We start from the raw sequence: 108,437 nt of genomic DNA, 5'->3' as shown, positions 1-108,437 counted from the left end.
AGGGAGACCAAGTACTGATTTTGCCCCAGATCCCTAAGTGGCCCCCTCAAGGACTGAACTCACAACCCTGGGTTTAACAGGCCAATGCTCAAATCACTGAGCTATCCCTCCCCAATGAAGTTCTCCCACCTGCTCCTTTGTGTGTCTCCAGCAGAAATAGACAGAGTTTGATACTTTTTCCTAGTGCACAGAAGAGTGAAAGCTACTTTCCCAGTGAGCTACCCTCAAGTAAAGCATGTGTCCATGAATTTATATGAAAAGATTTTCAAACAAACACTCTAATCACATTAAAAAAAAATCAATTAGTGAAAGAAATAGCGAAGAACAGAAGGGGTTCAGTGAGGCCTTGGAACACAGGAATGGTTTCAAGAATTTATCTGAAAGGAATATAATAGCCAGGTAGTCATTTCTATATAGTAGGTAAGGAACTCACAATGTATATACATGTGTGATGGGGTGTGCATACCACGCACTGGACAAGAGAGGGTTAACCCCACGCTATGGGCTGCGGAAGTCCCACCCCTCAGAGCATGCTGGGCATGCACCAACTGCTACCTCAGTATAAAAGGGAGCATCCCAGTTCATTCTAGGCTGACTGCTAGAGAGACAAGACCTTTGGTGGAGGAGACTTCAGCTGAAGAGCTGTCACAACCCTTGCTTGTGGCTGGGAGCTGGAGATTCTGAGAGTCAGACCAGAGGTCTGTGGACAATAGAGCTCCAGGGACTCATCTGTGCTGTGGAGCTCAGAGACCCTGATGCCCCATGGACTGCAGCTTCTGGAAGTGTGGTAGGAAGTGGCCCAGGAAGGGCCAGTGCAAGTGATATCTTCCACCTGAGTGAGGTCAGCATGTTTTGGTGGGACTCCATGCTGACCCAGTGGTGGACCACTCTGCCACTGGTAGGGCCCTGGATTGGGCCTGGTGGAGTTGCCTGGGGCCCCCTACCTGAGTTGCTGTCTCCCCTTGTGGTGGCCCCTGGGTACTAGCCATTAGGCTGCCCTGCCATGTACGTGAAGCCTGTTATATTTACTCTGTCTGCTAGGCCATACTGCTTTCAGCCTAAAGAATGTCAGGAAGACTGACCATGGTGGTATCACAACCCTGCCATGGCCCAAAGGAGGACAGGGTGTGCATACCATGTGACAAGGTGCCACTGCACTTTAATGACCTGAATAAGAGCTCTGTGTAGCTTAGCAGTTAGTCTTTTTTTACCAACAGAAGTTAATCACAACATTCTCATCAATAATGAAAAAGAATGCTAACTGTAGCTGTTGTGACTGGGAGTAGTAAAGGATGAATTCCTACTTCTTTCATCCCAGGAAACATAATACAAAGATTGGGTCAAGCCACTAGTGGTGATAACAAAAAAAGTTGAAGTCAAATCTTCATTCATTAATTCATTTGTTGTATGACATTCTACTCTGTGCCCTTATGAGCTTGGGTTCACCCAAGCCAAAGTGGCAAGGGTGCAACCCATCTGAAATGTGAATCAGCTTCTACATGTGGAGATCCTTAGTCTGGGAGAGGAGACGAGAATATGCACAACATCTCTAGCATTGAGAAGCTAGACATCATTTGTCAATATGTACTGCCAGTGATCTAAATTTAGACCTCTATTTCCTCCCTGATGCGCACACGTCATTCCCATTGATGGCATTTACATGCACATGAGGGAGAGAACAAACCCCCTAGGCTACATAATAGCCCAATGGCCTCTTTTACTTAAGAGACAAAGGCATCTGATTGCACAAAAATGTACATAAGGACAAAAACCACAGTCCTCCCCCAGCAAGGGATAAAAATCCCACACTAATACTTAGAGAAAAGAGATACCAATATAAGTAGGGCACATTTGACCAGAATTGCTATGAATAAATGTTTCTGAATGTGTCTGGAACCTGCTTTTGTCAGCCAGAAGCATCAGGCAAATTGTGATTAAAAATTTTGGCACCCAGCATTCTCCATTACCCCTTGTCTCTTCCAAGCTACTTGTGTAAAGCTTCCACGACTCTCATATGAAGCTTCAATAATTCTGAAACAGAAGGTTGAAAGGAGAACCAAACACATTTGTTTCACAATAGAGGCTAAGTGACCAAAAAAGTCCAACACATCACATTCAACAATATAATTGAGTCTAAAAACCTACTTGGCTAGATCCTCAGTGTAAATCAATGGAACTCCACTGACTTCAATGGAGCTACACTGATTTACACCAGCTAAGGATCTGGCCCAATATGAACACTTTTTAAAAATTCTAATTCTGTCCTCTAAAGGGCTTGCAACCCCTCCCAGCTTGGTGTTATCTGCACATTTTATAAGTACTCACTCCACTCCATCCTAGAATATCAGGGTTGGAAGGGACCTCAGGAGGTCATCTAGTCCAACCCCCTGCTCAAAGCAGGACCAACCCCAACTAAATCAGGGCTTTGTCAAGCCAGGCCTTAAAAACCTCTAAGGAAGGAGATTCCACCACCTCCCTAGGTAACCCATTCCAGTGCTTCACCATCCTCCTAGTGAAAAAGTTTTTCCTAATATCCAACCTAAACCTCCCCCACTGCAACTTGAGACCATTACTCCTTGTTCTGTCGTCAGGTACCATTGAGAACAGTCTAGATCCATCCTCTTTGGAACCCCCTTTCAGGTAGTTGAAAGCAGCTATCAAATCCCCCCTCATTCTTCTCTTCTGCAGATTAAATAATCCCAGTTCCCTCAGCCTCTCCTCATAAGTCATGTGTTCCAGCCCCCTAATCATTTTTGTTGCCCTCCGCTGGACTCTTTCCAATTTTTCCATATCCTTCTTGTAGCGTGGGGCACAAAACTGGACACAGTTCGCCAGATGTGGCCTCACCAATGTCGAATAGAGGGGAACGATCACGTCCCTCGATCTGCTGGCAATGCCCCTACTTATACAGCCCCACTTGCACCAGGAAATTGTCCCCTGACCTCTACACTTTCCAAAAACTTCCTGGATTGTCTGTACACTATTGTATTGCTCTCCCAGCAGATATCAGGGTGATTAAAGTCTCCCATGAGAACCAGGGCCTGCGATCTAGTAACTTCTGCTAGTTGCCGGAAGAAAGCCTCGTCCACCTCATCCCCCGGGTCTGGTGGTCTATAGCAACTTCCACCACAACATCACCCTTGTTGCTCACACTTCTAAACTTAATCCAGAGACTCTCAGGTTTTTCTGCAGTTTTCATACCGGAGCTCTGAGCAGGCATACTGATCTCTTACATACAATGCAACTCCCCCACCTTTTCTGCCCTGCCTGTCCTTCCTGAACAGTTTATATCCATCCATGACAGTACTCCAGTCATGTGAGTTATCCCACCAAGTCTCTGTTATTCCAATGACGACATAGTTCCTTGACTGTGCTAGGACTTCCAGTTCTCCCTGCTTGTTTCGCAGGCTTCTTGCATTTGTGTATAGGCACTTAAGATAACTTGCTGATTGTCCCGCTTTCTCAGTCTGAGACAGGAGTCCTCCCTTCTTGCACTCTCCTGCTCGTGCTTCCTCCCGGTATCCCATTTCGCCACTTACCTCAGGGCTTTGGTCTCCTTCCCCCAGTGAACCTAGTTTAAAGCCCTCCTCACTAGGTTAGCCAGCCTGCTCGTGAAGATGTTCTTCCCTCTCTTCGTTAGGTGGAGCCCATCTCTGCCTAGCACTCCTTCTTGGAACACCATCCCATGGTCCAAGAATCCAAAGCCTTCTCTGACACCACCTGCGTAGCCATTCGTTGATTTCCACAATTTGACGGTCTCTACCCAGGCCTTTTCCCTGCACAGGGGGGATGGACGAGAACACCACTTGCGCCTCAAATTCCTTTATCTTTCTTCCAAGAGCCACGTAGCCTGCAGTGATCCGCTCAAGGTCATTCTTGGCAGTATCATTGGTGCCCACGTGGAGAAGCAGGAAGGGGTAGTGATCCGAGGGCTTGATGAGTCTCGGCAGTCTCTCCGTCACAGCGTGAATCCTAGCTCCTGGCAAGCAGCAGACCTCTCTGTTTTCTCGGTCGGGGCGGCAGATAGGGGGACTGAGTCATCTGAGGAGGGAGTCCCCGACCACCACCACTCTCCTCCGTCTCTTGGGAGCGGTGGTCGTGGAACCCCCATCCCTAGGGCAGTGCATCTCATGCCTTCCAATCGGTGGAATCTCCTTCTGCTCCCTTCCCTCAGATGTATCATCTACTCCACTCTCCGCATTAGTACCTGTGGAGAGAACATGAAAATGTTTGCTCACCTGTATCTCCATTGCTGGTACATGGACGCTCCTCTTTCTTCTGGAGGTCACATGCTGCCAATTTTCTTCACCATCCCTCAGTCCCTTCTGCGCAACCTGCTCCGATTCTTCAGAACGTTGTGCCTGTAGAAGCATATCCTGACGTCTGTCCAGGAAATCTTCATTTTCTCGTATGCAACGCAGGGTCGATACTTGTTTCTCCAGACCTCGAACCTTCTCTTCCAATATGGAGACCAGCTTGCACTTTGTACAGACAAAGTGGTTTCTGTCCTGTGGAAGAAAGACAAACATGGCACAACCTGTGCAGGTTACAACAACTGAACGGTCACCTTCCATATCACCTTCCTTTTAAGAGCTTCCTCAGCTGTTGCAGCAACTCACAGAAGCCCACAAGATGTAAGGCTCAGTGGGCTCTCTGACAGATCCCAGGCGAACTCCCTCTGTTAGCCTCCGGTGTTTGCCACTCAGCTGGTTCGCTGCTGACTGCCTTTTTATACCAGTCAGGCCCACTCAAGGCCCATCTGGAACAAAGCACTCCCAATTCACACTGTTCAAACAAACAATCAAGTACACGGTCAAACTGACAAACTCATCATCCAAGTCTTCAAGGAAATTATTGATTAGTAGCAACCTGGGACTGACCCTTGCAGGAACCCACTATATACACCCTCCCAGTTTGATAGCAAACAATTAACTACCCTGACTATGATCTTTCAATCATTTGTGCACCCATCTTATAGAAGGTTAATCTAGACTGCATTTCCTTAGTTTATGAGACTCACGTGGGACTGTGTAAAAAGCCTTACTAAAATCAAGCTGTATCCTGTCTATTGCTTCTCCTCATCCACAAGGTCAGGAATCCTGTCAAAGAAGAAACTTTTGATTGGTTTGGCATGATTTGTTCTTGACAAATCCATGCTGGCTGTTCCTTATCTTATCTTCTACATTCTTACAAACAGATTGCTTAATAATTTGTTAGTTTCTTTCCAGGTATGGAAGTTAGGCTAATTGATCTATAATTCCTCACATCCTCTGGTCCCCTTTGTGACAGTCCACACCCCTAGGGTCAAGGCCACATGGCCTATCAGTCACAGTCTATGAAGCAGCCCTTTGGAGCTGGGCAGCGTGGCCTAGCAGCCAGAGTCCATAGCACCACCCTTGGGTGCAGGGTAGCATGGCCTAGTGGCCAGAGGGGCAGGAGGTCTTAATGAAACATGTTGAGTTTCCTTGGGCGGGAGGTACCGTCACCCTCCCTGGGTCACTTCCTACCAGAGTCTGTGTTGGGGTTTCCCATGAGGTGTCGGGTTCTCTGTGTTCAGCAGGGCCGGTCATCTCCAGGCGTTCCTCCAGTTGCCGGGATACAGGCGGGCCATGGACAGCTTCAATTCCTGGTGCAGTCAGAGGCTATGGCTGGCCCTCGGCAGGAGCTGCCCCGGCAGGTTTTTTCCCCTGTAGCCTCCAGCCCAGAATGAGCTGTGCTCCCTCCCTTTATACTACTAGAGCACTTGGAGCATGCCCAGTCTTGCCAGGGAGGCAGGACTTCCACTGTCAATACCATGGGCTCAACCCTGTCTGGGCTAGTACGGGATAAGCAGACCCCATCACACCCTTTTTAAAGATAGGTACAGTAGATCCTCAGAGGCGAACACCAGAGTTACGAACTGACCAGTCAACTGCACACATGGGTATAGTTTAGGAGGGTCAGGGGGGTATTAGCCCCCCCCCGAGGTGTGGGGAACACACAAGGTCACATGTCCCTGCTCCCCCTCTCATTTCTTCTAGCACCAAACTGCCCAGGCCTTGCTCTGCTCAGCCTGTCCAGGAGGGCGGGGAAGGGAAAGAGGGCTCTGTCATTCCCACCCTGTGCCTCCCCCCCCTTTCAGCACATTTCCAGGGGACAGAGCCCCTTCTCCTGCTGGGTGAGGTAGGGTGGCCACTCCGGCTTGCTGCCTCTGCAGCTGGACACCACCTCTTGGGTCCTAGTGCTGGTCATCTACCTCTTCTATATGGGCTGGGCACCCTGCATGGCCACCCTCCTGTTTCCTGTACAATGGTGAGGGCTCATGGTGGAGCAAGGCAAGGGGGAGCAGGGTGGAGCTGGGGAAATGGGGGATGGATGTGGGGAATTGGGTGGGGGAAGGGGAATAGGGAACAGTGGGGAGATAGGGACAGAAGACAGTGGGGAGTAAAGTTTCAAAGCTTTAAGTAAATGTTCAGTTGTAAACTTTTTGAAAGAACCATAACATTTTGTTCAGAGTTGCAAACATTTCAGAGTTATGAACAACCTTCATTCCCAGCTGTCTGTAACTCTGAGGTTCTACTGTACAATGTTTGCCCTTCTCCAGTCCTCTGGGACTTCACCAGTCCTCCAGGAGTTCTCCAAAAAAAAAGAAAAATTGCTAATGGTTCCAAGAGATTTCTTTACCTAGTTCCTTAAGTAGCCTAGGATGAATTTCATCAGGTAAACACCTGATTACATCTAATTTAGCTAAATAGTCTTTAACCTGTTATTTCCCTATTTTGGCTTGTGTTCTTCCTTCCTTGTTGTTAATATTAATTATGCTGAGTATCTGGTCACCATTAACCTTTTTTAGTGAAGGCTGAAGCAAAATAGGTATTAAAGATCTCAGCCTTCTTGAGGTTATTAGCTCTCCTTCCCCACTAAGTAGAGACCTACACTTTCCTTTCTTTAAGTACATTAGGAGCAAGAGAAACTTTTTTTTTTTAAACTGTCTTATGTCCCTTGCTAGGTGTAACTCATTTTGTGACTTAGTTCTTCTGATTCTGTCCCTACATGCTTGTGCTATTATTTTATACCCCCTTCTTAGCAACTGGTCCATGTTTTCACTTTTTGTAGGATTCCTTTCTGATTGTCAGATCATTAAAGAGCTCCTGATGGAGCCATATTGGCCTCTTACTGTTCATATATTTCCTTTGCATTAGGATAGTCTGCAGAAGTGCCTTTAATAGCAGGGCCGGCTCCAGGCACCAGCCCACCAAGCATATGCTTGGGGCGGCGCCTGGAGGGGGGCGGCACGGCGGGGCCCCGGCCGGGCTCGCCGCCCAACTCCCCGGCGCTCTGGCCGGTCGGGGAGAGTGGGGCCCCGGGCGGGCTCGCCGCCCAACTCCCCGGCGCTCCGGCCGGTCAGGGAGAGTGGGGCCCCAGCCGGGCTCGCCACCCTCCCCCCGGCGCTCTGGGCGGTTGGGGAGAGCGGGGCCCCGGCCGGGCTCTCCGCCTGGCCACCGGGGGCTCTCTACCCTCCCCCTGGTGCTCTGGCCGCCGGGGAGAGCGGAGAGCCCCAGCCGGGCTCTCCGCCCTCCTCCCGGCGCTCCGGCCAGTCGGGGATTGCGGGCCTGCGGCCGGGCTTGCCATCCTCCTCTGCCGCGCTGGGGGAGGGAGCGGCGGCGGGTGGCTTTTTTGCCTAGGGCGGCAAAAAAGCCAGAGCCGGCCCTGTTTAATAGGATCTCTGAGACACTATCAGCTCTCCTGAACTACTTTTTCCTTTAAATTTTCTTCCCATGGGACCTTACCTACTGTAACATTGCACTCTAGCATATTTTCATAAAATCATATAATGTAACTAGAATATGCTTCATGCCAAAGGTATCGTGTAAGACATCATTACAAAGCTTATCATCTACTGTGAGATCATCCTATTTGTATCTGAAACTAGAAATATGAAATATAACTCTGAGGGGCTATTGTAATTATGCAAAGTGTGGTCCATTAATGGTGGTTTGGAATCTTGATGACTCCCATTAACCAGGACAATTGACTGCAGATGGCTCTGTTTTACCTGTAAGTCTTCCTGTATATGTGTGTGCTGGCAAGTGGGTAATGAAGTCTTACAGTGACATGTGGTCACGTCCCCTGAACTGGAATCCATCTTTAACCTGGTGCTTTTCCATTGAGAAGGGGAGGGTGGGAACCCAGAGGGACAAAGGATTCCCACCTTATGGAAAAGAGATATAAGTAGGTGGAACAGAGAAAAGCGTGAGCCATCATGAGGAATCCCCTAGCTACCACCTGAGCTGGAACAAGGGCTGTACCGGGGAAAGGATTGTGCCCAGACTAGAAAGGCATCCAGTCTGTGAAAGAGACTTATTGAAACATCTTTCAGGGTGACATTTTTATCTGTACTCAGTTGTATTACTGTATTAGGCTTAGATTTGCATGTTTTATTTTGCTTGGTAATTCATTTTGTTCTGTCTGTTACTATTTGGAACCCCTTAAATCCTACTTTCTGTATTTAATAAAATCACTTTTTACTTATTAATTAACCCAGAGTATGTATTAATACTGGGGGGCAACAGCTGTGCATATTTCTCTATCAGTGTTATGGAGGGCAAACAATTTATGAGTGTTTTACCCTGTATAAGCTTTATACAGGGTAAAACAGATTTATTTGGGGTTTGGACCCCATTGGGAGTTGGACATTTGAGTGTTAAAGACAGGAACACTTCTGTACGTTGTTTAGCTAAGCCTACCGCTGTTAGGGGACATGGTTCAGACCCTGGGTCTGGGTTTGCAGCAGGCTAGCGGGTCTGGCTCAAACCAGGCAGGGCACTGAAGTCCTAAGCTGCCCGGGCAGGAAAGCAGGGGCAGTAGTAGTCTTGGCACATCAGTTGGCAGCCCCAAGGGGGTTTCTGCGATCCAACCCATCACACCTACCTCTGAGTTAAAATATGCTCTTTTTAAATCCATTGTCCTTATTTTGCTGCTCACTCCCTTCCTTGCCTTAGAATCACAAAAATCTGTCATTTCGTGATCACTTTCACCCAAATTGCTTTCTATCTTCACATTTCTGAACAATTCTGACCAACAAGAAGGAATTAAGTCTAAAATAGCTGTTGTTGGGATCTATCTCATATATGTTATAGGTCATTGAGGCCTGGTATGAATGACACATGCTTGACATGAATACGTGCATTGCAAGATGGCAACTGAAGCAAGAACGTAAGGTCAAGAACTATTAGAACTATTTGTGTAGGAGTATCTCTTCACTAAGAGCTCAGACCTCTGCTCCCCGAGCTGATCTGCTTAAACAGAAAAATAATGTTGCAGATTGTCTATATGGATTTGGACTTTGTGGTACAAGGACTGTTCTACTAGATTGGGATTTGGAAAAAGAATCACTGGGAAAGAGCTGAGGGGAAAAATTTAGTCCAAAAGGAGCACTAGAAATCTATCTATAGTTGAAAAAACACCCAGGAAAATTAGGTCTTACTCTTATTAAAGGTCATCAAAAGCAAGACAGGAATGAAAAATATTGGAATGATAAAGCAGATGCTTTAGCTAAATTAGCAGCAAAGGAACCTTTGGGAGTTATGGTAGTTACTAGAGCTCAAGCATAAAACAGGAGGTTAAACCTGAGGAAAGATGGGGAAACTGGAATATACAAGGTGGCTATACAGTGACTAAGAAAATAGGAGAGGTAAAGTGGGGTACCTGACAGACTTCAAAGAGAAGAGACTATTAACCTGTGACACACTATGGCACACCAAGGAAAAGAGAATACTCTTTAAGGTAAAACAAATTGGAATATGGCCTAACGTGTGAGAGGATGTAGAAAACTGTTTAAAAACAGCATAAGGTGTGCAGCAGATGGGAATAGGTCACCAGATTCAAGACCCTTGTTGCACTAAAGAATTGTGGGGCCATGGAGTAGAATACAAGTTGATTATATTGATAAATTGCCTAAGACCCAAAGGGGAAATCAGTATGTATTAATGATAGTAGATTCCTTTTTTGGATGGGTGGAGGCAATTCCCACCAGAAATCATACTGCAGAGACCACTGCCAAAAAGTTGTAGGAAGTAGATATAGAACTCTAAAAGTAATTAATTCAGATAATCGACCACATTTTGTAGGAGGAATAATTATAAGTTTATTAAAAAGCTTTAGGAATAGAGCAACAACTACATATCCCCTATCCTCCTCAATCATCAGGGACAGTAGAAAGGATGAATCAAACTAGTAAACAAGCTCTATGCAAAGTAGTGCAAGAAACTGGCAAAGATTGGCACAATAAATTGCCAATGGTGTTGGCAGCAATCTGAAGTAATGATCGCTTGGGTACTGGCTACCAGCCTTATCACCTTCTCTTTGGAAGGTGTGATGTTCCCCTGGTGTTATCTGGACCAATGATCTGCTAGGCCACTCCAATCCTTGGCTCTGGAAACCAGCCTTACCCTGCTCTGCTCTGAGAACCCTCACTCCCAGGATGTTCACGCACAGACTCTGGCATGTAAGCTGCTCCCAGCTACATGAGTGAGCACTTTTGGCCACCCGCTGCTTGGATTTTGCAACCAAATGACACTAGCCACTATCTCTGGTCCCAAACACAACCCTAGGAAGCTACATCTTGCAGTGTCCAGTTATGCCAGCTGGATGCTGCAAGCTTATATAAATTCGTCAATTTAACAAAGAAATTGATGTGTACGAGGCTTGTTATCCCAAGGGGAGTCTCTGACATTCTTCAAACCAAACACACTGCTTCAGATAGAATAAACAAATTTATTAACTACAAAAGAGAGATTAAGTGATTATAAGTTAAAGCACAACAAGTCAGATTTGGTGAAATGAAAGCAAAACACATTCTAAGCTGATCTTAACACTTTTAGTACCCTTACAAACTTAGATGCTTTTCACCACAGGCTGGCTGGTTGCCGTTCAGCCAGGCTCTCCCCTTTGATCAGCACTTCAGTCACTTGGTGGTGGTGTCTCTAGATGGAGGTGGGAGAGAGCATGGCAAATATCTCTCCCTTTTATCATGTCCTTTCTTCCCTCTTGGCTTTGCGCGTGCCCCCCCCCTTTCAGAGTCAGGTGAGCATTACCTCATCATAGTCCCAAACTGACCAAGGGAAGGGGGGGGTGACTCACTCGAGAGTCCAACAGATCTTTTGTTGCTGCCTAGGCCAGTGTCCTTTTGTTCCTGTGAGACTGGGTTGGTTTGTCCCATACATGCCCTGATGAGGTGTGAACTGCCCCTCTGCGCCTGGGGAGTTTTGCCTGGGCTTGTTTTAAGCCATGAGGACATATTTTCAGCCTCATAACTATATATGAAATTAAAACCTATAACATTACTGTAACAACAATGCTCAGTGCATCATGAGCCTTCCAAAGACGCCCAACATGACAAAGTTTGCATTGGATACCACACAATCATATAAGGATGAACATTGGGGTGCAGAGTGTTCCCCCAAGGTACAGAGCATCACAGAAGACCTATGAGATTGTGGAGCCCTTTATTGTACCCAGAAGAAGAGACGGTATCAGTTACCCAATGGGTAAAGTTACTGATAGAACTTAAGAAAATGGAATTTAAACTGATGCCACTGAAAAAGGAAGAGACTGGATTCTCGTCACAATTAGTTATGGCCTAAAGATTAAATAATGTTCCTTTCTTTTGCTTCTAGTTTATCTTACAGAGGGAAAGTAATGCCCAATTGCACTGGAGATTTTCTTGTACGGACCTTGGATTTGGAGTGTGGATACAGTGCTACAATTTCTGTAATTGGTTTATTGCTTATACGTGCTTTGCTCTGCATTTTGTGCTTAATAAAAGAATATTGTTGTGTGCATTATATTTTAGGAAGAAAAAAAAATACCGGCGCTTGAGCAAAAATAGAGGTTTAGTGTAAGTATTTAGAATAATACAGCTGGAAACATTGGACATTATTCCTATAGAATAATGGCCATGGCTTCAATATTGAGGAGCCGCATAATTCAAAAAGGGTGGAAATATGTTTTTTGGCTTTTATGGTTTTTGAATATTTGGGAAAATTTAGGGGTACATGGATATACATATGGGAGCACCTCTAGGATGGTGGTATGGATCAAAGGGAATAATACATTCAACTATTTGTGGGACAGAATGGAAAAAACAGGACCAAACAAAACAAGATGCAAAGAAAAACCTTTTGAGGTTAAAATTTGAAATATGGGGGGGAAGATGGCAAAAATGTGACATGGGAATGTCTAAAGCCAAAAGATTTGGAAAAGTAAGGGAGATATTTGTACATACTAAGGGGGAGAATGGTCACCTAATGTTTAGATTTCATTACGATGAAAATCTGAATGAGTACTCTGAACTGCACTTTTTGGAGTCACCCTAGATGTAACTAAAGAACAAGAATTGGTTAATACTCATGTGGGATGGAATGAGTCAATGGTGCTTAAATTATGGGAATATGGTGTAATGGCAAATCCTTCCATAATGAGAAGATTGAGTTGCTTTAGGAAAATTAATGGGGGACTATATTTTCAGGGATATGGTCCTTTTTTAATGTTTGTTAATCAGATATCCGTAAACAAGACTGCACCAAGAATCATGGCAAATGAGCATCCATATAGGGGAGAAGTAATCAAAGCCCCAACTATTGTGGATCAAACAATCCGGTTGGAAGGAGCGAAAGTAAAATAAGTGCACAACATCCAGAGTGTATGCCTTGCCTCTATTACAAGCGTGGCAACAACAATGGGGAGACTGGACTACAGGAAATAAGAGGTATAGGAATATATTGTAGATAGTATTGGTGCTGGAGCTGGAGTTTTAAACTCATTTGATACTGAGACGTTACAAGAGAAAACGTCACCTTTGGATAAGATTTTGGGGGGCTATACGGCACATGACAATTTTCGTGCATTATCGGAACAAGGAATAAGAAGTGTGGAACTCTAATTGAAACAAGTCCAAGCCTTGAAAACATCTCTAAATGTAAATGTATTTGGTGTGGCTGAGTGACAATAAAACTGTACTAGCAATACGATGCGTACAGATGCAGATTTATGGGATACAATACATAGAAAATGGCTAATCTGTTAAGTAATGGGCAATGGCCTTTAGAATGGTTCAAAAATCCTCATATATGGAATCAACAAATTACAGGATGGAAGAAATATATGGAGTTTAATTGGAATCAAGCCACCCTGAGGGGAGAGTGGAAAGGCAGAATGCTGTTACACAACACAGGGAAGCAAAGAAAAGCAGCAATGGAGAAGGATGGCAAATAGAAATAAGTGGGACACACTTGATTCAAGAAGAAGGGGATTATAAATTAGTAGAATTAACAAAACATTGTGAAGAGTGGGGACGAAGTAAATGGGTGTATCCACAACTAACTTGGTCCGTAGAGGGATGTCATTAGAACCATTCAAGCAGACAATGTACCATGCAATATTTAGCCTCTAATGCAGTGGTGGGCAACCTGCAGCCCATCAGGGTAATCTGCTGGCAGGCCAAGAGATAGCTTGTTTACATTGGCCACACGCAGCTCCCGGTGGCCAGGAACAGTGAACCGCGGCCACTGGGAGCTGTGTGTGGCCGTGCCTGCAGCAGTCAATGTAAACAAACTGTCTCTTGGCCTGCCAGCAGATTACCCTGATGGGCTGCAGGTTGCCCACCACTACTCTAATGGCACAAGAGCGTTTGATTTAGGCAACGGGTGTATTTGTGTGGTAACTACTGAAAAACATGTATTTTGGGGAATTATGACAGAAAAAGGCCCAACCGAGTCATGTAAATATAACAGAGGTCATTATTATTTACCGAGGTCCTCTATTTTTAAAAACGGAAATTGTTTGGGAACCAAAAGATGTGGACTGGTCCTTTTGAGTTGGAGATACATTGGGAACAATGGGGAAAGATTGATTGAAAGCAAAAAAATCAGGCAATATGCAAAAGATGTATCTAAGTCTGCTCAGCTGGGAAAAAATAAACATTTTGATCCACAATGGCCAAATATTATTTGGGGAAAGAAGAAGAATTGGCAATTTCTCATTATTATACCTTTAAAGGATGGTCTCCAAGTGTCACAGCTCTTCTAAATTTAATGCTACATCCTATTGTCATTATTTGCATTAATGATTTTGTTAACCTTTGTTTATACTGCTGAATAAGAAAGCGACGAAGTTTTGGAGTAAGTAATATGTAAAATTGAATTGCTTGTAAAATTATGAAGTGATACAATATATATCTCTCAACATTTTCCCCCTCTTGATACATGATTAATGCCATTAATTATTGTGATTCATATGAAATATGTTGTAGGTCACTGAGGCCTGGTATGAATGATGCATGCTTGACATGAGTATATGTGTTGCAAGTTGGCAACTGAAGCAAGAACTTAAGGTCAAGAACAATTTGTGTAAAAACAATCTTACATTCCAAGAAAAATACAGAAAATCAGCAGAAAAGGAAACCACACCAGCTGTACTTTTATACAATTGTATAAGAATGGGAGGAAATTACATGCCTTGGATCATTGTGTGGGTAGAAGGCCTAGTAAACAAAGGCAAAGAACTGATGACACAACAGAATGGACTATAAATGGTTGTCTATGATTTCTGCAAATCTGAGTTGTTTGTTGATCTAGAGTCCGGTGTAGATCTAGATGTGGTTTTCGCCGGCTTCCCACATCTTGTGATCAGAAGGAATCTCATCTGGCCATCCAGACCATTCTCACCTTTGGACTCTGGTATAGTATGTTTGGGGTGTGACTGTGGAGTGAGTAAGGTTTGTTTCTTAATCAATAAAGAGCATTTAGAGTATTGTATACCAACACAGTGTCCGGTATCTGTCTGCTCCCCATCCTGTAGGGAGATCTCTATTGCAGGTCTCACACTGTCCCCAATGTTTTTTTTTTTTATTCAGACTGTGACCATGTCTACATTCTTAGCAGCAGTCAGTCTGCTTATCTTCAGAATGGAGACTAGCTTAGGGTTTCAGTTTGTATGTATCTATTCTCTACAAGTTTTAGTTAAGAGATAGGTTTCAGAGTAGCAGCCGTGTTAGTCTGTATCCGCAAAAAGAAGAACAGGAGGACTTGTGGCACCTTAGAGACTAACAAATTTATTAGAGCATAAGCTTTCGTGGACTACAGCCCACTTCTTCGGATGCATATAGAATGGAACATATATTGAGGAGATATATATACACACATGTATATATATACACACACATGTATATATATACACACATGTATATATATCTCCTCAATATATGTTCCATTCTATATGCATCCGAAGAAGTGGGCTGTAGTCCACGAAAGCTTATGCTCTAATAAATTTGTTAGTCTCTAAGGTGCCACAAGTCCTCCTGTTCTTCTTTTTAGTTAAGAGATAACATCCCTCAATGCAGGAAGGTGTAAAGACTTAACTGAAGAGACTGAACACTTGTTAAGTTATTGTACTGAGCAGGAGTTCCTACATCTTCCATAGGTTTCTGAGAGCTACTGGCTTACCTTGAGATCAAATGCCTGGGAGCAACTGCAGCCCTCAAGAACATCTCATTCAACGGTTCAGAGTCCTGTGGCCATAGGAAGGCATTAGGGCTACCAGCTGTGCATTTAAGTGGCATTCTATAGGTGTAATATTCTTTTAAAGTCTGCCTTTCAAGTTCTACTGAGAAACTTTTTTTAATCTATTACTAAGGTGCCTGTCACTTTGCTATCTAATTTATTTTCAGTCAGTCACACAGGAACTGAAGTATGCTTCAAATAGTGAGGCAGAACAAGAACTACAGAATCTGGGAGACAAAGTCCTGAAGGCAAGAGGCTGCGACACTGCCAAAATTGACTGGTGCTTTTGCTTGACACTCAGCTTTGTCCAAAGTGTCTTAAACCGATATACCAGAATGACTGATTTAAAGCAAAATATAGCAATCAGCAAACTGAGTAAGTCAGGGCCTTAGTCTAAAATAAGGATGTGTATATGTATACAGACATACTTTATGGTTACAATAGACTTGATTCTCATCACAGCTAAAACAAGCTCATTTTGTTATGCTGCTTGGGAAAAAAAAAGTAATGCCCTTGGATATTTTAAGATATTCAGTAATATGTATTAATGTATTTAAGATCAGACTTAGTTCCTGCATAGTTTTAAAGGGAAAATTTTTGATGAACTAATTATTAAGACATGGTATTGTTAAGAATTGGGCTTCAAGGATCCAAGCAACTTCAATTTACTACAATTTTTAGTATATATCATACTGTCAAATTTTTCTGACAATTTCCCATCAAATGTTTCTAACATCTGTAAAAATCCTAGATAAAATGAAGTCATTTCCCAATTTAATATAACCATGCAGTAAACTGATACAAACCACAATCTGAGTGAAAAACCCTAATTGTACTAGCATCACCATATAAACATAATATAGTAGATTCTTGCTTTTGTTAATGCTTACCTGTACATATAGCACATGCACAAGATGCGTAAGTATACTAGTTGATGCAAAATTTTATGGTTAAGTATTTGCGTTTGTTTAGTAATTCCCTTCCAGTTTTCTTTATCCCTGAAAAAAGATTGTTTAGCTAGAAAATTAGATTTCAACCCCCCTTCTTCCCCCCCCCCCCATCACTGAACATGAAACATCTTATTTTGCTGGTCTACTTTGTACCAATATGTTTCTCAACAGCTAGTCACAGTCACTGTGACATATGGATCCAGCTTTAATAGGTTGGATACTGCTGAAGTACTTTGATTATTATTCTGTGCCAAAAGACAAATGTTTGAAGAACTTTACACAATAACTCTCAAGTTAGTTAAAAGATTGTATAAGCAAAAAATACAGAAACAATTTTATTACTGTAACAGAACAAGCAGGTTACTTTACCATAAACTAAAGCTTCTTTCCTTATGAAAGAATACTTGAGGTCTCAAAAGCAGAGGTAAAAAGTTTGTCTCAACTGATCCATATTCATTGGTTTTAACATTTCATCTTTTGCAAAGATGAAACTTCTGTCATAGGAGAAAATAGTTGCTGTATACCAAGTGTATTGAGAGCAATCTGTCTCAGAAGACAGTCAGTACAATTCCTTTCAGATTTGTCATTAAATGTTTGCACAGGATTAGATATGGTAATTATGCCACATGCACTACCAATAAGTGCCAACAGGAAAAAATAAAGCATTGCCAGCAAGATGTTTCTGTTCTCAAAGTTAAAATTTTCTATAACACTACACCAGGGCTGGCTCCAGTCACCAGGCCACAAAGCATGTGCTTGGGGTGGCGCCTGGAGGGGGGCGCCGCCCTCCCCCCCCGGTGCTCCAGCCGGTGGGGGAGAGCGGCCCCGGTCGGGGAGAGCGGGGCCCCGGCCGGGCTCGCCGCCCTCGTCCCGGCCGGGCTCGCCACCCTCCTCCCGGTGCTCCAGCCGGTCGGGGAGAGCGGGGCCCTGGCCGGGCTTGCCGCCCTCCCACCAGCGCTCTGGCCAGTCGGGGAGAGCGGGGCCCCGGCCGGACTTGCTGCCCTCCCCCTGGCACTCCGGCCGGTTGGGGAGAGCGGAGAGCCGCGGCCGGGCTCTCCGCCCTGCTCTCGGCGCTCTGGCCGCTGGGGGCTCTCCGCCCTCCTCCTGGCGCTCCGGCCGGGGATTGCGGGCCCGCGGCTGGGCTCGGCGCCCTCCCCTGCCACGCTGGAGGGGAGGGGCGGGAGGCGGGTGGCTTATTTGCCTAGGGCGGCAAAAAAGCCAGAGCCGGCCCTGCACTACACGCATCCCTTTTCCCATCAAATAAAAAACATGCATTTAATTGTATTGATGTCTAAAATATCACCACTTCTAGTAACACATTTGAACAGCAATTAAGGTACCAAACAATTCAGAAAAGTCTTTAAACATATTTGGCTACACTGATAACGTTAAAAAAAAAATAATTACTATATAAACATGCACTGCATGTTCCTCTAGCTGCCACTACTTTACTAACATTCACTATTAAGCATATTCAACACACAATTAAACTACTTAAAGATGAGGTATTATTTCAGTGAAATATTGTTTGTACAGTATTTAGGCTTGGAAGGATTAGATTTTTATCAGTAACTGTAGGTAAACATTGACTTCACTGTACACACACAAACCAACAAAAAATATTTCCATCCATAATTGAAAACTTAGGCAAAGTAAGAAAAATGCTACCTAAGAACGTATTAGAGTTTGATTAAGGGTATTCAGAGTGAACATTCTGATAAACACATTGTCAAAATCAGCTAACAGTTATAAAGATTTAACTTTTTGAATTTTAAAATCTACTTTCAGTAAATAATTGTCTGACCTACCAATAACTTCTCACAACTGTGAACATTTCACTAGATAAAAATAAAAAAAAGCTTAAACAAATATTTATATTATCCATCACAATAATCAAATTCTGCCAAGCCTACTTGAATTGAAATAAGCTCATTTTTTGCTACATCCTTATTCCAATGTTCTTTGGAGTCTATTTGCATATCAATACAAGAGGATTTAGCAGTTTAACTGCCATTAGTAATAATAACTACACATTTAAAGTCTCCAAATGATGATAGAAGAACTCTCTAAATGCATCTGCACACACATACCAGTTTTTCTTATTGATTTTGGTTAAACTACAGGGATTGTATAAAGTTAACATCAGTAATCAACATGTGGCTTACTGAAAATTTACAAATCTAGGATTTAATCTTGAAGCTTTTATTCCTGTGAAACCAAAGGGATGTTTCAATGGACACTAATTACATGAGTAAGGCAAGCAAGATTTGATCCCTAAAGATTTACTATTTATATTTTAATATGCAACAATGTGAGTAATTGGAAAAACCTAAAATGTCCATTAAACACTTGTTCTTTGTAACACTAGTCTTTGTTTCGTAAGGATAGCAGCTGTTAGTTAGCTTAAAAAAATTAATTTATTTTGGAGGAAGTGAAAGTGCTCTTTCAATGTATTAATTAATAAGTGTGTTGCATCATTTGGACAAAGCATCTTAACCATGACCTTGATCACCCTTGCTAATGCAGTCCTACATTTCTTCTAGACAATCATGCAAAATTGTGTCATATTATGTGGTAGTTTGGACTCAGTCTGGACAAGTATGCTTTAGGGACTAGGCTGAGATTACCAATCTCATTTCACTTGTGATCCGACTAAATCTGAAACCAGAGATCTAAAGGTGAAAGGTTAGGAGTATTTTACTGCTTTATCTTCCACCTATAACCTTTTCAGATAATATTTTTGTTCATTGAGGGCTCATAGGGGGAAGGAGGAAGCCAGAACAAAAGCCAACAACTTGCCATGCAAATTTATCACTCTTTCTGGGCTAGTGGACTCAATGGTTATAAACAAAATGGCTGGCACAGAGGCTAGCTGTGCCATTTACAGCAGCAGCACCTTTGGAGGAGGTTGCTAGGATCTTTTCCTGCTGAAAATGAGATACAATTGAAACTACATAAACCACAAAAGAAATGGATTAAAAATCTTCACAAAAACAAACACAAGTTGAAAGATTTTGTTTGTTTAATAAAGCTTTCAAGGCACATATTTCAAATGGATTGCAACTTCTACAGTAAAACAGATGTGATTTTTTAGTATGTTCTCACCCTCACAACTATGAGTTTTTATTCATTTAGTAGGCTTGTAATGCTAGTGACCTATGCTGGAAAGCAAGTTAGGGCATAACTGCAGCTTACTTGTATGAAAAGCCCTATTTAATCCTTCCCAGGAACACCATAGAACCTGCATTCTCCACAAAAAGTGGGAAATAGAATAGACCTTTAGTAGATGACACTTTTTTTTTTTGGCTATTTCATAAGCAGGTCAGCAACTTGATTGGATGTTCAAACCAAAGTTTTAGGTTAATTATTTAAATATTTTTGCCTTTTAACAGAGATTACAATGGCTACATTTTCCCACAGTTACAAGACTCTTTTTCTGTTTTCTTTAGCCTGATAACCCAATGCTACTGTAATACAGTTTTTTCATATATATATAAAAACAAAATAATGAACACATAAAAAAATCCTCCTGATTTTGATTCTCCTAAAGCAGAATCAACTGAAGTAGCATCACTACTTAAAAAGAATGACAACACTTAATATTATATCACAGTTCAAAAAAGAGCAAACATGTCTATTCAAACGTATAAAGGCCGATGTGCTACAGATGGGATTTATTTTCAGATGTGTAGAATGGGCGTTAGCTGTATTTGTCTATACGTATGTATTCTATGTGTATGTATTCACACTATGTACTACTCAGTACTATACAAACATAGTACTGTATAAAACACAATAGGCAGTCTATTCCAGGGTAATTAAAATATTGCACGTTGAATACTGTTATAAGGCATGAGGCCATTGGTTAAGTGACTTCAGCCACCAAGGAGTGCAACAGTCACCCTGAAATTCACTACCTGGAATGCCTTATTGCTATTATGAAATGGAATTCATGAACGTTTAGGCTCATGCGTTTACTAGGAATGAGACATAGGTATGACATCCCTGACAGTCAATCATAATGAACTCCAACTGCATATGGAGTTCTAGAGTTATTTCAAAATATTAAATACATCTACATTCATTCTATCACACACAGAAAAGACCACTAAAAGGTTCCCACAGCTTGCAGTAGCTGAAGATAATGCATTAGTTTATTGTAGTGACTGAAAAGTCTGAAAAATGTTCAGTGCAGATACACATATGCACTTGTGTATAAACACACAGATAGTGCATATTGTGATTGGATTTTATATAAAATACACAAACACCCACACACATTCTTAATATAATGGATATGTCAAGGCTTCATCTGATATAAGGCTACTTACTATACCCTGTCACTCAATTATACTAAAAACCATTTTTCCTTCAGATCACCAAGCCCATTATTATTTTGTTTAATGGATTTATCTGAGCCATGGTTTCAAATAAAGTGGATAATTTAAAACATTGTCAAGGTTTTCAGGCCTCAAAAATTAGCATATCTAGAAATGAAAACTGGACTACAGATATAATGACATTTGCAACAATAAAGCATTTTGAAAAAAAGATCACTCGAGAGTTATTTGATAATGCAGCACTGTTAGTATAACAATAAAAAAACCTATGTGCACAGAGGAAATGGTAAGCATACACATGCACCATATTCTTGCTGTATATGCACACTTCATAGAAGTTGAATTCTTTGGATTTACATTTTTCCAGCAGACACAGCAGGCATGATTTTGCAGTCCTCAGGCACAATGGCCATTTCTTTTGCGGTGTTTTGTTTCAGGACTCCAAGATCAGGCCAAAAATACGACGCAAACAAACATCCATTATAGCAGAAGCACAGCAAGTAGCAACAAAATAAATTGCATAAATAGAGAATTCATTAAGAAAACTGACTAGCATGGTGTGGGAAAGGAGTAAAGTTAGGAGGCAAAATATTTTCTAAAATTTTGAAAAAATACCATGACAGTATACTCTTAATTCATTATATGCATATATTTAAAAAATAGTTATCAACTGTTTTACCGTGACTTCACTGTGTGTGTGGGGTTTAAATAAAATTTGTGGCAATATTTTACCAAGACTAACTACATAATATCTATTAAAATGAATAAGTATATATTATCTAATGTGGCCAAACCCCAAAGACCTGCTCAGTCCAAATTAAAATCCTGATCCTGCCAACTTGTCCATGTAGGTGGACCCCTTTGTCCGTGCATTGAATTAAAATTTATGGGTGTTCTGCCTAAGTAAAATCTTCAGGATTTGGCTCATACAAAAATGCTATACCTACACCCAGAAAATGTTTGAATGTGTGTGTAATAGTAATGCACATAGTTAAAGACAGTCCTATTAACAGAAAATTAAACTATTTGCATGGTCTCTTTCTTGGGACATTTTGATGGTTTCAAATGCTAGAAAATGAAAGCTGTATAACAACTTGAATTTAAATCACGCCCAAATGTTTTCTGTATTTTCCAAAGCAGGCCCATCTAGAAGTTATTTAATTATTTCTTGTAATATTTAAGTTAGACATTTTATTTCCATGAAAATTAGGATTCAAAATGGGAAAAACTGGAAAGACAAATTTAAGAATTACGGAAGACGGTCACACTTTGTAGAGACTGTAAAAATTGACACATTTCCTTACAGGATGGTACTCTGGCTTGTTGAGCTGTAGTCCACAGAGTTCCAGTTTGGTAAACTAACAGAATGAGCATTCTGCATGCTCCCACTTCGATCTGCAAAAAAGCCACTTTTAAAATAGAAACTTCTATTAATTCCATACATGGTCAATCTTCAAAAAGAAGTCTCCATGATTTTTCAAGATTGGAAGGATATCACAGTGTTGATTTTATACACAAAGTAGGATCTGTTCCAGTACACCCGAGTAAAATAATTCACATATGGAGAATAGTTCATTTTGATCTCATGACAAAATCGTCCATATTTAGAATAGGCATAACTGTCCCCTTCGTCACAAACCACCTATCAGAGGAGAAGAAATTTGTTAAGAGAAACCTAAACACAGAACATATAATTAATTTTTCATTTCTATATTATACAATTCCAATAGAGATAACACAAATATACATAAGTGGCAGAAAACATTTCCCCCTATACTTTGGGTGTTTGTTTGTTTGTTTTTTAACTTAATGCCTGTGAATTGATTAATGCTAGTGCTAGATTAATACCCCTGAAAACAAAAATCCTCTATATGATAGAAGTAGAAAGCATGAGCAGCACAATGCAAAGTTATCCACATCACCCTGTCAACCAACTTCAAATCAGACCTGCAGGGAGCAACTCTGGGGATGAGAAAGAAATTCTCTTTCCAAGACCAATTAATTCATTGACCCCCTTGCAGAGACTGAAAACATGGGTGTCAATTACCACAGCCCACAAAAGCTTATGCCCAAATAAATTTGTTAGTCTCTAAGGTGCCACAAGTACTCCTCGTTCTTTTCACAGCCATGAAGTTGATTCAAACCAGTCAGCCCAAAGGCAAAAGGCTTCACATCTCATTATCTGTTCCTTAAGCCATCTAGCCCGCCCTTTTCTTCTTTAATACAGCCCTGTTTTACACCACATCTATAGCATTGACTATACTGAGCAAAGAGTTACAGAGACCCGCTGTCTTTCCTGTTAATTTGGGGATAAGTGAACGCCTCACTCTCAAATTACTGACACAAAGTTAATTAGAAATAACTAGCAACAGAGGGTCCTGTGGAACCTTTAAGACTAACAGAAGTATTGGGAGCATAAGCTTTCGTGGGTAAGAACCTCACTTCTTCAGATGCAAGTGAGGTTCTTACCCACGAAAGCTTATGCTCCCAATACATCTGTTGATCTTAAAGGTGCCACAGGACCCTCTGTTGCTTTTTACAGATTCAGACTAACACGGCTACCCCTCTGATATTAGAAATAACTGTTGACTAAGGCCATGTCTACATTACAAAATTATGTCAACCTAACTTATATGTCAGCACAGCCATAGCAGTTATTAAAATTGCTTGTGTGCACACATGTGGCTCCTTGTGTTGGCGGTGTGGGTCCGCACCAGGAACATTTGCATTGATTGTATTGTCAGTGTGGGGCACTGTAGGATGGCTCCTGGAAGCGAGAAACAGTCAGTGTAAGCAACGCAGTGTCTACACTGACACTACGTTGACCTAATTACACTGACCATAACTCTACGCTGTTTGGAGAGGCGGTGTTACTGGTGTAGAGGCACTTATGTCGGTGGGAGCCAAATTTAAATGAATACACTTCCAGAGCTAGGTCGATGAAGGCAGCTTATGTTGACCTAACCATGTAGTGTAAACCAGGCCTGAGACTGAAACTATCAATAGTTTTTAAATATTACTTAAACAGAAAACTTTGAGACACACTTGTATACTAGTAAATCAATTTATTTCTAATTAGCTATGAGAATAGGCTATCACAACTTTTTAAAAACATAGTTCTACCATGATTTATTCCTATCATGTTGGCCAGTCAAGCCATTTCAAATAGTTTTCTGCTGCATAAATGTTTAAACTGAGTCTCCAGCATAATGTGGACCTGTAAATATTCAACAAGTCAGAGAAATTTAAGGGGTGTAAGGTAAAGAGAAATAAAAAGTACAACTCTACAGAGAAGTTCCTCTTCTTGCTTGCAATAGCCAAGGATTAGGTAAATCAATCCTGAACCTACAACCTCATATAATTTAAAAACAATCTAAAAAATTTAACAGGGCCACTGAAAAAAAGTCAGATTCTTCATTTTGCACAATTCTATGATTTTTTTGCCTTCTCACTCACAAACGTACCATAAATCAAACAACTCTGCTTGCTCTTTGGCCACCTGGTCAAGAAATCGAGTCACTTTATTACTTCATGTATTTGCATTCCTGGCAATGAAGAGTTTATAGTCAAAGAATAAGAAAAAGTGAATGTAAGATAAGATGTCGGATAACAGTTCAGATAAGGGAAGATGTGGAAAGTACTGATGAGAAGATCCTGCAAAAGGACTGCTGAAGAAATGGGATTTAGGAAAAGATTTGAAAAAGAAAGGTGCTTGACAGATGAACACAGGAGAGTTGTTAACCAGCAGAGGGTGAAGGTGTGCAGCTGAAAACTGGTTTATAGTTAAAAGTTAAGCTAACTAAACACTGGTGTAGACACAAGTAGGCCAATAGAATAATTATTTTGCCAACCTAGCTACCGCTGCTTGGGGAGATGGATTACCTATGCTGATGGAAAAGCCCCTTCCCCATTGCTGTAGGAAGCACCTACACTATGGTGCTGCAACCCTGTAGCTGTAGACATGGCCTGAGAGCCGGAAGAGAAGAAAGAACAATTAGAGAAAAGGATTAGGTGGGGCATAGGGAGCCAGACAGGAAGTAAGAGAAAATGGAAACAGAGATGAAGATGGGGGCAAGATCACATAGAAACTTGAAGGTGAGGGTAAGGAGCTTGCATCTGATGAAGTAAGTGAGGAAGCAAATAAAGGGATTCAAAAAGGAACAACATGGTAGTCTGACGCCAGTGCTAGGAGAGAAAACAGACTGTAACATGGACAGTGGTTTTACAGTGAAGGAAAGGAAAGATTTTGGTGATATTAAAAATGAAGAACTAACAGGACTTAGCAAAAGACAGGAGAAGTGGGAAATGATGAGAGAAAAATCAAAGATGACCCCAGAATATGAAGCCTGGGAGACAGGGAGGACAGTGAATTTGTCACTGATAGAGAAGGAAAGGATTAGAACAACAGATAAAACATTAAGTGTTGGGAAGACTGAATTTGAAGTGTCTGAGTAGCTCAAAAAATAAGAATGGCCATACTTTGTCCAACCAATGGTTCATCTAGCCCAGTATCCTGTCTTCCGATAGCAGCCAGTGCCAGATGCTTCTAAGGAAATGAACAGAACAGGGCAATTATTGAGTCACAGTCAATCCCTCAAGGTCGAGGATGATTTCTTTCACAGGTTTTATTTTTTATGGGTCCTTTGGTGTCCAATCCTTGAGCCGCAGGCTCATTAACAGAAATTGCAGATAGTGTTGGAAGTCAGCGTTGGGCCACAATTGCTGCGTGACAGTCATCTGTCCTTTCTTTTCTGGCATTTTTCTGTAACCAGGGCAAGGTGACTTTCCTCAAAAATGGATGTTCCTTCACGGACAAATCTTCGCCAGTTAATCCTATCCTGGGCTACTGTCTCCCAGTGTGTGGTGTCAATGCCACATCATCTTGAGGATGTCTCCAACGCGTTTCTTTTGGCCTCTCCATTTCCTTTCCCCTTTGGTAAGTTGGGTGTACAGCAATTATTTTGGTAAGCATACATCAGGCATGCGAACACAATGCCCACTCCACCTCAGCTGGTGCTGGATAATCAGGGCCTCAACGCTGAAGATGTTGGCCTCTGTGAGGACACTGACATTAGTGCAGCAATCCTCCCACTTTATGTTTAGGATCTTCCAAAGAAAGTGCTGGTGCTGGTGTTTCAGGTTTTTCAAGTGTTTTCTATAAGTCATGCAAGTTTCACAAACATAGAAGAGAGTTGGGATTATCACCGTTTTCTAAACTAAAAGTCTTGTGTGTGTTCCGATGTTGTGACTGTTGAACACCCAGCGAGACAGTCTGCAAAAGGCAAGGCTGGCACAGCAGATTCTGTGCTGAATCTTGCATAATGACAGGTTTCAGAGTAGCATCCGAAGAAGTGGGCTGTAGTCCACGAAAGCTTATGCTCTAATAAATTTGTTAGTCTCTAAGGTGCCACAAGTACTCCTGTTCTTTGTGCTGAATCTTGACGTCTATGTCTGCTCTCTATGAGAGATGGCTGCCAAGATAAACAAACTAGTCTATATTTTCCAGTTCTTCGCTGTCAATGTAGATCTTCCTTGCTGGGTCTGATGATTGACCAGGAGCTGGCTGTTGAAGAACTTTTGTTTTGCTGATATCCAGAGTTAGCCCTAGGCTTTTGTAAGCTTCAGGGAAGCAATTAAGGGCTGTTTGTAGATCCTCCTTTGAGTGTGAAACTACAGCATAATCATCTGCATATTGGAGTTTGGTTATTGTTGCTGATATTACTTCAGTTCTGTCATGGAGACAATAAAGATTGAAGAGGTTGCCGACAGTCTGATATTGGATGCCAATGCCTTGTGGTAGATGGTATTGGGTTAATGTTGTCATAGTTGCTAAGAAAATGGAGAAAAGGGTGGGTGCCACTACAGAACCTTGTTTTACGCCAGTTTGGATGACAAAGGGCTCAGAGGTAGAGCCACTGCACAGCATGGAGGCAGTCATCTGGTCATGAAGGAGTCTTAGAATGGTGATAAATTTGCTTGGGCAGCTAAACTTTGACATGATTTTCCACAGAGCCTCATGGTTAACAGAGTCAAAGGCTTTGGTCTGATCGATAAAGGCCATATACAGCTCCTGGTGTTGTTCTTGATATTTTTTCTGGATCTGCCTGGCTGCGAAAATCATGTTGGTGGTGCCTTGTGATGGCCTGAAGCCATATTGGGACTCCGGCAATACTTCCTCTGCAAGAGGGTGCAGGGATTCAGTAAAATTCTAGCAAGAATCTTCCCAGCACTGGAGAGGAGAGCAATGCCTCGACAGTTGCCACAGTTGGCCCTATCTCTCTTTTTGAAAATCGTGAGTGCTCCATTCCTGGTAGTCTAGTCCCAGCTTCTGCCAGTCAGAGGTTTAGGGACACCCAGAGCATGGGGTTGCATCCCTGACCACGTTGGCTAATAGCCATTGATAGACTTATCCTCTAGGACCTTATCTAATTCTTTTTCAAACCCAGTTATACCTTTGGCCTTCAAAACATCCTCTCACCATGATTCTACAGGTTGACTATGTGTTGTGAGAAGAAGTAATTCTTTATATTTGTTTTTAAACCTGCTGCCTATTAATTTCATTGGGTGACCCTTTGTACCATGTTAAGGGTTAAATAACACTCTCTATTCACTTTCTCCACACCATTCATGATTTTATAGACTTCTATCGGATCCTTCCTTAGTCATCTCTTTTCTAAGCTGAACAGTCACAATCTTTTTAATCTCTCCTCGTATGCAAGCTGTTTCAGACCCCTTTTAGTATCAAAAGCTTTACATGTGATACATCATAAAATGAATATGAAACCAGTGAGGCAAATCCAGCATGATTTTTTATGAGATTTTCTCATGTTTCATTTGCCAGTATATATACTCCTTGCCGCCTCATGCCAATAAAGCAAGTCACACCATCAAGCAATCATAGTTTTAGAATCTTTTTGTGCCGCAGAATGATAATAGCAATTATTTTCCTTTTTATGTGGGTAGAGAGTCACCCCATAATATTAATTCTATATGCTGGCAATCTTGGACTATTCTTCATTTTGAAACTGGACTATTGCCATTATCTTGGGTATTTCCCTTTGGAAGGTGACTGTCTTCTCTAATATCCCTCTAGGTCCTGCATAAATCAAAAAGTAATGTATATAATACTTAACAAAAATGAAGTAGAGCTTGTATCTTTTTCCAAGAATGCAATGCAATATTAGAAAAAAAGTTTATATATATTTTCCCTATTTAAAAATATAGGCATCAAAACCTCCTCTTCCTATGCAAAATCAATTAGAAGATGGAGACAAATGTCAGCATCACATATCACTGCTAACATCCCAGACTCTTCACTATCAGTCTTCAGACTAAGATACTGCATGAAGATGTCTTTAGTAGCCACTGATGATCTTCTTATGGTTCTTGATAAAGACCAAATGTCATTCCTTATACAATCAGCCTTTCTGCAGCCTGTGGCAGTTAATCACATGGTGTTGTTGACACATTTGTAAGACTTAGTTGGAATGAATGGGGCAGAAATATGATGGGTTTTAATTCCTCTAAATAGACCCAGAGAGCTGTAATAGGCAGTTGTCCTCATCTCTGACCGTTCTCACATGCAGAATTTGAGAGAGACTAATTTAGTCTCTGCCTCCTCTTCAATCTTTATAGGAAATCCCTTGGTGAAATGCCATGTGCATGGCTGGCATCAATGAGTGCATGACACTCAGTTTCCTTCCTTCTTCTCAACAAACAGAATTAACAGTTACAAAGATCTCTTAGTGATTTAAAGGGATTAGTACTGAGATGAAGAGTGTCTGGCTTAAACTGAAACCTGTGAGACTGAAGTAATATACACCTTTACCTCGATATAAAGCTGTCCTTGGGAGCCAAAAAATCTTATTGCGTTATAGGTAAAACTGCGTTATATTGAACTTGCTTTGATCCGCCGGAGTGTGCAGCCCCGCCCCCACCTGGAGCACTGCTTTACCGTGTTATATCAGAATTTATGTTATATCGGGTTGCATTGTATCGGGGTAGAGGTGTACTTCAAAATGTCAATGATGCTAACTTCTCTCTTTATTCACAGTAGTATGAAGTCTCAGTCTTATTGGACTCATTGCAAATCTTGGACACCTGGGCAGCAAGAGTGGCAAGAAATGCTTGCTTTCACTGCCAACTTGTCAGTAAACTATGTCCTTTCCTCTCAAAGATGCACTCACTGTGATCCGTGCATTTGCATCTTCTGAGTCAAAGCCTGATCCTTTTCAGAGCAAGTTGTAAGACTCACTTTTTGGAAAGACTTCTCACTGAAACTGAAGCCATGAATAGCCACTAACTCCCTCTAACTGCATCCCCACCCCCAAAATAAACCAAAACCAAGCCCTACCAACAGACTAAGCAAGAGTTACTAAACCTGGAAAAGGCAAAAAGCATAATCCAGTATGAAGAAGTCTAAGCAGATTTTAATTCCCTATTTGGTGCTCAGACTTCACAGTGGTATCTAAGGGCTTGTTTACCTAAATCATTGTAACTACCATATTTTAAATACCTAGTGCAGATGGAATAAGTTTATTGTAATATGTTAGCTGGTAGAGGTGATCAAGTTAATGCGTTACAATACAACTTTTCTCTGTCTGCACTAGGGTTTTTAAACGTTTTAAAAATACACCTTATATCATAGTCGAGATATGCCTAAGAGGACATACTCTACAGAACCTCTTTGGGAAACTTTGCTAGTTATTTTAGATATAAAAATAATTTAATTGTATAGGCTTAGATATTTAATGACTGGTGGGGAAGCAACACAGTTAGGTGCCAACATATCAGAAGGGATTACTCAGCAGGGCTAAGGAACAACCTGGGGGAAAGATCATATGTTTCAAAAAATTCAAAAAGAAGGGTGTTTTCAAAACAAAAGCTTAAGATTCACTAAGATATTTATCAATTCCAGATTGCATGCTAACTGTAACTGGCAAAACAAGTATTCCTGTGGCATTAATTTCATTTTTCTTTAAATTTAACTAATTACTTTATTCATTCAAACATTTGACTTTTTCCAGGTGATACTTACATGGCCATTAGCAATATCCAATAAGTCTTTAACCCTACATCCTTTCACAGGTCCAACCTCATTGCAAATTGAATCCTCTATAATTAGGTAGGTGGCTTTGTAGGATGTGAGTATCTTATAAATATCCTCGGCAGACCTTTTTGAATAGATCTGATAAATCTGTAGATTAGAAAATATTTAATACAAATTAAAACCATGGAAAATTAAATGCATATTAAATACATTGGGTAATTGGGAATAAGAAGTTACATATACATCAAATTATAAAAAGGCAGTTATTTAAAAAATATAATTGTATAAATTTGCTACTCAATACATTTCCAGAAATATCTAAGGGTAAAATATGTTTTTGTAAGTGAAATGGATTTCTGGAGACCAGTCATAGGTTTAAAGTCTCTGGTGCACTAGACATTTGTCGAGAGTATTTAACAACCATGGATTACAAGCACTGGTATATGATACTACAGGATTTCATGAATAAGGCTTCAGGCTTCTGTGACTGGTTCTCAAGATAAGGAGGAAGAATCTTAAAAGATAAGCCTCAGTGTCAGTCCTTTAGTGGGCTAGTATTTTTAGCTTATGACAACTGTGGACAGCAAAAGCTCCATAGCTGATAAGACCATGGGGAGCTGAATGGGAGATGATGTAGACTCTGCTATAGTTGAGGTCTTGGGCTGCTAACCTGGTAAAATTGCCCTAAGAGGTTGGGAAATCCTGTTTTAACAGCCTTTCCTTCAACAGCAGAACTTTGAAAATCTATTTCCACTCTGCTCCCAGCTCAGCCCATCCTCCCACCTCAACTCAAATACACTTAATTTCTTCATCTTCACATTTGGGCTATTTATTCTTCTAATGAAGGAGAAGACATATGGTTCACTCTGGAGTCTGTCACATGCTTCTGAAGTCCGCTGGTGAGTTCCTAGAGAGTGATGAAACACTGCTACTCTCCTGCTATACTTTTGCATCACCCTCAAACAGGGAACGAGGAACCTATTTAGAGTTCTGATCTCAATTTCCTTGCAGAGTAGTCCCTGTGGTAATAGCAGGTGATCGGGCAAGTCCTTCTAAACAGAAAACTTGGAACACTTTTTTACCTTTCATGGCTGTATTGATATTCTGCACCAGCTACTGACCACTACTACGGAAGTGCACTGCTAAAGACTTTGGAAATGTCTGCTTAGATTCTGTTTTTTGGTGTCAGGAGATCTCATTGGAGATCAACAGGCAAGAGAGGAATGGAAGGAAAAATAAGTCAAAGGGCATCTAAAATCATGTGAGGCAGTCGATTCCTGTTAAAAAAATAACATTACTGGCAAAATGCAGTTTCTAAAGTTGTGCTGAGACTCAGGCCTGGTCTACACCTAAAACTTAGGTCGATCTAGCTACATCACTCACAGATGTGAAAATTTCACACCCCTCAGAGACATAGGTAAGCCAACCTAACACATGGTATAGACACCAGTAGGTCGACAGAAGAATTCTGAGCTATCACCTCACAGCGGGGTGGATTTACTATAGCGATGGAAAAACCCCGGCTGTCGCTGTAGCAAGGGTCTACCCTACAATGGCATAGCTGCAGCTGTGCTGCTGTGGCATTTGCAGTGTAAACATACCCTTAGTATTTACTGGTCATGAGAAGACAGAAGATAACAGTGTCAAGGCATCAAACCCAGTAAAATAAGAAATTATCTCTCCTCAATCAACCACCTAACTCTTAACTCTCCAATTTATTTTTTTGTTGTATTCTCAAACAAGACTGCCTGGCAACAAAATGATTTCTAGTGTCATTCAGGCCTACGGACATTTCACTATTCTGAAGCCAATTGTTTACATAGTATCCTCAGAGTCCAACACAATTCCAGCACGGATGGTCAAAGTAGATGTCAATTCTGCTCCATGGTTCAGTTAAGTAGCAAAACATCTTAATTGAAAGATGTTTATCTCAGACTCCAGTGATGCAGGTCTGTTTCTGCCCATGAATTCAACTGGTAGCCCAGAACCATGTCAGAATCCAGAAAATTAGCTCTTCACTTCTGCATTTTTATAATGATCTGAAAAAACTCTCTTGCAATCAAGGGAAATTAATTCATGGGATATGGAGGTGAATACATAAATGAGGACACACTGTATACTACAATACTAGAAAGTGTGCTAAATTCAGTGACTTTACTAGGTCTGAATATTAAATGATTCTAGATGGGGGAAAATTATAATCCTACATAGGTGCAGGAAAAATTAAATCACTATAATCTAAATTAAATGGGTCCCAAGAATTTGACCTATCTTGTATTTACCAAATAACCAGACACATCACATACATATACATACAATACCAGTATACAAAAAGTGAGATTTTTACTGTTTTGGAGAGGAGTTAATATTATTTTGCACTCCTGTGTACCCATTCATGGGAGGACTTTAGAGCAATTATACCAGTGGGTCCAACTTGAGACACAGAGGGTTATTTTGACTCTTCCCTCTTCCAAACATCTAGGCATTATGCGAGTCCTGCAACTTCTTTTAAGTATTCCTCTTAGTATGCCCAAGATCTGTCCTTTTCTTTCCATCTCCACACCCAAATCTCTCATTCTGGACCTCATTATATCCTGCCTTGATTTACTGCAACATCCTCCTCTTTGGTTTCTCAAACACATACATTGCTCTTCAATACAGACAAAATGAAGTCACTAAATTTATGTTTCTTGCCCACTGATACGATCACGCTTTTTCAATCTCTCTTTTTGTTCCCCAGCCACTCTTATGTCAAATTTAAGGTTTCTGACACCACCTTCACAGCTCTATAAAACTCTGTCCCTCTTTACTTATCTTCTTTTGTCATACTTCACATTGGCCCCCGATGCCCTTCGCTCAGTGTTCCTGAGTGTTCTTCCACACAGTCTTCTATGCATGGCAAAACCTCCCTGAGCTCATCAGCAAGACCACAACTCTCCTAACATGTTCCTCTTAAAACCCACTTCTGCCATGTTGCTTATGGTGAATCAAGCTGCCATGTATATTACCCTTCCCCAACCTCTGTCTATTTGTCTATCCTTAGAATGTAAACTCCATTGGTATTTAATGTTTGGAAGGCACCTGCCACATGGTGGGCACTAGCATAAATAAATAATAAAAATTCCTCATCCCAGGTGGTCCGGGAAACAAGGGACACGGAGACCTGAACTTGGATCCCATGTTGGAACTCCAACTCCACAAGACCATCAGGTGGCCTTCACTTATCTTCTTTGACATGTATAATTTTCAGTGCTCCTACACATATCAAGCACCTCAACTCATTTCCCACATAACGAATGAATCACTGATCCCGCAATACATTTTTGGAATCAGATACTCACATTTTCATTTCTTTGTAGAAGATCAACATCATTATATGAAGGTAGACTTGTCACCATCCATCCAGTACACAGCTTAATCAAACCCATTAGCTGTGGACTTCCAGCAAACACAGCAGCAACAGGAGCCTGTCTTCTACAAAAAACAACATCACTTCATGCATTTAAGTACAAGGATATATTTTCTAAAACAATATTTTATATCAATTCTAACACCCAAATGAATCTTATAACCTGTTAAGGTAAAAATTCCAGCTCATGAAGATACCTTTATGCATCTAACACATTTAACTGAAATTACTCTTCTTAGCAATCAGCTATGAAGTGGCCTAGTAGCATGATCAAAGTCCTTTGCATTGCTAGGTGGAAGCCCAGGCTTATTAGGAGCATGAGCTAATTAAGGCCTCCTGATGAAGAGAGTGGAGAGAAGGGTTGGCTAACTGCCATTCACTTCTGCATCATTTAATTCATGAAACAGCACTTGGTCCTGAAGGGACTGGGATCCTTGTCTTCTGGGCTGGCAAGAGAATGCCAAGTAGAACACACAGGAATGGGTGGAAGGCAAAGGAGGAAAAGAAATGTGGCAATAACTGTAGAAAAAATGAAAACCACAGAACAAGAAAAGAGATGCTACATATTTATATACACCTAGCAGAGCTCCTATAAAAGAAATAAAAATTTTTATATAAAGGTAGTTCAAAAGCTATACTCAGAAAATATGTCTCAGTTATTTTACCTATCAACAAAAAGCAATTAAAAGCTCCTGCAAGTCCCACCACACAACGAATATTTTTAAATAATCAGATTCATTTTATCATATGTTCTGCCCTGGCAAGGTTTTATTTTATTTGAAGATGTACTGGTAAAAGACATATATGTGTTTAGACAACTTGACTATCAAAAAAGGTCACACAAATATTTAACAGGCTCTAGTTCAGTGGCGGGCAACCTGCGGCCTGCGGGCCACGAGACAGTTTGTTTACATTGACCGTCCGCAGGCACATGCCTGTGGACGGTCAATATAAACAGTCTCGTGGCCCGCCAGCGGATGCCAATAAAGATATTCAGTTATGAACTGAAAAATTTCCATTTTCATTAAAAATACAAACAGCTGTAAAAAGTGGTAGTCAGACTGCTCTTTGTTGAGCATATCTCAAAGCAATTCACCATGAATAATTATGTACTGGATGTGTAATATATGCAGGCTAATGCAAAAGTCATTAGGCACTTGGCATGGTTCCACTTGCTGCCATAAAGATCCACGGGGTGACAAATATCCTACACTGCTATTAACAAAAAGAGGAAATTGGTTGGAACATCATAATTATCAACCTAGTCTTTTCTGAAGACGTACAGTTAAAATCACTAAACTATTTGAACACAAGGGGCCCAATTCTACCCTCAAAGGCACAAGTTCCAGGAGCATCAACAGAACAGATGTTGCACTGTGTGAGGGCCAAATAGGGCCTGTAGTTCTCATTGGGAAAGCATTTACTTTTACAGATAAATTATTTTTTCTTCAAGTAAGATTCAGTTGTACTCTCGGTATTTGTTATGACTAAGGCTGCGAGTTTGTCACGGAGGTCACGGATTCTGTGACTTCTGCAACGGCCAATGCACCTGGCTCAGGGGCAGCTCAGGCAGCCCCTGCGCCAGGCACACTGGCCATTGCTGGGGCAGTCTCAGGCGACCGTGCCCTCAGCAGCAGAGTTTGGGTGTGGGAGGGGGTAGGGGGTTGGGATACAGGATGGGATGAGGTGGGCTCTGGGCGGCACGTACCTGGGTGGCTCCCTGGAAGCGGCGACATCCCCCTTGCTCAGCTGCTAGGCGGAGGCCTGGCCAGGCAGCTCTGCACGCTGCCTCCGCCCAGAACACTGGTTTCAGAGCTCACACTGGCCGGGAACTGCGGCCACTGGGAGCTGCCGGGGGTGGGGGTGCCTGCAGGCGGAGGCAGTGTGCAGTACTGCCTGGCCACACCTCTGCCTAGGACAGAGCTGAGCGAGGGGAATGTCACCACTTCTGGGGAGCCCCACAGCCAGGTAAGCGTCGCCCAGAGCCCGTCTCACCCCATCCCATGCCCCAACCTCCTGCCCCCTCCCACACCCAAACTGAGTCTGCTGCTACTGGATGGGAGAGGCGTGGAGGTAGGTAGGTAGCGTACTGGCCCTTCCAACCCTCCCCGCCCCCAGCATGAGTGGGGGTCCCGGGCCACATACCGCTGCCTGCCCACCCACCCCCAAGCACCAGTGGGGGTCCCAGGCCCCATGATTTCACCTGCCCGCCCCAGCACCCGGGCTGCCCTCCCACAGCACCTGCGGGGGCCCCGGGCAGGCTCCCCCTCAGTTTTAGTCATGGGTATGTTTAGTAAAAGTCAGGGACAGGTCATGGGCTGTGAATTTTTGTTTACTTCTCGTGACCTGTCTGTGACTTTTACTAAAAATACCCGTGACTAAAACGTAGCCTTAGTTATGACCAGCATAGCCAGCCATGGACAAGAACTGACATAGCCTCCTGGTCAAAGTGGAAGTCTTTAACCAACTACATTACATTACTGCTTTACTTAAATCTCTTATTCCCTCTATCAGTAGGGCTGATTCTGCCAATTGCTGAGCACTCTGGCCCTGATACAGCTAAGAATGTAAGTGGTTATGCACCTTGCAGGATCAAGCCTGATATTTGTCTCCACCAATGTTTTTTGCAAATAGCTATTAGAAAATTAGCATCTAAAGAACTAAGAATATAACATTCACCAACTTAAGTTTTTTACTTGGCGATTAAGATTGGTAACTAAATTATATGAAAGCAAGTCACACACATGCAGAAGCTGCTTCTGCTCCCACTGAAGTCAATGACAAGTTCCTATTGCTTTCAATGGAAGTAATATCAAGCCCATAATCCCTGTCTTCTTTCTCTTCCCAAACTACATGATCAAGTATGGAGGGAAAACTCAGATTAATAACTGTAGTCTGTAATCTATCATTTAAATCAGCTTCTGTACCAAATGACTGGAGAATAGCTAATGTGACGCCAAATTTTAAAAAGGGCTCGAGAGGTAATCCTGACAATTATAGGTCGGTAAACCTGACTTCAGTACCAGGCAAACTGGTTGAAACTATGGTAAAGAACAAAGTTGTCAGACACATAGATGAACATAATTTGTTGTGGAAGAGTCAACATGGTTTTTGTAAAGAGAAATCATGCCTCACCAATCTACTAGAATTCTTTGAGGGGGTCAACAAGCATGTGGAAAAGGGGAATCCAGTGGATATAGTGTACTTAGTAAAGTAAGCGGTCATGGGATAAGAGGGAAGGTCTTCTTATGGATTGGTAACTGGTTAAAAGATAGGAAACAAAGGGTAGGTTTTTAGAATGGAGAAGGTAAATAGTGGTGTCCCCCAGAGGTCTGTACTGGGCCCAGTCCTTTTCAATATATTCATAAATGATCTGGAAAAAGGGGTAAACAATGAGGTGGCAAAATTTGCAGATGATACAAAATTGCTCAAGATAGTTAAGTACCAGGCAGACTGCGAAGAGCTACAAAATGCTCTCTCCAAACTGGGTGACTGGGCAACAAAATGGCAGATGAAATTCAATGTTGATAAATGCAAAGTAATGCACATTGGAAAACATAATCTCAACTATACATATAGAATCACAGACTTTAAGATCAGAAGGGACCATTATGATTGTCTAGTCTGACCTCCTGCACAACGCAGGCCACAGAATCTCACCCAGCCACTCCTGTATCAAACCCCTAACCTATGTCTGAGCTATTGAAGATCTCAAATCGTGGTTTAAAGACTTCAAGGTGCAGAGAATCCTCCAGCAAGTGACCCATGCCCCACGCTGCAGAGGAAGGCGAAAACCCCCCAGGGCCTCTGCCAATCTGCCCTGGAGGAAAATTCCTTCCTGACCCCAAATATGGTGATCAGCTAAACCCTGAGCATCTGGGCAAGACTCACTAGCCAGACACCCAGGAAAGAATTCTCTGTAGTAACTCAGATCCCACCCCATCTAACATCCCATCACAGGCCATTGGGCATATTTACCGCTAATAGTCAAAGATCAATTAATTGCCAAAATTAGGCTATCCCATCATACCAGCCCCTCCATAAACGTATCAAGCTTAGTCTTGAAGCCAGATATGTCTTTTGCCCCCACTGCTCCCCTTGGAAGGCTGTTCCAGAACTTCACTCCTCTGATGGTTAGAAACCTTCATCTAATTTCAAGTCTAAACTTCCTGATGGCCAGTTTATATCCATTTGTTCTTTAGTTCTTCTAAAACGATGGGGTCTAAACTGGCTGTTACCACTCAAGAAAGAGATCTTGGAGTCACTGTAAATAGTTCTCTGAAAACATCCACTCAATGTGCAGTGGCAGTCAAAAAAGTGAACAGAATGTTGGGAATCATTAAGAAAGGGATAGATAATGTTTTCACCCCTCAGCTCATAGAGAGAGACAAAAATATCATATTGCCTCCATGGTATAAATCCATGGTACGCCCATACCTTGAATACTGCGTGCAGATGTGGTCGCCCCATCTCAAAAAAAGATAGATTGGAATTGGAAAAGGTTCAGAAAAGGGCAACAAAAATGATTAGTGGTATGGAACAGCTGCCATATGAGGAGAAATTAATAAGACTGGGACTTTTCATCTTGGAAAAGAGATGACTAAGCGGGGATATGATTGAGGTCTATAAAATCATGACTGGTGTGGAGAAAGTAAATAAGGAAGCATTATTTACTCCTCCTCATAACACAAGAACTAGGGGTCATCAAATGAAATTAAAAGGCAGCAGGTTTAAAACAAACAAAAGGAAGTATTTTTTCATACAACGCACAGTCAACCTGTGGAATTCCTTGTCAGAGGATGTTGTGAAGGCAAAGACTACAACAGGGTTCAAAAAAGAACTAGATAAGTTCATGGAGGATAGGTCCATCAATGGCTATTAGCCAGGATGGGCAGGGATGGTGTTCCCAGCCTCTGTTTGCCAGAGGCTGGGAATGGGCGACAGGGGTTGGATCACTTGGTGATTACCTGTTCTGTCCATTACCTCTGGGGCACCTGGCATTGGCCATTGTCGGAAGACAGGATTCTGGGCTAGATGGACCTTTGGTCTGACCCAGTATGGCTGTTCTTATGTCTTATGATAAAATATGCTGTTATTACTCAAAACAAAAATGCCTTGAGCAAAACAAAACAGAGATACATCCAGGAACTCACACTTACTTTATCCACATCATGAGTTCTACTGTATCTGAGTCATAAAATTCTTGCAGTTCTGAAAGCTCTGTCATTATCCTAGGAAAATACTGAAGAAAATAAACAGAAGTTTATTACATACCATGGTAAGCCCAATGGGATCTCTCAAACATTGTAACTTTAAATATAGCAATAAGAGTAATCTGTAGTCTTTACAGTCACAAAAGAAATATTGCTACAGATGATCAATTAAAGTCTAATAAAACTGTTCTATATTTTGGTCCAAATTCAATGGTTTAGTACCATAAACTCCAAAAGATTTACACAAGGAGTGAATCTGACCCCTTATATTAAAAAAACAAACAAAACCACAAACTTTTTCCCTTTGGTTTTCGAGACAGTAACTTGAAGCATACAATAGTAAACTAAATCGCAGTTGTCCCTCTACAGAGGGTAATAGTAGGTCTAACAATACTATGTAATTTAATCTAGTAATGCATTTTATTGAAGTGTCCTTCTGTTTCTCAAATGACCCCAACGCAATTCTCCTCAGTATAAAATTATGGAAGTTTCTGAGAGAAAATTATTATAACATCTGGATCTTTTTAACATTTTGCAACTTTTCCCCCCCTTTCCTTCAGTTCAGGTCTATGGTATAATGACACAAACTTCTTAAACTGGATTTGTAACATATAGAGCCCTCTAGGTGTCCAAACCCTTAAAACAGTTTTGTTAGAACAATTTGAAGTACAGAATTCCCCAGTCATTGAACAAGTTTTATTTACTGTAAATAGATTTATATCTGACAACATTTTAAAGCCATTATAGCTTCCCAGAGAGCCAACTTAAATGCACTGGCAGCATATGTGAAGTCAGAAGATGTGTAAAGAAAGTCTTACTCTACTGCTATACATACATCATATCAGAACGTCAATAATAAACCATTTGAATCAGATGTTCATACCTTATCACTAAGGGACCATCGTGATCTAGTCTGATGTCCCGCACATTGCAGGCCACAGAACCTCACCCATCCACTTCTGTAATAAACCCCTAACCTCTGGCTGAGATACTGAAGTCCTCAAATCATGGTTTAAAGACATCAGGTTACAGAGAATTTACCATTTACAGATTTAAAACTGCAAGTGACCCATACCCCATGTTGCAGAGGAAGGCAAAAAAACCCTAGGGCAGTGGCTCTCAACCATTCCAGACTACTGTACTCCTTTCAGGAGTCGGATTTGTCTTGCGTATCCGCAAGTTGCACCTCACTCAAAAAAACTACTTGCTTACAAAACCAGACATAAAAATACAAAATGTCACAGCACGCTATTACTGAAAACGTGCTCACTTTCTCATTTTTACCATATAATTATAAAATAAATCAATTGGAATACAAATACTGTACTTACACATCAGTATATAGAGCAATATAAACAAGTCATTCATTGTCTGTATGAAATTTTAGTAAAACTAGGCAAATGTCTAGATGAATTGATGTACCCCCTGGAAGACTTGTGCATACCCTCGGGGTACACATACCCCTGATTAAGAACCACTGCCCTAAGGTCTCTGCCAATCTGACTCAAGGGAAAATTCCTTCCCGCTTCCAATATGGTGATCAGTTAGACCCTGAGCATGCAGCCAAGACTCATCAGGCAGATACCTGGGAAAAAATTCTCTGTTGTAACAGAACCCTCCCTATCTAGTGTCCCATCTCCAGCTGTTGGGGATTTTTGCTATTGGCAGTCGCCGATGGGTCACATGCCATTGTAGGCAGTCCCATCATGCCATTTCCTCCATAAACTTATCGAGCTCAGTCTTGAAGCCAGTGAGGTTTTTTGCCCTCCCTGCTCCCCTTGGAAGGCTGTTCCAGAACTTAACTCCTCGGTTAGAAACCATCACCTAATTTTGAGCCTAAACTCACTGATGGCCAGTTTATATCCATTTGTTCTTGTGTCCATGTCATCTCAATACAGAGAAGAACTATAATTTTCAGACACTTTTGCCATTTACAAACTTAAATTTTAACAACTATTCACTCTGTAATATGATAACACCCATTAAAAGAGCAATCTGATCCCTGTATAATGTCTATTTAACAAAAGCTCACTATTGTAATGATTGTTTTGTTTTTTATATTTACATGGCAAGGATTTATAAACCTTTTAACACTTCCTACATAAATAAATTGTTTAAAACAATTAAGTATTTAGAAATAGCCTTTCTGAACTATTGCAATATGGAATTGAACTTTTTTTTTTTAAATCAGGGCACATCTATGTAAGTGCCTAAATGGTATCCTTTACTGTAGTATTTGAACATCTAGACTATTTCTACGTAAGGTTCTAAACTAAGAATTCCATTTCTTGTTGACAGGAGCTTTTCAGATAAAGCACTTGCAACTGCCTTCTGTAATTCTACTTCCAACTTATCTAACTGCCTCTAAGTGAAAACACGCATGGGATGACATACTCTTAAAAATGTTCCAATGTTTTACTTTTGCAATATTTTCTCTGTAGAATCACTTTACTTTATAAATCCAAAATTTAAATGAATGTGTTTGTCTTCAGCCAACAGACTAATGCATGTTTTAATTGCATCAGCCACAATTGTTATGTATCCTTGTACATACAACTATATATGATTTTATTTGCTGTTTTTAAAGAACTGTGTTCACTAGAGCACACTTCACATAGGCACTATCTTCTCTCACCAGCAAGATATTACTTATACTGTGCCTACAATGAACCCTTAAAATACTCTTTTTCTTACCTCTTTCCACAAGCTGAAACCTATTATACTTGGAACTGCCATACTCAGAATGAGAGCCTAGAATATTTAAAACAAAAACAAACAAACAAAAAAGATTACTGATTGCTCCTTTATTCTCCACACATATAATCTGGGATATTTACTGTTTGTGCCTAAAAACTGAAACACAAGGTGGGAGAGGTAATATCTTTTATTGGACCTTATCTCTCTAATATCCTGGGACCAAAACATATACAACAACCCTGCACATCTAAAAGCGGTCAGCTATAATAGAACGAGTCTCAGACGTGAACATTAAACGACATTTGGACAAATTCTGCAGTTCTTAATCAAGCAAAACTCAATATGAACGAACAGGATTTTACTTGATTAAAATCTGCAGAATTTGGCTCACTGTAACTTTAGTAGTATTGGGTCTGAATAGTTTATTCTTCAAGTAACAGTGATGAAGTGCATACATGAGCTGGCGAAGGAAGCAAGAGTGAACAGGTTCTCTCTCACTAACGTGATCAAGAGAAAGAAAAAAAGAAAGAATGAAAAGTGTAATTCAATTCCCTTTAACCATATTTATTCTCTCATTCAGAATCCCAGTATTAATACAAAAGAACAGCCTATTATACAGCACAGCAGCATTTCAGCTAATCAACCTCGTCTTGCAAAGAAGGAGTAGTATAACACTGTTTTGGTAATTTCTAGTAATGAATGTATGCAAAGCAATCTATTGACAATTAAAACTGCAGTAGATCAGTTAATTGCATGCACAAAATAAAACATGAAATAGAAACAAATAGATGTTCTTACATAACCTGGTATCAACTACATTACCACTGGAAGAACTGCCTTGGCAATTCTTACAGAGTACTACTGCTTAGCATTTACATAGCAAGTGACATGTCCAAGGCATTGTACAAACATTCAATAAATAATTATTCCTCAGAGCACCCTTGAATCAGGTAACTGGATATGATCCCCATTTTATGGAATGGTAAAATGTGGCAGAAAAGAGATGTGATTTACCCAAGTGCACTCATCACATCAGTGGTAGAGCTGGGATTACAACAGAAGTGGTCCTGATTCCCACTGCAGCATTTATCCCTCTTAAACCCTGATTAGAGGCTGTAGCATAAACATGAGCAGACAAATGGTCTCAACAAACCTTATATGAATAATTCCAGCCATTGTTTAGTTTGACAATTTTTCAATCTTTCCCGACAATTAAATATACATTTGTCCAGGCTGCCCTATTTTTCTAACCTTAAATGTTTCTTTAGAATTCCCAATTACTCATCACTTGTAAAAGAGATGTACTCATTAGCTATAACAACTACCACTAATGGCTAAAAATAACTGGTAATGATGACTCACCAGCAATATTGGGTGTACAGCTCTCAGTCGAAGCCATTTGAAAAGCGTTATCCAAAGCTCAGGGGAGCATACACCAAATGCTGCAAGCATACACATATAGGGAGTCCACAGGTACTTTATGCTGGGAAACACCACAAAAATCCAAAGATGAGACATTGCACAGATTGTATTCAGACTCCAGACACAAACACACACCTGTCTCTAAAATTTATTTGGCTAACAGTCTGGAAAATGCCATTGTTCTAGTCTAAACAGCATTACATATAGTGTCATAAGAATAAATGTCCAGAATATCTTTTAAAACTGCTTTGCTGTTGCTTGACATGTCAAAACACACATCTCATGATGTTCTAAACAGACAATGAGATGGAGTAGAGGTCTTTTCCATTTCTAGTTTCCATGATACACCATGAATAAGGCCCTACTTAATTTGCAATATTTTGGAAATTGCGGCTCCTGTGATATTAGACTTTCAGTGCAATTATGACAGTGGGAGCCCCGGGCTCCTGACAGCAAATAATCGTGGAAAAGTAATAATGGACCTTATTACCACAAATAGGTCCATTATTACTTTTCCACAATTTTCATGGCTTGTCCACAACTCAGCAGCAATTATTGGACAATCATCCCACGATTCAAGAATGGCCTTAACCATGAACTACCTGGTGCATCAAAAAGTTACATAAGATTTCAATGGAACATACGAATTTAAAAAGAATGCTAGCACAGCAGCTGAATTTGAAGACCAACGGGGGAATGATTAAAAATTTGTTCCAATTAACTTCTCAGATTTATGCTGGGAAAACCCAAGAAAATGGGTTCAAGAAACCAAAGACACTTAGGCATAGTCTACTTTTTTGTTGTTGGAGATATATGGTAAAGCTCACTCACCTATTTCTTAGAGTAATTAGTAGTGTTGTATGTCAAATGGGTTTCAGAGAAGAATGAGGGAGGGGGACAATTTGGACAACTTCTAAAAGGGTGACTAAAGTACCATGTCCAGTTAGTAATATTTTGCCACTTTCAAAACAGAAATATCAATATAAAACTTACTCTTCCAACATCATTGCAAGAGAACCCATTAACATTGTGTGGATTACATGATAAGCTATCTCTGGCCTCGCTCCAATTCGGCCATCGTCAAGTGTAATTTTTTCTTTGAGTGGTTCACCACTGCAGTTGGAAGAAAATGAAACAGCATTTATCTCACACAGTGTCTCAAGCTGTGATATCTACAAAAAACTTGACAACAGCTAGGCCACTGGTGTGCCGATACCACTATCTATCATGCTGACCAATATTGTCTTATTGTTTCCTTGTACCCCCTGTCCATCTGTCTGTATTTATCTTCTGTCTCTTGTCTTGTACTCAGATTGTAAGCTCTTTGGGGGCAGGGACTGTCTATGTTCTGTGCTTGTCTGGCTCCATGGCTTGGTCCATGATTAGGGCTCCTAGGCACTACGATAACACAAATAATAAATAACTTTAATAGAGAATCTAATTCAAGAGTAAGAAGACTTCACACACGTAACTATTCTGCACTGAAGTATGCTGTACTTAAGCTAAACCATGCTTTGTCATATTATTAGCCCAACTACAAGCTGTAGAATCAGTGAAACTGCACCTATAATTTGAGGACAGAAAAAAGGATGGAAGACAGTTCAATCTCATCATTACAGATCCTCGTAGTATCAGATTTAGGTTGCTATCTTGCAAATATAAAACAAATCCATTCACCAACTTGAAAGGTGAGGGGTGGAATGGGAAGGAATAGATTTTATTCAATCATAAAATTATTTTAAGCTACATCACAATAATAAACTTAATTGTGACAAAATGGAGAACTAAGACTATTAATACTTCACAATCAAAAAATAATTTTTGGACTTTTTTTAGATTTTCCAAAAAAGAGTTTTGTTGGATAAATTGAAGTCACTGCTTGTCACAAAGTTGTCATGATTATTACAAGTGAAAATCAATCTGAAGAATGAGAAAATTAAAACTGACAAAATCATCATGCATCAAAGCTGATTACTTGTTACAAATCTCAGGGGAAACAACTTTCCAATAAATATGGCATAATCTTCATCTCCTAAAAGTCTGACAGATTTTGAAAAATCCACTCTCATCTTTACCCCTCACAAGTGGGAAGCTTGACCTGGCATAGGAGGGAATCTATACCTTTCATTACAGTCAGCATAATGTAAACTCTTCAGAAACGAGTCAGGTAATTTTCTAGCACTTAAGATTTCAAAGATAACCTTCTATATTAGGACCTATGCAGTGGTGCCATTCTAAGCCTGCAGACAGTTCCATTGCCTCTTCTACTGTTCACAGTTTTACCAAGCAAAAACAGATTCAAACTAAGGGTATGTTTACACTGTATTCAAGGGATTTGACTGCAGCATGTGTAAGCACACCTGGGTTAGCTTTGTTTGAGCTAGCTCACTAAAAATAGCAGTGTAGCTGCAGCAGCACAAGTGGTGGTATGAGCTAGACACTTGAGTGTGTACCCAGGCGGGCTTGTACTCTGGTGGCTAACCCATGCAACTGCCCACCCTGCCCTGATTTCAGTGCTATTTTTAGTGAGCCATCTCAATCAAAGCAAGCTCAGGTATGCCTACATCTGCTGCAATCACACACACACACACACACACACGCACGCCCGCATGCAGTGAAGACATACTCAAAGAAGACACTAGTCAGTTTCATTGGTTCTTTTTAGAATCCTGTGGGCCATAATGAAACAAAGGAATCAGGTCAGTTTTACTCTACTGCTTGGCTCTCAGCAGCAGAAGACGCAGGCACTCATAACAGGAGATCAAGGCCAAAAAATACAGAGGAGAGGCCAACTACGGGAGATCTTCTCCATTCCTCCACCTTATTCATGGCAGCCAGGAGGTTGTGGTGAAGACAAATACTAGAGAAATATGAATCCTCTTGCAGCAGAAACACACTAGTCAGAGGCTGACACACAAGAAGCTCTTAGAAGGATCCAGGCCTCCTCTCTTCTGGCAGCAAGGGTGGGTGATGTACTACCTCTCAGGGAATTATCTATGGAGCCCTCTTCCACTCATATTTGCTATCAAGCTATCGCTAAATTCATAAATGTTTTATACAGTTTTAAACCCTGGTCTATCAGAAGATTACAACTAACCGTTCATATATAATTTCATAATCCTCAAATTAGCTGTATAAAAATAAGTGATAAAAAATAAACCACTTACCTAATTCTCCTAAAAATGACTTGAGTTACAGAAGAAAGGCAGATAATTAATACTAAAATATAAAAAGGCAATAGAGATGACTGAGTTAGCCGCAAAAAAAAGTCTTGAGATGGTGTCTGAAGGGATTCTTGACAAAGAAGCCAGTTCACTGTAAAGTTTCTAGTAAGGTAGAAATATCACATATAAAAAGAAATTATTAGCTTATCTGCTCAGCTGAATCCAAATTAATATATTTCTTCCCCAATAACAATTTTTTTTCAAATATATAATGGTTTTGCAAGCATGCTTTTTTTTTTTTTTTTAAATCAGCTCATAAACTCCCCCTTGAAATGTATATTTGGTGATCTGAAAAGAGCAGGTTATAACATTTTATAAGCACTTCTGTACAGGGAAAAATCCATTTCTAAAAACTTCATTCTGGGGAATCACAAAGTACTTCACAGATATCAATGAATTAAACCTAATGACTTATTCTTGAGGAAAGGAAGTGTGTTTATCCCCATTTCACAGAGAAGGAAACTGAAAGCTGAGCTAGTTTATCGAAGATCACATAGGTAGCTTACAGCAGAGCCAAGAAAAGAACATGGAATTCCCAAGTTCCAGTCCTGGGTCTTAATCACTTGACAATCCTTCCTTCCTCTCACAAAAGAATTCAACTAGAGAACCGAGAAAGTCTAGTCTTTAATTTATGTATTGCTAGAAATCAATATCCTCTACTGGAATGTAAAACTGATGATGTAAATGATGCACTGAATTTGTCCATGTCTTCATCTCCTGTATCTTTACTAGGACTTCTCACCCCCTTTCTTCTCCTCCCTCTTTTCTTCTTTTTGCATCTACTTTAGAGAATCAAACCATTTTCAATCAACGTGTCTGGACAGAACCAGTTTAAGGATGAACAGTGCATTTGTGTCCACATTAGTGGGCACTAGTGATGAGTCACTTTAACAACCCTTATGCCGCAATCCCATGTCCCCTCTAGTTTTGTTCCAAACAAATTTAGTTGCACTGTCATCTTGGTACCTATCCCACAGTTTCCAGCGCTGTTCCCAGAAGCATGGATTGTGAGAGATTTTAACAGGCCTTCTAAGATAACCTCAAGAGAGACAGGAAATTGTGAGAGTACAGGTCAAGCTCCCATAATTCTAATGGGAAGTTTCACAATTATCCGGGAGGACTCTCATCCATTTGTCTCAATTACTGATTTAAGGGGAGTAACTCCATGTCTTAAAAGTGAAATAATCCAATCATTGTAAAAAGTCTCATATACAGATCTCTAACACACCCGTTAGTTGAGATAAAACCAAAATCCTGACAAAATGTAGCCATTAAAGACCCTTTCTGGAGCTTTCAGGAAAAATAGGAATGTTAATCACTGTGTCTTGGCTAAGCTTATTACATTCTGCCTTCCTAAAATTCCCAAAGAAATTTCAGTTGTATGTAATGGTATTCTTTACTTCCTGTCCTGAAATGCTGTGAAGTCATTTTGTACAGAGGCAAGTGCATTTCAGTGGAGATGGTAGAACTTCCTGTACAGAGTTTGTAAACATTGGCCTCAGGTGCTAGGAGCTCTCAGAGTCCAACAAAGTGCATATTTCAATATCATTACCTATGTCTCATCTAAGATATTCTAGAATATCTGCAGTGATGATGCCTGTCATTGGCTCTGGTACTCTAGTTCCCTGCCCCATTATTATGGTTAAGAACACATTTTTAATATCCAGCCCTAACATTTTCTTCTCACCTTAAGGTTTACAGCGCTTTGTCTTACAATCTTCCAAAACTTTCAATAATTCCCTCTGTTTACTTACAAAAATACGTTTGAGGTAACAATACTCATTGCTGATGCCATCTCTCTCTCTCTCCAGAGTCTTCCCTTTTCTAGACTATATGAATTTAGCTCCATGGTTTCCCATCATCGTCTTAGTCTCCCACTATTATTAGGGTATGTCTACACTACCCGCCGGATGAGCGGGCAGTGATCGATCCAGCGGGGATCGATTTATCGAGTCTAGTCTAGCCGCGATAAATCGACCCCCGAGCCCTCTCCCGTCGACTCCTGTACTCCAGTGCAGGCAGAGTTGGTGGGGGAGCGGCAGCAGTCGACTCACCGCGGTGAAGACACCACAGTAAGTCGATCTAAGTACATCGACTTCAGCTGCACAACTTAGATCGATCCCCACGCTGCCCTCCCCAGTGTAGACCAGGACTTAGAAATATTGGTTAGAAGCAGGATGTTTTCAGGGCTCTCTGATGCAGAGTTTAAATATTTAAAAAAACAAACCAGAAACTTTTACCCTTGCTGCAGGAAGTGGCACTGAAGTGCTACAGAATTCCAGAAATCCCAAGCACATCCTGTATGTGCCAAATTTCTAAAGTTTTTTTTTTAAAAGAAGGTAAAAAATTAGTTTCTAAGTTCTCCTACAAAATGTTGGGAGCATCTGCATTTAAATGCTTGTATTTTTCAGAGTAATTTCAAAATTCTATGTATTTTAGACAGCTGTAAATAAATAGCTCAAACTTACTTAGTTGTGTTTAATCCAAATTTTACTTCAAGGAACTTCAACACATGCTCATTTTCTTTATGGGGAACAAACGTCTGAAAAAAAATTAAGCGAAGATAACTAAGTAGCACCTGTAACATAGCCTTCTTTTCCTTCAGATTACAAAACAGTGCAGGGAATAACAACACACCCCAAAAATATAGTTAAAACCACGCTGTGATCAGTTCAGGAATTTCATAATACAGTAAAATCTCATTTAAATAAATTTTGCTTAGTGTTTCCCAGAAGGTTGTATACTCTTCACTTCATTCAGGTTCTCCAAATGGAGAGGAGAGTGAAGAATTGCAAGCCAGCTTCCACCAGACCAGCCACCAGCAGGGTGAAAGCTGCAAACTGGGTATAATCCCAGCAGAGAGAGCAAACCAAAGAGGATGGTAATTGACTCCTCTAGTCAACAGAGCCCTGGTTTAGCCAAAAGCTGTGGGTGTATCAGATACCTTCAAATAAACTATATCCCTTAGCATTCACACTCTTTTCTTAACTCACTTCGTTCTGGTCGATAATTCAGCTCATGCATTTTACAAAATCAGCCAATTTTGTTGTGGCTCCAAGAGCATAAAACCCACGCTTAATGCAGCAAGCAAAGGAAAGCATTTGAGTGTTCTCTCATAAATCTTGTGAGTACTGACTTTTTTTTTTTTCCAATCTATCTTAAGTAATACAAACCAAGAAGAATTTGGGAGGGAGCAAGTGCAGGAAGTTTTTTTTTTAAAAAAGGCCTTGACTTAGAAGAGGTACTTAATCACGAAAACATAAGGCTAAGTGAAAGCAAAATCCCATTGTCTAATCCCAGCCCCTGATGACTCCCACTAAAACAGATTCTCCCTTCCTGAGTTCCAGATGAAAATGAAAATTAATGTCCATCTTAAAATGTTTCATACCTATTCCTGGTTGCTGGCTCTTTTCCCTAGGTTAGAACATCATTTTAAAATCTGAATGCTTGCCCCATTCACACTGGCCAGCCAAGCCATAACAGACATTGTGCTTGAGGCACATTTATTAAACAATTTAAAATATGATTCACAGACTGTTTCTATGACAGAGTAGACTGGGTTTAGTTTCAACCCAAAAGTGTTATTTTGGATAAAAATGCTTGAGTTATGAGAGGCAACTACATATTTTCACTTTGTTCACATTTATATTAGTGCTGTCAAACGATTAAAAAATAATCACAATTAATCAAGAGATTAAAAATAGCTCGATTAATCAGTTTTAAAATCACACTATTAAACAATAATAGAATATCAATTTAAATTTATTATAAATATTTTTGGATATCTTTCTACATTTCCAAATATATTGATTTCAATTACAACACAGAATACAAAGTGTACAGTGCTCACTTTATTTTATTATTTTTGATTACAAATGTTTACACTGTAAAAAAGATAAACAAAAGATACAGTATTTTTCCATTCAGTTAACAGTGCCATGCGAACACCTGTTCTCACTTCAGGTGACATTGTAAATAAAAAGCGGGCAGCATTATCTCCTGTAAATGTAAACAAACTTGTTTGTCTTAGCAAGGGGCTGAACAAGAAGTAGGACTTAGTGGATGTGTAGGCTCTAAAGCAGTGGTGGACAACCTGTGGCCTGTCAGGGTAATCCGCTGGCAGGCCGTGAGACAATTTGTTTACATTGACTGCCGCAGGCACCGCCATCCGCAGCTCCCATTGGCCGGGAACGATGAACCACGGCCACTGGGAGCTGCGGGCAGCGTGCCTGCGGCGGTCAATGTAATCAAACTGTCTTGCAGCCCGCCAACGGATTACCCTGATGGGCCACATGCTGCCTACAGGCCGCAGAGTGCCCACCACTGCTCTAAAGTTTTACATTGTTTTGTTTTTGAGTCCCATTATTAATATATATATACACACACACACACACACACACACACACATACACACACATAATTCTACATATGTAAGTTGCACTTTCACACTAAAGAGATTGCACTACAGTACTTGTATGAGGTGAACTGAAAAATACTATTTATTTTATCTTTTTTATAGTGCAAATATTTGTAAAAAAATAATATAAAGTGAGCATTGTACACTTGGTATTCTGTGTTGTAATTGAAATCAATACATTTGAAAATGTAGAAAATCATCCACATTTATAATAAATTTAAATTGGTATTTTATTATTGTTTAACAATGTGATTAAACTGCAATTAATCAAGACTTTTTTTTAATCTAGTTAATTTGTTTTGCATTAATCGTTTGAGTTAACTGTGAATAATTGACCGCCCTAATTTGTAAATTTCCCCTGTAAAACAAAAGTGGCTAAAGATTTAATTCTTCCATTTTCCATTAACCTAGTTCAACAACAGCTTCACAGGATAAGCATCATTTGAAAAGATTTTTTTGCTAAGATTACTTTTATAAAGACATAACTGCATCCCTCCCTATAGGACATCAACAAATTAAATGTCTCTTTCTAAAGGTAAATCTTACCTTCAGTAAGAAATTCATTGTCACTGATATCGTAAATACCAAGTAAAAGTACATTATTTTTAGCATCCTTGAAATAAATGTGCCCTTTTTCATATTCATCTGCAAAAATAAATATTTAAAAATGTGAATTATTTGGAGTTCAGTGTAAACAACAAAAACTACACATCGAATCAGAAAACGATATCCCAATTACCTGAAGGCATTTAGAGAGCATTAAAGCTGCTACAAGGCTTAGTAATGGAGATACTAATAAAGCTGGATTTTCAAACTGTAAGAGATATCCCAGGAACAGGGAGAACAGATAGATTTTGTACACTTCATGCACCTGTTGGGAAAAAAAATAAAAATAAAACAAATCTATAGTTCATACCTTGTTTACAAAACAGTGGAACAACTACAAGTGAAAGAAATTTGTGAATCCTTTTACCGCACAATCCTAAGAATTCAGTATTTTGTTTTCTATTGCAAAAATTGCTTGTATAGTGTAAAATGTAAACAGTGTTGCCCTGCTAACCTGACGCTGACGAAGACAGACTCTAGCTAAACACCCATCCTCCCATCCAGAGATATCAGAAAGTACATTTCTACTCTGAAAGGTAGCTATGTAAAAGCAATGTTGGTGGGGTTCCATAATTATCGCTCAGTGACTCCATAGCACATTTGTAAAAGTGCATGACTAAAAGGCTATGTTTTACAAGATACTTTTTTTCTTCCACTTCACTTGCATATCACCTTACCATGTCACACTACTTAGAATGATCACATTTAGGTACTGCAACTTGCTACCATTACTTACCTCTGGGTAAACAGAATCCAGCAATTCTGATACTTACAATTCTTTATGTATATGCAAATATACAGTGAAAGAATTTACAATGTGCATTTTAAAATATAGTGGTTTCTTCAATAGACCAGCAATATTGCCCCATCAGTTTGGGACTAAAGCATGTAAGGGTTGGTGTGCATAACTTGTTCCCCACTGTGGGGAAATGGAAAGGAAGCTAATTTTTTGATGTAGGTCACTCTGTATTTGGGGAGGGGGAGTTTGTTTACTTTTGTGGGGTTTTTTGAAATCTGGAAGGCACACACATACCATGCTGAGGGGTACAGTACAAGAACCTAAATAAAAGATTGAATATAAAAATGAATAATCATTTTTAGAGTAGTTCCAAACTTTAAATATTTCCCCTACTGAACCTCCTGTTTACATAAGTTATCCAGCCGTAAAGGCTGCTTAACCAACAATAGGGGAGAATCATTCAGTGCAAAGTGAGTTTCCAGTACTACAGAGCCAGCAGACAAGCCCCAGGCACCTCCCCTCCCTGCTGCCACACACAAAGGAAAAGGGGACATGACCAGAGCAAAGCAGATGTGGCTGTACACTAATTCATGGCAACAGTCCAGGCCCCACTTTTTTTTTCTTTTTGTTGGGGGGGGCGGGGGCGGGGAGAGAAGTGTTACAACCAGTGAGTCTTAGAGCAGCCCTCAGGCTCTCCTAAGCCTCAAATTGCTCTATGTCAGAAGACCAGGCCCCGCCAACCCCTGATCCCCAGAAGACGAGAATGTAAAGATGAGCTTAAAGCCACTTTATTCTCACGACTAGTGTTATGTGCACTTTAACTGGACTCCAGGTTTGGCTCTAACTCACAAACAGAGATAATCTATGCCCTTTGGAGTTTGTGGAAACAAAACATTGCAGTTACTGTAGTTGTTTAATTCAAGTTTCCAACAAACAATCAATAGTTTGAAGAGTCATAATACCTTATCTGTCTGCACAAGGGCAAAGCTGTCCAGCAGTAAGAGAGACACAGCCTGGACAAACAGCAGATAATGACTGTACTCCCACATCATCATGAAAGTATATGTTGAAGCACTCACCAAAAGGTAGCAAAACCTCTAGGGAAACACAGAAGAACATTAACTTAATTATCATGTATTTCTGCCATAAGAAAAACTGAGAGATAATTAAAACAAAAATCAGTTCACTAGTAATGTAAATTGTTTCTTTAAAGAATTAAAATACTAAATTAAGAGTTCATAATTTTCTCAGAAGGGAGTTTCATTTTCTTTGCACTGGATGGTGGGGGTGGGCATGGTAAGGGGTCTTAATATTATTGATAAGCAGCTAATTTTTAGTTAGCTGAATTCTTCTTTTCCCCAGTTTAGTCTTATTCAGTGAGGAGAGAAGAGGTCATATTTGAAGCAGTCAAAATCATATGAGACACGTCAGAAGAAATTACCAACCTAGACAAAGGACAGGAAGAGGTATCTACCACCATATTTCCGACTCCCTGAATAGTGAGGAAAGAACCAAATTCTCTATAACCTTATGCAGCCAAAAAAAGCTCAAAAAACAACCCCCCACACAACTTTTGACAAATTTCAAAAGTGAGAGAGTTGGTGGCATTAGTATAAGGTTGATTCCAAAACTGTTCCCCTCAATCACCATGGTAACATTAGAGGACAGGGGAATATTCACTTTGCAGTGAAACTAAAGTACCAGGTGTACTCCAGATGGCTGCTTTGCAAAAAGCAAACATTTTTTTCTCTTCTTTTTCTGCCTAGAAAGACAATAAGGTGACAAAGGTGTAACTACTTTGGAGCACATTTCTACTACCGGTAGTTGCATTTTGTTAAGAAAGTACTTATGTTTTACCTCAGCAGAAGAATTTATGTTGTTTTTTAAATAGCCTGTAAGAGCTGCAACTTGACATGCAAAATATGGCAATGCCCAATTTTCCCTTAAAGGAATGGAGTAGTCGATTCTTGTTGTATCTGTCCTAAAACAAAGCGTAGAAGAACAAAACAGAACTATTAAGTTGTTTATGGAATAAAAATATTATGGAAACCAATTCTGCTTATCATAGATATCTTATTAGCAAACCATTCCTGTTACTGGTGTTTTAATACACTGCATTGTTTACTAGAAACAAAAAAGCTATTTTACTATTGGTAAAAGTCACAAGTTTAACATAGTCAAAATGGAGGGACTTAAAATCTTTATTCAGCTATAAGTATTCTACCACTTTATGCATACGAATAGTCAATAGGACTACTCAGATGACTAAGGTTTGTAGGTCAGGGCCCGTAAGGGCTGCCTTTCACATTAAGATGAAGTATGGTTTATGGCAGAGAGAATAGATACTTTACAACTATTACGCAATATACTTTTTAGACAAGTACTTTCTCAACTGCTTAAAACATATCTGCATGATGTCTCGGGAGTCATGTAACATTACCAAACAGCAATCCAGCACCTGTTGATCATCTGCCTACTTTTGAGACTTTTACTGACAAAATGGAGATTACTGATTGATGGAGCGCAAAGACCAAAAAAAACATTAGGATTTTCTTATAAATAGTGACTGAACAGCTTCCACACAACTTGAGTCACAGGGTAACATTTTCAAAAATGCCTAAATAATATGAGTGCCTAAGTCCCACCTAGGAACCTACATCCCACTGACTTTCAGTGAAATTTATGCTTCTAAGTGCCTAAGTCACTTTTGAAAATTGGATTTAGGCTCCTAAATCGTTTAGGCACTTGAAAAAAATGTTACCCTATCTAATTTTTGCTTCTCCAGATACCCTCACAGTGGTCCATTCAGAGCTCGGTATCCACTTTTGCTTTCAATTTCCAAAGTTGTTTAATTTTGCTTGCTCATGGAAAAAAATACAGATTATTCACCATTACCATTTCCTTTTCTACTTCATGTACTTCAGCCAACCAGCTAATGAACAGCATTTTTATTTGCTGATCACAGCCTGAACAGTGATGACTTTATACCTTTCCTCAAAGAAAGTGCTCTTCAACATGTTCAATTTAAATTCAGCAGGACCCCGTTTATCTGATCTAATTAAGACCAGGTCCAGATTGGATAATCAAAAATTCGGATAATCTGGAGAATGGGAAAGTGTGTGGCTGGAGTGCCATCTAGTGGCCACAGAAGAGATTGCCTGTTTCTGGACCTGTGTGTGCTGGTTGTTTGGTACAGAGAGACTGATAATAGAGAGTCAGATAAACAAGGTTCTACTGTACATCATTAGTACTTTGCACTTCCATAGGTCTTTCCTTCCAAGAATCTCAAAGTGCTTTACAGACAATAATAAATCACAGATGCATAGTAAATCAGTGACAAAACTAGGAGTTAAACTCAATCGTTTATTCTCAGAATCAATTCACAGCATTAAACTCTTCAACATACTTTTATAGGGGTTCATAACAGGGAGTTTTCAGGTAAGTGACACATTAAACAACAAATTTGGATAACAGGGTCTTCTAGATAAGAGAGATTCTACTTTGCTACAGAAAGCAGATTCAGCCAAGAGGCTTTGAAGATATGCACAAGGCATGAAGTTCAAGGCAAGAGAATCACAACCAAAACAGTTAGAGCTGGCCAGAGCATGAGATTTCCATTTCATGGCAATTGTCAAGGTTTTGAAATTTGTTTTCCTTCCACACTGGAACAAAAACAAAACCTTTAAAATGTTTTTGCCAAATGGAATTTTGTTGAAACATCTGCTCTCTCTCACTCTGTGACCAGGGAATCCATCTTGGACTTCAAAAACCTTCCCATCAAAACCTCTGAAATTGATACATCTCCATAAAACGTTTCAGCTTCAATGAAATAACATTTAAAAAAAAGTTTCAACAAAAATGTTCTGACCAGCTCTACCAATATTTTTAAAATGCCTTACTGACAAACTAGATTACATAAAAGATGTTTTTCTTACCTGTTAATAATGAACCATGCTACGGTCAGCATTCCTGCCAACCAAGTCCCACTCATAACCCAACTGGTTACAAATAATGCAGCCATATAAATTCCCTGCAGTCCAAAAACTATACCAATGTAGAAATACACTGGCTCGATAACCTCCTGAAATTACAAATAAAAGTAAAGACACATAGTAGCAACTGAGCTGAAATTGTAAATTATGACTATATACTGCTAACAGGGTGCTAGATACTTTACAGACAGATAAGATATGCTCCCTATCATAAGAGCTTATGTTTTAAGTATACAACATAAAAATGCTCCGGGATAGTGTGTGTGTGTGTGTGTGTACAAAACAGAGTGAATTAACATCAGAGTTTAGCACACATCTTTGTGCTATGATCTGGGGTTTGTATTAATAGTGAGGATTTCCCATTGATCAGGTTTGATAACACCTTACTGCAGTGAGATTTTAAGTATATAAGCCTCTTGAAGGGAGAGAGTTTAAAGGAGGAACTTTGATAAAGTGAAGGCATGGCAGATGAGGTTACAGATGAGATTCCAAGATCAAGGGAGCATATAGAAAAAGAGACAAGAGAGTGGAAGACAGTATACAATCATGCAGCTTGGGCAGAACAAAGTAGGGAGGAGCAGGGGAGTGGAAAGAGACAAAGGACTTTTCTAAGTGTAAATATTTTGCCACTTTACCTATACTGATTAACCTCTCCCCATGCCCCCCCCAAAAAGCATAGAGGGAGGCCAGGTCTACACTACAAAGTTTTGTCAACATAGCTATTTTGGTCAGGGATGTGAAAAAACCCACAGCCCCTAGCCAACATAGCTATGCCAGCAAAACCCCAGTGCAGATACAGCAATGTTGAAAGAAGAGCACTTCTGTCCACGAAATATTCGGGGAGGTGTGATGTTACTATGCCAACAGAAAAACACCTTCTGCAGGCATACGCTGTGTCTACACTAGGGGGCTTGTCTGGTATAGCTATACTGGCAAAGCATTTGTACTGTTGACCAGGCTGCAGTTATATCAGTATAAAAGTGCTTATACCAGTATACTTTGTTCCAGTTTGGGAACCAAAATAAGCTATATTGGTATAAGGCACTTCTAAACCGTATAGCTGCATCTACATTAGATGTGTTACTGAATGGAAAAAAACCACCCTCCAACCAACAGTTATGATGATAAAACTTTCAAGTGTAGACCTGCTCAAAACAGAAGCTGGCTAGACTGTGCAGGGCCTTCTAGCTTTTATTGCAGAAACAATTTAAATCAGTATGGTAGATTTAGAGTTCAAAGTCTTTTCCAAAACATTATTTAATCCTCCCTTTGTGAAGTAAGCCTGACTTACTAAATTGTGATTTGCCCAAGGTCATGTGGGATATGTCTACAATAAACTTCTGCAGTCATACAAATTGACTGTCAATTAACTCAAGGGGTTAACATATGTAAAGGCTAGCGTAGATATTCCCCACACTTTTGAAACAGGCTACAAATGTAAAGAACAAACAGCACTAAGTAAAGAAGTCTAGCATAGACAAGCCCAGAGAGCCTGTCAGAGACTGGATTAGAGCTCAGAAGACCCTGGATCCCAGTGTTATGCTCAGACCACATCCTTTCAACACACATAGCAAACAAAACTTCATACCCATATCATACTGTAAAAATAAAAGCAAAGTTGAAGAGGTACACATACTTCGCTACCAGATGCTTGATATAAAACACTGGCAATCAACTCTGGATACAATGTCATTTGCTGCACTGCATTTATAGTCCTCAGCGATACAGTTTTATTGTTGTGTGTCAGCTCATAAACACCTGAAGGCAGAAAAGATTTTTTCTAAAATCAGTTATCCTGCTTGTAGGAACAACAACAGTAATAGTAGTGTAAAAGCAGGATGGCAGTAGATCAGACTATTAAGACGACTGACTGATACACCCACACCTAATTTAAAAAGAAGAAGAAAGGACTGTACTAGATGCAACCTCACCCTGATTATTTTGAGGAAGTCAGCATTAAGTTATTTCCATTTATAAACATTCGTTGAGCTAGCCTTTAAATTTAGAGTACAAGTTCACTGCCTAAAGCTTAAACAGTCTCTTCAGTTTCTAATATACACCATGATTTTTAAAACTGTTCACCTGATGCAATTTATCCCTTCCCAAACAATGGAATTTGGTGTATACTTTCCTTAATCACATTTTGAGGTTAACATGAAAATCAGAAAGGGAAAAGCCACTGAGAACTTAAAGATCATCCACATCTTTAAAAAAGTGGTATGTATATTTATAAATAAGCAAACATGCATGCATAAATTCCAGAAGACAGGGCAGCAACTTTACAAATGGAAATCAGAATTTATATACATACAGTTCAGTGTCAGAATAAGATTCATTTCAATTAACACCATTAGCGAACTAAGGTGGCTCAAAGGAATCCATAGAGTAGATGAGAGTTTATTATTTTTTTGCAAAGATCTGAAAGTGTTCGGTCAGCATGAGATTAATGATTCTGACCCTTATACCTACATAGGAGTCTAAAACCAACTTTCTTAATCTACAAGAGTGTTTGACTGTCTCAAAGGGGGAAAAGGACTTTTCAAAGTTAATAAATAACTGTAAACTAATCTAAAAGATTGTTTAAAGTTACAGAACGAAGAACATGCTCAAAAACTATGCTCCTCCAACAACACCACTACTAAAACAAGACTCTTCACTGCACATGCATCTCCCTTTGGGAAGAGGATGAGAAAACAAACAACACATGATACATGTGTTGTCATGTTGCTTAATATACTACTGGAAGGAACTCAGATATTCTGGTGATAAGCACAGTATAAAAACCTATATAGAAGTGACTAGAATAAATGTTTGTCATACCTCTTTCAAAGGAAGGAGCCTTTAGCAGTTCTTTATAAAATGAGTAATAAATGGCACTGTCACCCTGAAATGTAATCTCTCGTTCAAGTTCCTAGAAGAAAATAAAATAATTAAATATATATTTGCCTCCTATAATTTCTTCTTCTAAAAGCCCATTATTTTCAGATAGGCTAGTTTTGTAATATAGCATATGGTTATGAATCCATATCTTTAAAATATTAATCTTCACTGCACCCCGGTCATATATGTATTGTTACCTATAATGTACAAATCCTGAAACTGACACTGAGAATTAAAGCGACTTGCCCAAAACCACATGGTAAATCAGTCAGACTAAGCTCGGCCAGGCTCTGTCCTCCCACCACTACAGCTGCCCTAGCAGCTCTCAGGCATTCCCAGTGTCGCGCCCACTGTTGCTGCTTTGGTGACATGGGCCTAGTTTTAGAATGTTCATATTCATGTATTATTTTGAAATGTGCCAAAAATTTTCTGAGCAATGCGTCTGACGAAGTGGGTATTCACCCACGAAAGCTTATGCTCCAATACATCTGTTAGTCTTAAAGGTGCCATAGGACTCTGTTGCTTTTTACAGATCCAAACTAACACAGCTACCCCTCTGATACTTGACAAGAGAAATGGTGATTTTCAGTTTGTACCTCAGCAAAACCTGAACAGAATGTCACAGGATAAAGAAAAGGCACTTCTCTAACCCAGGGGCTTTCCTCATGCAAAATTTTAGAGACTTGCTCCGAACAACATAGTCGTTAAAGTATCTTAAAAAGAGGTCACAAGAATCTTAGAATAGAAAGCCCTAAGCAACCTAAATATAGAAGGCGCTACCAGCTGTCCGTACAATGCTTTGCAGGGACAGCTTAAAAATCAACATGATGGTTTCCAAATATTTGTAGGTCTAGTACAGGGGTTCTCAAACTGGGGGTCAAGACCCCTCAGGGGATCACGAGGTTATTACATGGGGGGGGGGGTCACGAGCTGTCAACCTCCACCCCAAATCCCACTTCGCCTCCAGCATTTATAATGGTGTTAAATATATAAAAAAGTGTTTTTAATTTATAAAGGGGGTCACACTCAGAGGCTTGCTATGTGAAAGGGGTCACCAGTAAAAAAGTTTGAGAGCCACTGGTTTAGTACATCTAGAACAGATCTTATATAGTACAGCACCTTTTGCCAACATAACACAGGTAAAACACATCATATGGGTGTAACACACCTCTTAAAACTTCTAGGTTATTTTGGCTATAAAGAGTGTTTTCTCAACAAGACAAGAAGTATAAAACCTAGTTAGTGTACTGATGCTGTCAAAACAAGAACACCAGATGGAAACCAGCAAAGCTTGTTTAGATGATTACATACTAAAATATATACATAAGGTATAACAGCTCTTCTCATTAGAATAGTGCTTTGCAAATATTAACTACTAATGAATCCAAAATCCCTGTAAAAAAAGCATTATGTCCATTTTACATATGGGAAATCAGGAACACATGAATAATATGCTCAAGACACAGGGCGAGTTGGGGTCAGAACTGGAATTAGAACCCAAGAAGTTTCTAATGTCTAGCAGCAGATAAGACAGGTCCCTTCTCAGAGAGTTTGCAACCTAAATGAGCGAGGATACAGCATCCACCAGAATGGGATGAGGGAAGGACAGACATACATTATATCCACCATTATGCAGTTACTCAGTTTAGGCATATGTACATGTGGGTGGCTCCATTTTAGGATTTTTTCTTTGTTTTTTATAGTGCATAGAATATTATGTAGGCACTGCTGCAGAAGTCAGTATTCAGGAGTGATTTGAATGAGCTGAGGGTGGAGGCTTCTCCAAGAGACTTTAGAAGGGTGTTCGAACCATAAGAACAGGACAGAAAATGGCATGAAGACATATGTTAGAGGAGATGAGGGGAATTAAGATTGGCATTTGGCAGAAAGGATACAAAGGAGAAACCTTGTCACAAATGTAAGCAAAGGCTACAGGATTTAGGGATTTGAAAGCAGGAACCAGAAGTTTGAACCTGACATCCTGATTAATGGGGAGAATTAAAAACACAATATAACATTATTTCAGAACTATTCTACTTTTTTACCTGCCTGCTGGAAAACCAGAATTTCCGTTCATGGTATGTTGAGAGGTACACAGCATACATCATCCCGCTAGTGACAGCTGCGACACAGCCAAAGAAAAGCTTTGCAAAACGTTGAAATAAGACATCTGTAAAAGAATATTAAAAAGCAAAGATACTCCAGAGAAATACAGCACTTTTGTTAATGTGCCAATTTTTTTTTTAAGTTCACTATGACTAGTTTATTTTCAATTCAACAAGTTAAGGCCCTTAAAATTAACCTAATATTTCATTGCAGACACATGAAGAAACCATATAGCAGAGTTGCATTCCTTGAAAGGGGGTTTTATCCCTCAGTCCTCACTAATGCTGAATGGGGATTTCACAGATAAATACCTACACATCATGCTGAAAATTTACCCCCATATTAACTGTCATGATTTCTGAAACAATCTAGTGAAGAAAATACATCCTAGAGAAAACCGCACTGAACTTTGGATTTTATTACACACACTGTAATAGATGTATACAGGCAACAGAAGGTAACAATTCATTAGCTCTCAAGAAAATTGCCACCAATACTTTAACATTACCGTTTCCTTTTTCTTCTTCATGAGTGATAGGGCAGAGCTACTTTGGAATTTACCTATTTATTTAATTCAATCAGCACCCATTTCAACTCTAGCTCCCTCTATTTTGTATTCAAAATGTTTAAGAATCTGTAACAAACTTATTGAACTGCCCATACATAAAACAACAACAGCTTTTAGTTGTTCTATTTCTTAAAAAACTAGAACTATTTTAGTTCCTCTATTCCTGCTGCAGATCAATTCAACCGTCCTAACTTATAAACTACTAGAAAATTCCAGACTCCATTAAAGGATGCAAGCGTGTACAAATACACGCACATGTAAATTGAATGGAGTGTTTTGTTTTTAAACAGGCAAAAACGTGCAACTTTGAGCAGAGATTTTCTATAAGAAGAAATGCAATTTGCACACTGCAAAAAATTGAAATGATCAAGCACTATCATTTTACTTCATGATATGCAAACTTGCACCATAAGTAGATTGAAGGGCATGTGTGTATTTTTTAATCATCCAAAGAATCTCATTCAAAATAATTATTCTATAATTATTGTACTAGAAACATAATTCCATACAATTTACACAGTTTAAGAAGAACAATAAAAAATGAGACGTTAACAGAAAATGCTGCTGCTTACATTTTGGCGATCTTCCCAGGTTTGGGTTTTCTTTGTTTCTCTCATCTGGAGCCATTTTGTCAGTTTCTGTGCAATTTTGCTTCTTTCTTTGTCGCAGGTCTGCTGCCCCTTAAGATATTCCCAGAAGTTATTGCAATATATAGTATCATTTCTAAGAAATCTACACAGCAGTTATTGTTACTGATGCAACCTCACACAGAGTACATTCAATAAAAGTCCCATTAAACAAAAATGTGTTAAATCAATTTTCTACCTTTATATTGAATATATAACTAACATACAAGAGGGTAATACATATTGATTCCATCATGAGATACTTTTGAGAATTCATTAAAGTTTGCTTTGGGGATTGTGATATCACTAGAACCCTCACTGAAAGTTTGTTATTTTATTTTATAGTTACTTTATAATGGAGAAAGCAGGTTGTCTAAATTAATGGATATAGACATGATTCTGTTCTCACACTGCTTTTACATTGGTGTAACTTCACTGACTTGTGATTTACATTAGTAAGTTAGATCAGCATCAGGCACACATTGCTTTTTAAAAGAACTGCCTGTTACTGCTACTTTTATATAGTCAAGATTTTAAAAGATAAAGATGAATAGTGATGACCTTTTTAACTTCCAAGTCTACTCAAATGAAATCCATACATGCTAATTTAACCAAGAATCATATAGTTTAAAAAGCAAGTCATTTAATGAAGGCACATAGTAAGATTATAGGCCTGTTTCTGCTCTCGTTATTACTTTCCATAGAATCCATAATGTTTTCCAAAAATAAAGTCTAAGACCCCACCCTGATTTTACAATCTAAAGGGCAAACAGGCTAATTCATAGATAGTAAGACTACAAGGGAACATTTTTATGAATCTAGTCTGACCTACTACATAAGATAGGACACAGAATTTCATCCAGTAACTGGGGGTTCAATTAGAGCATCTCTTCTAAAAAGCCATCCAATCTTAATTTAAAGACATCAGTCTTCACATCCTATGGTAAACCTTTCCAATTGTTAATTATTTTCACTGTTAAAAAATTGCACTTATTTACAGTTTAAGTTTGTCTAGCTTCAATTTCCAGTCATTAGACTTAGAAATACGGGAAAAGGATATAACATAAATAGACGGTTCAAATTGGTGTCTGGCTTATTAGGAAATACGTTTTAAATACGATGTTTTAAAATATATTTTCAGCAAAATATATAGATTGTGTGTGGTTAGGGATAATCTATCTATAATCTGACAGTCTTTTTTGTATGCAATGCAAAGTTTCCATCTACTTCAATGGGAGCAGGTTTGGGAATATGATTGACAAAAGAAATCTCTAGGGCACTCAAATTTGATGATGGCGGCATTGTATAAAAATCCAAATAAACATAAGTTAGTTCCCACCTTGCTCCGAAGAGATTAAAAAAAGTTAGACAGTAATGTTAAAAACTCAGTGTACTAGAACAGACACATAATTTGTGTTTATACAATATGAAAAAGTAAAATCTACATGGTTGGGTGAGCAATAAGTGTTTATTGATATTTTGTGTGCATTTTAGAAGGAAAGCTTAGATACCTTACTCTGTCATACCAGCTATTACCAGAGCAATATCAGTAGGGTACCACTGCAGCTAGTGCCTATATATATATATATATATTTTTTTTTTTTTTTTTGGCAAACAATCTAAATTTTAATGATAACAGATGTTTGCAGTAAACTCTGAATTTATCAGTAATCACAGAAAAATCCCAAAAGAAAAAACTTAAAACCTCCAATTCTGATATAAATACAGATCAGTCAACAAAATGATCTGGACATTGGTTTTTTGGATTGCTCAACAGCTAACAAAATCAATAAACAAAATATACAAGTATGCTATGTCTGTTTGATTTACAATTGCCTTGAACAAGAAAAAAAATGTTGTTTCCACTTCTGTAAGTCCTTTTAATTAGGTGAAATAAAAGACAAGCAAGGTGACAACTAAAAATAAGTCCAGGATTTTGATTTTATGACACAGCCTCTAGTTCAGTGATTCTCAAACTTTTGTACTGGTGACCTCTTTCACATAGCAAGCCTCTAAGTGCGACCCCCCTTATAAATTAAAAATACTTTTAAAATATATTTAACACCATTATAAATGCTAGAGGCAAAGCAGGGTTTGGGGTGGAGACCGACAGCTCACGACCCCATGACATAATATCCTCATGACCTCCTGAGGGGTCCCGACCCCCCGTTTGAGAACGAACCCCTGCTCTAGTTCCTTCACCTCCAGCAGCTTCTCATCTTAAATGACCACTTCATAGTGGTTCCAAGGTTCCCAGTACAATTGTCTTCAACTTTTAGTTAAAAGACCTCCTCTGTTCAACTTACTTTCTGCACAGCCATATCAGGAAGGCTTCGCTTTAATTGTTTATAAAATGATGTTGGGTTAAATTCATTTATAGCTCAGAATTATTTGATTATTTTACATGTGCAGTGTTGAGATTACAGATCTGACAACTGTATAAAGATGTTTCTTCTGGATATTCAGCACCATATACCCAAACAATGCATTTCTGGATACTTTCATGGCAACAGTAATGACCAGCAGACAGTAATCATCAAGGTTTTCTAGTTTATCCTAAAAACTATGAAATTATATGCAATTAGATCTCTGAGTTGGACCCTCGTGCTCACTTGGAGTGCCTTAGATTTTACAGGGTTCACCCATCCAGGTCCAGTTGCAGGATTAGGGTTTCAGTGTTTCTGTAGGAGCTAAAATAACTTACAAGGGGACAATGTCAACTTAACTCATGTTATGAAACTGACTAGATTTCAACAGGTTTCAGAGTAGCAGCCGTGTTAGTCTGTATCCGCAAAAAGAAGAACAGGAGTACTTGTGGCACCTTAGAGACTAACAAAGGTGCCACAAGTACTCCTGTTCTTCTTTTTGTAGATTTCAACAGTAGTTTCAGGAGCCAACACAACCCTTAAAACTCCCTGCCAACTTCTGTGATTTTACAAGATTTTTCTGGTTCCTTTATTTTTGGGGGTGAGAAAGGTTATACCTACATAAGCAACAAGGGAAAACTGACTGTGCACAGAGTGATTTCAAAACACAAAATACATTGAAAAAAAAATATTTTTCTCTCTAGTCTTTCAAATACAGTAATACTTTAACTACAGTAGTACATTTATTTTGTTTTTAAAATGGCGGCATCCCGACAAGGATAGTCCCATGTTTCTAACATAAAACTCATCCCAATTTAGGAACATCTGGATATGGTATCATTGTTCTCTGACTTCAGAAGTGCCACAGGTTTTATTCACAAAATCAGTACAGTAACTCCTCACTTAAAGTCGTCCCGGTTAATGTTGTTTCGTTGTTATGTGGCTGATCAATTAGGGAACATGCTCATTTAAAGTTGTTGCAATGCTCATGCTCGTTCTAACGTTGTTTGGTAGCCGCCTGCTTTGTCCACTGCTTGCAGGAAGAGCAGCCCATTGCAGCTAGCCGGCGGGGGCTTGTAACCAGGGTGGACCGGCAGCCCCCCATCCACTCCCCTAAGTTCCCTGTGCTGCAGCCGCCCAGCAGGCTATCGCTGGCAGTTCAGCTGTCCCTCCCCCCAATGCCATGTGCTGCTCCTGCCGTCTGCCTTGGAGCTGCTCCCAGAGACTCCTGCTTGCTGTGCAGAGTGGGAAGGAGGGGGCTAATGTCAGGGTGTCTCCCTCCCCCCTACTCCTGCACCCCGCTTACCCCTTCTCCATATAGAGCAGGGAGGGGACACAGACGGAGAGAGACAGAGAGAGCTTGGGGCAGCAGCTGCTGTCTCAACTTCCTGATCCACTTAAAAAGATAATGCACTTAAGAGTGGGTCAGCTTACTTAAAGGGGCAGTGTACATCTCTCTCTCTCTCTCTCCCACACACCAGGTGTGTGTCTGTCTCTGTCTGCTATGCTGTCTCCTCTCCCTCGTGTTCGTGCTGCCTTGTGTGAGGGGCTACATTAACAACGTGTTAACCCTTGAGGGCTCAGCCGACTGCTAGTTCATCATTCAGCAGCAAGGCATTCCCTGGGAAATATCCCTCCCTCTTTCACCCTCTAACTTCACCACCTCAACCAAGCTTCACAATCATCATAGTTGTGAACAGTATTAAATTGTTTGTTTAAAATGTATACTGTGTGTATATCTATATAATATATAGTTTTTTTCTCCAGTGAAAAAAATTTCCCTGGAACCTAACCGCCCCCATTTACATTAATTCTTATGGGGAAATTGGATTCGCTTAACATCGTTTTGCTTAAAGTCGCATTTTTCAGGAACATAACTACAACATTAAGCGAGGAGTTACTGTACTTGCAGTTAGAGAAATTTCCCATTTACAGAACTTTTAGAAATCCAATGATTTTAAGCATTACCATTGTTTCATCTAGTGTGGTTTAGAGTCAAAGGAAAATAGCCTGGAGTAGGTGGATTTGTGATCAGTAAGACACTGTAGAGTACACAGTAGCGAAGACAGCGCCACAGATTTGCAATTAATAAAGCAACAAGTGGTCTGTAAGCAGCAAACTGACGAATGAGAAGTTTAGCTCTGTCTTCACACAGCGCAGGGTGACTAGACGGTGATGATGATTTCCTCCAATTGGTGCAAACCAAAACAACGGCGCAGGCTCATGGAGGCACATAAAAAGCCTTGTGAAATTTAGTTAAACGCATATTTTTAAAAACACACGAAGACGAGTCCGGAGCAGCAACCTGGGGCGCCCACTGACACCCTGCTTCTGCCATTCAACCTCACGCGATCGGCTGCGCTGCAGTTTTTACATTCACCTGTGACCTACATCATCGGGGCAACCCCACACCGCACGTTCAACGGCAAATGGCCAGTGACCACCCGCGGCGAGCGCAGCCTGCCGCTGCCCCCCGCGCGCGCGAGGAGCCCTCCCCGCCCCGCCCCGGACTCGCCCCTGGAACGTCACGGCCGCGCCAAGCAGGGGCGACGCACGAGCAGCCCCTGTTGTCACTGGCACCAGTCCCCCCCCCCCCGCCCCGCCGCTCCTAACGCCCCTCCCCCCCGCCCACAGCCATGGCCGGCCTAGCGCCCCGGGGGAGGGTGATACGGGGGCACACGCCATGAAGCCTCTCACCTTCCTCCATCGCCAGCCTCCGGCAGAGCCGCAAGGGCTCCCGCCTGCTCCTCCCGCCACCCTCTCCAGGGCGAGGGCGTCTGGTCCGCGCTCCCCGCGGCCTCTCCTCCCTGTGGTCCCGGGAGCGGATCGGCTCAAACACACGAGCAGCGGCGGCCGCTCCTCCCTTCCTGCTGCTCCTGGTGTCGCTGCCGTCTCAGGGGGAACCCTAGTCTCAGGGAGCGGGGAGGTGGCCGGAGCACACAAGTGCAAGTACCGAGGCAACGCTGGGTCTCAAATCACTTCCGATATGATGGGGGAGGGGAGGGAACATAATGATGCTCACTCAGTTTCCCCTCCCATGGGGGAACTTCCTTTTCCACTAATCTGTCCTGCCCAAAGCTCTGAGACTCATCCACACACCCAGAGGGGCAAAGCCAATGGGGCGCTGAGTGAGCAAACCACAAGCTCTCAGATATCACCATAGCTTAAAATCATGTTTCCTCCTCCCCCCCCCCCCAGATATATACACTGGGTTTATTTTTATTTGCATTCTAGGTTCTGAATCTTTAGGATGTACTTGGGTTGTATTTTCAAGCTATTCTCTGCAACACCAGCACTAGAAATATACTTTTAAAACAAAGCGGAAGCAGAGATTCTCATGCATTCACATGACTCCAGGAGCTGGGGCTTCAAGAAAACACCAAATATCATGTGACTTGTAATAAAAATCACAAACGTTGACAACATTGTAACTAGAAAGCAGTTTCAATGTCCCCTTCCCCCGAGATGGCAATTCGACAATAAACAAAGCTAAAAACTGGGGCTGCATTGTCACAACTGTCAGTGTTGCCTCCTCTGCACTTAGCGCAACCCTTACTTCATATGTCCCATAGGCATACAGAAAGCAGAGGCTCTTCTAAGTTGTGTGAAGGGCACCGTTCTTCAAATCCTGTTCTATCATGAAGTTATGGATCAAGGCAATCCAGGCCATTTCCACATCCCATACAAGGGCCTTAGGGTCCTGCCTCTGCTATGGCTACCCTTTGCTACAACCAGCAACAGGGTAATGATTATCGAAGCTCAACTTAGATGGACAGGTCATGTTATCAGAATGGGTGAGGATAGACTCCCAGCTAAAGTCCTCTATGGTGAGCTGAGACTCAGAAAACATAAATGCTTCAAAGACATCCTTCAGAAGAATTTCAGTTCATGTGGCATAAAAATTCATAACTTCCAAGGACAGACCTGAATGGAGAGCAGCTGTCAATAAAGGTTGTAAACACATTGAGAAAGGCAAGTGCGAAAAACTGATTGAAAAAAGAGCCTTGTATCATTGAAAGTCTTCAGTGGGAGCCTATGCATTCCTATGCAATATCTGCTCATGACATTGCTCCTCACAGGTTGGACTATACCGCCACAAGAAAACACACAGATGCTGTGATGGCATTGTTTCATATGATGGACAGACATACATTTTGCTTTGGATGATTGTGGCATGGGCACCCTTATGGGGAGTTGCTTCCTGACAAAACAGCAGAGGGTGCTTTGTGGGTACTGTAGATGCTACTAACTGGCCATCCCTGAGGGGTCTGCTAAAGTGGCATAGGAGCCTTCAACACAGAGCTTTCTGTCCCAGAGAGTGTGGGGATGGTATTCTCCTTAGTGGTCTCTATTCCATGGGACTGAGATCACAGCTTTCTATATAGGCTTTTTTGCTCCACAGGAGTATACAGCCTTATGCTACAGGCTGTACATGATGATGTCACTGTAATGTCTTCATATGACTCCAGACCTGTGTCACAGAGACCCCATGACAAAAGGTCCCCTATTTTTTTGGAAACAGCTCTCATCTCAGATTGACAAACTCATTACACCTAACACATTTCTTGAAGGGTAATTATTCATAAGGGATATCATGTGACATGTCTACAGAAAGCTTGTAATTTCTCCAGACTTATAACTATTGTGAGATGTATGTACGGGTAATATTAAAGAACAATGTATTTATAGTGAAAGTGCGCTTGATGGACTTGGAATAGAAATTAATCACCACAGGGTAACGTGCCTTGAGAATGGCTCATCTAAGCAAGAGGGAGTTGTCACCCTTACCTAATTAGCTGGCAAGGTAAGGCAAGGCTCAGTTGATCAGCCTTGCTCCCTCCCAAAACTATCAATGGCAAACCATCAGAGGCACTATCAAACAATCAAAACCACTTAGAAGTGAAAAAGAAACATTACGACAGAGAGAGCTGTGCCATGGTCATGAATAGAAACAAAAGACTATAACAGAGTGTATCCCTTCACTGAGGAAATGCCTTGGGAAGCAAGGGTGCTTTCATTAACATTTTGGATACTGTTTATTGAAAAACCAGCCAGCTCTGCAATAGAGACTGAACTTGTGTGGAAAATCTACTTTATTGATAGGGAAGGTAACTATTGATAAGTGTAGACCCAGGATCATATTTTATGATTTTGCTCTGTATTGTTACCACTTGTTTCCACCACTCTCTTATTTCTAGTTATATCTTTAGTCTTATTTAAATAAACCTTATTTTGTTTTATCATAAGTGCTCACAAGTGACGTGGTTTACAGGAGCAGTGGTTTAAAGTAAAACTGTAAACGGGTGCACTGCACTGGAATTTCTGAGAGTAGCCAGTGTCAAGGGCTGGCTATCACAGGGGAGTTATTTAAGGTAGCTTGGATATTGGGGTGCATCTATTGTTAACCTGCAAGGCAAAATTAGGGCCCAGAGGAGAGTGCTTGAGTGGCTGAAAGACTGATGATGTCAGGAAGTTGATGTAACGCCGACAGACCCCGATCGTTGGCGGGAGGGATTGAATTTGGAACTTCTGGAGCTTAACGAATGAGTCTCTATCGCATGAGCTAAAAGCCAACTGGCTGGTAGCAAAGGCTGTAGAGCAGACTCATTTTCTCTTTCTAAATGGTCTCGGTGCCACTAGATGGGACAGAACACCACACCCAGGTGGTGTGTGGGTTACACTGACACCTAGCTAGTACAAAAAAAGACTCTCTCTTGCTCGAGGTGGGATAACAAGTTGACTCACAGGCTTGGGTACCCCAAGAACCATCACAGGAATCATATGCATAGGTGTACTGTGGCTAGTGGTTAATCCAGCCCTGATCCCCACCAATGGTGTTTCCATCTCCTGTATTGTGTATTAATTCAGTTATAGGGTCTTCCATTCAAGAGTTTGTCATTCTACAAGTACTGTAGAGCATAGTGGTAATTTTACCACTCCATGGATAATATTAAGATGAGAAAAAGTATGTGTTACATTAAAGCAGTGGGCGCTTGAACTTTTGCTGATGAAGGTCCCAAGTTCTATTCCTGATGATGAGCTGGGGTATGCAGCCATGGATTCATTACAATATGGCAGTTCCCATCCAGGTTCTGTTTTGTCATGCAGCAGTAGCCACATATATACAGACACCCCAGATCTATTATATGTTATTACTTCACAGGGGACTTGAACTCCTGTGGCCCATCAGATGCTGAGCATGAGTTTGTCTAATAGAGGGAGTATATAATACACTGCTTTGTCTGTCTGCTATGCATATAGTAACTAATTCCAGAGACTTACAGAAGCCTGCTACTTATAGTTAACAGAGTTAGTTATTCTTTTATCTCATAGGACATAGGTTTTGAAGAGGCCTTCTGGGTCATTGAGTCCAGTCCCCTGTTATGTCAGGCAACCTCATCATATAATCTCAAATTGAAAGGCTTGAGGATTTGGAGGCCAGATCCAGTGTCCCCTGAAATCAATTGGAGACTTTCCATTGTCGTTGATGGGTGTTGGAACAGGCCTCATGCTGTGTGTGGTTAGGCTGGCAGCCATGGATACACTACAGAATGGCAGACAACATTCCCTTTTCATATGGTCTAGGCCAAATTCTGCCATCCCATTGAACGAGTCTTGCCTGAATGAGGACTGAGGGTGCATTGCAAGATTTGATCCACCATCTTTTGAAACAAGTGTACATTCTGAGTTTCTAAATACTTCTTAAGACATTGTAATTTGCAAAAAGGTAGGTTAGAAAGAATTAGAACAAAATAATGGACACTTGGGTAATACCTATTATGATTTGGTTTCATGATGTTTGAGTACGTTGAGGGTTGTCTGGGACCAGGGCAAGGTGGGGCAGGAGAGAACGACAGAGCAGAGCTCTGCTATGTCCAGTTCTCCACTAATGTAAGATTGGGCTGCCCACATTCAGCCTTGACTTTGTATTGGAGCTAGATGGTTCTGAATCAGGGAACCCCAAGCAACTCCCTGCAGCTAGCCCTCTCCACTACTTCTGAGTACAGCACAGACATAGTGGAGCAGTAGGGCTTAAACATTTATTTATAAGACTCAGAAGAAAGTTGTCTGACAAGTCATCTGAAGAGGTTTGCGGGAATTGCCTCTAGGGAACTGAATTTTCTCCGGCAGGCCAATGTCTGATCAACTACTGGAAAACCAATTTGATTACTTGTCTAGCAGCAGCCAAAAGGAAATTAATCTGTGTATTCTAGTGGAGCATAAAATGAGATTTAGAGGTTTCCTGGACATTTTTAATAAAGTTTGAAATACTTTTTCAGCTCTTTATTTATTGAATAGTTAAAAGACTTGCTTTGCTTATGTCTTTAATGGCCCATAAATTATCCACTGTATACTTTACTATAATTGTTTTTTGATATATTTTATTTCACTTTTAACTTTGTTCTATTGTATGTTTAAACAAGTACTTTCTGGGATAAATGACAGTTCAATAACAATAATTATTATTGTGTTAAAATTCTTTTAATTGACTCATCAAAGTATGCATGTAACTAACCCAAGTAAGTGCATGATCTTATGCTGCAAATCTTGTCCTTCCTGAACCTGCCCCATACCTGCTTTTTTGTTACTTTGCCTTGTCACATCACTTCTAAAGTTAGGCTCCAATTTTCTGTGAACACTTAAGCATGTGAGTACCTTTATGCAGTATATAGACTCACTGAATGCAATAGGAGTACTCATAATACACAACACAAACACACACACACACAAATACATACACACACACACTTGGTTTATTATATTATATAATATATTACTGGTGTGTGTACATATACATACATGTATATACACACACACCAATAATATACATTCTTGATTTCTTGGTGTGTTAATAGGGTCAATTTCACAAAGCTGAAAACAATTGTGAGCCAAATCAGCTGGGAGGAAGAATTTAATCAGAAAAATGTGAATGTAATTGAGAATCATTTAAGAACACTTTACTAGATGCCCAAAAAACCACAATCCCACAACTCTGGAAGATGGCCATGTTGGTTAAAAACCAACCTGGTTTAGAGGGGAAGTGAAGGCAGCTGTAAAAAATAAAAATATAATATACAAAAGGAAGAAGGGAAAAGTAGATAGTAATGAATATAAATCAGAAGTTAGGAACTGTAGAAGATTGATAAGGGAAGCTAAAGGCCACAACAAGACCTCTATGGCCAGCAGAATTAAGGAAAATAAAAAGGAGTTTTTAAAAATATATTAGGAACAAAAAGAACCCTGAAAATGGTATTGATCCATTACCAGACGTAAATAGTAAAATGATCAATAACAATGCAGAAAAGGGAAAGGTATTCAGTAAATATTATTGTTCTATATTTGGAAAAAAACAGATGAATCAATCTCATCATATGGTGATGATGACAGTCTTTCCATTCCACTAGTATCTCTGGAGGATGTTAAACAGAAGATTGTAAAATTAGACATTTTAAAATAAGCAGATCCAGATAACTTGCATTCAAGAGTTTTAAAAGAGCTGGATAGGAGCTCAATGGACCATTAACAGATTTTCAGAAATCCTTGGAGCACTGGGGAAGTTCCAGAAGACTGGAAGAAAGCTAATATTGTGCCACTTTTTAAAAAGGGTAAACAGAATATCCCAGGTAATTATAGGCTGTCAGACTGACATCGATCCTGGGCAAGATACTGGAGTGGCTGAAATGGGACTTGATTAAGAAAGAACTAAAGGAGGACACCGTAATTAATGCAAATCATCATGGGTTTATGGAACATAAGTCCTGTCAAACTAACTTGATTTGTTTTGGGGTTTTTTGGTGAGATTACAAGTTTCAGATAAAGGTATGAGTTTGTGATAAAGGTAATAGCGTTGATGCAATATACTTAGACTTCTCTAAGTCATTTGACTTAGTACTGCATGACATTTTGATTAAAAAACTAGAATATACAATTAACATGGCACACATTAAATGGATTAAAAACTGGCTAACACATAGGTCTCAGAATGTAACTGTAAATGGGGAATAATTTTTGAGCAGTCTGTATCCAGAGGGAGAGTTCCAGAAGGACTGGTTCTTGCCCCTGCAATATTTAATATTTTTATCAATGACCTGGAAGAAAACATAAAATCATCACTGATAAAGTTTGAAGATGACACAAAAACTTGGCAGAGTGGTAAATAATGAAGGGGACAGGTCACTGATTCAGAGTGATCTAGATTGCTTGGCAAACTGGGAACAAGCAAACAATATGCGTTTCAGTATGGCTAAATGTAAATGTATACATCTGGGAACAAAGAACAAAATGTAGGTCATCCTTACAGAATGGGGGACTCTATCCTGGAAAGCAGTGACTCTGAAACAGATTTGGTAGGATAATCAGCTGAACGTGAGATCCCAGAGTGACACTCTGGCCAAAAGAGCTAATGTGCTAATGTGAGATGCGTTAAAAAGGAGAATCTCAAGTAGGAGCTGAGAGGTTATTTTTGGCATTTGGCACAGATGTGACCGCTGCAGGAATACTGTGTCCAGTTCTGGTGCCCACTAGTCAAGGAAGATGTTAGTAAATTGGAGTGGCCACCAGGGGCGCTGTTTCAGATTGGGGGGAGGGGAGGACAGGGACTTTAACCGTGATTCCAGAGGCTACTTGGGCACCTGAAAACTCTTGTTTCTTTACAGATAATAACTTAGATACAGTGGTCCTGTCAGGTAATAATTTCTAATTCCTATATAAAGAAATAAAATTAAATAAATATTAGACCCACTCTGCTCTAATACTAACATGTTCTGACATCTTGTGTCAACTCATCTAAGGGATACTGGTTAGGTTTAAAAATTTAATGTATATTCTTACTTTTTTTACTAATTCTTAAATATATCAATTGAAACAATTGTAGAAAAAAATCTAGATTACTTTCTATCACTTTTTTGCAGTGCATCAAGCTTGGAATAGATCATTTAACTTTTGGAAACATCCTACTAGGGCAAGGCCTTGTGAGTTTATACTGCACCTGCCTGGGGCTCTAGGGGTGTTTCCCCACTACAAATAATAGACTAGAAACTGACTTTAAATAGGAGTGAAACTGACACTTTCAAGTAGGGTTACCATTCGTCCGGATTTACCCGGACATGTCCTCCTTTTTGTGCTAAAAATAGCGTCCGGGGGGAATTTGTAAAGCACTCAAATTGTCTGGGATTTCCCCCCTCCCCCGGCAGAGCAGAGCGAGCGGCTGGAAGGGCTGCAGGAAAGTCCCGGGCTGGACTCCAGAGCAGCTGTAGAGGAGCCGGATCCGCCCTGCATTCTGAGCCGGCAGCTCTCCCCTGCAGCCCGGTCCGGCAGCACTGTGCAGGGCCAGGGACCGGGTTTTGTTGTGCTGGGGAGCGCAGCCACGTGTCCGGCTCGGCTCGCACAGAGCCCAACACCCTGTTCTGAGCAGCAGGGTAAGGGGGCCAGGGGGCAGGAGAAGGGGCAGGGAGGTTCTGGAGGGGGCAGTCAAGAAACGGGGGGGGCTTTTTGGGGGGAGTGGAGAAAGTTTTGGGCAGTCAGGGTACAGGTAGGGGGTAGGGTCCTGGGGGGCAGTTGGGGGGGGTCTTAGGAGGGGGCAGTTAGGGGACAAGGAACAGGGAGTCTTAGGTAGGGGGTGGGGTTCTGGAGGGCAGTTAGGAGCAGGGGTCCCAGGAGGGGGCAGTCAGGGGACAAGGAGGGGGTGGGGGGCTGGGAGTTCTGGGGGGGAGCTGTCAGGGGGCAGGAGTGGGGAGAGGGATCGGAGCAGTCAGGGGACAGGGAGCAGAGGGGTTTAGATGGGTTGGGAGTTCTGGGGGGGGCTGTCAGGGAGCAGGAGTGCGGAGAGGGATCGGAGCAGTCAGGGGACAGGGAGCAGAGGGGTTTAGATGGGTTGGGAGTTCTGGGGGGGGCTGTCAGGGGGTGGGGAGTGGTTGGATGGGGCGTGGGAGTCCCAGGGGTCTGTCTGGGGGTGGGGGTGTGGATAAGGGTTGGGGCAGTCAGGGGACAAGAGGCAGGGAGGCTTAGATAGGGAGTGGAGTCCTGGGGGGCAGTTAGGGGCAGGGGTCCCAGGAGGGGGCAGTCAGGGGACAAGGAACGGGGGGAGGGTTGGGGGTTCTGGGGGGGCGGGAAGTGGGAGGGGCAGGGGCGGGGCTAGGGCGGGGCTCCTCCCGTCCTCTTTTTTGCTTGCTGAAATATGGTAACCCTACTTTCAAGTATCAGAGGGGTAGCCATGTTAGTCTGAATCTGTAAAAAGCAACAGAGGGTCCTGTGGCACCTTTGAGACTAACAGAAGTACTGGGAGCATAAGCTTTCGTGGGTAAGAACCTCACTTGCATCTGAAGAAGTGAGGTTCTTACCCACGAAAGCTTATGCTCCCAGTACTTCTGTTAGTCTCAAAGGTGCCACAGGACCCTCTGACACTTTCAAGTCACTTTCATAGTATTGCCAACCCAAAATGATTCAAGGATTAGAAAACATACCTCTAGTCCTAGATTGAACTCCTTGAGTCTATTTAGCTTAACAAAAAGAAGGTAAAGGGGTGACTTGATTACTGTCTATAAGTACCCACTGAGGTACTATATTTAATAACGGGCTCTTCAATCTAGAAAGGCATAACATGATCCAATGGCTACAAGTTTAAGCTAGACAAATTCAGACTCGAAATAAGGTGTAATTTTTTAACGGTGAGAGTAATTAACCACTGGAACTTACCAAAGGTCATGGTGGAGTCTCCATTGCTGGCTATTTTAAAGTCAAGAATGCATGTTTTTCTAAAAGAGATAGTCTGGGAATTATTTTGGGGATGTTCTATGGCCTGTGCTATACAGGAGGTCAGACTATATTATCATAATGGTCCCTTCTGGCCTTAGAATCTATGAATCATAGGTATAAAATTACTCACATGCATAAGTGTTTGTGGGATGAAGACCTTAGATTGTAATATCATCTCCTGGTGGCAGGGACCATGTATTTCTATTTGTTCTGTAAAGTGCCTAACATTTTTAATAAGAAACAAGAAAGAACAAAAGAGATTACAGCAAGTCTGTGACAAGACGTGAGTATATGTGTGGGTGGAAGGGGGCAGGAGGGAGGGTCTGAAATAATTAAAATAAGCCAAAATTTGGGATAACAACAATATAAAAACAAAAGTGAAGAAACCAAACACAGCTGTAAGAATAGAGAGAATTAAAAATGCAGGAAAGAGCCACAAACTGTACCAAACTCTCATGCTTCCAGGGTGTGTTGTTGTTATTCTTCAAGCTTGTCATCATCATAGTAACAACAGGAAAAAATTGGCAGGTCTGACAATTCCTAATGAATATATTAGGCTGTGTCTTCCATAGCACATATATGTTTTTATTTGGTTACAGAAGGTCTTTTGCTAACTACATGAAAAGTTTAAGGAACATGTTTATTTCACAATATAATAATATTAATTTGCATAAATTATATATTGAATAGAAAAACCACCCTTCTCTTTGGAAAAGACTGTAATGGACTTTTCTTCTTGAAGGAACCTCTGCAGTCCAGATGCAACCTTCAGGATTCTCCCACCCTATTTTTCTCATCTTCTATTTGATCCCAGTGCAGCTTCTAATGCTTTTGATCACTCCAGTCTTTTTGACTACCTTGAACAAGAAGCCCATGAGCCAGATTATGTCAGGTTCTTCACTGTAAATCCAGTTTAGCATTAGTGGCATCAATGGATCTGATCTAGATTTACACCAGCGAAACTAAGATCAGAACTTGGGACTGTGTTTCGAGCATTTTCCTCTTCACTCTTGAATCCTAGGGTACCTCTCCAGCATCTCCTTCTTTTATTTCTACAAGCGGCTTTGCATCTTTTTCTCATCCTCTCTATCATTATACTAAAAACTAAAGATAAAAATACTTCACCAGTTTTCTCATCTGCACCTTCCCCTACCTGTTCAGAATTTTTGCCCTACAGTATATTTTTTATATTTTTTGTTCACTTTTGTTTAAGATGTCCCAAACATTGTGGTTTCCATGACTACCCTTAGAAAATAATTTATAAATCTAATTGACCCTAAATTTTCCTCTTCTTAATTTCATCCTGTGACAGTGTACCCCATAAGGCTTTATGGGGGGGGTGCTCATAAATGTATGTAGGATATAACTGGAATAGGGTTTTGCTACATATGCCATGTAACATATCTATGTAAAGATTATGATCTACTGGTTATGTTCATCCTAGTTGTATGCAGGCACCATTTGTGTGTCAAAGTTATGAACATTGGCTGTATAATTGCTTGATTTCTAAGTAGCCTTAGTTAGAACATTTGGTCACTTCTTGGGAAAGGAATGTGCAAATTAAGTGCTTAATCAGGAAGCACTTAACAGACAAAAGAGCTTGGAAGACTCCAATCCACATAAGAAGTCTACCTGAGGATGTTCAAGGTAGCATGTGGGTAATCGCTGTTACCTGCAAGTCCTGAGTCATGCATGGGCATGTGACTTGTCCATGTGATTCTGAATCTCCATTTTGTGACTGGATTCTACACAGGGTGAGGAGGGGGTCTCCTCCCACAAGAGAAAGTCTATTTAAACCCCTGGGAGGCCCCTCCATTTTGTCTTCAGCTGGCTAAAGAAGGAGCCTCTACATCCCCCAGGATACTTGAAGGAAACTGGAACAAAGGACAGTAACTACAGGGGGTGTGAGTGATTGCTGGACCCAGGCTAGAAGGAGATTAGTCTGTAAAGGGGAGCATTCTGGAACTGGTGAGGATCTTATCTGTATTTAGTTTGATTAGACATAGATTTGTGCACTTTATTTTATTTTGCTTGGTGACTTACTTTGTTCTGTCTGTTACTATTTGGAACCACTTAAATCCTACTTTCTGTATTTAATAAAATCACTTTTTACTTATTAATTAACTCAGAGTATGTATTAATACCCAGGGAGCAAACAACTGTGCATATCTCTCTATCAGTGTTATAGAGGGTGAACAATTTATGAGTTTACCCTGCATAACCTTTATGCAGGGTAAAACGGATGTATCTGGGTTTAGACCCCATTGGGAGTTGAGCGTCTGAATGCTAAAGACAAGCACACTTCTGTGAGCTGTTTTCAGGTAAACCTGCAGCTTTGAGGCAAGTAATTCAATTCCTGGATCTGTGTTGGAGCAGACGGGAGTGTCTGGCTCAGCAAGACAGGGTGCTGGAATCCTGAGCTGGCAGGGAAAATAGGAACAGGGGTAGTCTTGGCACATCAGTTGGCAGCTCCCAGGGGGGGTTCTGTGATCCAACCCATCACACATCCAATTCATGAGCGGTGGGTATAATAGACCAGGCCGCCAACCTGCCGCTGGACAACTGGGCCATGGTGGCCCTGCCCTTCCCCGACATCCCCACCGCCTCCTCCACTCGGCTCGGCCGGGCACTGGGCTGGTTGGGCTCGGTGGGGGTGGGCGGGGCCTTCAGGGGCAGGAGGAACTGATGCTCTGGGAGGCTGCTGGCTTGGCCCAGCGCTGGGGCCAGCCCGATTTGGGGGAGGCGGCTGTCAGGAGCATGGGGGCCGGTGGCTTGGCCCAGCACTGGGGCTGGGTCCCATACTTCTAGATTGTTAGAAGCTGCTATTGTATTAAACTGCTACCTGATGTAGCAAATTCCTACAGGTAGCAGTTTCTTGCACTATAGGGTATGTGAAATTGCTACATGTAGAAATGTGCTATCTGTAGCAGTTAGTGATACGTATAGATTGTAAGAAACAGCTTCTGTAAAAAGATGCTACTTTATTTGTACATGCTTGAAAACTGTTATCATATTTCTATGCCATTATCTCAATCATTAAGATTTTGAATAGAAACATATCCAGAACTGATCCCTGGAGAACCCCACTTGTTATGCTCATCTTATTTATCGTTATGTCCATCTAGGTTTCATTTCCATAGACTGTTTATGAGAAGGTCATGGAAGACAGTATCAAAAGCCTTACTAAAGGCAAGATATACCACATGTACTGCTTGTAGGCTTATTACACTGTTAAAGAAAGCTATCAGGTTGGTTTTACATGTGAGACTGCTTGAAATACCTTTTTTAGCAAAATGGACCTTTCGCTGCTGACAGACTTGAAGGTGGCAATTTTGCAACAAAAAAACTTCAAAAACAGACTCCAAAGAGAGACTGTTGAACTTGAATTAATATGCAAATTAGATACAATTAACTTAGGTTTGAACAGAGACTGGGAATGGTTGGATCATTACACTAATTGAATCTATTTCCCCATGTTAAGTATCCTCACACCTTCTATGGGTCATCTTGATTATCACTTCAAAAGTTTTTTTTCTCCTGCTGATGACAGCTCATCTCAATTGATTGGCCTCTTACAATTGGTATGGCTACTTCCACCTTTTCATGTTCTCTGTATGTATAAATATCTTCTTGCTGTATGTTCCAGTCTACGCATCCGATGAAGTGGGCTGTAGCCCACGAAAGCTTACACTCAAATAAATGTGTTAGTCTCTAAGGCGCACAAGTACTCCTGTTCTTTTTGGTATGTAAGACTGCTATCTGTAGGAATCAGCTACATCAGATGGTCTTTTTTTAGCAAAGTTGGACCTTTTGCTGCTATGGGTAGCATGGTCCTACAGGTAGCATTTTCACACACACATATGTGTATGAAACTGCAAACTGTAGGGATGTGATACCTGTAACACTGCAATGTGATGAAGCTAATTTCTACAGGCAGCAGTTTCTCACACCACCGATATGTGAGACTGCTATCTTTAGGAATCAGCTACAATGGCAGCAAGTCCTAACCCCTTGCCAATGATGAGTGGCCATTACACTTCAGTCTGCCCCAGTGAGCGGGGGCTAGATGATGACTGGCAGTAGCCACTGAGGCAAGGTGGGTTTAGAGGGTTAGTGGTTCCCCTGGGAGGGGAAACCCAGAATAAGGGGTTACTGTGGGGGCAGCACCACAAGGTAAAGGGCACCGGGGTCCAGCAGGGACACAGGTGCCAGCAGCAGGCGAGACACTGGCCAGTAGGAGGTGCTCTATACACTGGAGAGCTAATTCCTGAGATGACTAGCAGGAGGCGCTGCGTTGGTGAGTCTCGACCTTGCTACAGTGCCATTGGATTAAAGGAGCTTTTATGGCAAGAACCACCAATAGAGCAATCTATGTCTAATATAACTATGTTAAAAACTCTCACCTTAACCTATTACTTCCCATTTGATATGGTCTCGCATGATATTCTTATCAATAAACTAGGCAAATACAATTTAGATGGGGCTACTATAAGGTGGGTGCATAACTGGCTGGATAACCGTACTCAGAGAGTTGTTATTAATGGTTCCCAATCCTGCTGGAAAGGTATAACAAGTGGGGTTCCGCAGGGGTCTGTTTTGGGACCGGCTCTGTTCAATATCTTCGTCAACGACTTAGATATTGGCATAGAAAGTACACTTATTAAGTTTGCAGATGATACGAAACTGGGAGGGATTGCAACTGCTTTGGAGGACAGGGTCATAATTCAAAATGATCTGGACAAATTGGAGAAATGGTCTGAGGTAAACAGGATGAAGTTTAACGAAGACAAATGCAAAGTGCTCCACTTAGGAAGGAAAAATCAGTTTCACACATAGGGGAAGAGAGTACGGCAGAAAGGGATTTAGGGGTTATAGTGGACCACAAGCTAAATATGAATCAACAGTGTGATGCTGTTGCAAAAAAAGCAAACATGACTCTGGGATGCATTAACAGGTGTGTTGTGAGCAAGACACGAGAAGTCATTCTTCTGCTCTACTCTGCGCTGGTTAGGCCTCAACTGGAGTATTGTGTCCAGTTCCGGGCACCGCATTTCAAGAAAGAGGTGGAGAAATTTGGGAGGATTCAGAGAAGAGCAACAAGAATGATTAAAGGTCTTGAGAACATGACCTATGAAGGAAGGCTGAAAGAATTTGGTTTGTTTAGTTTGGAAAAGAGAAGACTGAGAGGGGACATGATAGCAGTTTTCAGGTATCTAAAAGCGTGTCATAAGGAGGAGGGAGAAAACTTGTTCACATTAGCCTCTAAGGATAGAACCAGAAGCAATGGGTTTAAACTGCAGCAAGGGAGGTTTAGGTTGGACATTAGGAAAAAGTTCCTAACTGTCAGGGTGGTTGAACACTGGAATAAATTGCCTAGGGAGGTTGTGGAATCTCCATCTCTGGAGATATTTAAGAGTAGGTTAGATAAATATCTATCAGGGATGGTCTAGACAATATTTGGTCCTGCCATGAGGGCACAGGACTGGACTCGATGACCTCTTGAGGTACCTTCCAGTCCTAGAATCTATGAATAATGTGCTTCTTTATTCCATGCGAAACACAAGGCCTTCACCATTGCTTCCAATCTTAGGTGGTTTCTTGCTGCAGTCTGAGCTTCATCTCATGTCATGTTGATAGCTTTCAGTTGTGCATTTCCATGTTGTTATTGGTCTACCCTGTTGCCTCTTGCCCAGGGGACTCCAATCCAGCACCTTTCTTGTTCTGTTATTCAATACTTTCCTCCATCTATGTCCTAGCTATCTTGGGGAAGCTAGGGGAAAAGACTTCAGGAACAGACCATATTTGCATAAACATAACTACTCTACCTAGGTATTCAGCAAAGGGAGTGCTTTGCCAAAGTGATCAAATTTGGGTGGTGTAGAGTTACAAATCATTTTGGTAGCGAGTGCAGAAGTAATGAAATATAATTATCCTCATTGTATGAGTAAAGTGCAGCAGAACTATACTTAGCTTAGCCTGATTAGGGGGTCATGCGAAACTGAACCTCACTTGCTAAGCAGGTGGTAAGGATGCCAAATTCCAGTGAACAGAGAGGGGTGGGAATAGCTGTTTCTACTTGGTCTGTCTAAGCAGTCTCAAACACTATTTGACTCTTCCCTCATCAGTGTTTAAGGACAGAGGTGGTTAGACTCAATTCAAAGTCTCTTTTTTGTTCAGAGATCAGTAGAGCTGATATTTTTGATAACCAGGTGTATGTGTTAAGTCTTAGGCCATGTCTACGCTACAAAGTTAAGTTGACTTCATGTAAGTTGGTATCGAGCCTCCAATTTAAGCAAGTTGATCTTGCATGTCCACGCTACACTCAGTGGATCAATGGAGTGCATCCTCACTAGCAGGGGTTGCATCGATGCACAGAACACTGCCCTGTGGGTAGCTATCCCACAGTGAACGTAGCTGAGTGGAATTAAGGGTTAGGCTTGCAATGCCATATGGGACCAAAACATTGGCGCAGTTGGTTATGGGAATATGGTGTTAGCCTCCCTTGATGCACTTACCTCCCTCCCTCACTCCTGCCCTGAAATCAATGGCAAACAAACCAAGCCTTTTTCCTGCCTTTTTTCATAAGCCTGGGTTACCCACACCAACGCTATACCACGAAAAGCATGGACCCCGCTCAGCTATACACTGTTGTTGTGAGCATTACAAACACCTTGTGCCTTATCCTGCAGTATTTACACAGCCGATACAGGAGCTGCCGCATGGAACAATGTGATGACACTCAAGCAGCCCTGCTGAAAGACATAGAGCGGAGCAATTCACAGTTGCTGGTGACAGTCACGCATCACCTTGACACAGCTGAGCGCCGTTTCTGGGCCCGGGAAACAAGCACTGACTGGTGGGACTGCATCGTTATGCAGCTATGGAATGACTAGCAGTGGCTGCAGAACTTTTGAATGCATAAGTCCACTTTCCAGGAACTGTGTGAAGAGCTTTCCCCAGCCCTGAAGCGCAGCAATACTAAAATGAGAGGGGAGAAGTGAGTGGCAATAGCTCTGTGGAAGTTTGCAACGCCAGACTGCTACCGGTCAGTGGGGCATTAATTTGGAAGGGTAAACCTACTGTGGGAACTGTTGTGATCCAAGTCTGCAGGACCATAAACAGACTTCTGCTAAGAAGGGTAGTGACTCTAGGCAACGTGCAGGACATAGTGGATGGTTTTGCCATGATGGGGTTTCCTAACTGCTTTGGGGCAATAGACAGCGCCAGACCACCTTGCCAAAGAGTACATAAACTGAAAGGGGTGGTGGATCACAGGCGCCATTTCACTCACATCAATGTGGGATGGTTGGGAAAGGTGCATGACACACGCATCTTTAGGCATGCAGGTCTATTCAGAAAGCTGCAAGCAGGGACTTTCTTTCCAGATTGCAAAATAACCATTGGTCCAGGTTCTTGGACAGTGTAATTCTCCATGCTCTGAGCTCCATCTTGTCACTCTCGGAGGTGCACATTAACTCATTGAACATGTCCTCCCAGTCCCAAGTCTTCTTTTTCTGCCTTCTAATCTGGGAAAGTCTCTGTCCCGGTGTGGAGGATGCGCCGACGGACAAGGTTTCAGCTGCAGGGAATACAAAGCGCCAGGGTAGCATTGATAGTAGTTTCTGGAGCAAGGTTAATTTTTTTTATAAAAAAAACACACACCTCAGTACACTTCACTGCAAGCCACAATGTAATCATAACTGCTGGCTATTGCAAGAGTCATTTTGCTGCTCCAGCCATGGTAAGTAAGGCCAGGCCATGAGGCCTGGGCGAGAGGTCTTGTGCTGCTGCTTTTATGAACACATCCTTGGGATCATAGGTTGAAACTTGAGAAAAGCCCCCTTTCCCCTAGTATCTTGGATGGTGATTGAGGACAAGCACCAGAGTAAATCCCCCCCAAATAGTTTGTTTTTTATAAAAGTGACACCAGGTTGTGGGGAAGGAAGACAGACAGGAAACTGCCACCTCCCCTTTTTTTCCAATGCTGCTTGCAATACACAGTGATCCTTTCCAATCACAACCACAACATGTTTGGGAAAGCGTGGTTGTGTGACCCAGATTTCACCAAACAGGGGGCAGATTACTTGTTGAATTGTTTGCAGTTTAAGGGCTCGCATTGAAAACTTCCCCCATTTCCCCTAGGTGACCGTATGCAATATCACTCTCTGAGGGTAACAGAGGCAGCAAGGGAGCAGATGCTGTAATTGTCTGGGTTCAAACCTGGTCCTTATGCTGCAATGCTGTGTGCTGCAATGATGCCAGCAGAGTTAATACTGGAGTGGCCCAGAAAAGTGTCCTACCATGGTGGACGAAAAAAGGCAGCCCTTCCCAGAAACCTTCTGTAAAGGATCACAAAGTACCTCCATGAAAGCTTCCTAGAAATCTCCATGGAGGATTCCTGGGCCATCCCCGTGCACATAAACAGTCTTTTTCGGAGAACACGTAGCTGTGTAGCTGGAGTGGCCACCGATACCTACCTTTTTGTTCAGATTAACCATAAAAAATAATAGCATGCAACCCCTACAATTTGATTGGAAATGTGCACTCACCAGAGGTGCCTTCCCTGGTCTTATGCTCTGCTGCCAACTAGTCCTGTGAAGGGATAGACTCCAGGGTTAAAAACAGTTCTTGGCTGTCAGGGAGAATGGAACCTCTGCTTGCCCACCTCACATTCTTCTCCTCCTCTTCCTCGCCAACAATGTCCTCGTTTTTGCTCGAGGTCACCTGGGCTCCTGGGAGGTATCCATGGAGTGTTTTGGGGTAGTGGTGGGGTTGCCACTAAGAATCGTATGCAGCTCCTCATAAAAGCAGCATGTCTGTGGGGCAGAACCAGAATGACTGTTCGCCTCCCTTGTCTTCTGGTACGCTGGTCTTGAAGCACTTAAGAGGAGAGGAAAGTGATCAGGAACAGTCAACATGGATTCACCAAGGGCAAGTCATGCCTGACTAACCTAATTGCCTTCTGTGATGAGATAACTGGCTCTGTGGATGAGGGGAAAGCAATGGATATGTTGTTCCTTGACTTTAGCAAAGCTTTTGAAATACTGCCTCCCACAGTATTTTTGCCAGCAAGTTAAAGAAATATGAGCTGGATGAATGGACTATAAGGTGGATAGAAAACTGGCTAGATCGTCGGGCTCAACGGGTAGTGATCAATGGCTCCATGTCTAGTTGGCAGCCGGTATCAAGCGGAGTGCCCCAAGGGTTGGTCCTGGGACCAGTTTTGTTCAATATCTTCATTAATGATCTGGAGGATGGCGTGGATTGCACCCTCAGCAAGTTTGCAGATGACACTAAACTGGAAGGAGTGGTAGATACGCTGGAGGGTAGGGATAGGATACAGAGGGACCTAGACAAATTGGCGGATTGGGCCAAAAGAACTCTTATGAGGTTCAACAAGGATAAGTGCACTTAGGACGGAAGAATCCCATGCACTGCTACAGACAAGGGACCGAGTGGCTAGGCAGCAGTTCTGCAGAAAAGGACCTAGGGGTTACAGTGGACGAGAAGCTGGATATGAGTCAACAGTGTGCCCTTGTTGCCAAGAAGGCTAATGGCATTTTGGACTGTATAAGTAGGAGCATTGCCAGCAGATCGAGGGACGTGATCATTCCCCTCTATTCGGCATTGGTGAGGCCTCATCTGGAGTACTTTGTCCAGTTTTGGGCCCTACACTACAAGAAGGATGTGGAAAAATTGGAAAGAGTCCAGCGGAGGGCAACAAAAATGATTAGGGAGCTGGAGCACATGACTTATGAGGAGAGGCTGAGGGAACTGGGATTGTTTAGTTTGCAGAAGAGAAGAATGAGGGGGGATTTAATAGTTGCTTTCAACTACCTGAAAGGGGGTTCCAAAGAGGATGGATCTAGACTGTTCTCAGTGGTACCAGATGAGAGAACAAGGAGTAATGGTCTCAAGTTGCAGTGGGGGAGGTTTAGGTTGGATATTAGGAAAAACTTTTTCACTAGGAGGGTGGTGAAGCACTGGAATGGGTTACCTAGGGAGGTGGTAGAATCTCCTTCCTTAGAGGTTTCTAAGATCAGGCTTGACAAAGCCCTGGCTGGGATGATTTAGTTGGGGATTAGTCCTGCTTTGAGCAGGGGGTTGGACTAGATGACCTGAGGTCCCTTCGAACCCTGATATTCTATGATACGCTTGCCGAAGCATCTTTATTTTCATGCGGCACTGCTGCGTGTCCCTGATGTAGCTCCTCTCCCACATGCCTCACGCAATCTTGACATAGATGTCAGGATTGCTTCTGCTGGATTGGAGTTCTGCCTGCACAGACTCTTCTCCCCACACAGCAATAAGATCCACCACCTCTTGTGTACTCCATGCTGGAACGTGTTTGAGGCCTTGATCTCCATGATCAGCTGTTCTGGCAAGCTCTCCACAAGGCTTTCATCAAACAGGAAATAGAAATTCAAAAATTCCTGGGGCTTTAACAAGGGAGCGAGCAGCTGTTTCCCGTGTACCTGGCTGACATGCAGTGGAGTTGAAAGTGCTCTCCAGAGCAGGCACAGCGGAGCACAGTGGGACACCTCCAGGAGGCCAATTCATTCAAATTACACAATGCATAGTCTACACTATCCCCATGTCGAGCCTTGGATGTTGAATCAACCACTACACCTCTCGTGGAGGTGGAGTACAGAAGTCGACTTTACAGGCCACTTAGATCGGCAGAAGGGACTCAGTAGTGTAGACACCTACATTATTAAATCGACTTAGTGCGGCTTATGTCGACCTAAGTTTGTAGTGTAGACCTGCCCTTAGATGCAGTGTGGGACAGTATTGCAGGGAAGGAGACTGCACAGCCTGCACTAGCAGTGAGAGTCCTCACTGTCCTCTGCAGTCACGGAGACCTGGGCTAAGTGGTGGTACTTCAGTATGTGGGATGGCAGTAGAGAGGTAGGTGGCAGCACAGAAGTGGTGACAGAGTGAACAATGGCACAGTGGCCAATGGTGGCAGAGTAAATGATGGTGCAATGGCCAACAGCAGCAGAGGGAACAATGATGGCAGTGGGCAGCGATGGCAGAGTGAACGACTGAGCGGGGTGCAGAGGCGGGACCAGGGTGTGATGTGCTAAAGGAATATTCATTCATCGGACTTTCCCACCACAACGTGATAAACTGAGGCAAAGGACACTGCCCAACGCACTCTGGGGTCAGTGTTCATGGTTATATGCTTTCAAATCATGGTTGTGGTGTTTTCCCAAATTAATGCCAGATTCCTTTTCCCTTTTTAATAGAAGTTTTCTTTGCTTTTCACAGACTCAGTGCTTTTGAGAGGGAAGTATTGCATCTTAGAGGTGCCCAGTGGTGGTGTTACATTTTACCAGATTAGTGGGTGTAGTCTCAAGCCAGTTCTGTGTTGTATTGTTAAGAGGATCCCCTAGATATTGAACCTGGCCCATGGTGCTGTTGACTCCACCTGGCAGAAGGGTTACACATAATTTTCTGTCCTATCAGTTTCTGTTTTGTTTTCCTCCAAAGTTCTTCATCTGTGATTTTTTTTTCTGGCCATCTGATATTGAGGATTTGTCTAAGGCAACTATTTATAAATACTTGGAGTTTAGATAGTAAGGTCTTTATAAATCTCTAAGTTTCAGTACCATATAGCAAGACAGACTCTACAATGGTGTTAAATATTCAACATTTAGTTCAGAAGACAAGGTTTCTGTTTCTCCAGATTGACTTTAGGGTTGCAAATGCATGTCTGGCTTTTGCTATTCTGGATTTAATGTCTTTGTCTGTTCCACCTGTTTTGCTTATGATGCTGCTGAGATATATGAAGTGCTAAACCCTTTTATGTCAGTGCCAGCAAGTGTTGTTGTTGTTTCTTGTTGTGTGTTTGTTCTCATGGTTTTGGATTTGTTGGTGTTGATTTTCAGCCCTACTTACTGTGCATGGGTCTGGAGAACATTAGTTTTAGTTTGCATATCTGTGTGGATATGGGACAGCAGGCTGATGTTGTCTGCCAAGTCAAGGTGTTGCAGCTTCTTTGTGAAAGTCCATTGTATACAACTTGGCTGTTCTGTGGCCTTTTTGATTACCCAATCCATTACCATTAGGAAGGTCATGGGTAACATAAGACATCCTTGTCTGACACCAGTAGTTACCCCTAATGGCTTAGTCAATTTGTTGTTATGTATTACTTAGCATGTCATATTTTCATAGAAGCTCTAGATAATATTCACATAATAGTGTAGCAACTTCCACAAGGCTGTTCTATCTACTGTGCCAAAGGGCTTTTTGAAATCTATGAAATTCACGGAGAGCGGTGACTGCCACCGTATCAACAGTTCTGTGATGATACTCAGGGCTGCTATTTGATCTATGCATGATTTCTCCTGTCTGAACCCTGCCTGTTCTTGCTGCAGCCTTGTCTCTACTGCCTTCTTTAGTCTGTCTAGGATAACACATGTAAGTATTTTACTTGGCATGGACAGCAAGTGAACGCCCCTCAAGTTTTTGCACTGACTGTAGTCTCCTTTCTTTGGCAGCAGCTTCACTATATGACCATTTTCCCACTTTGTTATTTTTTCTTCTTCCTGTATCTTTTGTAAGAGGCTTTTCAAAATGCCTACTGTATTCTTTGAATCTTTTTGAAGGGCCTCCATTGAGATGTTGTCCAGACCTGGTGCCTTTCCACCCTTTAACGGATTGATTGGCATCTCCATTTCTACTCTAGTGACAAGTCCTACTCTGATATCTAGACTTTCTCCTTCCTTTATATCGGGGAGGAGAGAGGGGTTGACCACCGGCTCACAATTCAGTAGCTGACTAAAGTATTGCCTCCATATATTTAATTGTTCTGATGTCTTCATTGCTAAATTGTCCTAGATGTCTTGGGTGGCTGGTGTTTGTTCTTCCTATCTAGTGGGGTTATACAGTGTCTTCATGTCATTTTGTGCTGCAGCGACCTGTCCATCTGTTGCCATTTTGTCTATAAAATCTCATTTATCTTTCCTGGCACTTTTTTTTGACCTCCTTGTTCTTTGCAGCATATTTCTGCTAGAATCACTGTTCCTGTGTTCTCATTCCTGCTTGATTTAATTTCAGTTTTATTTTACATCTTTCTTCTATTTTCTGCCATATATCCTCAGGCAACCATTCATTATGGTGTTTCTTCCTGAATCACAGCACTTCTTCACAGGTTTTGATGAACGTTTCTTTTACATGTTTCCAAAATTGGAGTGGGGAAAAATGAGACCCCTTAGCTGACTCTTAATTCTATATACTTGTTTAGCACTTCTAATCTTTCTTCTTAAGTTCCATCCCCAGATCACTACTAATAATTGTTGTTGATCTTGTCTGAGCTCACTCCAATTAATCTATTTCCTACTGGTTTTGTGATGCCCAGAACTGAACATGATACTCTAGGTCAGGGGTTCTCACAGCAATTTTTTTGCTGGTCTCACCAACTCTTGCTGGTGGCTGCACCGACATTTTTTCCTAAAATACTTAATTAACTATAGGAAAAACAAATACATGTCCAAATCATTGTAATTAATGCATGCAGGTTTTTGTTTTGTGGACTCAATAATAAAAATAATGCTGTGAATAATGATGTTTGTATGTTCGTTAAAATCACTTTTCACAGCACACTTAGTAGGTAGCTGGGAGGCTGTGATAAGTGATATTAACAAACATACAAATATCATTTACACAGCCTCCCAGCTAGCTAATAAGTCTGCTGTGAAAAGTGATCTTGCATGTTTGTTAATATCACTTTTCTCAGCAAGCCCCAGAACAAATTAAGCCCTAGATGGGGGGGATCAGAAGGGGAGTCAGCGGGGACAAGGGGAGATGGGCGGGGGAATGGATGCAGGGCTGGGGAAAGCACTGGGGGTCTGGGTTGATGGGAGATGATGGTAGTGAGCCTGCATGGCTGGAGCTGGGGGGGTCAGTGTCCGCTGCTGCATGATCAGAGCTGAGGGCTGTGCAGCTGAAGCCAGGAGTCGGAGCCCACTGCCGCACAGCGGGGGCAGGGGTCAGCACCCAGGACTGGCTCCTGCTGCCATGCAGCTGGAGCCCGGGACCAGAGCCAGCGGCCAGTGGTTGGAGCCGGGGGCTGGAGCCACAGACAGGAGCCACATAGCTGGAGCCAGGGGTTAGTGCCGAAGCCTCATGACCAGGCTCCTGAAGTCCCGGTGCGGTGCCGCCCAACCACCCCAAGGCTGAAGACCAAGCCCCCCCACAAGGTGGGTCAAGAACTCACCTTGCTCCTGCAGTGTTGTGCCCAACTTGTCTCCAGTGGCTGTGCAAAGCAGCACCTCCAGGAGCAACAGGGAGGGAGAGGAAGAGGCCAATACTTTGCCCACCACCCCCATCACCACCCAGGAGGTTGTCATGGTCGCAAGAAAAGCTGTGGTGGCCACGTGTGGCCACCATGGCTGCATTTGAGAAATGCTGCTCTAGGTGCAGTCTCGTGAGAGCACTATAGAGAGGGCCTATCTTCTCTCTTCTCCAGGATGTGATGCTTCCCCATATGCAAAGTACACGGATCTTTTTGGCTGATACATTGCATTCAAACTCATATCTAATTTGATGACTATAAGAAATCAACCAACTAATAATGTTATGGTAAAGGAGCAATTGGCAATAGTTTTATATGTCTAATTTTTTAAAGTGGTACTGTAAAAAACATAATATTAAGATGACTTGCCCAATCACTACTTTGGTGCCTTTATTTGCCTATAGTACCATTTCCCCCTTCCATTTGTCTGTTCCTGTGTTTGTTTTCTAGGCTGTAAGATCTTCCGTGCAGGAACCTTGCCCTTAGCACATTGTATGTGCTACCAGAAATAACTATAAATTATAGTAATAAATGGTTATCCACTCTCTCCCCCGACTCTGTTTCAGCATTATGAAGAGGCTGAAGGCTGTGTCATTGACCTGTCTTTTTTTCTCCTCTTAGATGTTTCTTTGATTATTGTCCAAGGTTGAAATACTTTTATGTGGATGACACACAGCTCTGCACCTCCTATTACCTCTGTCAGCTCTTGGCTAAACCACAACTTCCTATTACTAAAGACTAAAATCTTCACTGTCCATGATTCTGACTCCACTATCACTTTCTTCAACTCAGACCTTAACTTTCTTCCCACAATTGATAAAAAAAAATTGTTTTTTAAAGTTCATGAAAAGTGTGTCCCTGTGTTTTGTCGAATATTTTTGAATTTTGATTTTATTTTTTTTACCAGCTCTGTTGGTTTCGAAGGCCAGCAATGGTGAAGTCATCTTTCACTCCAAAGCCCCATTTTTCTTCCAACATTTCCAAGTTACTTCCTTGATTCTATCTCTGAAATTTATGTCCAGGCCTTCACCTGTCCACTTCATATTCTAACTATTGCAATGCACTCTTTTGTGAGGCTGTCCTAAATCCTTAGAGGGTTTGTCCATGGTCTCTGATTTCAAATCCATCTATTCACTCAACTTCTCCTATACTTCCCCTCTTTTGTCTCACTTTTTGTGGGGGGTTGCTCTTCTGCTCATGCTGTCCCATCTGTCTGGAACTCTCTCCCCCATTCTGAACCCTTCATGTTACTTTCCATTCTTAAATTGCACCTTCAAATCTTCTGTTTCTTTGCAGGTTATGATGGACTTTTTCTGTAAACTGAATTGTGATACACAGATTACTCCTAATGCCTTGCATGTTTGTGCTGTTCAAACTTACAAGTGTGGTTCTATTCTGAAAAGTAACTCTTTTTTAAAATGACATTGTGGGATTTCATATTTATTGTCTCTCAAAGACTCTGGATTAAATGTGCTCAGTTTCTAAGTAACAAGGTATTTTTAGCCAAACAGGCTGTCCTGCACACTTAGCCTAGGCTCTGAGGATCAAGCTGGGTTCTCCCTTGTTGTGTAGATCTACTGAACAAGAAGGTGTCTTTTTTTTTATATAAGCTCTTTTCAGAGTAGAACTTAAATTTAACTTTAATTTATTCCCATTTTAGTGTTTCATTAAATAATACTAACCATCTACACTTCCTCCACTGAAGTCAAAGGATCAGGTACTTTGTTCTATAGCAGGGGTAGGCAACCTATGGCACGTGTGCCGAAGGCGGCACGTGAGCTGATTTTCAGCAGCTGCCTGGGTCCTGGCCACTGGTCCAGGGGGCTCTGCATTTTAATTTAATTTTAAATGAAGCGTCTTAAACATTTTAAAAACCTTATTTACTTTACATACAACAATAGTTTAGTTATATATTATAGCCTTATAGAAAGAGACCTTCTAAAAACGTTAAAATGTATGACTGGCACGTGAAACCTTAAATTAGAGTGAATAAATGAAGACTCAGCACACCACTTCTGAAAGGTTGCTGACCCCTGTTCTATAGTCTCAGTTTGACAGGCCGTATTCACTGCTGGCATAAGGAGGAGTTCCCAGGTTGAAACAGGGATGAGTTTGGCCTGACATGTGAAGATTATCAATCATTAATGCAGCTAATGCCCCTGACATCAAATTGATAATATTACCCTTTGCAAGGATTGTCTCTGACATTACTAAAACATGCTCAGACTTTGGCGGCTCTCAGCAACTTGTTCTGTGTTTCCAAAGAACCATAATAACAGACTTCAGTGTGAGCAACATACAATACAAATGAGTAGTTCAGCTGGGATACTGGACTGTATATTGTATACTGGAATACTGAACTTGCTATCCAGTAGCAAGAGACGGCCTGGATTGTGTATGGCTCAGAACACAGAGAGCAATTTTTAAAGTAGTTTAAGGGATTTGGACACCCTATTTACAGGCAGCTTTGAAAATCTCAGCTGTGCATTTCCAAGCAGCAGAGGTGGGTCAAGCAGGTATGAAGGAATATGAGTTCACAATATTGGTGTGACAAAGGCTCATTGGTGCCAGCCGGCAATGCGTTCACTGTTTTGTAAAGCAATGCCTAATAGGCTTGACAAACTCACTACACCTAGGACAATGGTTTCCAGGTATTTATCCATAAATGATGTCATGTGATCTTAAATGGATCACCCTGATTATTAATATAATTGTCAAATGTATCTACCGATATCATACAAGTTATGTATGTACAGTGAAAATACATTCCTAAAGTCTGAATCGAGGCAGGGTTGACAAACAGGTTTCTGCCAGACAAAGGATGTATATTCACCTATCTTGGTTCACATGTAAATTAAGCATTGTAAGCCAACACATTAGAAGCCCCATTTACCTATGAAATCAACAGGAAAGGAGCACACAGGAAAAACACAAACCATGGGGATTAGCCTGGCCTTGTGCAAAAATAATGAAGCATAAATAGAAGGCAAGGAGACACCCCTGCATCCCACACTTAAGAATCAGGCAATCCAATTATATTAATCAAAACAGATCTCCATCAGGCTTGGCTGAAATGCTGCATAAAACATTTGGGGTGGGCTAAACTTATTTAGACAGGTTAGCCCAGGGGTCAGCAACGTTTGGCACGCGGCTCGCCAGGGTAAGCGCCCTGGCGGGCCGGGCCAGTTTTATTTACCTGCTGACGAGGCAGGTTCGGCCGATCGCGGCCCCCACTGGCCGCGGTTCGCCGTCCTGGGCCAATGGGGGCGGCGAGAAGCGGCGCAGGTGAGCGATGTGCTGGCCGCGGCTTCTCGCCGCCCCCATTGGCCCGGGACGGCGAACCGCGGCCAGTGGGGCCGCGATCGGCCGAACCTGCTGCATCAGCAGGTAAATAAAACTGGCCTAGCCCGCCAGGGCGCTTACCCTGGCGAGCCGCGTGCCAAACGTTGCCGACCCCTGGGTTAGCCTATTAAGTTTAGTCTCAATAACCGAGTTATGTTTTTTTTATGTAACAGTTTGTTTTCAATATTCTTACTCAATATCACTTGAATCTCGTCTTTGATGATAAACTTTTCCTTGTTTTCACTATAAATATATCTAAGTGCTGTGGTGTTATACAAGAAGCTGATCCTAACATAGGTGCTGGAACTACGGGTGCTGCCACACCCCTGGCTTGAAGTGGTTTCCATCATATACAGGGTTTACAGTTTGGTTCAATGGCTCTCAGCACCCCCACTATACACATTGTTCCAGCACCCCTGGATCCTAAATTGAATCATCCAAGCTGGTGTGTACACTGTCCCTTTGGGGACAGCTGACATGGTAATTCTGTGAGTGTTCAGTGGATAAGGAGCTGAATACTACCAGAAAACACTTATTGTTAACCTGCAAGGCAAAGTAAGGGCTGACATTGCCCTGAGGAGATTGACTGGGTTGCTAACAGACTAGAGATGTTAGGGAGCTGATACCCATATAAGCACAAGCAATTCTGCCTCTTGTGGAAGGCAGAGGGCTAACAAGGTGCCTGAACCCCAGAACCCTCACAGTAGGGCAGCTTTGTTCTATTCTTTTTTTTTTTTTTTTTTTTTTTGCATTGCCTGAATCATGGTTAGCATCATCATGGTTTTGATGTCATTGCCAGTATTCACTCTCCCCAGGCTTGTAATTGTGTGAATTAAATTGCAGCATTGGAAATTATTTTTATTGCCACCTCTAGCCTCTTGGATAACTCTTTTTATGAAACAGTGAATTATGAAAAACAAATGGTATGAATAGATGTAACAAGTATGCAGGACATGAATCACCTTGTAATTATGCAAAACTACACTGTTGCATAAAAAGCTTTCCCCTGCGACTCACCAGTGATTGAAGCCTGCTTTGCCTATCATGTTTAGACTAGTTAGGGCAGTGAATCATAATATTTTGTTTCCTGCTTGCATAACAAATAGGTTGCTACCTATAACTGGTACCAGCTTTATAAATTATTCCAATAACAATTCATGAAGGCAGGTCATTAAATTAATTATGCAAAACTTTGGATCTGTTGGGGAAAAAGGAGGCTTGATTGGTGAGAATGGTTTGTTCCATATATCGAAGTTCTCAACATTACTGGGGCGACACAAAAATACTACCTACCCATTTGCAAAATGACCCTTCCTCTTCTATAATTGACAGTAGCATTTCCCCCTACTAGGGTAGCAATCAAGCGATACCATGACTTAGCTATTTTGTTTCCATAAATATCACTTAGATCCTCCCCCACCTGAAATCTCCACATCTTTCCATCTGTGACACACTGCTTTCACAGGTCTTCACAATCCAGCCTTTTTTCTTCAACAACCCAATAAACCTTCCCCACGCTTGCCATCACATGACAATCCTCCCAGCCCTCACTGCTCCCACTTTCTACCAGTTCCCCATTGACCCCGTTTGCTTCTTGGTTGTACAGTATGGTCACCATCAACTGTATATTTTTAAATAAACTTTTGCTCAAATTCCCTTGCTTATGATCCTCAAGGCTTTCCCCAGCGTCCCTTACATTATTCTTACTCTGAATATTGGCAACAGAAAATACCATAAAAACATTGCTACTATTCTCAGCAAATATGACTTCTTTTTAAACTTTATTATTATTACTCCTATTTGACATGAGCAGTTAGTCTTTGATTTCTTGTGGGTTGTTTCCATTAAGAGGAGAAATGGATGTCAGAGTCAGTAATTGCTTTGATGTAATCCTGTTTATTAAAAAAAAAGTGCAAAGTCCTGTATCCCTGAACAGAGTAGGAATCAAAGACCAGGAGAGTTTCTTTGCTCACCATTCAAAGCTTCCTTATAGCCAGCATTCTACCCAAAAGCTCTCTCAGCCTTTTTTTCAGGGTCATGCTACAAGTGCTTCTCTAGCTGTCTCTTGGGGCTTTCTTACTGCCTTCATTATGTGCTTCTGTGGAGTTTATGCTGCCTCTCTCTCTCACCCCTCACCCCACCTACCTCCTGGAGGATTTATGTGCCACTATGTGCATGCAGAATTCATGTCGTCCTGCAGATTTCTTTGCTTTCCCGCAGAAAATGAGGGGGAAGCAAAGGGAAGCTGTGTTGGGAGCGGGGGGCTGGGGATGCCCATGGGCAGAGTTTGGAAGAGGTGGGGGTCTTTGCCCCCCCCAAACAGAGGCAAGGTGTGTGTGGAGACATGAGGTTACATCCCACTGCCTCCCCCCACCCATTTTGTGAGTGCAGAGCTGCCTGGGTGAAGGATGGTGTTGCCCAGCTGAACTGACTTTGCAGCTGGATGCCACCTCCTAGGTCCCAGGGCCGGTCGTGCTCCCCTTCTATGTTTGTTGGGAGCCAACCTGTTTTCTGTGCAAGGCTGAGTGTCCACAGTGGGGCAGGACAAGGGGGGCTGGGGAAATGGGGGAAGGAGGTGGGTTGAAGAGGCGGTGGGGAAGGGAGGGTGTGGGATAGGGCAGAGAGAGCGGGACAGGAGCACGGGGGAGAGGAAGGCGGAGGGGATGGGGAAGAGAAGTGGAAGAGGGGGAGTGGGAGCCCAGCATGTTGTGTCTTCTTGGCGGCGGCAGCAACAGCATCTGGAGCTTTCCCGTTAAGCAGGCTCATCGAACCCCCACCACAATGAGCCCCAACCAGCTGCACCTGGACCCCAATCCCACTAAGCTCCACTCCCCCAGCACCTGGACCTCCCAGCTGAGCCCCAGCCACCTTCACCTGGATCCTCCTGCAGATTTCCATTACCTCTGCACCCAGAAACCCCCTAACAAGCCTGTGCATCCAGATCTCCCTGCACCGCACCCTGATTGCCCCACACAGAACCCTCTCACCCCACACCTAGATTCCCCCCACACTAAGCCCCTCCACACTTGGATCCTGCTGGGCTGAGCCTGCCTCCCCACATCTGGTTTGCCTGGCTCAGAGGATTAGGGCTCCGGGGTGTTTCTGGCAGGCCTGGCCCTTGAGCTGTGTCAGGGTTGGATGCAGCCTCACTGCTGAGTGCCTGTCCCGGGGGACAGGGAGGGCTTCAGGGTGGATCTCCCACCTCCGTGCAGCCAGTGGCCCATGTTCCCACTGCCATGCTGGAACCTCCACATTTAGTTATTGACAAAATTTACAGAATTTTAAAATATGCTGTACAGAATTTTTATTTTTATTTTTTGGTCCAGAATTTTTGATGTTTTGGTGCAGAATTCTCTCCCTTTCAAACAATGCCTACCCCCCTATATTTGCATTCAGCCCCCAATCAAACTCCTCTGCCCACATAGCTCAAATTCCTAACCGGCCTTGGATGTGGACTGTGTTTTGCATGGTGGCTTCTATTGTATCAGCTGTCTTGGGGCTTGTCCATACAGAGACTTGGGGCAGGTCTTCACTACGGGGGGGGGGGGGGGGAGGGTGTCGATTTAAGATACGCAAATTCAGCTACGCGAATAGCGTAGTTGAATTCGACCTATTGGAGCCGACTTACCCCGCTGTGAGGACGGCGGTAAAATCAACCTCCGTCGATGGCGCTTACTCCCACCTCCGCTGGTGGAGTAAGAGCGTCGATTCGGGGATCGATTGTCGTGTTCCGACGAGACGCGATAATTCGATCCCCGAGAGATCGATTTCTACCCGCCGATTCAGGCGGGTAGTGTAGACCTAGCCTTAATCATGATAAATGTAAAAAGTAATTAAGCTCCTTCATGGAATAAGGACTTTTCCATGTGGAGACTTTGTGCACAAGCCAGTTGTGAATCTAAAGCGCACCATCCTGCTGCATACTAAATTGTGGCTTTGTGGATCCTGCTGCCACACACACTAAATTTCAAACAGCAATGGAGCAAAGCACACTACAGAACATTTAGTGTGTGGCACCAGGGTCCATGTGGCCACTTAGTGCATGGTAGGCTGCTGCACTGCAGATTCACACTGCTTGCTGCGCACCAAGTCTCCACATGGAAAAATCCTTATTCCATAAAGGAGCTTAATTACTTTTTACATTTATCGTGACTGAAGGGCTGTTACACCCACCAGCTTCAGGGAGGTTTCACATAACATTATTATTAGATTGTTTTTGTTGTTTTTTGGGAAGGAGGCTATATTGTAGTAGCACTAGGAGCCCAAGTCATTGATCAGGGTCCTCGTGTGGTAGGCACTGAACAAAGAACATAAAGACACTCCTTGTCCCAAAGACCTTATAAGCTAAGTATGAGACAAGACACAACCTGGAGGGACAGACAGGGGAGCACAAGGAAACAATGACCCAATACTACTCAGCAGAGATCTCAGCTTATTCCATTCAAAAGGAGCAGGGGCACTGTTTCAGATTGGGGGGAGGGACAACTTTAATCGTGATTCCAAAGGCTACTTGGGCACCTGAAAACTCTTTTTTGCAGATTACAATTTAGATACAGTGCTCCTGTCAGATAATAATTTCAAATTCCTATATAAAGAAAGAAAATTAAATAAATATTAGACCCATTCAGCTCTAATACTTATTCTGACATCTTGTGTCAATTCACTTAAGGGACACCGGTTAGGTTTAAAAAATTAATGTATATTCCTACTTTGTTACTAACTCTTGAATACACCAATTGAAATAATTGTAGAAAAGCCTAGATTACTTTCTATCACTTTTTTGCAGTTCCACAAGCTTGGAAAAGATCATTTAACTTTTGGAAACATCCTATTAGGGCAAGGCCCCATGAGTTTATACTGCACCTGCCTGGGGCTCTAGGTGTGTTACTCCATTACAAAAAAATAATAGACTAGAAACTGACTTTGAACTGGAGTGAAACTGATACTTTCAAGTCACATAGTATTGCCAACCCCAAATGTTCAAAATCAAGAATCAGGCTTACCAAAAATCACGAGATTGACTTTAAAAGAATGAGATTATGTAAAAATAATAGATTTGATTTTTTTTAAATTTACATTCTGCTTTTTGAGCCTTTAAGGTGCACTGGGGTCACATTTTGAAGCTTTCTCCACAGCCACAAGGGCTAGAAACTTCATTTTTCTTTAAGAATGAAGGCTGAAATCATCACATATCCACTTGACTCCAGGAGCTTGGGCTTTAAGGAAAACAATAATTATCATGTATCAGAGGGGTAGCCGTGTTAGTCTGGATCTGTAAAAAGTGACAAAGAGTCCTGTGGCACCTTATAGACTAACAGACGTATTGGAGCATAAGCTTTCGAGGGTGAATACTCACTTCGTCAGAGGCATGTCTGACGAAGTGAGTATTCACCCACGAAAGCTTATGCTCCAATATGTCTGTTAGTCTATAAGGTGCCACAGGACTCTTTGTCAATAATTATCATGACAAAATCATGAGAGTTGGCAACATTGCTTTCACTTCTGTTTAAAGGCTAGTTACTTTACAGAAGGCTCTTAAACACAACACTACAGCGATTGAGTTGCAGTTTTCACAAGAGAATATTTTAAATCAAACACTAAAAAAAAAACCCTCCACGTTTTAAAGTTGGGGAAAAAATTGAGACTTCTGAGGTATATCAGGGCCACTGCAGGCAGGAAAGGAAACTAAACAGGCACAAGAGCTCTGGGCAGCTCTTCCTCTTGAAAGAAAGTTGGAGGGTCAGATCTTCTAGTCCTTAATCAAGTAAAACTTCTATTGCCATCAATACCTCCACTTATAGATATAAACATCACAGTGAACATGTGATAACATGTGTGGTCAATAACTATACACTTCATACTTAAATATCTGAGCCATCTTATCCAGAGTTACACATCTTATATACATTAGCTCAGGGACTACATTTTCTGGCATATTCTGAACAGTGCTGAGCGCACAGATCGTGCCCAGTGAATACTACAAATCATGGCAATAATCGTCGACTTTATGGACTGTGTGGGTACAATTTCTGTTCTTTATTCTGGAATTGTTCTGAATACAGCTGAAACCCTAAGAATTTGATGTATAATCACATCTGATACTCATACGACGCTTTCTCATTCCTCCCTTTTCTCAAACTTAGAACAAAAAATAACAAAACAAAATGGTTTTCAGTTAAAATCTAAAATTACACAGCAGGCATTGCTGTACAACTCAGCCCGGGGCAGAACCTGCCACCCATTGGTGGTGAAGTGCTCTCCTCTCATCTGACTCTCATTTCTCTTTCTTTGTTCATCCTTCCTGACCTCTGTGCTGCTTTCATACTGTCAACCATGACATCGTTTCCAATCATCTGGGACCAATTGCTGGAGTGTCAGAGAACTGGCTTTCTTGGTTTTGCTTCCATCCATCAGAGGCCTCTTTTTCGCAGCACGCAGCAGAGAGAGAGAGTCTGGTCCAGTGGACAGAGAGCTAGCCCTGAGAGACCTGAGTTCTACTTCCTCCCTGCCCCCCATGGACTTCCTGTATGACCTCAGGTCACTGCCTTAGGGACAGAGTTTCAAAAGTTTTTAGGCACCCAAAGATGCAGCTAGGCATCTAGTGGGGTTTACAAAGCACCTAACCTTCTGGCGCTTTTGAAAATCTCACTGGGTGCCTAAATACCTTTGATAATCTGGCTGTTAGTCTCTCTGTGCCTCGGTGCCCCATCTGTACAATGGGGATATCAGCACTGCTCTCCCTTACTGAGGGGCTGTGATGTGAGGTGCTCAGACACTACAGTGATGGGGCCACATAAGTACCAGAGGTAGAGTGGGAACTTCTCTATACCATTGCTATCCCTTCCCTGGGTTTTAGCCCCTTCTTTTCACTTATGCCCCTTACATCTTCCTCTTTTCTGAATGTAACGTTGGCTCAGAAGGGTTGGCTGTATTTCTTCTGAGTCCCCTACGTTCTCTCTTCAAACCCCCTCTTCCCTTTCCCCACCCCCCAAGATGTTTTACAGGTTCATCTAAGGACTTCCAGACCCTTAATTTAATTACCAGCCTTTTCTTATCATAATAACCCTGCCTCTGTTGGTAAACAAAACACTGACTCCCTGCCCCAGGGACACAAGCTGGGAGAAGGTTTCAAAGGGGTAGCCATGTTAGTCTGTATCAGCAAAAACAACGAGGAGTCCTTGTGGCACCTTAGAGACTAACAAATATATTTGGGCATAAGCTTTTGTGGGCTAGAACCCACTTCATCAGATTCATGGAATGAAAAATACAGTAGGCAGGTATAAATATACAACACATGAAAAGATGGGAGTTGCCTGACCAAATGAGGGGTGGCAGGGTTAATGAGGCCAATTCAATCAGGGTGGGTGTGGCCCATTCCCAACAGTTGACAAGAGGCATGAGTATCAACAGAGGGAAAATTACTTTTTGTAGTGACCCAGCCACTCCCAGTCTTTATTCAGGCCTAATTTGATGGTGTCCAGTTTGCAACTTAATTCCAGCTCTGCAGTTTCTCATTGAAGTCTGTTTTTGACATTTTTTGTTGAAGAGTGGCCATTTTTAAGTCTGTTATTGAGTGTCCAGGGAGACTGAAGTGCTCTCCTACTGATTTTTGAATGTTACAATTCTTGATGTCTGATTTGTGTCCATTTATTCTTTTGCGTAGAGACTGTCTGGTTTGGCCAATGTACATGGTAGAGGGGCATTGTTGGCACATGATGGCATATATCACATTGGTAGATGTGTAGGTGAATGAGCCCCTGATGGTGTGGCTGATGTGGTTAGGTCCTACGATGGTGTCCCTTGAATAGATATGCGGACAGATTGGCAATGGGGTGTGTTGCAGGGATTGGTTCCTGGGTTAGTGTTTCTGTTGTGTGGTGTGTAGTTGCTGGTGAGTATTTGCTTCAGGTTTGGGGGGCTGTCTGTAAGCGAGGACTGGCCCGTCTCCCAAGGTCTGTGAGAGTGAGGGATTGTCCTTCAGGATAGGTTGTAGATCCCTGATGATGCGCTGGAGAGGTTTTAGTTGGGGGCTGTAGGTGATGGCTAGTGGCATTCTGTTACTTTCTTTTTTGGGCCTGTCCTGTATTAGGTGACTTCTGGGTACCCTTCTGGCTCTGTCAATGTTTCTTCACTTCCCCAGGTGGGTAATGTAGTTTTAAGAACGCTTGATAGAGATCCTGTAGGTGTTTGTCTCTGTCTGAGGGATTGGAGCAAGTGCGGTTGTATCTTAAGGCTTGGCTGTAGACAATGGATTGTGTGATGTGGTCTGGATGAAAGCTGGAGGCATGTAGGTAAGTATAGTGGTCAGTAGGTTTCTGGTATAAAGTGGTGTTTATGTGACCATCGCTTATTTGCACTGCAGTGTCCAGGAAGGGGATCTCTTGTGTGAACTGGTCCAGATTGAGATTGATGGTGGGGTGGAATTTGTTGAAATCCTGGTGGAATTCCTCAAGGGCCTCCTTCCCATGGATCCAGATGATGAAGATGTCATCAATGTAGCGCAAGTAGAGTAGGGGCGCTAGGGGACGAGAGCTGAGGAAGCATTATTCTAAGTCAGCCATAAAAATGTTGGCATACTGTGGGGCCATGTGGGTACCCATAGCAGTGCCGCTGACTGGGAGAAGCACCTCACTGCATAACTCCCATTCCACACTAATGCAGAGCAGTTAAGAGCTCTGCCTGGGAGCACACCTCCTGTATGAAACTTGGGGGGAGGGGGGTGGAGGGAGAGAGCAGCCCCCCCACACTCACCCTATCTAATTGGTTACCTTGAAAAGGAGATGCATTCCCATGCTGGCGGTGGGGGGAGGGAGAAATGTCCATATTGGTTGTAAAGGGGCCATATTAGTGCAAAGCATTATTATTATTACTATATCTGCTGTCAGGAAAGTGTGCAGAAGTAAGAACTGTGCAAGGGCACATGGAAGCCGACAGAGAAAGCTGTGGGCTGTTTATCCAATCCTTGTTGAAGTAGAAAGTCCCATGGTAGATATGAATGTATTAATCCCATGGAAAAAGGAGATCTTGCATATACCTGATAATCTTGCAGGTAACTTTGAATTAACTATACAGATACTTTTGTACTGAGAAAAGAAAAAGGAAAAGAGAGGCATTCTTCAGGCATTCTGATCAGTAGGCTCATTGGAAAACTAGCTTAACCAAATAACTTATGAAGAGATTTTGTACTAATGACATGTTGCTGCATATTTATAGTAAGAGTGCCAGATATTGACATTGTGACTATGATGGGAGAACCTTGAGAACAAGCCTTTGTGGTTAAGCTTTGTTGACTGTCTTACTTTTTCCTGTACACGTCAATGTTCGAGTGCATGTTTGAATATTGTTATTCTCATCCCTCCCAGAGTTACGTAACTTTGAACTCATAGTTGAACAGTTGGCCCTGCCCTAAGGATTGCAAACAAAGTGAATGATATTTGTTGAGACAAGTAGATAATTACTTTCTTTTCGATTCCTTGGTGGGGTTGGATGTCAACAGAATCAGAGCTGGACAGGAATTGGTAGGGAATTTTGGCTTATCCCTTGAAATCATCAGATTTGGCAGAGACAGGTGGCAAGCACTGGACAATATTGGGGTGTGGTGGTTAGCATGCCTCTTCAATGTTGTGTGGAAGGCGGGTGCAGTACCTCTGGACTGGCAACCTGGGGTGGTGGTCCCGATCTTTAAGAAAGGAGACCAAAGGGTGTGTTCCAACTATAGGGGGATCGTACTCCTCAGCCTCCCTGGCAAAGCCTATGCCAGGCTGCTGGAGAGGAGATTACACCCATTAGTTGAACCTCAGATTCAGGAGGAATAATGTGGATTCTCCCCCGGCTGTGGAACAACAGATCAGCTCTTTGCTCTCTTGCAGATACTTAAGGGGTTGTGGGGCTTTGCTAATCCAGTCTACCTTTGTTTTGTAGACCTGGAGAAGGCATATGACTGTGTTCCCTGACATGTCTTGTGGGAAGTGCTGTGGGAGTATGAGGTGCCGGTGCCGCTTTTGCGTGCTATCTGGTCAGGACCCGTGCAAGGATATTTTGCGCCCTAGGCAAAACTTCCACCTTGCCCCCTCCATCCCCCCCGGCACATCGGTTCATTGAGGGGGGCAAATCCCGACAAGCCTTTATAGACCCCAGGGGCCAGCCTGCTCAGAGGCCAGCCGTGCCCAGGGGCTGCTCCCCAGACCAGATTCCCCCCTCCCCACCCCCTGAATTCCCCTGGAGGGTGCACAGCCCTCCCATGAGCCCTCCCCACCCCACCCCGGTGGCCCCCGCCCCGAGTCCACTCACTGGCTTTGCCGGGCTTGGGTCGCTGCAGCAGTTCGACAGGGAGGAGCTGCCTTCTGGGGGCTCCTGGGGGCTCCTGCAGCAGATGCATGCGGGCAGAGGCCCCCGTGCGCCCCCCGGCTCCCCCCTTGCCGCGCTTGGGCTCTGCTGCTCCCGGGACTGTGAGTCGCCTCCGCCACCGCTGCCCCTCTTGGAGCAGGCTCAGGGCCCCGTGCCCCGGTGGCGGCTCACATGCCCGGGAGCTGCAGAGCCCGAGCATGGTGAGGGGGGAACTGGGGGGCGCACGGGGGCTATGCCCGCATGCATCTGCTGTAGCCTGCAGGAGCCCCCTGGGGGGGGGGGGCGCAGCTGCTTCCCGCTAGTGGCGCCGCCACCTTTGCAGGGCTCCTGCCCCCCAGCGCCCCACTGGCTCCTCCATGGCTGGGAGGCCAGCGCCGCACTGGCTCCTCCACCCCCCCCGCAAGCTGACACTCTGGCTCTCCGGTGCCTCCGGAAGGTGGATCCTCCCTGCCAAACCAGGGCACCACTTTTTGGTGCCCCCAGGGTCGTCCTTAGAATTTATGGGGCCCTATGCAGTATTATTAAACTGGTGCCCCTAGGCCCGACGGCAGCCTGAGCTTGCAGCCCGGCGGGGGCGGAGGGACAAGGCAGAAAGAATAACAAGATGCCTGGCCCGCCTCACGGTGGCGGAGAGTCACAGTTCCCTGCAGAGACCCCTGTACCCTGTCCCTCATGCAGAATGGACATGCAGAAGGTACCTAATTAAAAGCAATAAATTTGGGAATAAAAAATGTCAGTCACAGGTTTTTTGATATGCCCTGAAGTTTGTCAGACATTTATTTGCAAAAATTTTGTAATAAGGGCGAGTCAGCTGTCTTGCTGAATACAACATTAAATATTATGGAATATGACCCTGCCAGCAGGTAGGGGATCTTGGGGGACAACTACTGCACTGGTGGGGTGCAAAATAAACTTTATTAAGAAAATGCAAAAACAGGGAAAATTCAATAGTGAGGGGTATGGGGGTTTGTTAAGGTAGACAATTGGGGAGGGATTTCTTTTAGTAAATAGGATAGGGGGTTTCAATAGTGGGGTCCAATACAGTTGGTAACCAATTAACACTGAAGTATAAATGTAACAGGTAGCTAACAGTTCCTATGTAAAGGGTGTGTCACAGCAGCATATAACCAACTAACAGTTATGGGGAAAATGTGTTAAATAACCAACAACTCTAGGTAAAAATATGTTACAGTGGTGTAAATGTAAAATGTGAGGTGTGTTAGAGAGAAAAAGGGTAACCAATGGGGTTTTATGCTAGACTTCAGTAATACAATTGAGGTTTGGCAGCAGCAGGAGCTGCCCTGTTATACCTGCAGCCAGTGTCAGGCCTGGAGGGAAGAGAAAAGGAGGGAGTCTGGCTCTGTTTGTGGCTGACAGGTGAAGAAGCAGGAACTAGCTGCCTCCCCACCTGAGGGAAGGCTCACTAGCCTGCTAGTTGAGGCAGCTACCAAGAACCAAGCACTGTCTTCCTGGCCACAGGAGACAGAGAAAGAGGCCTACGAGCATTTGGACTAAGAGGAATCCGGGTGACTGAAGCATGGAGACCTTGTGGGGGTTCTGACCCCACCAAACTTATGGCTGCCTTGCCCACAGGAACCTGGGACCGCAACAGGATGCTGCCTAGGGCCCATAAGGGGGCACTACTGGAGACATGCTACCACAGGAACTTGAACTATAGGGGCCATGTAGGAAGTAGCCCAGGGTAGTGGACAAAAAGTTCCCACTGGGAGGTCCCCCTACCGAGAGATTGACTTACGCAGGGCCCTGGGCTGGACCTGGTGGAGTGGCAGGGCCCAGGTCCCCCTACTCCCCTGCCTTACAGACTGAGGCATCTCAACCACAGAATCAGGGGGCAGGAATGCAAGTACTCCAACTACTAGGCTAACTGGCCCTCTAAGCCCCCTGTTACAATGTACTCAACACATGTTTTAAAGTATAAATCCCAGACAGGGCTGACTAACAGGTTTTGGGGTCAAACAAAGGACATTGATTCATCTGTGTCTGTCGGCCATGTACATTAAGCATTGTAGGCCAACAAAATGGAAGCCCCATTTACTTACAAGTCAACTGGGGGATGGGAAGTCAACAGGCGACAAGACACTGGAGAATAAATCCCAGGGGTAGGGGTCATCATAATTCTGGGGACAAAACAATTAACTTTAGGGGTATATGAAAAAGGCAAGAGGACACCATTTTATCCTTCACCAAGGAAGCAAAAAGGACAGCACTTTTTGCATTTATGGAAGTTAGATCCTAGTCACGTTGGTTGATGATGCTGGAAGATTGCTTTAGGTGAGAAACTCCTTTAGACCAGGAACTGAGGCTGTTAAAGCTAAGTTTAGATTCTAAGAAGCATGTTATACTTTTTGTTTTATATGTAACCATTTCTATTTCCACTATTCTTATTCACTATCTCTTAAATCTTAGCTTTTGATAATAAATGTCTCAGTGCTGTGATATTTATAAAGGACTGATCCTGAGTTGTACCAGTCAAGCTGTGTGTATACTGTTCCCTTGAGGACAGCAAATATGGTAATTTTTGTGAGTATCCAGTCACAGGGACTGGATACCACAGGGTAATGCTTTCGGAGGGGCTCGGAGGCTTGGGTTCACCTACTGTTAATCTGCAAGGTAAAGTTAGGGCCGGCAGAGCCCTGAGGAGATTGTTTGAGTGGCTAATAGCCTGGTGGTGTCAGAGAGCTGACCTGCCGTTAAACACAAGCAAATTTTCCTCTTGTTAGAGGCGGGGGCGGGGGGGGAGAGAGGAGAGAACAAGCTGACTTACAGTCCTGAACACACCAAGAAAGTGTCACAAAGCTGAGCAACTCACAGAAACAGTTATTAAATCAAGGCAGAATTTGGCCTTTATAATTTTAAAGAGATGGCTTTTAAAACAAAATGGGAGGCACTGAAGTGAAGTGCCACATATGCCACTCCCAGGAGGGTTGCTATTTCTTAGAAATTAAATAATCAATCGCGATTAATCATGCGATAAAAAAAATCAATCGTGATTAATTGCACTTAATAACAGAATACCATTTATTTAAATATTTTGGATGTTTTCTACATTTTCAAATATATTGATTTCAATTACAGCACAGAATACAAAGTGTACTGTGCTCACTTTATATTTATTTATGATTACAAGTATTTGCACTGTAAAAAAATAAAAGAAATAATATTTTTCAATTCACCTAATACAAATACTGTAGTGCAATCTCTTTATCATGAAAGTTGAACTTACAAATGTAGAATTATGTGCAAAAAAGCTGCATTAAAAAATAAAACAATGTAAAATTTTAGAGCCTGCAAGTCCACTCAGTCCTACTTCTTGTTCAGACAATTGCTCAGACAAACAAGTCTGTTTATATTTGCAGGAGGTAATGTTGCCCGTTTCTTGTTTAAAATGTCACCTGAAAGTGAGAACAGGCATTCGCATGGCACTGTTGAAGCCGACTTCGCATGATATTTACGTGCCAGATACGCTAAAGATTCATATGTCCCTTCATGCTTCAACCACCATTCCAGGGGACATGCGACCATGCTGATGACAGGTTCTGCTCGATAACAATCCAAAGCAGTGCAGACTGATGCATGTTCATTTTCATTATCTGAGTCAGATGCCACCTCTTGTAAATAAGAAGAGGGCAGCATTATCTCCTGTAAAAATGTAAACAAACTTGTTTGTCTTAGTGACTGGCTGAATAAGAAGGAGGATTGAGTGGACTTGTAGGCTCTGAAGTTTTACATTGTTTTGTTTTTGAGTGCAGTTATGTAACAAAACAAAACAAAAATCTACATTTGCAAGTTGCACTTTCAGGACAAAGAGATTGCACTACAGTACTTGTATGAGGTGAATTGAAAAATACTATTTCTTCTGTTTATCATTTTTACAATGCAAATATTTGTAATAAAAATAATATACACTTTGATTTCAATTACAACACAGAAAACAATATATATGAAAATGTAGCAAAACATCCAAAATATTTAATACATTTCAATTGGTATTCTCTTGTTTAACAGTGCAATTAAAACTGCGATTAATCGCAATTAATTTTTTTGAGTTAATGGCATGAGTTAATTGCGATTAATGGACAGCCCTACTTAGAAATGTTATGGCACTGTATTGTTATATAGACACCTTGTGTTCTTTTCTGTCTACTCTGTGCTAATTTGACCTGTGATTTCAGATTGTGACAAAGAATAATACATTGATTTGCTGTAATATAAACTTATTAATATGAGCATCTAAGTTCCAAACATGATTGCACGGTACAGTTGTAGTAATAAATGCTGGATTTCTCTGTTTATAAATAAATGCCATTCAGTAAATATGAACTTGTGCAACATATCTGTAGGTGTGCCAATTTTCTATTTCCATAGATCATTACAATCTATGACTAGATCTAACTGATCAAATCTGCTTAAGGGAGGCAGAAACTTACTAAAATAACTATTGCGGGTATGTTTATAGTAAATAAAGTGGGCAGAAACATACTGAACTGATAAGGTTGCCTCATGCAATCTGCAAAGTGATTGTTCTGCACGC

The 108,437-nt window shown here is 41.8% G+C and overlaps 1 protein-coding gene across 3 annotated transcripts; it reads right to left on the bottom strand.

Annotated features, from left to right (window-relative positions):
- Positions 1-19,493: 19,493 nt before the first annotated feature.
- Positions 19,494-67,129, bottom strand: DPY19L4 (dpy-19 like 4). Of its 3 annotated transcripts, none has more exons than XM_008168337.4 (19): positions 66,841-67,129; positions 61,724-61,831; positions 60,523-60,647; positions 58,418-58,508; positions 57,234-57,355; positions 55,541-55,686; positions 53,463-53,586; positions 52,568-52,702; positions 51,000-51,131; positions 50,807-50,905; positions 48,312-48,385; positions 45,787-45,945; positions 43,613-43,732; positions 42,560-42,680; positions 41,195-41,251; positions 38,447-38,529; positions 33,220-33,352; positions 29,867-30,025; positions 19,494-22,471 (listed from the first exon to the last, which is right to left on the bottom strand). In XM_008168337.4, exons 1-19 carry the CDS (start codon positions 66,848-66,850, stop codon positions 22,307-22,309), a joined length of 2,163 nt encoding a protein of 720 aa, XP_008166559.2. In that variant the 5' UTR covers positions 66,851-67,129; the 3' UTR covers positions 19,494-22,306. The 3 variants fall into 3 exon arrangements, with proteins under 3 accessions (XP_008166559.2, XP_042701041.2, XP_008166560.2); XM_042845107.2 differs by having other exon boundaries at positions 61,724-61,822; positions 66,841-67,054; XM_008168338.4 differs by lacking the exon at positions 66,841-67,129 and adding an exon at positions 66,112-66,222.
- Between the last annotated feature and the right edge of the window lie 41,308 nt (positions 67,130-108,437).

The sequence above is a fragment of the Chrysemys picta genome, chromosome 2 (genome assembly GCF_011386835.1).
Source record: "Chrysemys picta bellii isolate R12L10 chromosome 2, ASM1138683v2, whole genome shotgun sequence".
In the NCBI taxonomy this organism is placed as follows: Eukaryota; Metazoa; Chordata; order Testudines; family Emydidae; genus Chrysemys; species Chrysemys picta.
The sequence above is the reverse complement of the archived record's forward strand: the minus strand, read 5'-3'. Positions and strand labels throughout refer to the sequence as shown.

What these genes read in the sequence shown, in the direction of transcription:
- DPY19L4 (XM_008168337.4), bottom strand. An exon ending in TGCTCTCTAAATGCCTTCAG is followed by an intron (nt 50,906 to 50,999) that starts GTAATTGGGATA and finishes TTATTTTTGCAG; the next exon opens with ATGAATATGAAAAAGGGCAC. An exon ending in TGGATATTGCTAATGGCCAT is followed by an intron (nt 22,472 to 29,866) that starts GTAAGTATCACC and finishes CTCCTCTGATAG; the next exon opens with GTGGTTTGTGACGAAGGGGA.